Genomic DNA, 144,179 nt, shown 5'->3' with positions numbered 1-144,179 from the left:
TAAAGGAATTGTGCAAACCTCTTTCCTTAACTTCCATTCCTTCACATTCTGAAACAAAATTTTAATCTTCCCATCTTCAACAACACTTTCTTTCCTTAATAATCATTAGCATGCATTTTTTGACAATGGTACCATCTATCTCTTGTTTTTCCTCTCTGGATATAGGCAAAGTCTCCTCTGATTGGTTGTTATTGCTCTTTCCCTTGTTGGAGGAAGTAATTGATCATCTATACTCCTAATTAGTGTGAGAATCTGCTCCCACTTGTCATCTATTATGGTTCTTTCTCGGGAACACAGATATCTCAGTAGTGATTACCAAGTCTCTTTTCAATCCAAGAATTGTGGCAACTCAAGCTATCAACACCTAGAGGACTTTATCTACTGCAGCATAGTGAAGTGTAATTGTGTGTAAGTTGACACACATTTTCCCCTGGAAAATCACTCTCTGAGGATACCAAATCTGAGTCAAGTTCATAAGCTCATTACTGACCACTCAGTATTTAGCAATGTCCACCCACACAGCAGATTTCTAGTCATACCTAAGGTATGGCCAAAAAAGAAGAATCTAAAGCAATAACAGGGTTTCCTACATGTAAAATGATGAATATTTACATATAGTCCTCAAAAATAGAGAGACATCTTAAATGGATTCAATAGTCCCAAGATTTTGAAGGGAATGCCGGGACTAATTATAATATATTAACAAAGGTCATTATTTTTCCATTTAATTGAGGCTATCTAAGCAATTTTCCATTTCTTTTCTCTTTAAACAATCATGACATTGACAATATAAGAAATAAATTATAAACATACAAAAAACCCACAAATTGAGCTTAAGACAGACGTATATTCTTACTTTGAGGTAATAATTAAAATTAAGCCAGACATGAGATTTTCTATGTAAAGGACTACGCTTTTCTCTGCAAAACTCCCAAGCACCTATGAGTCATATTAAGTAGCATTGATAAGGAATTAGAAAAAAAATCTAAAGTGAAATAGAGCGCCCAGAAAGAAAAACCTTATAGTAACCTTTCTTCTAATGCAATGAATAATCTAAGATTAAAATTCAACTGCCAGTATCAGAGAACCTGAACACAGGATTGTGTTAGTCTTCACTGAATAGTTCACCTTCTTCACCTGTCACTCATGTCCCACATTTTATGACAGAAAGGTAGATGTATTTAAGAGAAAAATGTAAGCATCTTAAGAAACAAACTATTTCAAACTTTATGAATAGTCTAACAGCTGAGCTCCTAGAAAGTACATACAATCTGGTGATAGATATTATCTCCAGAAAGGTGCCAATAGGATGTGCAAAGTCAGTGAGCCTGACACTGTATGCTGGAGACGCTTTCTTCGCGTCCTATAATTCAAGGTGACTTGACAGTATTAAGAGTCAATACTCAAAGAAAATCTATGCTTGAAAACAAGAAATTTTAACCACTCTTCAGCCAAGTTGTTCTATAAAATCTGAAAAAGGAAGGATGATTAAATAGGCAAGCGCATGAATTTTATTAACCAATTGAAGTCAGGATAAATGAAATATGCCAATAATTTATGCATTCACATGAAGCATACTGCGATGTGATCCAGTTTACAGAGTGTAGTGCTTCATGTATAAATATTGGGAATCTCATTAAAACACAGTTTGAGTACACTGGCATATCAGCTAAATTCTGGATTCTAGGCAGTCATTTTGAGCAATGAAAAACTAGTAATTGGTATTTACTCTATCACAGTTTGCTTGCTTCTTTGGCTTGGGAGGTAGGCTTAGGCACTTTCTACTAAAAAGGAAAATGAAACAGAAACTCTCTAGGGATTTGAAATCTTTCAAGCCCACTCTGGTTTGAATTTCACATTGTTCTCATGGACAAACATGGAAGGGAAGCAATTTGGAACAAGAAATGATCTAGGAAATAATCTTATTCAAGTCTCTTATTTTACTGATGAATAAATTTAGCATCTGCCAGTCTTCCAACAGATGCTGTAAGAAGCATTATGACTTCATATCTCTTCTGCCATAGAGTTTGTTGCTCATGAGACCAAGCCACTTGGAATATTAAATCTTCTGACATTGTATCACTTTGAATAACCGGATATTCTATTAATACTTCTCCTGGAATAAGTCTCTGGCTATATTTCCCATCTTGTTTCACAATATATTAAAAAATGCATTTCATATTTCACTGCCCTGATTTTAATCTGGGTAAAACTGAAACACAAAGAAAAATTTCAAGCAATGGACACACTGTGAAAGTAGCGATCCAGACAGCTTGAATGATGTGTTTGGGAGACATTTACTTTCTTACCAAAAACACAGTCTAAAAGTAATTGAGGTTATTTTCTTTTGCGAAATAGACAAAAAAAATGACAAGATTGCTGCTAAACCCTCATAACACAAATTCATGATATTTATTGATCCACCTCAAAATGCTGGAGTGTCGTGTACCAAGGCTTTCAAGTAGCAGCATACTCTTTGTATATGATACACATTAAGGTTTTATTAAAAATTCAATGAAATATTTATACCTCAGTTATAAATCCCAGATGGGGAGATGAATGCAATCAAGACATAGTGATTTTTCCAACGAGAGTTTTATACATAGAACATTTAGTTATGGCAAAGGATGCCTTTTAGTTTTTAATAGTACAACAGTTTTTAAGTGACCTACTTCTTCGACAAGAGTGACACATATGCATACTCTTTCAATTCTTCTCCTCCAGTGCCAGCCCCCTCACCAATGGAAGAATAGAGCAGATTTGTAAGGGAATTCCCACAGGCCCTATTTCAAATTTCACTGGGAAATTTAGAAATAGCTCTAAATTTCTCTAGGTAATTTAGAAATAATTTCATAATAATGCATAATAAAATTCATGAAGATTTTAAAGTAAAATCCTTTCTATTAAAATTCCCAAGATAACATTTCTTACAGTAATTCCATTGTGTAAGTGCTAAGGCAATTGTCAGTAATTCCCAATGATGTCAATATTTGAAGAGAAGGTACTCTCTGGCTCCTTATTACATAGGCATAGCTGTCCGCTGGTTCATTCTCAAGGGTAGGTTTCATAGAGAAAAGAATATCTTTGCCTCGGATTTGATCCAAGTCACTGTGTCCCCCTAGAGGAGTTACTACTGATGGTTTTGTTATAGTTTAGAATTTACAACAAAGACTGTATCGTTGTAGAATGTCTTTTTAAAATTTGAGAATTTTTATATGCAGTCCTAAGTACTAATAAAATCCCAAATAAAACTTATTTCCAAACATGTCCTTTCTTTACAGTACATATCAGTGTTTGATCTGAGAGAGTTTTAGCCAGATTTTCTTTAAGTGCTTTTAACTGTGTTCAGGGGAATGGACGCTGTGATAAACATAATGCAGACTAGAAGAACAGGGGGAGATGCCTTTGTCAACTTACTGGACCTTGAGTTTCATCATGAAATTCAAGTTTACAACATTGCCATCAAATTCTAATTTAAAAAGGGCAGGACTTGAGTAGTCAAATGCAATCCTGAAACTGCCCTCACCACCCACCCCCCATGTCCCACTCAAAACTAAACAAAATATTCTGTGGCTCTCCCCGCATCTTTCTAGTTTTAAATGTTGATAGCTACCTAACAAAAAAGATGTTCTGACATACCAACGTTCTAAAATAATTTATAGTAGTGTATAAATTCAAAAAAATTATAAATTCAAGCAGAAGTAATTGTCAAGTAAAAAGTTTCAATATTATCATAGATTCCCCATCTTGTATTCATGTAGATGTACTATTTTTAAGAACTACTAATGTTATCACGTTATAAAACCATCTTATTCTCTTCTGTAATACAATTCATCTTTTAAGCACATCTCTGTAAACATTTTTTAGAAACTATTCACCATGACGTTCACACCATCAATCTGTTTTTGCATTCATTGATCAAACCTAATTTAAAATGTTGGGCTACTTAGTGGGAACAGATGTTTGATCTTGACCAATAGTATAGCAGCGCAGTACACAGTAGTTTAAAAGCTCACATTCAAAGATTTTCTTGAAAAATATCACTTGCCCATTTTTTTCTTTACATAATTGTGTCCTTTAATTTTTATTTCTTGAAATTTAGAGAAGTAGAGAACAATAAACAAGGAGATAATCCTAAGCTATCAGTAAAGATATAAATCTTAACCACATGTGAAGTGGAGAAAGAAAAATCTGAAAAAGAAAATTCAAGAAATATAACTTTTCACACCATATTTGAAAATGCACATCTAGTAGAAATAGATGAGAGGCAGAGAAACTACGAACAAAACCCACCCTTTCTTAACTGGTTTCATGGGTTTGCTCTTCACACTTTCTAGAAAATAGGCTGGGGTGGGAGCAGGAGCAAGAGTCTTCCATTTTCCTGCTACAGTACAGCCACCCACGACACAGCATATGTCATCCTTCACTGCTTCTTAAAGAACCGACTATCCAACCGCCTTAGATGCCCTCCCCTCAGCTGCCCTTCCTGAGTTTCTCCATTTCCTTCCAACCTGTGTTGTAAATTAAGCTGATTTCATTTCAAGGCTTGTCTTTCTAGACAGACTCCTCACAAATTAATTCTAGACACAACAGAGTTGTAACTGAGACCTGAGATGAAACCTGAAATTGTTGAGTAAAATTCACAAGAATTTCAGGGCTGTGTTCCTCTTTGCTCTTCCAACACATAAAAAAACAAGGAAGTCTTTTAAATGCCTTCCTTCAATGCTGGCATGAAATAAGCCTTAGAATTCCTCAGAAAACATGAAATCACAACTTCTAATATAACTCAGATCAGTATTTCTTACAGCTAATTGTCTTTGACACATTTGTTATTTTATGATTGCCCTGCAAGATATCTTCATCACTCTACTAATTATTTCAATTGTAGCAGAACTCTTTAATCTAATGAAAAGTGTGCTTGCTGCCTTACATATAATTCTGCAGAGGTCATTGTAAGTAAATGTGCATTTGCTCGCAGAATGCCTGATTGCCATTTGTTTAGCTTATGGGTTGATGAAGACTTGAGTTAGAAAGCCATGCCTATATTCATTGCACCGAATCCAGTACTGGCAGAAATGTGGTGGGAAAGTTAGACTAACCTGTATTTTCCTATATAATTTATAAAATTTAGATGAGTTGCTATTTAAAGTCAAATTAGCCTAGTTTACACATGCATGGACTTTTTTTTCCATAATATGTGGAATAGGAATTCCCAAGGAATCTGTAAACAGTTTTGAATGTTGGATCATTTTGGAATTGCCATCTTTAGATTTCAAGCAGACTTTACTTGACTGCTTTCCTAATTTTTCTTTATTAAATACACATACTAAAAAGTGCATTTATGTTTAAATATCGATGAGGAACAGAGCTAGACAATTGTCCATAGTATTGGCCAGCTAAATGAAGATAATATTGCATAAGTGATGCTTTGTTCCTTGAGTTCAGGATGCTTCCTGTATCTATTTTCAAACTATTACAAACTCCATACCATTTTTAATACTAAACAGATCAGAATAGTACATAAAATATATACTTTGCTGCAACTGTTAACCAAAAGTTGGTGTAAGGCGCAATACATACTCCTCAGACAATAGAAAGAAATACTATGATTCAAATGAGTCAAAAGCCCATGTGATAATCAAGACATATCTTGTGGCAAGCCTTAAAGCACATAGAGCTTGAACAGCAGAAATGTCAGTGGGTAGCACACTAACTGAAGGAAGGAATGTTGATCTTTAAGTAAAATGGAATGCAGATAAAGTAGTGTACACTCCAGTTTAGACTTCAAAGCCTGCCATCTGTCATTGCTTGGGTCAACTATTGCTATGGACAATGCAATAAATCACTATTACACTCAGTTGCTTAAAGAGGAAAATTTTATTGTTATGGTCTATCAGGGTTTTATTGCAATGGGAATTGGAAAAAATCATAAGGACAACAGGTATAAGCTCTAGGTATCTCAAGACGTTACAGCTGAGCAGTGTCTAGAGCTGGAAATTGGATTACAACAACCCATGGCTTGTATTAGTCACTGTTCTAATGACTAAGCATTTAAAAATAAGAGCCTATGGGGCATTCTTATCAAATCACCACAAGACTCATAGAGGTTTCCTTCTCTTGGAGTAGTAGGTCCTTATGCATTCACTAAGTAGGCTAGTAGTCATGGGATAGTCAAGGTTTAAACCTTAAGGTTTAAAGAGCAATGGATCCAGACAGCTGTGTGGGCATTGAATCATCTCATTTAATTTAGTCAGGAAAGTCTCACGAACACTGCAGTACTGCTGTGTATAGATAGGTCAATTCCAAGCAAGTAATTCATATAAGAGCTACTGCACAGTGCTTTTTCTTTTGTGTGTGGCATAATTCACTTATGCCAATAATTTCAGAGTGCTTGCATGTGGGAACATATATCATATTTTTATTTCTTTAAAAACTGTTGTTGGGCTGGTTATAGCGGCACTGAAGAAGGAGGCTGAAGCAGAAGAATCACCAGCTTGAGGCTGGCCTGGGCTACATGTTTTGCTTGGCAATGATGAAATCCCAGCATTCTGGAGGCAGAGGCAGATGGATCCGAGTTCAAGGCCTGACTAGTCTACAGAGCAACTTCCAGAATAGCATGGGCTACATAGAGAAAGCCTGCCTTGGAAATTTTTCACTGAACTTGTGTGTTGCATTCTGCTTATCTGTTTACAACTAGTGGACATTTGCATAGGTCCTTCAGTTTGCCTACAATAATTAATGCTACTATAAATATGGATGATGTTTGGTGGTACCCATCTTTAAAAGATTGAGGAAATTTATTAAATTGATTTATAAATATATTCCTACCTGACTATCTGACTATCTTTTAAGAAATCTTTAATTGTGAATCCCTTGAATTACTAACGTCTATATTTCAAAATCTTAGAAGCAGAGCTTCAGGAACATTGATTTAAACAGTAACCCAGTGAGAGACAATCCACAGCATAAAATAGAACGTTATCCATATTTTTTTCATTTGAAGCAGTTTTATTGAAATCCAAAACAATGCATATAAAATGTAAAATTAAAATTTCTTTGTATGTTGTGTTATTCATTTGTGGTAATATATCAATTATCCATACTTTTAACACAACATTTTTATGGTTTCTTTGGGAATTTCATATCATACACCCCTATCACATTTGTACATTTGTTCCCAGTTATCCCCTGTTCTTCCCATAACCCTTGTTTCCTTGTTATATTCCCACCAGCGAAATAAAAAAAAAATTAGCTGAGTCTTTCCCTCCTGCGTCCCTGCTAGAAAGAATGTACTATGTAGGGCTACACCACAGCATCATATCACAGTTTTTAAAAGTTGTCTCCAGTGGGTTTCTGTCTAGGCTGTTGTTATCATCATCGTCATTGTCATCATCATCATTGTCATAGTTATTATTATTATTATTATTATTATTATTAATTTTGGTGGAGTATAGATGGAGGTTGTCACAGAATTCTTCTATGTCCCTCTTTCTCAAGTGTGTATCAATAGTCATCAATATCAATGTGAAAGTAGTTTATTTGAAAGTAGCTTGTTTGCTCTTTATAGACCACAGGAACATGGATTATGGGATTCTCCATGGTTTCCGGTGTAAACATGGACCACAGAACATGAGTCTTAGTTACAGTAGAACCATAAACCTGGTTAAAGACCCTCTGATGCTTCAGGGATCATGGACATCAATGTGGCTTTCAGCCACAGCATAAACCTGGACCTCCACCCAGCATTTGGGTGGCAACACAGAAATGAACATAAACACAGACTCAGGCAATGGCACAGGCCATGAACATTCACATAGCATCAGGTAACAACATGGTTCTCAGACATCAACCTGGTCCTCGGGCATGTAGGCCCACTGAAACACACTAAGCAGCACTGTGGGACATTGTGGTCCTGAGTGGTCCTAGTCTATGTGGACAACTTCTTATCATGGGTCTCCTTCATTGACAAGGTTTAGGTTGATCCTGAGTCTGGGCAGCTTGTTCAGGATCTGAGTGTGCATCTGCTTAAGCTCCATGCTGCTGTACAACATCTCATCAACTCCATTGGCCACGTAATCTACCACAGACCTCAGCCCTCCCTCTCACACCTGTCACAGCTGTCACACCACAGGTTCTGCCTCTTGAACCACTCTGCTCTTCAGTTACTCCGATATCTTCATTACCCATTCCCTCCTCAGACTGGCACCCACCAGAGGGCAGGCCATTGGTATGTATGCAGGGTGTATGGGCATGTCCTGTAACCCTTTATCAAATCTCTCTCATTTTAAAATCTGAATTTGATTTTAAAAACCATTGTTATGAGTAGATTCATGCCTAATAAATATTTCTACAAACATGACTAAAAGGTTTCACTCTGAGTTCACATCTTAACCTAAGGTTTAATTCTTTGGTGGGGATTGAAGGAAAGAAAGGAAATATATGCAAAGTCAGTAAAGACCATTTTTTTCCTGATTGGCTTGAAATAATAAGGTTTTCTAGAAGTGCAATTGCGATGTGAAATATGTTTAAACTATACAAATTAACTATATCTTATAGTTAGATTTCTGTACATAGCCAACTCACTTTCTTTAGGATCTAGAAAAATTCAGTCAAATAGAAGTATTCTCAATTAGGTTTAAGTTAGAATTGAGTTCAACCACTAGTGGCACATATTTTTTTATAAAAAATAAAATAGAGGCAAACATTATAGTATAACAAATTAAGAAAATATGACAAGTTTAAGAAAATACACATAACAAACTGCAGTTATAATTAATATAAAATTCTATAAAAATGACTTTGTAGAGATTTTATAATAAAATTTAGAACTCAGAAAAATTCAGAACATGTTTTCTTTCTCTTCTTCCCTTCCTTCCTGCTTTCCTCCCTTCTCCTACTTTTCCTTTTCCTTCTTACGTTTTTTATTATTAGGTTTTTTTTTTCTTGAAACAGGGTGTCCTGTGTTGCTCAGTTGGCGTCAAACTCCAACTGAGTTCAGTTTATCCCACAGTGGCATCACAAATAGTGGAGATAACAGATATGTGTTCCAACCACTACTCAGATTTGGGGATGTTGCTTCACATATAAAATAAAAGCATGGGGAGTGAAAAAAGCATGTGCATTTTATCATTTTGTTGAATGAGAAACAATATCTTCAAGGAGGGTGACATAATGCTGAGTTCTTTCTCTCCCTTTTAGAGCTATCTTGATCAAAGCACTATTCCAAAAGCACTTAAGGCAAAGAGAGCTGAAACCAAAAACACTCTTGCTTTTTTTCTTGTGTTATTTTTCTTCCAATTCTTATAGGTTTATTTTATTCCATACTTAATCCAAAGCCTAGAGTTTATGGCTTGTTGAGAAATAAAAAGAGTCAATCAACAGCACACCAGTAAATTGATTATTCACTAAAATGGATATTTTGTCATTTAGCATTTAGGAAACAAGTCTGTTTGAATAGCCACTATTGAAAGTAACCAGGAAATTATGACACCTGATGAAACAGACATATTAAGAGGTCATTAAAATTTGGTCACTTAGTCATATAGTTAGGCTGCTTTCTGAAAAAAAAGTGAATACAATTGGAGAACATCATATTACAAGAAAGAAGCCAGCCTGTAGTTCCACATCTAAAGTTGTGTGTTTTCCTTGCTTTTCTCTTCTAGCATTGCTGTCTGAAACGCACTTCCCTATTTTGGGCTAGTTCCTCTCCTTGAATGCATTTCTACCTGGCAGATATTTACAGGATTTGGAGTTAGAGTTACTGTTCTTTTTTTTTTCTTTTGTCCTGGTAATTTATCTCAATCCCTGAATCCTCCTTTTGGAATGATAATGCGTAGTCTGCCCTGTTGTGTTTTGGGAGGACATAATTTGCACTTTGATTTTGTACAGTACTACATTTAAGAGAGTACCTTCAGTCTCAGAAGAGACTTTAGATTTTGGACTCTAAACTGTCTTGACACTATGAAAGAATATAGGGAATTTTGAACTAGGACTAACTACATCTTGTTTCCATTTTGATATGGTCATAAACCTATCGGAGTGACTGTGTCAACTTAAAGGTTTCAGAAGACCAGGTTGTATGTATGTGTATATATATATATTTTTTCTCTCATGTGAGGTCTACATATTTATATATGGATATGTTTCAATAAATATGTATGTATATGAAAAAAAGGGTAATTATGTGGAGGTAAGAAAGGGCCTAGGGTAGAAGAGGATAAAAGATGGGTAAAGAAGTGCAGGCCCAGTTTTTCTATAGCTATAAACATGAAATCGATAATATGAAAGAAGCACCAATTGGAAGGGCAAGTGGCAGGCCACAATATGAGCAAAATATAGGTAAAAATGTCATAATAAAACCTGTGGTCTCACATTCATTAATAAGTTATTTTGAGGGCATGTAGATGTCTCAAAAGTTAAAAGTATGAAGTGCTCTTGCAGACGATCTGAGTTCAGTTCCTAGCACTGATGCCAGGTGGCTTAAAAACACTACTGAACTCCAATCCTGAGGGATCTAATGCCTTCTGACTTTCTTACCTCTTCACTCATGTGCAACTACCGACACACAAATATATAAACATGTGTAAATAAATTAATCTTTTAAATAACAACAGCTATTATTGTTTACAAAAATGGCATTCCATCTGATATTATTTACTGTGCTCTTATACATTAAGGGGCTTTTGTCACTGAAAAACTTATGAACCTGTTCCAGTTTTACTTATGCTACTACTATCAGACAGTCTATAAGCAACTTAGATGGGAAGTGTTTATTTGGCTAACAACTCCAGATTACAGTCTATCATCTCAGTGAAGACATGGCAGGAATTCAGGCAGCTTGACCTATTACATTCACAATCAAAGGCAAAACTAAATGAATTTACTCTTACTGCCTTCCATGTTGTTCAGCTATAATTGTTAAACCATTTAGAGTACAGCTTCAAAAACAGTGCCACCCACAGTGGGCTAGGTAATCAATGATCAAGATAATTCCTCACAGACATGCTAACGGGCTAACGCGATCTTGATATTTCTTCAATTAAGAATACCATTTCATGTGATTTTAAGTCTTGATGAATTTACATTTAAAATAAAACATCACAACTTCCCAGGACCCTATATAGAGTGTGTCAAATATATGACTAAAAATAAAAAGACCATTAAATTACAATAAAGACTTTCTAAAGATATGAATAATAAAAAATAAAATGTCACTCTTGTTTCTGTAGATACACTAGAATAGTTTTTATGAAAATAGCAGTAGTGAACTGAGTTTGCAAGAGTGGGACACAGCAGAGAGATGAATACCTGTGCTTAGCTACTTTTGTTTTGTGTTCAGTCTTCCACTCCAATTTATGGAATAATACTACACATTTAGGTTGAATTTTCTCATATCAGTCATCTTGATTTATATTTCTTGACAAACATATGTAGAAGTGTATCTCCAAGTTAACTATAGGTATGATTAAGTCCACAATCAAGTTTAGACATTGCAGCTCCACACTTTGTTAACTTAATGCCCAAAAAAGCACTTTTTTTTTTAGCTCCAATGGCTTAGGCTCTAAGATCAAGAATTGATAAATGGGACCTCATGAAACCAAAAAAGCACTTTTAAGAAACAACTTTCCACAAATGTTGCAGGATATTTGGTAACATGGTGAACCCAAGACTGTGTTATTTACAGGAAAAAAATCTGTTTCAAGTTGTGGAATAGTTCAGTCTTAGCACAGACCTTTAATCAAAGCAATTTCTGCTTATCGTAAACAGGATTAAATAGTCTGTTGTAGAAATTATTTAGTCCTGACCCGGGGTTTCTACCCTGCCTTTGATCATTTAGTGCCTAGATAAAAGTCACATACAACCTTTATATTTACAATAAGCTTAAACAGCACAAGAGATGGGCAGATGTCTATCCTCTATCCTATTAGAACCTACTTTCCTATAGATAACTCCAAGCTATTACTTACTATGTTTCATCTGGTCTACTTTTAACTGCAATTGGCTAGCCCTCAGGGCCACATTTTCATGACTCAACTAATCCATGGTGTGTTTTTTTTTTTCTTTTTTCACATCCTGTCCTTCTTTTCCCTTTCATGGTTCTCCTCTAAACCCATGAATCATAAACCCCACCTATGTTTTTTCTGCCCATCTATTAGGTGTCGGAATCTTTATTGACCAACCAAAATTAACTTAGGAGCAGTGTCACATAGTATCTCTTGGGTCTACATGAAGAATGCAGGTCTTGGGAGTCCTCGCTTAACATTACAATAGACAACAAGACTTCAACAAAAGTCAACCATAGGTCAAGAGGTAGAACAAGCAACAAGTTGATAAGGAGGGAACATAGGAGAAAAACAGAGATTAAGAGGATGTCAGGAGGACAGATGAGAGACATACAGGAAGCAGAAGGGAGGGACATTCAGGGAGGGTTTTTTGAAGACATTCCTGAGTCTTCTTTAGTAAAAGGGAATATTTGAGATTTAAAAAAAAAGTAACATTTTGTTCTCACACTACTTACAAGTTAAAAATTGCCACTGGGATTTCAAGCAATTCCTTAACTGTCAACTGCTACAAATCAAAATTGAGTTATGTATTTCTAATACACAATCAAACAGAAGAATATTCCCATCCCAAAATGATCGGAATGAGAGAATCACAGAGAATGATTGCATCAATGTGAGACCAGATTCCAAAATTTGGACAGACACCAAATTCTAAAACTTCATTTTAAACTTGTGATAGACTATTCTATGCTCCAAAGGACTTACGTAGCTCTACTCTTCCATAGCTTCTCTCTTTAGCTAACTCTACTCCAGGTCTGTGGCTTTCTTCTACAGATAAAATATAATGTATCCCTCTTCAACATTGTGGGTTATTTTCATTCTAAGTTAGGCTTCACATTCACAACTCCATACGATGATCTTTTGTTGTCTCCTTTCCTAAATTTGTCACATATTTTCTGCCCCTAGTAGCTCTCTTAAATCATGGTGAAAAACTCTAGAAACAAAACTGTATGTTTCATGCCTGACAAAAGAAACATGGGCAATGATATCAAGTTGATGATTCCATGAACTCTAGATAAAATCTGGCTCTCTTTAACGCTAGTCTATAGTGGCCTCGGTCACCCAGACTGACCCTGTGGTAATGTCTCCCTAGACTATTTTCAATAAATTCCTTAGTCAGAACTCTTTTTCAAATTAACTTCCATTTTCCATTTTCACAAGTTGTAGTCTGTAGTGGGTAGTGTCTAATACTCAGAACACCAATCGTATTGTTTCAGTGTGCTGCAGTAGGTTTTTCTTTTATGATGCTACTTATGTAAGAATTATAGTTGTTTTCTCAGCCCTATCCAGACCTGTGACAATTTTGAAATTATATCATTTCCTGAAAAAATACTTGCTTTGTATCTTCCTGTTCTCTCTCTCTCTCTCTCTCTCTCTCTCTCTCTCTCTCTCTCTCTCTCTCTCCTCCCCTTTCAATCTCTTTCTCCCCTCTCAATCTCTCTGTCTCAACTTAGACCAGTATGCAGTAACCTTAACACAGCCTGAATGTCTCCTCTCTTGAAGTTTTCTCCATCAAATTACTTTATGACTTTTATATTTCAACTACTGATGTTCTCCAGGCAAGGCAAAGTGCAACCAAATTCTTACCGAAAAATCTCAAGGATGATTGACTATCTACTTCCTTATTAAATTTATTGATCTCTCTTTAATCTTGATAACTAGATATCCAATCTTCATGTTTCTTTCAACATACTTATCTCTCTTGGCCTACCACTAAGACTTCTTATTATGATCTGCTTGGAGGATTCTGGAACTTAGGTAGCCAGTAGTTGCATTTAAAAAATATAAAATTCCTGCTACAAAATACTTGCAAGGACTAAAGAACCAAATACTCAATTTTGTCATAGCAACCTCTATGCTTCCAGTTAGCTCCATTTTTATACATTAGTTCTGTGTCTTGCTGTGGTAAAATATCTGAAAAAAGCAAGTTAAAGATGAAGGATAAAAGTTAAAGATGTTATAGCTCGTGGCATAGAAATTATGGTAAGAGGAACTTGAGATAACTGGTTACATTACCCATGCGTTCCCAATCAGGAAGTAGGAGCTGATGAATTTCCATGTTGAACTAGAGTTCTCCTCTTAGGAAGGGCAAGATTTCCATCTAGGGAATGGTGCTACATAAATTCATGGTATGTTTACTGCTCTAGTTGTTGGAGGGATACAGAGAGAGAGAGAGAGAGAGAGAGAGAGAGAGAGAGAGGCCTAAAACTTAGGTGGACTAATTAAATCTCATGCAATAAGCAATTTTGTTCAGAGTATCAGGCAATTTATACTCTGAGGGTTAAGAAAAGCCACATGTCACAAAAAAAAAAAAAGAAAACGTTTTCCATAGAGGTATATGTATAACAACAGCTGAAGTAAATGCTATCCTATCAATGACACCTGAGAGGAGCATGAAAACACATTCCATGAACAATTCTCTGTTATGGAAGAACAAAGAGCACAAAAATCTTGTCTTGTTAATTAAACTATATTAATTAAATTAATTAAATTAAATTAAATTTCTCACAAGTTCTCAGAAATCTCCTCACACAACTTGATTCATGGACCATGTTTCAATAAGTATGAACCCTCCCACCCCAGTTAATCTAATGTAGATAGTCTCTTAGACATACCTATAGATTAATCTAATACTTTTAATAAGCATATCCAGAATATTGTCTTTAATGTGACTCTAGATACTGTCTGATTGATAATCAGTGTTAAACATTACAATGTCACCTACATGCTAAATATAAAAAAAATTCAAACTCATGAAAGTAGGGAAATATCACCTGGCTGTACCTGGTTAGGGGTTGTGGAAGGTGGATAATAACATCGAAGTCAAAAGATGCTGAGTAAATGTTAGGTAGATGAATTAAATCCTGAGAATTTACTATACAGTTGAATAGCAAGAGTTTATAATGATATTTATCTTATAACAGACAAATAAGGATTCTAAATATTACCAGCAAAAAGTTATCTTTTTATCTTATATAAATATAAAAATATATATATAAATATAAAAAAATATGTTTATATATTGGAAGTAACCAATATGCTATTGAGTCTGATTTAATGATTTTATAATATATAACTTGTATTGTAACATCATGTACTCCCTTTACTATATACAATTGTTTATTATTGTGTTTTTAAAATGGTCAGTAAAGAGATTAATATATGTTGCCTAGATGTGGTATCATTACAGAATTACAACCCTGCATGTTCTAATATTCTACTATAATTTTATTCCAGCTCTTCATTAGTATACATTTTATCCTTACTAAGCCCTCCTATTTAAGGTAAGAAGAAAAATTGTGTGAAAGGTGCATTCTTTTCAGATAGTCTTTATTATGTATCATGTACTCAAAAAAGAATCAGGCATACAAGCTTTGGTTACACAGAAAGGCCAAGAGCGTAATTTTACACTTTGATATATGAGACTATGAAGATTTTTAATGCTGTGTAAGAGTACTTTTATGTAAGTATATGGGTCATTTTCTCAACTTCTTTTATGTAATTTTACACATGCAACACACACACACACACACACACACACACACTCATCCTGGATCATTAGCCATTATGCTGAAATTTGAATCATGGATAGAAAAACTTACACATTGATCTCTGAAGGATAAGGTGCACTGATCACTCAACTCTGCTCTGACAACGAGAAAGGAAATCAATTCAAAACAAGGCAGAAGGTTGAAGAAGTTAAAGACCCAAAACTGCTAGGCTAGTCATCATACTTTAAGTTTCACAGTTTTTATATGAAAAGGTGGGGGGTAACCCAGAGTTTTGATTAACCATGGTTTCATAGTATCATGAATAATCAAATCTGTCAAATCCTGTGTGAAAGATGAGAATCATTGATAAACAAAGCATTCAATTTGAAGGCTATATTACCTGTTTCCCTGTCACACTTCTGAAACAATAGAAAACATGATTATTAATCCCAGCAGAAAGACACTTAGAAATGATATAAAAGGAAATGATACAAAATACCTTTGTATAAAAGCAGAATTAAATAAGTACAGAAACATCAAGACTTCTTGAGAATGAGGCTGGGGTTTCAATAGGGTCCTAGGTGGGATAATGTGAATCATGCTTAGTTAAAAAAAGACATTAAAATGTGGGAATATCAAGGTTTATATTGTATTGTCACTATGAGTAATATGGATTTTATTGAGCATAAAATTTAAATCAAATGCTTGTACACCACTGACTGAGAAGTTAATACCTCATAGGAAGTGACAATTGAGTGACTAAAGAAGTACATGTTTACAAGTCACTTGAAAAATAACCTGTAGTCAAGTGGGTGAATTCATTTCTAGTCTGTGTTGGGTAGTTTCTGAAACCTTTCGGAGGCTAAATGGAGAACGTGTAATATTATATTTAAAGTATTGTATGTCTTTATTCCTTTTAATGAGGCACTATGAATACAACTCCACCATTGTGAAACTTGGAACTTTCTTAATCTAACGAAAGAAATCATTTAACCGTTTTATAAACTATCTTAGTCAGCATAGTCTGTTCTAACAATATTCCAAACTGGGAAGTGCAGACAGTGGACGTTTCTTTTTTCCATTGTGGAAGCTGAGAACTCCTAGATCAAAGTCTGTTGTGGTAGATTTCTTATAAAGACTGTCTTCTTGACTTGCAGATAGTTTCCTTTATTTTCTTCTCATGTTCTTATGAGAAAGAGAAAGATACACAAATACACACACACAGACATACACTCACAGAGAGAGAGGGAGAGAGAGAGAGAGAGAGAGAGAGAGAGAGAGAGAGAGAGGGAGGGAGGGAGGGAGGGAGGGAGGGAGAGAGAGAGAGAGAGAGAGAGAGAGAGAGAGAGAGAGAGATACACATACAGGAAAAGATACATTAAGAATGAGGGAGAGAGAGATTGAGCACACTTGACCTTTGACAAAGGAGCTAAAACCATCCAATATAAAAAAGAAAGCATTTTCAACAAATGGTGCTAGTTCAACTAGAGGTCAGTATGTAGAAGAAGGCAAAACAATCCATTCTTCTCACCATGTACAAAGCTGTACAAGTGGATCAAGGACCTACACATCAAACCAGATACACTCAAACTAATAGGAGAAAATGTGAGGAAGAGTGTCGATCACATGAATACTGAGGAAAATTTCCTGAACAAAACACCAATGGCTTATGCTCTAAGATCAAGAATCAACAAGTGGAACCTTATAAAACTGCAAAGCTTCTGTAAGGCAAAGGACACTGTGGTTAGGACAAAAAGTCAACCAACAGATTGGGAAAAGATCTTTACCAATCCTACATCTGATAGAGGGCTAATATCCAAAATATAGAACAACTCAAAAAGTTAGACTTCAGGGAGACAAATAACCCTATTAAAAATGGGGTACAGAGATAAACAATGAATTATCAGCTGAGGAATATCAAATGGGTGAGAAGTACCTAAAGAAATGTTCAACATCCTTAGTCATCAGGGAAATGCAAATCAAAACAAGCCTGAGATTCCACCTCACACCAGTGAGAATGGCTAAGCTCAAAAACTCAGGTGACAGTGGATGCTGTTGAGGATGTGGAGAAAGAGGAACCCTCCTCTATTGTTGGTGGGATTGCAAACTTGTACAACCACTCTGGAAATCAGTCTGCAGGTTTCTCAGAAAATTTGGTATTACACTACCTGAGGACACAGCTATACGTCTCCTGGGCATATACCCAAAAGGTGCTCCATACAACAAAGACACATGCTCCACTATGTTCATTCAACCTTAAGCTGATGCAATTCAACAGAGAAATTGATGTAGAAAATGTGATACATCTACATAATGAAGTACTACTCAGATATCAAAAACAATGACTTCTTGAAATTCATAGGCAACTGGTTGGAACTAGAAAATACCATCCTGAGTGAGGTAACCCAATCACAGAAAAACACACTTGGTATGCACTCACTGATAAGTGGATATTAGCTCAAAAGCTCAAATTACCCAAGATCCAATCCACAGACCACATGAAGCTCAAGAAGAAGGATGACCAAAGTGTAGATGTTTCACTTCTTCTTAAAAAGGGAACCAAATATTTATAGGAAGAGATATGGAGGGAAAGTTTGGAGAGGAGACTGAAGGAATGGCCATTCATATATATATATATATATATATATATATATATATATATATATATATATATATATATATATATCCACCAAGACTAGATAAGATTGATGCAGCTAAGCTAAGAAGTTCATGTTGACAAGAACCGGATATAGATGTCTCCTGAGAGACACAAGCACAGCATGTCAAATACAGAGTCGAATGCTAGCAGCAAACCACTGAACAGAGAATGGTACCCCTGTTAGAGAAATTAGAGATAGGATTGAAAGAGCTGAAGGGACTTGCAACCCTATACGAACAACAATGCTAACCAACCAGAGCTCCCAGGGACTAAACTACTACCCAAAGTGGACTATACATGGACTGCCCCATGGTTCCAGCTGCATTTGTACCAGAGGATGGCCTTGTTGGGCACCAATAGAAGGAGAAGCCCTTGGTCCTGCCAAGACTGGGGAATGTCGGGGGTGGAGGTGGGAAGGAGGGGTGTATAGATAGGGGAACACCCTTATAAAAGGCGAGGGGGATGGAATAGGGGGCTTATGTCCAGGAAACAGAGAAAGGGAATAACATTTGAAATGTAAATAAAAGACATTCAATAAAAGAAAAATGAGAGGGAGAGGGAGAGAGAGAGAAAGAGAGAGAGAGAGAGAGAGAGAGAGAGAGAGAGAGAGAGAGAGATTGAACAAGAGAGAGAATTTGAGAATTGAGCTGTCTCCTCTTTTAAGAATACCACTCCTAGCAGATCAGTATCTTTTCCTTAAAAGACCTTATTTCTAAGAATAAATAGAAGTTAGCGATTCAATAAATCAATTTTATAGGAGTGAAAAAAGAAATATTTCATCGATCATTTGACAAGCTCTTTTACTTTCTTATGTTTATTCTCCCTAGAGTGAATATGAGAATTATTTATATTAGCTCCATTTTTTAAATTGAACTGAAATTTTTAATTAGGAATTTAAAAGAATGTGGATGAACTTAATTAATGAAAAATATTTGTTTTCTAATTTTTAAAGATAAGGAAACACCAAGGATCACTGATTTTGTTATGCGATTACACAGATTTTTTAATTTGAGCGATATGGTATATATTTTTATTTGTAGTCATAGTAATCCACTCAATACAAGCTTAACCAACCCCCAAATCACAGACCGTGGGCTAGTTTGAGCATAGAGAGTATCAGTGTCAGAAGAGTCTACCAAGCTTATGCCTTGATAAAAGCAAAGATGGGGAAAGCAGTACAAATTCTAAACCACACTACTTGGAAAACATTGGCTAATCCTTGTGTAAATCTTTTTAAATTAATTATTATTTTATTTATGTTCTGAATATTGCCCCCCATCTAGGTCCCTCCTCTCAGGGTTGTTCACACCCATCCCCTCCCCTTCACCTCTAAGAAGGTATTTCCCCTTTTTTTCCTTTTCTTTAATTCATTAATTTATTCACTTTTTATCCCAATAATCCCCTCTCTCCTCCCAGGTCCCCCCATAGTCTCCCACCCCTTCCTCTTCTTCTTTGAGAAGGGGAAGGACCCACTGAATATCACACTACTGTGGTACATCAAGGCTCTGTAGAACTAAGCATATCCTCTCTCACTGAGGTCAGAAAAGGAAGCCCAGTTAGGATAATAGGATCCACAGACACGCAACAGGTTCAGGGACAGCCCTTGCTCCAGTTGTTTGGGAGACCTGCATGAATACCAAGGTGTTCATCTGCTACACATGTGCCAGTTGCCTAGAATCAGCCTGTGTTCACTGTTTGTAGTGGTTCAGTGTCAGGAAGCCCTCAAGAGTCCAGGTTAGCCGACTCTTTTGGTCTTCCTGTGGAGTCCCTATGTTCTTTGGGTCTCTTAATTCTTTCCCCAACTCTTCCACAAGACTCCTAGAGATCTATCCAATGTTTAGCTGTGGGTCTCTGCATCCACTTTAACTGGCTGCTCGATAAAAACCTCTGAGGGGACAATTATGCTATGCTCCTATCTGCAGGTATAACAGAGTATCATCAATAGTGTCAGGGATTGGTTCTTGCCAATGGAATGGGTCTCAATTTAGGCCAGGCTTGGTTAGCCATTCCCTGCAACTCTGCTCCATCTTTGTCCCTGAACATCTGTGTAGGTAGGACATATTGTCGGTGATATTGTGGATGGACTGCTGTCCTTATTCCTCCACTGGGAGTCCTGCCTAGTCCACTGCAGCCTCCATTTCCCCCATTGCTAGGAGTCTGAACTGAGTCATCCCCATAGACTCTTCCCCCCCAACCCCGCCTCCTGTCCCAGGTCTTAGGCAAGTCCAGAGATGCCTTCCTGCTCACCACAGATTTACATTCTCTCTCACCAACTCCCCCTACACATGACTTCACCCACTTTATTCCTCTCCCCATTCCCTCTCCCATCCAGCTTTCTCCATCCATCTGCCCCTGATGTCTATTTTGCCTTGGGAGAAAGATTCAGTTTTCTGTTAGCTATTTCTTATACCAAGGTACAATTAAAGTCTTGGGAAAGCACTAACTAGATGATGGAGAAATTAAGTTAGTATATTCCTGTAGTGGTTAGGGTTATTATTGCTACTATGAATACCATTACCAAAAACATCATAGAGAGTGAAGGATTTATTTGCCTTACATATATATCCTCAATCTGAGTTCATTGAGGAAGCCAAAGATAGAAACTCAGACTAGTCAGTTTCAGTTCAAACTGACCTGGAGGGCAGTTACATAGTTTGTGGAGGGATTCTACTTAGAGCTGTTCCTCATGGCTTGTTCAACCTGCTTTCTTTCTTTCTTTTAGAATTTGTGACTACCAGTTCAAGATCACTCAAAACCTACAGGCTTGCCTGCTTCGAGCTCAGTCTTATGGGGGCATTTTTCTCAATTGATGATCTCTCCTCTCAGTTTACTCTACCTTGTATCAAGCTGACATAAAACTAACCAACAATTGTGGCTCATTTGTCTGTGTTCCAACTATTAGAGAGACTTAACTTTGTAATAAGCCTAAACCAGCTCTCAAATTCCTGTTATTATCTCTTTCATCACCTCTCTCATACTGAATGATGGACTATTTAATGCATATGTCACCAAAAGAAGCATCTTTTGACTATATATGTATATAGATAGATAGATAGATAGATAGATAGATAGATAGATAGAGATAGATAGATAGATAGATAGATAGATAGATAGATAGATAGATAGATATAGTTATATATATGCATATGTAGCTGGAAAACTAGATTAGAGAGATCATTTGCTTTGAGTCTAAAAAGCAGATATCTGAGTGGCCTCTAAAAGTCAAAGACATGTGGATGTACATTAATTGAACTTCCTGAACACTTTAATTACTGAGCCTAATTTATATTGCAAAGCATGATTGCAAGTCTATAAATTACATATATGGCTTAAAGAAATTTATTTGCTTTCATTCTCTTGTTTAAAAGCATTTTGTGTAAACTAGCATCTTGACAAAAATATAGTTATGTATATGTTCTCAAGGTAAGAAAGAAAATATAGTTGGAATGAAAAAATCAATTTGTTGAATCTATACTTTTTGCATTAAAAAGTATTTTCACTTGAGAATTACTAAGATTAACTGCCCCTATTTATTTCTTAGTGTGAAAATATTTGACATACCAATATATATATCCCTCTGTCCCATGACTACACACCAATCTCTTAAGGCTCCTTTTGCAAATACAACTAGATGTTGTAAATAAATTGAAAATAATAAAACCAAGGATATTTTGCTTTTCACTAGGAAATTTTACTAAGACAATATTAAGTAAAACTAAGTTTTGTTGAATTAACTAGGAATGGATTATCAAGAACCTATAAAATATTCCCATAATTCTGAGAATGGGGACACAACTCATCAAGACTACACAAGAAACATCAAACATTATTTTGTAGGAAGAAGTGGATTAATGTGCATATTCTAAAATAAGCACATTTGGTTCTGTTGTATATGCTGCTTAGCAGTGCCATCAGTGAAAACGTAGATCAACAGGGCCTCATCATCCTAGGTCCCAAATGAAAGAACGAACATTGTGTTAATGGACATAGGTTCCCAAAAAAGATACATGCATTTCTAGTTACCTATCGTAAAAATACAGTCAGGATTCAGTTGGTGCAATAGGTTCAAGACAGAAGCAATAAGTAGTCCAAGTGGCAAACAGCTGAATATTTTGTTTTAATTTAGAGCTTATAACTTTTTTCTTCTGTTAAAAGCCAAAGATAAGTGCTAAGAGAAAGCTTACATTGTCACACAAATTCACTGGGATAAAGCATAGAGAAAAGTGGGTAAGAAATATGTGATATCACAGTTTCTCAAGCCTCTGCATGTGTTAGACTAAGAAAACCAGAGAGACTACATCTCAGTTATAGCCATACTGACTCTTTCATGGTGACAGACAGGACACCACTAAATATCTAACAATCATGAGGAAGAGGATGCATAATAAAAAGAAGGCTGAGTATATACAGCTATGAATAATGTGCTGACCATAGTGGGGATGTTCATGTAGCTCTGTGCCACTAAAAGTCACATTCCATGCCTCTGGTAAGGCCGCACTATAAAATGGATATGAAAAGTTGTAAAATAATAGTGAAAAAGGATTGTCTCTGTAATCAAGAATCACAGAATGAAAATTATAATAAGGCCATAGACTAATGACTCAGTATGCAGGTAGTTATATGGCTTTGATAATCAAAGGTAATATGAGAATTTTTCTTGTGCAGAAAAACACGTTTACAGAGATACTGTTTATATCAATTGACATGAGTTAGTGTCTTTGGGGAGGAGAGAACCACAGTTGAGAAAATGCCCCATAATATCTGACTGTTGGAAAGCCTATTGGGCATTTTCTTAGTTAGTGGGAAGACTCAGTCCACTGTGGGTAGTGCTTGCTCCTGGGCTCCTGGGTTCTATAAGAAAGTAGACTGACTAAGTCTTGAAGAGGAAGATATGAATCTGCACTGTTCCATGGCTTCTGCATTAGCTCATGCCTCTGCGTCCCTTCTTGACTTCTTTTCTTTTGGTCATGGTGTTTCGTCACAGCAATAGTAACCCTAACTAGGACAGATATCTATAGTTATCAAAACTTGGAAGTTACCTGTCTCCAGTGCACACCCACAAGTCTGTGTGGTCATGGCTTGCTGGCCACAGCCATGAAGTCTCTTCCCCATATTAACTATGATCTCTCATTTCAGGACTGCCTGACAGTTTGAGGGTAGTTTTACCATTTCACTCTGCTGGTGCACAGTGGCATTTAAACCTTAATTACTCAGAAACCTGTTGGTTAAATGTTAAAAAATCAACATTTTACATTGCTTCAAGATTACGTTGGGAATCTCAGAGATCAGAGACTCTAATGTGGATGGGAGTCTGGGGATCCAGACATATTTAGATAGTTGGTATGGAAAGTGTCAGTTCCTCATTGGCAGCTGGCTGAAGTGCTCAGTTCCAGGTCAAATGGGACTCTTCCAAATGTGATAGCAGGCGGCTTCACCCACAAGGGGAAGAGAATTCTACTACCTTCATGCTTAGTATTACGATTAAAATGATCAATTGCTATCCATGACTTACATACAGTGACCTCCAAGGGGAGGATCACCAGGGACCATTTTGTCGGCTGGAATCTGCAAATGACTCTCAGCACAGTCTAACTCCTAATCACTTATCAATATGGAATTAGTCGCTTCAATTTCCTTCGCATGTCAAATGAGAGGATTCTATAAAATAAATACTCAGATACCTTCCAGTTTGTACACAGGGGAATTGGATGATCATATTATCTCAATCTCAATAAATAGAACTTATGTGATTATTAGAAGGGAATTCCAGATTCAATCAAAGATGGTGAAAAGTTGATCTTTTCCTCTGTGGAGACTGGGAAATTTTGCCTTGCTAAGAATTATAATAGTTACTTGTGAAAACACTGCTACTCCTAAATATATTGTATTTTGCAAATACTTTATCTATCTGTAGAATATTAGTAACTTAATCATCCTTACATTATGTTTTAAGATTTTGGTATTAAAACTTAGTGTGCTTGAAGAACTCCCCAGCTTCTCCATAGGCCAGCAGAGTTTCCTGAAATACTTTTTTAGATCATTTTGGGTATGTTGTCATTGGGAAGCAGTAGTTCATGAACGATTGCCTTAAGGACTTTTAGGAGGATTGCAAATTATTGAAGTGGAAAATCTTTATAGGAGATCAGAATATATCCTAATACCAACCCTGCGGTCTTGTAGCGAATAGTCAAGCATGGCTGCATAAAATAGATTGAATAAAACCAGCAGCATTAGAGATCCCTGCTTCCCAGGATTGGTGATGGATGACGCCGGCCAGATGCCATCAACACCAAGTTAACCAGTCATTTCATCATGAAAGTTTCAAGCTTTGGTAAACTTCTTCAGTCACCCCACTTTACTGTTCAGAACAGAGATCTCTGTTGTCAGCAGAAGTCACCATAGATTAATAATATCATGGCTGACACCTGAAGGATGGGACACTTCTGTTCACTGTGAGACAGTGCCACCTGACCAAGTGACATGTATCTAAATCTCAGGTGAGGTATTCTCTTTTGTGCAAATAAGTTTAACTCAGCCATTGTATACTTATTATGAATATAATTTAATTAAAATATACAGATATTTCACCATCTAAGATCTAATATATATAGGGAAACAAAATCTGACAGATTGTAAAGTTAAACAATAATTTTTAGAAAGTTTTTACAATTCTAATGAAATTTTACCAGATTTTTATAATTAAAAGTCTGACTAGTAAATGCACTAGTAAATCTTTTTCTTTGCTACAAGGCCTCTATCCCACACTATACCTCCATTTCTTGTTGACTTTTTGCTTTCCTATTGTTTCCCATATCAACACATTGCTCTGTCTTCTGGCTTTCACTATAGATAGGTCAATAAAAAAAAGTACAGCCTGAGTTTGGGATATGCACTTTATTATTGTGTCGTTGTTCAGTCATATTCAACTGGCTAAGGTCAACCACACAGAAAAATCTCTTCCTTCATAAGAAAAGAACTATAGTGTTGCACTGTTCTAGGGATCACTCTACACTCTACGTGTAGAGACCACACCCCAGAAGGCCCCAGGTGTGTCTCATTGTGTACTGTTTTTCCAGCATCTATGAGGCCCTGAGTCACAGAATAAAACCAAAATTCTACTATGATTCTGTCTTTCTCTAAATGAGTCTTTTGTTAGATTCCATTTGCATGATCAGAACTCAAAATTTCAGCAAATTTCTCTGTTCCCTCTGAGAATTATTGGTTCTTTAGTTTTATCTTCCCCTTATGTGGATTTTTATCACCAGGACATTTGTCTTTTCTTCCCCAGGGAAGATCATATCTGAGTTCAGAGAGGAAAACGAAAAAACAATTTCTCAACATCTCTCTCTCTCTCTCTCTCTCTCTCTCTCTCTCTCTCTCTCTCTCTGTGTGTGTGAGTGTGTGTATGAGAGAGAGAGAGAGAGAGAGAGAGAGAGAGAGAGAGAGAAGTGCACACACATATGCACAGACATATATTGAGCCCAGTTCAGAGTCCTTGGGCTGAGTGATAGTATTTGCTCACTGGCAGTTCTTTTGTGTTGGTTTTGTGTTCTACTTGGCTGTGAAGTACATAGGGACTAAGAGCTACACAGCAGGGAATCTTCAAGCAAAAAATAAAATAAAAACACAGGACAAATTAAATAATGGAGATGTAATTCTCCCACAATGGAATTCTTCCATGTGACGCTAATGTAAATTTCAAAGACTGTAGAAACCAACACTTGGGCAATGAATGAGTGAAAGAATTAGGCTGTGAGAGCCAATATAGTCATGAGAATGCAAATGGACAGGAGACCTCTTCACATTGAAAGTAAAAAATTCATGTTTTCTTGCCTAAACAAAATAATTAATCTCTGGTTATATTCAGGGAAAAAAACCTAAAGAATTACAGCCAAAAATGGTTTGAAATAATTCATACAATTTTAACATAAATTATCTTTAGAAATTATTATTGATCAAAGTGGGTATGATGTTGCCATTAAAATGAAAAAATGGACCCACGGATCCCGGCCCGCAGCAGCTCTCTGCTCCCAGACCCGGTGAGAGAGAGACCCAACCGCCTGGTCAGGTGGGCACTCCTGAGGCTGCAGAGCTGAAGAGGCCACCAACACTGCTCACCCCTGCCCACATCCCTGGCCCAAGAGGAAACTGTATAAGGCCTCTGGGCTCCCGTGGGGGAGGGCCCAGGAGCGGCAGGACACCTGCCTGAGACACCGCGGGAACCTGAAAGAAACAGACCAGATAAACAGTTCTCTGCACCCAAATCCCGTGGGAGGGAGAGCTAAACCTTCAGAGAGGCAGACAAGCCTGGGAAAGTAGAAGAGACTGCTCCCTGCACACACATCTCGGACGCCAGAGGAAAAAGCCAAAGACCATCTGGAACCCTGGTGCACTGAAGCTCCTGGAAGGGGCGGCACAGGTCTTCCTGGTTGCTGCCGCTGCAGAGAGCCACTGGGCAGCACCCCACGAGCAAACCTGAGCCTCGGGACCACAGGTAAGACCAAATTTTCTGCTGCAAGTGACCTGCCTGGTGAACTCAAGACACAGGCCCACAGGAACAGCTGAAGACCTGTAGAGAGGAAAAACTACATGCCCGAAAGCAGAACACTCTGTCCCCATAACAGGCTGAAAGAAAACAGGAAAACAGGTCTACAGCACTCCTGACACACAGGCTTATAGGACAGTCTACCCACCGTCAGAAATAGCAGAACAAAGTAACACTAGAGATAATCTGATGGCGAGAGGCAAGCACAGGAACCCAAGCAACAGAAACCAAGACTACATGCCATCATCGGAACCCAATACTCCCACCAAAACAAACATGGAATATCCAAACACACCAGAAAAGCAAGATCTAGTTTCAAAATCATATTTGATCATGATGCTGGAGGACTTCAAGAAAGACATGAACACACTTAGGGAAACACAGGAAAACATTAATAAACAAGTAGAAGCCCACAGAGAGGAATCGCAAAAATCCCTGAAAGAATTCAAGGAAAACACAATCAAAGAGTTGAAGGAATTAAAAATGGAAATAGAAGCAATCAAGAAAGAACACATGGAAACAACCCTGGATATAGAAAACCAAAAGAAGAGACAAGGAGCTGTAGATACAAGCTTCACCAACAGAATACAAGAGATGGAAGAGAGAATCTCAGGAGCAGAAGATTCCATAGAAATCATTGACTCAACTGTCAAAGATAATGTAAAGCGGAAAAAGCTACTGGTCCAAAACATACAGGAAATCCAGGACTCAATGAGAAGATCAAACCTAAGGATAATAGGTATAGAAGAGAGTGAAGACTCCCAGCTCAAAGGACCAGTAAATATCTTCAACAAAATCATAGAAGAAAACTTCCCTAACCTAAAAAAAGAGATACCCATAGACATACAAGAAGCCTACAGAACTCCAAATAGATTGGACCAGAAAAGAAACACCTCCCGTCACATAATTGTCAAAACACCAAACGCACAAAATAAAGAAAGAATATTAAAAGCAGTAAGGGAAAAAGGTCAAGTAACATATAAAGGGAGACCTATCAGAATCACACCAGACTTCTCGCCAGAAACTATGAAGGCCAGAAGATCCTGGACTGATGTTATACAGACCCTAAGAGAACACAAATGCCAGCCCAGGTTACTGTATCCAGCAAAACTCTCAATTAACATTGATGGAGAAACCAAGATATTCCATGACAAAACCAAATTTACACAATATCTTTATATAAATCCAGCACTACAAAGGATAATAAATGGTAAAGCCCAACATAAGGAGGCAAGCTATACCCTAGAAGAAGCAAGAAACTAATCGTCTTGGCAACAAAACAAAGAGAATGAAAGCACACAAACATAACCTCACATCCAAATATGAATATAACGGGAAGCAATAATCACTATTCCTTAATATCTCTCAATATCAATGGCCTCAACTCCCCAATAAAAAGACATAGATTAACAAACTGGATACGCAACGAGGACCCTGCATTCTGCTGCCTACAGGAAACACACCTCAGAGACAAAGACAGACACTACCTCAGAGTGAAAGGCTGGAAAACAACTTTCCAAGCAAATGGTCAGAAGAAGCAAGCTGGAGTAGCCATTCTAATATCAAATGAAATCAATTTTCAATTAAAAGTCATCAAAAAAGATAAGGAAGGTAAAAAAAAAAAAGATATTCATCAAAGGAAAAATCAACCAAGATGAACTCTCAATCCTAAATATCTATGCCCCAAATACAAGGGCACCTACATACGTAAAAGAAACCTTACTAAAGCTCAAAACACACATTGCACCTCACACAATAATAGTGGGAGATTTCAACACCCCACTCTCATCAATGGACAGATCATGGAAACAGAAATTAAACAGTGATGTCGACAGACTAAGAGAAGTCATGAGCCAAATGGACTTAACGGATATTTATAGAACATTCTATCCTAAAGCAAAAGGATATACCTTCTTCTCAGCTCCTCATGGTACTTTCTCCAAAATTGACCATATAGTTGGTCAAAAAACGGGCTTCAACATGTACAGAAAGATAGAAATAATCCCATGCGTGCTATCGGACCACCACGGCCTAAAACTGGTCTTCAATAACAATAAGGGAAGAATGCCCACATATACGTGGAAATTGAACAATGCTCTACTCAATGATAACCTGGTCAAGGAAGAAATAAAGAAAGAAATTAAAAACTTTTTAGAATTTAATGAAAATGAAGATACAACATACTCAAACTTATGGGACACAATGAAAGCTGTGCTAAGAGGAAAACTCATTGCGCTGAGTGCCTGCAGAAAGAAACAGGAAAGAGCATATGTCAGTAGCTTGACAGCACACCTAAAAGCTCTAGAACAAAAAGAAGCAAATACACCCAGGAGGAGTAGAAGGCAGGAAATAATCAAACTCAGAGCTGAAATCAACCAAGTAGAAACAAAAAGGACCATAGAAAGAATCAACACAACCAAAAGTTGGTTCTTTGAGAAAATCAACAAGATAGATAAACCCTTAGCCAGACTAACGAGAGGACACAGAGAGTGCATCCAAATTAACAAAATCAGAAATGAAAAGGGAGATATAACTACAGATTTGGAGGAAATTCAAAAAATCATCAGATCTTACTATAAAAACCTATATTCAACAAAATTTGAAAATCTTCAGGAAATGGACAATTTCCTAGACAGATACCAGGTATCGAAGTTAAATCAGGAACAGATAAACCAGTTAAACAACCCCATAACTCCTAAGGAAATAGAAGCAGTCATTAAAGGTCTCCCAACCAAAAAGAGCCCAGGTCCAGACGGGTTTAGTGCAGAATTCTATCAGACCTTCATAGAAGACCTCATACCAATAGTATCCAAACTATTCCACAAAATTGAAACAGATGGAGCCCTACCGAATTCCTTCTATGAAGCCACAATTACTCTTATACCTAAACCACACAAAGACACAACAAAGAAAGAGAACTTCAGACCAATTTCCCTTATGAATATCGACGCAAAAATACTCAATAAAATTCTGGCAAACCGAATTCAAGAGCACATCAAAACAATCATCCACCATGATCAAGTAGGCTTCATCCCAGGCATGCAGGGATGGTTTAATATACGGAAAACCATCAACGTGATCCATTATATAAACAAACTGAAAGAACAGAACCACATGATCATTTAATTAGATGCTGAGAAAGCATTTGACAAAATTCAACACCCCTTCATGATAAAAGTCCTGGAAAGAATAGGAATTCAAGGCCCATACCTAAACATAGTAAAAGCCATATACAGCAAACCAGTTGCTAACATTAAACTAAATGGAGAGAAACTTGAAGCAATCCCACTGAAATCAGGGACTAGACAAGGCTGCCCACTCTCTCCCTACTTATTCAATATAGTTCTTGAAGTTCTAGCCAGAGCAATCAGACAACAAAAGGAGATCAAAGGGATACAGATCGGAAAAGAAGAGGTCAAAATATCACTATTTGCAGATGACATGATAGTATATTTAAGTGATCCCAAAAGTTCCACCAGAGAACTACTAAAGCTGATAAACAACTTCAGCAAAGTGGCTGGGTATAAAATTAACTCAAATAAATCAGTTGCCTTCCTCTATACAAAAGAGAAACAAGCCGAGAAAGAAATTAGGGAAACGACACCCTTCATAATAGACCCAAATAATATAAAGTACCTCGGTGTGACTTTAACCAAGCAAGTAAAAGATCTGTACAATAAGAACTTCAAGACACTGAGGAAAGGAATTGAAGAAGACCTCAGAAGATGGAAAGATCTCCCATGCTCATGGATTGGCAGGATTAATATAGTAAAAATGGCCATTTTACCAAAAGCAATCTACAGATTCAATGCAATCCCCATCAAAATACCAATCCAATTCTTCAAAGAGTTAGACAGAACAATTTGCAAATTCATCTGGAATAACAAAAAACCCAGGATAGCTAAAGCTATCCTCAACAATAAAAGGACTTCAGGGGGAATCACTATCCCTGAACTCAAGCAGTATTACAGAGCAATAGTGATAAAAACTGCATGGTATTGGTACAGAGACAGACAGATAGACCAATGGAATAGAATTGAAGACCCAGAAATGAACCCCCACACCTATGGTCACTTGATTTTTGACAAAGGAGCCAAAACCATCCAATGGAAAAAAGATAGCATTTTCAGCAAAAGGTGCTGGTTCAACTGGAGGGCAACATGTAGAAGAATGCAGATCGATCCATGCTTATCACCCTGTACAAAGCTTAAGTCCAAGTGGATCAAGGACCTCCACATCAAACCAGACCCACTCAAACTAATAGAAGAAAAACTAGGGAAGCATCTGGAACACATGGGCACTGGAAAAAATTTCTTAAACAAAACACCAATGGCTTATGCTCTAAGATCAAGAATCAACAAATGGGATCTCATAAAACTGCAAAGCTTCTGTAAGGCAAAGGACACTGTGGTTAGGACAAAACGGCAACCAACAGATTGGGAAAAGATCTTTACCAATCCTACAACAGATAGAGGCCTTATATCCAAAATATACAAAGAACTCAAGAAGTTAGACCGCAGGGAAACAAATAACCCTATTAAAAATGGGGTTCAGAGCTAAACAAAGAATTCACAGCTGAGGAATGCCGAATGGCTGAGAAACACCTAAAGAAATGTTCAACATCTTTAGTCATAAGGGAAATGCAAATCAAAACAACCCTGAGATTTCACCTCACACCAGTGCGATTGGCTAAGATCAAAAACTCAGGTGACAGCAGATGCTGGCGAGGATGTGGAGAAAGAGGAACACTCCTCCATTGTTGGTGGGATTGCAGACTGGTAAAACCATTCTGGAAATCAGTCTGGAGGTTCCTCAGAAAATTGGACATTAAACTGCCTGAGGATCCAGCTATACCTCTCTTGGGCATATACCCAAAAGATGCCTCAACATATAAAAGAGACACATGCTCCACTATGTTCATCGCAGCCTTATTTATAATAGCCAGAAACTGGACAGAACCCAGATCCCCTTCAACAGAGGAATGGATACAGAAAACGTGGTACATCTACACAATGGAATATTACTCAGCTATCAAAAACAACGAGTTTATGAAATTCGTAGGCAAATGGTTGGAACTGGAAAATATCATCCTGAGTGAGCTAACCCAATCACAGAAAGACATACATGGTATGCACTCATTGATAAGTGGCTATTAGCCCAAATGCTTGAATTACCCTAGATCCCTAGAACAAACGAAACTCAAGACGGATGATCAAAATGTGAATTCTTCACTCCTTCTTTAAATGAGGAAAAAGAATACCCTTGGCAGGGAAGGGAGAGGCAAAGATTAAAACAGAGACTGAAGGAACACCCATTCAGAGCCTGCCCCACATGTGGCCCATACATATACAGCCACCCAATTAGACAAGATGGATGAAGCAAAGAAGTGCAGACCGACAGGAGCCGGATGTAGATCGCTCCTGAGAGACACAGCCAGAATACAGCAAATACAGAGGCGAATGCCAGCAGCAAACCACTGAACTGAGAATAGGTCCCCCGTTGAAGGAATCAGAGAAAGAACTGGAAGAGCTTGAAGGGGCTCGAGACCCCAAAAGTACAACAATGCCAAGCAACCAGAGCTTCCAGGGACTAAGCCACTACCTAAATACTATACATGGACTGACCCTGGACTCTGACCCCATAGGTAGCAATGAATATCCTAGTAAGAGCACCAGTGGAAGGGGAAGCCCTGGGTCCTGCTAAGACTGAACCCCCAGTGAACTAGTCTATGGGGGGAGGGCGGCAATGGGGGGAGGGTTGGGAGGGGAACACCCATAAGGAAGGGGAGGGGGGAGTGGGATGTTTGCCCGGATACCGGGAAAGGGAATAACACTCGAAATGTATATAAGAAATACTCAAGTTAATAAAAAAAAAAAGAAAGAAAAAAAAAGAATTTTCAATAGCTGCATGTACGTAATGAAATTTTTGTCTCAATCTTTGTACTCCGTAACACAGGCTGCAACCATGAAGACCAAATGCTAAGTGGGAGAACACTTGTATACCAAGATTAAGGTCCTGTGTTTATATAAATACCTAAATTTTTATAAGATTGTTTTATGACAAGATTATATTTTTAGACAGATTGATATTATGGCATATTCAATGGTTTGACTAATTTATTCTCTAATGCAAAGGATTAAATCTTTGTGCTTGAATATCCAAATAATTCTCCTTCTAAATAAATACAATGAAGTTCTGAAAAAAAAAATAAAATGGAAAAATGTTTATAAGACTATCAATTTTAAATTATGTTATATTCACAAACATGTACACACACACACTCACACACACACACACACACACACACACACACAGAGGAAGATAATCCAGTGGTATTTAAGCATATTTACTGAGTGTACAAAAGTCATCAGCACTCCCAGAAAATAAGATATATTTGTATTCCATGTGTGTATTAGAATTTCTTACTTATGTTACTCTGAACCAATAATCATATTTCAAGATAAACTAATAGATTCATAAGGACTGAAAATGGATTGATAATAATTGTGCAAACCAGTATGTCATGACAAAAAAACTTTACTGTTTTTTGTAGGTTTGTTGTTATTGTTATTAAAGTAGCTAATATTATAATCAATATTGTCATCATTTGCTGCCACTTTCCTCCCACAAATGTGAGGCTCTTTGCTCTTTGAGTCTGCACTAGTGTTGACCAATGCAAGGCAGCAGAAGAGATAGTAGGTGTTCAATAAGAAGGAATGCTTATGTATAGTTGCATTCTTTTTTCTAATGCTGATCTGTGACAAGAATCAGATACACAGAAAGTCAAGCTGAGGCATCTCAGCCATTCCAGGGTAAGCTACAAATATGGAAAGCTACTTGAAACTAGCTGAACCCACCTAACCTGAGAACCTGCCGTAGACACAGGCATGAGCAGAGAGCAAGTCCTAGACAAGGACAAGCCATCCTCACTGAACCTTGCTCAGCTGTCAACCATGATCTTATGAGCAAGGAAATTGCTTTTAAAGTAGTCAAGTCTTGGTATGCTGTGTTCTATAGTATCTCTCTACCTAAATCATTTCAACTTTATTTCTCTGCATTTGCATACTGTCATAATTAAAAGGTTTCGTGAGTTTATTTTAATCAATGAGGATATGCTTTATATGTATTAGTGAATAAAATAATAAAGATGAATAAATAAATAAACAAGAAATAGAAAGATAAGAAAGAATGGAAAGGGGAGATAGAGGAAGAAGAAAAGAGGAAGAAAATTTACAATTGGCATATAATAAATATTTATTGGTTTTGCTTCAGGAAATTTCTATGCCAACATATAACTGCCTTCTTCATTCTTTTCTGTAACTGTGATATTAGTGTAATTGGCTCTACTTTATTTAACAGCTGTTTATCTGTGTGCTTTTGGTAGTTGACATATTTCCCTGACATGGAATAAGTTACAGCAATGAATTTGTTACTTTTTGCCATAAACACACGTATGAATATGTCAAGGAAAAGGGACTTTTGTAGAAAATCATGTACCTGTTTATCTTTTGGTGGCAACTTCCCAATTGTAGTCTTTGAAATTTATATATATTTACTGTGTTTACTTCTTAAACTCAGAGGTTAGTTTTGCTAGTTGATGTCTAAGCTGCATGAAGTTACGCGAGCTTATGTCACCATATTTAAGTTTCAAACCACCCTAAAGGCCATGAGTAATCAACCTTCCTTTAAGTTTTGTTCTTTGAGAACTGCTTCAAAGTTTAGTGATTTGTACATTAAGGTTTCCAGTGTTTGGAGCAACTAGTTAGCCCATGTATAGAATCCTTCTCAAGGTGCATTCAAAGAGAATATAATTCACGTTGAGACTCTACAAGCTGTTGATGGCCAGGGAATATTAAGAGCCTTGCCAAATCCACACAGCTTGAACTAAGTCAACTCACAGTCATTCTCAGTGGGTTCTAACAAGATAGTACCTCATAGAAAATGGCACCCAAAAAATAGCTGTGGAAATTTGGAGGAACGTAAGGGTAGCTCAGAACTGTAGAATCAACTACAAACAAAACCTCAACTTATCCTAAGGTAAAAATATTCTATTCACATACAAGCTATAATTATAGAAGACAGAAGAAAACACAGCAAACCAGAGATATAACCTGCATGGTGTTTGTTTCCTGTTACTTCCTTTGCAGAGGTGTTACATGTGAAAGAATGATCTTTGTCACCCTGGTAGACCATGGCAGCTCTACGAGACAAGGACCAATTATTTCTTTCCTTATCTGAGGATGCTTGGTACTTCCTATTGAGAACTTTGCATTCCAGTAGGGAGAAAACTCAATCACTTCTCACCAATAAACTGCAGAGTTTGAAAGCTATTAAAAATGATGGAAAAGCTTAGCAACAGATACTCAATCCCTACTTTACACTTCCCTAAGGGAAAACAATCACTGTACATGGGCGTTGTAGCCTACCAGAACCTAGAAAGCAGAATGACCATTAAATGAAGTTGATATTGTTAGCCCCCAAACCCAGACTTAGCAAGCCATCTTTTGCCTGTCCTTCAGTTTATCTGTGACACATTAGCCTTTGTACATTGCATAGAATTTAGACTTCAGCATCTGAGTGCCATCCAACCAAGGTGAATCAAGGTTTTGTTTTGTTGTTTTGTTTTGTTTTGTTTTGTTTCGTTTGAGTCAAGGTTTTTCTATGTAGCTCTGGCTGCCTTGGAACTTTCTCTGTAGACAGGGACTAGGGTCAACCTCAGAGATTCACTGGCCTCTGCTCCCCCAGTGCTGGGAGTAAAGGTGTGTGCCACCCTAGCCTGAGTGAAAACAAAACATTTAATAAAGCAGAAAAGAAGTAATGCAGAGCTTTGATAAAATTTGAGGAATTGTAAAACAATGATGCTTTAAAAAATTCACGTTTGGAAGATGATTTTTATGGTTGGAATTGCTTAACGTTTAAGGAAGTTTTAAAGCAGTGGTTCTCAACCTGTAGGTTGCATCCCCTTTGGGGCATGAATAACTCTTTCATGGGTGTTGTCTGAGACCATCAGAAACACAGATATTTATATTATGATTCACAGCAATAGGAAAATTAAACTATGATGTAGCAATGAAAATAACACTCTTGAGGAAGTCACCACAACATGAGAGACTGTATTGAAGTATCAGAGTATTGCCAAACTTGAAACCCACAGGTTTCGAGTGTTACTCAATGCCAGTAGAAATGGGTGTTGTGCCATTTATGACATTCAAAGTGATTCTTGTAACAACTCAGGGTTCATGAAAGGAAACTGAGGTTCAAATATACTGGTTCAAAGCCAGCAGCCAAACTATCCCTTTTAACATGTCCCATGCAAGCCATCAAGTTGAGACATTTCCCAAGCAGAGATTACATGAAGCCCATTGCAAGAACCAGATTTACTTAGCTTTACAATAGAATGGGGCAAAACCGGAATCTTTGGTTTGAAATACAACCATGTGAACTTTACCATTTGAACAATTTTCAGTGGCTTGTGCCTATTATGCTGGTTTGTCTATCCCTTAGTAGTTTTGTTTATATTACAAATACAGTATAATTTTTTATTGTTACTCTGTTTATTAGAATATAGTGATAAAATGTCAAAACACTTAAAACATTTGAAATACATATGTATGATACATTATATAAATAAATGTATACATATATGCATAGTCATATGTCCTCATATTTCAAAATTGCATTTTTCCTAGAGAAAAATTTTGCAGTTGTCACTCTTTCTTCTTCACTGATAATTAAAAATTGTTTCTATTGAGTCCATTGGAATATAATAACTGTGAAAGAGTTAACACAAGTAAAATCTATGTTTATTTCCTGAAACTCATACAAGGTTAAAATATTTCTCTTCATTTTACTCAATCTTCCAAGTTTTGCAAGTGTGTCCTACCTACTGTTTTAGGTTTATTCTTTAGTAAGATTCCTATTGCATTTTAATTATCTATATTACTTTTTCATTTTTCTTATTAAAACAATTTATCCTCAGAGTCGCTAGAGGTTATCACTGAATTAACTCCAAAATTCTTCTAATTTATTACTGTGCCAGTTTTCTATCTCTCTTTCTTCTGATATGATTATAAAACCTCATCTTTTCTCCTTGGTGTCTTTTGCTTTTCTTATCGCAGGTTCCTTTCCACATCTTATTAACTTTCCGAAAAGTCTTATTCAATGAAAGATAGTCTTTCTTGGTTCACGCCTTATTTCTCTGACAGTAAGGTATTAAGTTGTGAGTGTATGTGTGTGTACTTATACATATACTTGTCCTTGTAAAAGGATATTTTTAAATTAATGCAAAGTATATGGCATAGTTAAGAAATCTCAGGATAATTTAGTGTTTAAGAATAGATCATTATTATTTATCTAACTCTATATGTGTCTCTGTCTTTTCTCATTCTTTCTCTGTTTGTCTCTGTCTCTCTTCTCTCTTTCTGTGTCTCTGTCCTCTCTCTCTCTCTCTCTCTCTCTCTCTCTCTCTCTCTCTCTCTGTGTGTGTGTGTGTGTGTGTTGTGTGTGTGTATAGGTAGGTAAATAAAAATGCATGTCTCCTTTGTATTCTAATTTTGATCTTGATTTTGCTTACATATACTTTATCATTATAGTTAATTATTATAGTCTTTTAAATAGCTAAATGTAGTAGTGATCATTTTGGAAAAGCAGGAGCAACATTTAAAAAATAATAAATACTAAATATTATAAAATAAATATAGCTTTTATACACATAAATATTTTAGAGGCAAGGTTACATTTTGAGGAGCCATAACACATGGTAGTGTGATTTCTTCACCCAGAAATCAGTTTCAACCTTAGGGTGGCAATATTAACACTGTTGAGACTGAACACGTAATAGCTTTGAAACACAGTTTTATAATAAGAACAAAACTATACTTCTCAATGGCCAAATGATAAGTCCAAGGACACCCCAACATACTACAGGGCAGGGATTCCTCCCAGCAATTTAAACTAAATTATACCCCAGAGATCTAAGAGATGATCTATGAATGGTAGATCTATGAATGGTATGCATCAAAAGTGTTGGAGGGGGCGGATGATAGAAAAAGAGAAAAGGGGACACTAAAACAAAAGATCTATACAAAATTACTGATAAACTTAATGGCAAAAAGTAAAAAATAAGAAATAAAGAGGACACGAACAGAATTTAGAATCATATATTTTCTCTGAAAAATTACTATTGTAATATAAAACACTTTAATTAGCAACATTGACCATTTGAAATGGGATAAGGCATATCAAAATACCCATTAGAACAGCACATTTAATTTTGCAAAATGAGTTTAAGATGAAGAAAAATGGGTGAACATGTTTAAAGTAATTTAAAATTTGAGAAATCAAAATCAAAGCATTGATTTACAAATACAATAAATGGGGCTGGGTTATTATCTCTAAAAGAAAGAAAAATGGAGGGGCACTGGAGAAGAAGGGAAGGGGGAGTGGAGGAGGGGGAAAGACCGAAATAGAAGAGACAGCATAAAAAGATGGACGCATACTGATAATTTGATAATGGGAGCAGCATACAGAACAAGGGGTTAGGAGTGGTGTGTTCATTTATCAACCTTGCCCCCTGTCACATCTCTGTCTCGGTGTTCTTCCTGCAGATGCACAGACTTTAATTATTATAACTTTGGCAAACAAACTGACTATCTATAAAACTCTGGTTCAATGACATTTTATTTTCTTTGCACATTTAGAAATAATTTTTGAATCACTTTGGATTTAAGAATATTTGTGTGCCTTTCTGTGAACATCTGAAATGAATGCATATTTCCCTAAATCATTTTGATTATGACACTATCTATTTAAAAGTGTACACCAACAATGTCAGGTTTATAAAATATCTGTCTGTGTTCCATAAGGAAAAATGAACATGTTTTGAACTAAAAAGCAATAGCAAAAAATAAACCAAACAAACAAACAAAAAACTCAAATAATCATATAACAAGAAAAAACACAACAATTTGATTCTATCAATATCCACTAGATAACAAAATGAGGAAACTGCCTATGACTTTATTTTCAATAATATGAGTGTAACCGGTATTTTAATGCAATCAATGCAAATATGTCTAAGTTTTATGCATCAGAAACTTTATTTTATACTTACAACCTCATTGTACAAAATTCTATCGCTTAAAACTAAGACGCTGCAAAAAAGAACCCAACAATATGAGAAATGATCCTTTTAGGATATGACAGCTTCCCAGAGAACTGGTATGGTCCAGTGAGGATGCAGGGGAATTACTCAAGTCACAGTAGGTGTAAGCAGTTAGGAGGAAGGACTTCTGGTTGTACTGACAAGACAAGGAGATGTGGGTTAAAAGGGAAGCAGATGAGGCCTCAAATTAAAATATTATAAAGACATTTCAACTTTAACTTAAATTATGCTTCCTGGCAAAAAGAATGAATCTTTTTTTCAGAAAGCACTGACGGTAATAAAAAGTACAAAACAGTGGTTCTCAGAAACAGAGAGGTGGATTCAGAGTTTTGATTCAAATTAAGTTCTGGTTTGACTCAAAACAGACATAAATGTGTATATATACTTTATAAAAATCATTTATGTTTTGAGCTAATAATATCACCTTGTAATGGAAAATTAAATTTGTACACAGATACCCGTTCACGACGTTTTGAAATCGCTTCACAATTATCTCTTGAGCAAAAGACCACTTGTTTTAAATGCTTGTTATTCCATCCATAAAATATTCATTGAAGGCTGGCTAGGCATTATGGCTTCAGAAGATCACTGCAAAGATACACAGGTGATTTGAGCTATATTATTAAAAAAGATTGTCAATGACATTTAATGCACTGAGAAATTCTGCCATTTACTTCCTATTTTTGCAGGAGAGATCAATTTTATTGAAATGGCTTGCTTTCTTGTTGTCTCAAAGAGAACTATATATGGTAATGGGGGGAAAGCGTTATTGTACAGAAGCTTGGGATGTTTCACAAAAAGGACCCCCTACAAGCAAAAGAAATTGACTCTAAGTTGCGATATTGATTATACTCCTTTACTTTTGTACAATAAACACTTCTCTAACACTGGAATCATGCTAGTGAAATGACTAATTAAGATATTATTAAAGTGAGTCCATAATAGAATGGTACATAGATCTAAATTAGCTTTTAATAATCTTGGATTTTATTTTCTTAAGTAGTAAACATGAAAAATGTGAATTACATTAAGTATGCTCAAACACTGCACATTGCCGAGAATTGGGAATAGATAGTTTATGGTTGCAATATAACTTTATATAAATAAAAACAATGGTGGTGATGAGTTCTTTCAAAAGAATGAGTCGGGTAGATAATCACAATTTAGTAATCAGGGATAGAATCAAGTAGATAAAAGTCTCCCTACAGAGCATCATATTTTGTATTATGTTGTAGAAGAGAAGAAATTTACAGGGGAAACATTTTACCTCTAATGAACTCTAATTTTGATAATCGAGTTGCCAATTAACAGAGTAATTGCAAGTTAGTTTAATGTCACAGTTCTCATTTGGCTATCTTACAGCTACACTCTATGTATGCGCTCAATACTTAAAGCAATATTTTTAAGTATTTTCTCAACCCAGAGCTTACCTTAATGTAATTGACAAATTTGGAGGTCACATTTTCCTGGAAGAGCCTGAGAACCTGATCCTATCATAAACTACTCCAGGCAGAAGATTCCAAATGTAAATTTCAACTGACCTCTGTGGAAATAACTCCTATTATTTTGCATTAGTAGCCACTAGAGATTCGTCCGGCTATATATGGATTTCCACATCTGTCAGCTATAAGTGCACTTCATCTGCCTGTTAAATCCGAGAAGCAGAAATAGATGACAGTGATCAAGCCTTTGAGCATTTCTTAATTTAGCCACATCATGAGGTAAAGTTGGTTCCTCTACTGGGCTTTCATTCTGAAGGTTTATTCAGAGAACTTAGAGTAAAGGATGCATCAGGAAGGCAAATGGAGTCTTGCCTCTGCCATCGGTGCCTTTCTTAGAGTGAGTGCTGACCAGACAGCCTGTCTAGCAGTGGGTCCTGCAGGGAGAAAGGAATATAAATTGCCCACGCTTGCACCTATGCTCTCTGCCACCAAATCACAACATCAGCAAGAGAGCCTTAATGAGATTCCCTTGTGCCCAGCTCCTCAACAGATCCCTCCCCCTGCTCCTTCCTTCCAACTGATTAAAACAAAATAAAGGCAGGATCCCCTTGGCCATGAGTTCAGTGTAATACACACCAGCCACCCGTGTGGAAAACATCGATTTATTTTTGTGTTCCTATCCCTTTCCATTTTCAACAAATAAAGGGCCAGTGTGATAAGGAGCGCCCATTTCTGCCTCACACTTGGCTTCATCGTTTGACCATTACACTTTAGAAAGTATTTCTAAACGGAGGTTAAGAAAAAAGCCAAGCAGTTCTGTCATTCTTTGAGCTCTCTGTATTATTTTTCTCAGTGTGGTGAGGTGGAAAGAAAGATCGGGAAATACCAGTGTAGAGAGAGCTGTGTCTATAGGAAGCTACCGGAGCTTTTCCCTCCAGGACAATAGCATAGGTTGTGACATTATTTAGCACAGATGAGAACAAAATACAATTCCAGCCCACAACCATGTACCAAAACTCCTTCCATATCACATTGTTCGCTGCTGCTGAGGCAAAAAATTGAGGTCTAATGCCAGACTATGTCTCCTGACATCGGACAAAACACTGAATATTAATATTACCTGTCCAATTATTACCACAGTCCCACATTTTTCAGCATTCATGGAAGCTAACAATTGCAATAGAAAAAAGAATGTGATCCCTCTCCCAAAGATGTTCAACTTGTTCCTAATGGCCTTATTTTATGGTAGGTTTGGGGAGTTTCAAGAAAAAAATATGAGCATATAGCACATAACCAGCTCATTATAATTCATTATATGGATTTTAACATTGTACTTCTTGGCAAGCCAAGGAAATCATGATGCATGCCAATGTCATTTTCTGGCCAGAAACTCTTAAGGTAATATCATCAGTTCTCTCTGCTTTCAGACTAATAATTAAGTCAAGCTTCCAAGCTCCTGGTAATGTATTTAATATTATTACCCAGAACACTTGAATATGAAGTGAAGCTCAGCACCTCTTGGCCTCACAATGTTAATATCGCCATTAATGAACTCACTATCATTTTTCTAACTATGAAATAAAACAAGTGCTATTACTTTCTGTAGTTAATAAGAACCTTCACATGTCCAGCTGGAATTCAACATCAAGAACAAAGAAGGCAAAAGAAAAGTAGTAGATAAACTGTCATCTCTTTTTAGCCAACACCTTTGAGAAATGCTTTTATTTTTACTTCCCAAAACATGGACCCTCCAGTAGATCTTAAATTCAACACTATTTTCTCAAGAAATACTGTGTAGAGAGAGCTCTGTATGTAGGAAGCTACCAGAACATCGCCTTCCAGGACAGTAGCATAGGTTGTGACATTATTTAGCACAGATGAGAACAAAGTTCACTTTCAGCCCACATCCATGTACCAAAACTCCTTCTGTATAAAAGTTTCGATTTTAATGAGGAGGTTGAGAAAGAATATTCAGACTCTCTTAGGAAACTCACCTTGGAGTATGGGCAATGGCTGGTTAGTGGTGCCACAATGATCAGAAAAAGACTTGAAAATCATGCTGATTTCAGGTACGGGTTAGAAAAATGGGAACACACCAACATCCCATCGAACACTTGTCACATTCATATTAAACTAATATACATGCTTTGTGTCTTTGTTATTTATTTATTTAATACACAGCATTTTAAAAGTTAAAGGAGTCTTCCCAAGAAGAAAGAATAAGTCCAACAATGGAAAGCAGTCAGTTGCCTGAAAACACAAAGGTGGGAGACAAAGTTCAGACAAGTGCTACAAGGTACTGCATACCTGGAAGGTGCATGAATTATTACATATAAAGGATATTAGCATTAACATTATGTTCATGGGCATATGGCATGCATAATCAGTTCATATTAAGCATTTTTGTTTTCTGAGTGAAGCTATCTCAAAACAAAGGAAAACCTAGGAGTATATTTTTAGAGGTTAATCTCGTTTTTTTTTTCTGTTTTCTACCTTCTACTTAACTATTTACTAAAATGAAAATTCTAAGTATGGTCCTGTTGTTTCTAGTTTGAATTTGGCTTCTTTGTTTGGTCTTCATTCTCTATAATAAAGGGGAATACCAATGGAACACTTTTATTGGCAAATAAGAACTACCTCCCCCGTCCCGCCCATCCCAAGATACTTGTGGTCTGAGGCTTGTTTTTATTTTCTTCTACAATTAAATCTAAATTTCCAGTTTAAAAGAACAGGCCTCTTGATTTTGAAAAGTGTCTGCCTGGGAAGGTAGTAAACACTATCTTCTAACAAGAAAAGAAATACCACTCCTAAAGGAACCACACACAATCAAAGAAAAAATGTAAACAATACAAACAATCATAAACAAGAGAACATTGAAAGCAATTTAAAAACAATACACTTTATGCTTTGCTACTTTTTAACGCTATGGGGAGATGGGTGGAAAACTTGATGCCAATAACTAGGACAATTGTCTTGGTACAAAGACATACCTCTTTTCACCATCCAAGAGTATAAAGACCTCTGTTGACATCCAAGAGTATAGGGAGGGATGAGACAGTAAAGAGACAGGAACAGAGCAGCCTGGTAGATGTTGGACGCACTAAAATACAACAGAACCTGTGCAGATCAGTATTCTACTCTTCATCTGAATGCATTTAACATGCACATAGTTTGCAGTCCACACAAGCGTTATCTTTGCCTGATGGCTCAAAACCAAGTAATAGGTAAATGACGGGAAAAAGTGACTAAATATAAACTCAGAAGAACCAACAAGTTTTTATTTATTTGAATGCCACAGAAAATCGATTGTTCATGCACATTCTTAAAAATAGTTTCCTGGCACACACACACCAGAGAAGAACTTAATTGCAAATTTTCATTTCTTCCTCTTCTACAAATCTAATTCAACAGTAACAACTCCCAAATCTATACCCGACCACCCACTGCAGCTTTCCTCTCTGACCCCATCTCCAGTGTATTTTTACAGATCTCTTCCAACCTTCTTCCTGCTAATCCCTTTGTCTCTGTCTCCAATTCCAGCAGGCCTTTTCTGGAAACCCCATGGCAAAGCCTGCCAGAGAAAGAAGTAGACTGGCATAGCAGTTAGGCAAACTTCAGTACTCCACTCTCCCTCCTTTTCTTTTGTCCAACTCCAACTCTCCGCTATCATTCAGTTCCATATCAAACTACCCTCCGTGTCTCTGTTCTCTTTCCAGCTCCATTCACAAGGGACTAAGCAGATCCTGGTGGAATACCCTGTTTCCCTGACACCTGTGAACTCCACATGCCTCCCCTTCAACCATATCCCCATTCCTATACTTTAGCTCCCAAAACCTGGAAATTGTACACTGAACCACCCTAGGGACAGTTCCTAGTATGGTACCAGAAGCTTTCTGTATCAAGTAATACACAATCACCAATAATTCTACCCAAGTAGTGCAATAGAGACTGAGTAAGAAAATATCCAATCAACAAAGACGAGACAAGATATCAGTGCTTAGAATTACAATTATTTTAAACCCAAATACCCAGATGAAAGTGCAAAAACATATAACAGCCAAGAGCCCAGAAACTCTATCATAGTAGGCCATGAAAATGTAATAGATCTGTAGCACAAAGCAAGGACCTCCATATCGCCTTTGTGAATATAATAGGGGTCCTTAAAGATGAAATAAATAAATTCACCAAAGAAATCTATGGAAAATAAAACAAGAATAGAAGAGAATAAAAGGGTCATAAACTTGAAACTGGAAGTAGAATTAGTAAAGACAATCCAAACTCAAGGACGTTTGGAAGTGAAAAATGTAGACACTGAAACAATAGCCTCAGAAGCAAGCTTCATCAACAGAATACAAGAGATGGAAGAAAAAAATCTCAGGCATTGAAGAAGAGATAGACAGATTAGACATTTCAATCAAAGAAAATATTAAATATAGAAACTTCTAGACAAAAATCACAAACAAACAAACAAATAAACAAACAAAGAGAAACATTCCAAGAACTCTGGGACAATGTGAAAAGTCCAATCTAAGAATATAGGAGAAAATCAGGTAAAAGACACAGAAAATATTTTCAACAGTATCATAGAAGAAAAGTTCCCTAACCTAAAGAAGGGGTTTATAAAGGTAAAAGAAGCATGGAGAACACCAAATAGATTGGACCAGAAATGAAATTCTACATGGAACATAATATTCAAAACAAACTATTAAATGTTACAAGGGGAAAAGACTAGGTAACATATAAGGGCCAACCAATTAGAATAACACCTGACTTCTCAATGGAGACTCTAAAAGCTTGAATCATCTGGAAAGATAGTCTGCAAACTCTTAGAGGCCTCAAGTGCCAGCCCTAACTACTATAATCAAACAAAATATTAAATCTCAATATATGGAGGAAAGACATTTCAAGGCAAAAACAAGTTTAAGTATTATTTAAAGGCAAAAGCAAATTTAAATGTTTATCTACAAATCCAGCTCTATAGAAGACGCAAAGAAAATCTTCAACCTGAAGATGTTAACCACACCAATAAAAACCTGCTACTGAAAAAAAACAAAAGCAAAAAAAAAAAGAACAAAAACAGCCTACCCACTGCTGTTGCTGTTTGCTGTCTGCCTTTGTCTACTCCAGTGGCACCCCACCCCTAGCTGTCCCCTCTTGGGTAATAAATCTCCTTCATGCTGAGAATTTGGTATCAAGATGTGTCCTGAATCAATTCTAAGGGGCCTCCCAATCCCTTCATTGTTGTGGTGATTGAAAGGATGACTCAGATCAGTCTACAGGACCCCTCCCCCAACCCAGATCTCACACACTGTGGACCAGCCTGTGCTGATTCACTGCATCCAACAGCGGATAATTCATGAGTTTCCTTCTTCTACCCATCCCAAACATTCTCTAAACACTGGGTAATGTTAGTGTCTGGCATCCCCAATCTGTCTTGGGGAGACAGACAGAAAACAACCCAACAAGGCGTTCAATGATCATAGTTGGCTCCCTTTGATGACTCTTAAGAACATTCCATTCAGTTTGGTTTGGAAAGTTTCTTTTTTGCTTTTTGTGACCATCTGCTGGAATCTGACGTCTGTTCTAGTTCCTTAGTGTCTGAAAATCCTGTAGACAGCTGCCATATTTCTCCTGGGACTTACTGGGTTCTTCCTTAGTGATAAAGTTTGGGCAAACAGTCCTCCTTTCCAGAGATGCCCCAGGAGCTATAATATATTTTATGACCTTGAAATCTCTCACCTTGCTCCACACTCTCCCTCCTCTTTCCCAATATAACCCTTTCCTGTCTCCCCTATAGGAGCTACCCACAATTCTGTGCATACCCACAATTCTGTGCATACCCACAATTCTGTGCATACCCACAGTTCTGTGCATACCCACAATTTTGTGCATACCCACAATTCTGTGCAATGCTGCTCTCTTGTCTCTCAGTTCCTGCCTGCCCTCAGAGGGCTTCTGCTCTCTGTTCCTTCCTCCCATCAGTGGAATTTCATTTCCCCACTCTCTCTCTCTCTTTCTCCTCCTTTGAACACACACATCTAATTTATAAATGTTTTCAAAGTTAAGCTGAAAATCAAAGATACTAAATAGATGATCCTCAAACTTCAAAAAACTGCAGACTATGACATTTAAAATGTTTAATAAAGACAGGGACATAACTAACAAAAACCCTATGATCTCCAATGAAGAAAAGAAAGATAACACATGACTACAACTCCAGCTAGATTTTGGTGATACTAACCACTGGGATAAACTGTCCCATGCCTCTCCTGTTGACAGGATGCTCCTCAAACTATATAACCACATTTGGTGGTTCAATTTCCTACTGCACCTGGCCAAAGTAAGATTGATTTTTCCCAAGTTTCTTTATTAGAAAAATATCTCTCAAACCTGTTTCTTACAGCCAAAAGCCCCACTGTCTTGTAAAACAGCAGAAGAACTATTACAACCTCACAGCCATCAAGACTGCAGAAGTCTAGGGCTACTGTCTAGGTAATAAAAAAATGTCTCTATTATTTGAATCGATACATAGGCCGCATAGATTAGAAGTTCTACTATAATTTATCCTTCTCAGATCTCTGATGGTTTTCACTGTCCTGCCTAAACCTACTCAAAACCTACCAGGAGCCTGGGATCTCACTTCTTACTTCAAGCTACCTCACCATGTTCCTCACTCTGTCTAGTTAGTTACTCCTTTCCCTTACCCATAATCAGAGTGCACAGCCAGCTGTCTAGACCCCTCCAAACTCCACCCTTATCTTGTTCCTTCAAAGGCTTTTCCTCTTCCTACTCCTTTGTCTTCATTCTTCTATGTCCTATTCACTTACTAGAAAGACATATCCTTTCTGTAATCAACATGAATTTTGCCTTCTACCACCACAACAGCTCCCAAGATACCCCTATCTCCCTTCTCTTCCTTCCTCAGCCTCTATTTGTACATTCATTCATTCTCCAAAATTCCACAACCCCTCCTACCCTCTGCCTCCCTCTTTACTTAATCCCGTTGTATAGCATACCACTCTTCTTCCCTTGCTACATACCAATTACACTAAAAAAAAAGCCTTCCTATTACACACAAAGTCCCTTCAGCCTACATCTCCAAACTTCATTATTCCCTACCCTTAGCCAGCCTCAGAGACCTCAAATCCATCATTCAATCCCTTTAATCCAAGCAATTTCTATGCCCAACCTCTTTCTTTACTTTACAATGTTCCCATATTGACAGTCAAAAGCCCAGAAGAACTTTCTGCCTAGTCCAAGATCCTCTCTCCATTAACACTACCATTTTCCTCTCCATTCTGAGGTGCCCCATGCTTACATTATCCTATTCACTCTCCCTAATACCTCTTACTTCTCAGTCCTAGACCTTAAAGATGCCTTTTTCCCCTTATCCTTAGAAGCTCATTCTCAACATCTTTATTTGCCTGCACTTGGACAGAACCGAATAACACACAATCCTGACAACTGGACTGGAATGTTCTTCCCATGGATTCAAAAATATCTGCCACCATTTTTGGCCAGTATGCACTATAGACCTGTCCTGCCTTTACCCCTTTTTCCTCCCATCTACTTTAGTATATAGAGGACCAGCTCCTTCACAGTTCTTCCCTCTCAACCAATGTAACACCTCCTCATTCCTCAATTTTCTCAGTTCCAGGACATCCTTTATATCAAGATATTTCTGGATCCCTTCATAAGCCTTTTCCTCTCATTAACAAACAATTCTTTAAATATTCTCTCCCTCTTCTCTCTCTCTCTCTCTCTCTCTCTCTCTCTCTCTCTCTCTCTCTCTCTCTCTCTCTCCTTTCAGCCTTGGTCCTTCACGACCCACATCTGTGAAGACTTATTTATTCATCTTTACACTTCTAGAAGTTATGTTCTCAGGGTTTTGGAACACTTTATTATACCAACCTTGGTCCCTGTCCATTAATTCTCCAAAACTATAAACATATCTCTTTGTCTATGCATTCTTGTCCCTACCTCTCAAATCCTAACTTACTTAAGAAGGACTCCAGTCCCTTCCACTGGCTTGGATTGTATCCCTCCAAGCTTCTATCAAACATTCATCACTCACATTCCTATCTGCCCTCCCCTCACTCTCCAGGCTTGTCCTTCACCCCAACATTCCCCAGACCATCCACCCTCATCCTTCTCACACACATGAGGGTCCTGCAGCTACTTCTACAGACATTTTTTATATAAATGGCAGCTCCTGCCTTTGAGATGGTCTACATGTTATAGGCTATTCAGTGGTCTCAGACAATGCCATCAAGGAATACTATCAGTCACAAAAAAAATTAAGAGTCCTTACCAGAGCTTCCCAACTGAAAAAATATGCACCATTAATGGTGTATAAAGACTCCAAGTATACTTTCCATACCTTGATCACATACTCAGCCATCTGAAGGAATAAAAATTTCTAAACACAGAAGACAGTTCAACTCTTTTTATAGCCATAACTTCCTCAAAGCCCCCTTTTACCATCTGAAATTGGCTTGGTTCATTACAAGGTACATCAGATTGACCCCTCCACTGTCAGTAAAGACAATAATCGTGCTGACTTGACAGTCTGAAAAGCTACCCTTTTGTTTCTTATGACTTACCCACCTCCCTCCAGGTCACACTATTACATAACCCAGATGACAGCACGCCTAACCACCCTTCACAGGACATTGTACCTTACACCAATTATTTCCCTATAATATCAAATTCTTTCTATCCTTTCTACAAGTTCACCTTACTCTTATCGCAATATATAAGATTATTTTACAGAATCAAACCCAAAACAACTTTGTATGTTAGCTACCTAACCTCACCTCCCTACCTTTCACATTCGACTATGGAAATACAAGTTATAAAGGTCTGAGAATGTAAAACCATAATTATAAAAGTCTGTATGCACAAGTTGTGTTTAAAGTGTGAAGATGTGAAAGCTTTAGGAAGTTTTGAGGGTCTAAGGAAATGAAATAAAATATTGGTCTGAAGTGATTTAAGGTATGTGAAAATTGTTTAAGATTTATTTCTCTCTATGCAATTGTCATACTAAAACTTGAAAAATCTGGAATTTTAACACTAATAACAATAGTTCTTATAAGCTATTGATTTAATGCTAATAAAACATTGCTATATTAACAAATTTAAGGTCTTTACATTTCCTTTGCTCATCTTCTAAATATAGACATAAATTTCTTCTCATTGTGCTATAAGCATCTCTGTCAAAATTTATCTATCTAGCCCTATGGAAAAATGTTAGTGCTTGTAATCTAGAAATATTTTAGATGTTTATTTTAACTTTTGTTTTAACTCAAAGAAATGAGTCTACTGCCCTTTCTACAATACAGATTTTAATATAGAGAACAAAGGTAATGGTAACATATCTAAAACTTTTATCTCTTTTATAAACTTAAAAAAAATATTACAAGTGTCAAGAAATCAACTTTAACTGGGTTCGGTCCCCAGCTCCGAAAAAAAAAAAAAGAAAAGAAAAAAAAAAGAAATCAACTTTAATCCACCTGTCACAAGTCAAATGTACTCCAGATAATTACTGCTGTCTATTAAAAAGCATATATTCTCCACCTTTCTATCCTTTAGTATGGGATCATTCCTCCTTTGCCTGGTTTTGGGACTCTTCTCACGCTGTCACTTGGACCGTGAGTCTAAAAGTTTTAAATGTATACTCAAGCTACATGTTTTTTTCCCCTAAACTCCTACTGTCCCTAGTCTATCTGTCCCAGCAGATTTCAAATCAATTACAGATGGCTCCAACAGTTCACCAGTTCCAGATGTTCCCCTCAGCCTCTGAATGCTAGACAGCCCCAAAGTGGCTAGTCGCAGATGGATCAACCTCACAAAATATTTCAGTGCTTCCCCTAGCCCCAAACAGTCTCACAGAGACATAGCCTGATCTTCCTGCCTTGACTAACACTCCAGATTCTTTGGGTTCCTGACAATGAAACCTTAATATCAACAGGGAGTAACCAGAAAGAATGATGTCCACCTACACAACACCCAACAAAACAATAATTAAACAGAAAGTTTGGAATGAAAGGCTGTGGCAGGCCCAAGCAAGGCAAACTCAGTCCCGAGCTAACCCAGCACCTACATGTTTTGTCCTTTATCCTTCCTTCTCTTTTGCTCAAAACCATTAGATTACGTGACTACAGCTATGCCCCAAGGTCTATTTCCTTATTTGGCCACTGACTCATTCCTGAGACAAAATACCAAGGTATAACAATGAAAGTATTTATTTGGCTAACATGTCCAATCAGGACTTACTAACTCACTGGAGCACAGACTCCACCTTTTCCTCCTTAAAAGCCTACTAGGGGGGGAAAAACCACCCTCTGTTGCTGCTGCTATTTCCTGTCTGGCTTTGTTTGGTCCAGAGGCAGCCACATCCCTTCCCTTTGCTGTAATAAATATCCTTTTTGCTGAGAATTTGATATTGGTGTATTCTCCACTGACTCTAATGGGACAGCCAACCCAGCCAAGGAGCATATGTTACTCTTACAAAGGATCAGATACGGATTCCCAGCATCCACCACAGGCAATTCAAACCACTTATGATTTCAGATATGATGCTTTATTCTGGACTTCATGTAATCCTGCACTTCTGTGTATTTACTCTCAAGTAGGCACACAAACATAAAGTAATTAAATATAAAACATATATTAAATATGAAAATAAAAACAAAATCTTAAAAACTAATACAAAATAAAAGGAAGTGGATGGGATCAGAATCAAGGGATAAAAGCTTAATAAGTCACTGAGGCTTAAATTCATTGTTAGTAAAGACAAGTATATACAAAATTTCACAACATCATTGAAATTTATTAGAAAGGCTAGAAGTAAAGCTTCTAAATAAATAAATTATTTTTGTCCCAAAACTAAGAAGAACATATTTAAAGTATATATATACATACATATATATATATATATATATATATATATATATATATATATATGAAGCTAAGTGACTAATCCCACAGTCAACATATGTGGAATCATCATGAGAACAACAGGTTGAAGTGTCTCAGATCCTGAGAGCTGGCTGTTACGTTGAATAAGCAGAGCCCTACTGATTTCAATGAGTAATGTTTTAAGACTTGAACATACATAGACTTCTTCTGATTCCTCTTAAAATGTGTAATAACATATTTTTTTAAAAAATACTTTTGACTTCCCTTACTCAAAGCTGTATAACAGATATTCTATCTTCCCCATAAGATACATTTCATACATTTTCAAACCTGTAACTCATGGCATCATGCCTATAGCAAACTGAATAAAGAGTGATTAGATGCTTTGTCATCTGGCTACTATGTCAAAGTTCCATTTTTTCATTTCTGTATGACATATATCTTTAAATGTAACTGTTGGCCAACATTTTTTAGACCAAATTAATACTCAAGTTCAAATGTTTTCCTTTTTCTTTTAGTTTTGATGTTATAATACAATTATATCATTTTCCATTCTTTTCCTTCTTCCAAGTACCAACTGAAATCCTATTTTAAAGTACAGTAGACCCTACTGAGTGGTGGATTGTCAATTTCTAGTCATAATAGTCTTAATTTTTGCCATTCAATCAAGTGAATGATAATGTTGCATTTAACTTCCAAGTGATAATTCTTTGACAATGAGGGAAGTGAAATATCTTTGTTTTCTTTCTTATTTTTTTAAGTGGATGCTTACAACTTGTGTTAATTTTCTCAAAGGAAGTATTTTCTCATTATACTTTAGAGACTTTTTATGATATGTATGCAAGCCTTCTGTCATATTGCAAAACCCTTATTCCATTGAGAGTTCAATTATGCTCTTAGCTTTTCATAAATCGTGCTCTTTATTTTAATATAGTCCAATATAACTATTGTTTTCTTTAAGGCTAATGCTTTAAATTTGAATTTACTTGTACATATTTGCATATTAATAAATTTTACATATTTTGAGACAGAGCCTCACTAACTTGGCTCCAAGTAACTTGACTTGGCTCCAAATAAACTCTCCACTGTAGCCCTGTGTAACTGAATCTATAGTCATGGTTCATAGGTTAATTAATTCTTCTTAGTATGTCAAAATAGGGGACTATGTGGTGTCATGATATATGAATATGTTATACAATGCCCTGATGAGGGTCAACACAAAGTACATTACAGTATTGTTTATAAGAGTGTGATGTGTGATTTTAGATGACCATAACATATTGTACAATTCAAAAATTCTTGAGGGGATTGTGAATGTTTTCACCGCAAAGATTAATGTTTATTTCATTCTGCTTGAGCAATCTCTGCCTGGCCTAAGTTTTTAAAAATATTGCCTTGTGTTTTTCCAGCTCTTTTCCTTTAGATTCACATATATAATACACTAAGAACTGATTTTTCTATATGATGTAAAAGAGTGACCAAGCTTCATTTTTTACATGATGGATATCATACACACCCTGTATCATTTATTGAAAAGATAGCCCTGCATTGTTGCACAGTATTATATATATATATATATATATATATAATATCTGAGAAGCTAGATTTCTGAGCTGTCTGTTTTTTCCATTGATAAGCTTCTCTTTCTTCTACCAATACTATATTTTAACTATTCCATCTTCTTAAGTATTTGTGTTTGGTTACGTAAAACCTTCTTTGTTCATTGCCCTTTGTTTATAAGGTTCTTAAATTCTTGATTCCTTTGTCTCTTTTATTTTAGTTCCATATTTATAATGTCAAATCACACACAAATCTCTTTGGAAGAGATTTTTGTTCATTTATGGATTTACTTAGAAAGAACTGTATATTTCAATAACAAATATTTAATACTCTTCATGAAATAAAATTTTTCATTAATTTTATATTTCACACATTCTTTCCATACATATGATCATGCTCAGAGGACAGATATCACACATATTCATTTTTTTATATGTTTCACATTAAAATATCTTTATTGTTTATTCATATGTACTGAAATATATTTTTGTTTTGGCTGGTACTATTTTAAAGCAAGAGCATCTGAATTTGATGCGCAAAACCGGAGTTAAGAAAAGCTAAGCCCTTCTGCCTAGTCCTTTGTGCTGGGACAGACCGATAGCTAATCTGCTCCCAGGAAAACACCATATCCTGAGGCAACCCAGAAGATACGCTGCACTCAGAGCAGTTAGTTGGAAAGGACCCTCCTGAAGTTCCACAGCTGACTCTGGGAGCCCAGTGGACTAAGGAACCCATCAAACCCCAAAACCCCAACCGACCAAATACCATTTGCCTTCTGCCTGGTCCTTTCCAGAGACACCATATCCCAAGACATCACAGAAGATCTACTGCACTCAGGGCATCTGACACCACAGCCAGAGACTCCCAGGAGATCCACTGCACTCAGGACACCACAGCTTGAAGGCATCCCAGGAATTCCTCTGTATACAGGCCAACTGGGCAACTGACACCTAAGTCTGAAGACATTCCAGGGGTTCTGTGTCATGCAGGACAATGGACCCAAAATACTAAAAGCCTCCCTGGAATGTTACTGCACACAAGGAAAGAGAAACCACAGTCCATAGGCACACACTCCTTAACACCCAGAGAACAGCTCCACATAAGATAACAGCATGACTGCTTCTCTGGAGACCCAAGAGTGTGAAGGCCTCCCAGGAAATCTGCTGCAGCCAGGGCAACAGATCAGCAGCTTTTCTGCCCCTCTAAGGACCCTCCATTACAAGGTCCCACAGGAGGTCTGCTACAGCCAGGGCCACAGGCCTACCTGGAGACATGAAGTAACCCAGAGACAAAGGAGGCAGACTCTAGTCAGAGTCATCCAGACCAGCAAAGACCAGAGATAACCAGGGGGCAAGAGGCAAGCACAAGAAAATAAGCAACAGAACCCAATATATAATGAGGGCATCATGAGAACCCAGTTCTCACACCACAGCAATCCCTGAATACACCATAATACCTGAAAATCAGGAAGCTGACCTAAAATTTTATCTCCTGAAGATAAAAGAGTCCTTTAAGGAGGATACAAATAACTCACTGAAAGAAAGACAGGAAAACACAGATAAATAGGTAGAAGCCCTTAAAGAGGAAACAAATAAATCCCTTAAAGAATTAAAGGAAAATACAATTGAACAGGTGAAGGAATTGTGAAAACCACTCCAAGACCTAAAAGTGGGAGTAGAAACAATAAAGAAAACACAAACAGAGGCAAACCTGGAAGTGGAAAACCTAGGAAAGAGGTCTGGAATTAAAGATGTAAGTATCACCAGCAGAATACAAGTGGTAGAAGGAAGAATTCCAGGTGTAGAAGATACAGTAGAAGAGAGTGAAACAACTGTCAAAGAGAATTCAAAACAGAAAATTCCTAATTCAAAACATCCAGGAAATTCAGGACACAAAGAAAAGATCAAATCTAAGAATAATTGGAATAGGGGAGAACAAAGATTCAAAGCTCAAAGGACCCGAAAGCATCAACAAAATCATATAAGAAAACTTCCCAGTTTTCTGCTTGTGCCCAGAGCTGATCTGGTCACACACCACTCTGTACTCAAATCCCATGGGGGGAGAGAGCTGGACATTCAAAAGTGAAGACAATCCTGAGAGCCCAGGGGAGACCTTAACTTCTGTTCACAATCCTGGCCTAAAAGGAACATGCCTAGAGGCCTTTAGACTCAGAAACCTAGAAGCACACAGTAATAGGCTCCTTCTGGTCTCTGCCAGCACCAAGAGCTGAAAGCCAGTCTCCAGGAACACTGATATTACTGAGAACAAAGTTAAGACCAACATTTCTTTTCTGAGGGGCCCGCCTGGAGCCCTCAGGATACAACCCCAGGAGCAGTCTGGGAGAGGACCCTTCTAGTTTCTGCTTGTGCCCAGAGCTGACCCAGTCCTACAGTTCTCTGTACCCAGATCCCTCTGAGAGAAAGCCAGTATCCAGGATATAAGGGCTTATAGGAGGGTCAAACCACTGTCAGAGACAGCAAGACCATATGACACCAGACACAACCAGATGGTGAAAGGCAGGCACAGGAAGCTAAGCAACAGAAACCAAGACTGCATGGCATCATCAGAGCCCAGTTCTCTTACCAAAGAAAATACTGGACATCCCAACACATTGGAAAAGCAAGATTTGGATTTAAAGTCACATCTCATGGTGATGATAGAGGACTTTAATACAGGACAACACAGGTAAACAAGTAAACTCCCTTAAAAAGGAAACAGAAATATCCCTGAAAGAATTATAGGAAAACACAACCAAACAGGTGAAGGAATTGAACCAAACCATTTAGAATCTAAAAATGCAAACAGAAACTGTAGAATGATATCATTATACAGGTTAAGTCTGATATAGGCTAGAACGAGGCCTGTCATTGGACGAGAAGGAAGGATGGGTGGGAGAAAAGTCTTAAAGAGGAGGAGACTGAAGCGAGAGATAGAGCAGCAAAGAGAACTTGGAAGCAGATGTTAAGATTCCTCTCTGCACATTTACATGTTGTTATGAATATTCTTAAGGGATTGATGTGTACAGGATTTTGGGTATCTAGGTAAGCAAACTGTATGTTATCTAGGTGGGTAGTTATATCTTATCAATTGGATTGATGGTTATTGTGTTGCATGATCTTTCATGTGGTGATTTAATTGAGTTCAAGAGAGTGTGTGCTGGCAGGACCATGGGAATTTGGGAATTGTATGTCTGGCATGGTGGCAACCTGCCTTGGGAACTAGATAGGTAGAGAGATTGTTGTCAGGCTCAGAGAGTAGCCATTGACAGTGTTATATGGTTTGGAGCTAAGCAGGTGAGAGTGTTTGCTGACTGAGATGAAAATATCTAACATGTCATGTGGATGCATGGTTCTGGCATAAGTGTGGGGAAAAAGAAACTGTTATTTTAATTTTACTGCAAGAAGAAATAATAAAGAAATCACAAAAGGAGACAACCCTGGAGACAGAAAATAGGAGAGACATCAGGAGTCATAGATGCAAGCATCATTCAACAGAATACAAGAGATAGAAGAGAGAGTCTCAGGGGCAGAAGGTACCATGGAAAACATTGACACAACCACCAGCAAAAATGTAAAATGCAAAAAGATCCTACCACAAACATCCAGGAATTCCAGGACACAATGAAAAGCTTGAACATATGGATAATAGGTATAGAAGAGAGTAAAGACTCCCAACATAAAGGGTCAGTAAACACCTTAAACAAAATTATAGAAGAAAACTTCCCTAACCTAAAGAGATGCCCACAATCATACAAGAAGCCTACTGAACTCCAAATAGATTGGATCGGAAAAGAAATTCCTTCTGTCACATAATGATCAAAACACCAAAGGCACAAAACAAAGAAAGAATATTAAAAGCAGTAAGAGAAAAAGATCAAGTAACATATAAAAGCAGACCTATCAGAATCACACTGAACTTCTCACCAGAGACTATGAAAGGCAGAAGATCCTGGGTAGATGTCAGGATCTAAAAGAACAAAAATGCCAGCCCAGAATACTATATCTAGCAAAACTCTCAATTAACATAGATGGAAAACAAAGATATTCCATGATAAAACCAAATTTATAGGACATCTTTCCACAAATCCAGCCCTAGAAAGGATAATAGATGGAAAAGTCCAAAACAAGGAGGGAAACAACACCCTAGAAAAAGCAAGAAAGTAATCTTCTTGCAACAAACCCCAAACAAGTGAGACACACAAATAAAATTACATCTCTACCAAAAAGAAGTAATAGGAAACAACAATCACTATTCCCTAATATCATTTACTATCAATGGACTCAATTCACTAATGAAAAGATATAGACTAACAGACTGGATATAAAAAGAATATTTTTCTGTATACAGGAAACACACTTCAGTGACAAAGACAGATACTATCTCAGAGTAAAATCCTGTTTAAAAAAAAATTCCAAGCAAATGGTCTCAAGAATCAAGTTGGAGCAGCCATTCTAATATCAAATAAAATTGATTTTCAACCAAAAGTTATCCAAAAAGATAAGGAAGAACACTTCATATTCATCAAAGGAAAACCTGCCAAAATAAACTCTCAATCCTGAATATCTACATCCAAATTTAAGGGCAGCTACATTCAAAAAAGAAAACTTACTCAAGCTCAAAGCACCTATGGCACTTCACAAATAATTGTGGGAGACTTCAGCACCGCAATCTCACCAATAGGCATATCATGAAGACAGAAACTAAGCAGAGACATACAGAAACTAGCAGAAGTTATGAACCAAATAAATTTAATACATATTTATAGAATGCTTATTCTAAATCAAAAGAATATACCTTCTTCTCTGCACCTCATGATACCTTCTCCATAACTGACCAGATAATCAGTCACAAAACTGGTCTCACAAGATACAAGAGGATTGAAATTAACCCCATGTATCCTATGAGATCACCACTGAATAAGTCTGGTCTTCAGTAACAATGAAAACAACAGAAAGTCCACATGCAAACAGAAGTTGAACAATGCTCTTTTCGTGGTTAAATGGTCAAGGAAAAGAGTAAAGAATGAAATTAAAGAGATTATAGAATTGAATATTAAGGCATAGCATACTCAAATTTAGGGGACAAAAATGAAAGCAATGTTAAGAGGAAAACTCATAGCTCTGAGTTCCTCCAAAAAGAAACTACAGAGAGCATACACTAGCAACTTGACAGCACGATTATAAGCTCTAGAACAAAAAGAAGCGAATACACCCAAGAGGAGTAGACAGCAGGAAATAATTGAACTCAGGCCTGAAATCAACTGAGTAGAAGCAAAAAGAACTATACAAAGAATTAACAGAACCAGGAGGTGGTACTTTGAGAAAATCAGCAAGATAGATAAACACTTATCCAGACTAACCAGACAACACACAGAGAAAATTCAAATTAACAAAATCAGAAATCAAAATATCATGAATGAAATTCTGAGGAAATTCAAGTCTAGGTGGATCAAGAACCTCCACATAAAACTAGATAAACTCAAAATAATAGAAGAAAAAGTGGGAAAGAGGCTCAAACACTTGGGCACTGGGGAAATTTTTCTGAACAAAACACCAATGGCTTATGATATAAGATCAGGGATAGACAAATGGGACTTCATAAAATTGTAAAGCTTCTATAAGGCAAATGATACTTTCATTAGGACAAAAAGGTGACCAACAGATTGGTAAAAGATCATTACGAATCCTACATTCAATAGAGGGCAAATATCCAATATATACAAAGAAGTCAAGAAGTTATAAGCCAGGGAGTCAAATAACCCTATTAAAAGGGAGTACATGGCTATACAAAGAATTCTCAGCTGAAGAATAACAACTGGCTGAGAAGTGCTTAAAAAAAAATAAAAAAGGTCAACATCCTTAGTCATCAGGAAAATGCAAATCAAAACAACCCTGAGATTCCTCCTTGAACCTGACAGACAGAATGGCTAAGATTTAAAACTGGGGTAACAACAAATGCTGGCGAGGAGGTAAAGAAAGAGAAACACTCCTCCATCACTGGGGGGATTGCAAGCTGGAACAACTACTCTGTAAATCAGTCTGGAGGTGCCTCAGAATATTAGACATAGTCCTACATGAGGACCCAGCTATACCTCTAATGGGCATATACCCAAAGGATGCTCCAACATACAACAAAAACACATGCTCCACTATGTTCATAGCAGCCTTGTTTTATAATAGCCAGGAGCTGGAAAGAATCCAGATGTCCTTCAACAGAGGAATGGATACAGAAAATGTGATACATCTACATAATGGAGTGCTACTCAGCTATCAAAAACAATAACACCATGAAATTCATAGGCAAATGAATGGAATTAGACAATATCATCCTGAGTGAGGTAATCCAACCACAAAAAAAAAAAAAAAAAAAAAAAAAAAAAAAAAAAAAAACATGGTCTGCCCTCACTGATAAGTGGATATTAGTCCAAAGCTCAAATTACCCAAGATACAATGCACAGACCACACGAAGTTCAAGAAGATGGACAACCAAAGTACAGATGCTTCAGTTCTTCTTAAAAGGTGGAACAAAAGTATTCATAGGATGAGATATAGAGACAAAGTTTGGAGCAGAGACTGAAGGTATGGCCATTCACAGCCTATCCCAACTGGGAATCTAGCCCATAGACATACAGCCACCAAACACAGAGAATGTTGTTCGTGCCAAGAAGTCCATGTTGAAAAGAACCTGATATAATTGTCTCCTGAAAGGCTCTGCCAGAGGATGACAAATACAGATGTGAATGCTAGCAGCCAATCATTGAACTGAGAATGTGGTCCCCATTGGAGGAGTTTGAGAAAGGATTAAAGAAGCTCTAGGGGCTTGTGACCCCATAAGAACAAAAATACCAACCAAACAGAGCTCCCAGGGACTAAACAACTACCCAAAGTATGCACATGGACAGACCCATGGCTCCAGCTGCATATTAGCGGAGGATGGCCTTCTTGGGCACCAATGACAGGAGAAACCCTCGGTCTTGCCGAGGCTGGAAGCCCCCCCCCCTAATGTAGGGGAATGTTAGGGTGAGGAGGTGGGAAGGAGTAGATGGTTGGAGAAGGGGAATGCCCTCATAGAAAAATGGGGAAGGGTTATGGGATAGGGGATTAATGGACTGTAAACCAGGAAAGTGGTTAACATTTCATTTACATTTATTGAAATGTAAATAAAAATATCCATTGGTCCTGAGAAGGTTGGACCCCTAGTGCAGGGGAATGTCGGGGGGAGTGGAAAAGGGGGGTTAATGGGGAGACCATGATAGGGGAAGGGGCAGAGGAAGGGGATGGATCTTATAGACAGAAAACCAGGAAATGGAATAACATTTGAAATGTAAATAAAGAAATACATCCTATAAAATAAATCCAATTAAAAAAAAAGAAAGGAAAAGAAAAATTCCACAAACTTAAGAAAGAGATGGCCATAAAGGTACAAGAAGCCTGTAGAACACCAAACAAATGGTACCAGAAAAGAAAATCCTCTTGAGGATCCAGCTATACCTTCCTTGGGTATATACCCAAAAGATGCCCCAACATATAAAAATGACACGTGCTCCACTATGTTCATCACAGCCTTATTTAAAATAGCCAGAAGCTAGAAAGAACCCAGATGCCCTTCAACAGAGGAATGGATACAGAAAATGTGGTACATCTACACAATGGAATATTACTCAGCTATCAAAAACAACGAGTTTATGAAATTCGTAGGCAAATGGTTGGAACTGGAAAATATCATCCTGAGTGAGCTAACCCAATCACAGAAAGACATACATGGTATGCACTCATTGATAAGTGGCTATTAGCCCAAATGCTTGAATTACCCTAGATGCCTAGAAGAAATGAAACTCAAGACGGATGATCAAAATGTGAATGCTTCACTCCTTCTTTAAAAGGGGAACAAGAATACCCTTGGCAGGGAAGAGAGAGGCAAAGATTAAAACAGAGACTGAAGGAACACCCATTCAGAGCCTGCCCCACATGTGGCCCATACATATACAGCCACCCAATTAGACAAGATGGATGAAGCAAAGAAGTGCAGGCCGACAGGAGCCGGATGTAGATCTCTCCTGAGAGACACAGCCAGAATACAGCAAACACAGAGGCGAATGCCAGCAGCAAACCACTGAACTGAGAATAGGACCCCCGTTGAAGGAATCAGAGAAAGAACTGGAAGAGCTTGAAGGGGCTCGAGACCCCTTATGAACAACAATGCCAAGGAACCAGAGCTTCCAGGGACTAAGCCACTACCTAAAGACTATACATGGACTGACCCTGGACTCTGACCTCATAGGTAGCAATGAATATCCTAGTAAGAGCACCAGTGGAAGGGGAAGCCCTGGGTCCTGCTAAGATTGAACCCCCAGTGAAGTAGATTGTTGCGGGGAGGGCGGCAATGGGGGGAGGATGGGGAGGGAAAACCGATAAGAAAGGGGAGGGGGGAGGGGGATGTTTGCCCGGAAACCGGGAAAGGGAATAACACTCGAAATATATAAAAGAAATACTCAAGTTAATAAAAAAAAAAAGAAAAGAAAATCCTCTTGTCACATAATAATTAAAACACTAAACGGACAGAACAAAGAAAGAATATTAAAAACTGCAAGGGAAACCTAACAAGTAGCATAGAAAAGTAGACCCTCTCAGAAGCACTCCAGACTTCTCAACAGAGACTATGAAAATCAAAAGAGCTGGTCACAGGTCATGAAGACTCTAACAGAACACAAATGACAGCCAGGCTACTATACCCACTGAAACTCTCATTCAACATAGTTAGAGAAATCAAAATATTCCAGGACAAAACTCAATTCAAACAGTATCTATCTACCAATCTGGCCCTACAGAGGATCCTAAAAGGAAAACCAAAGAGGAAAAAAAGATATTAAGCATCAAAAAACAAAGACTAAAGGAAAGAACCACAAACACATGAGGCTACCTAAGAGAACAAATATAACAGTACCAACAGTCATGTGTCTTTAATATCTCTATATTCTTGGACTCAACTCATCTATAATATACATAAATTAATAGACTGGATAGGCAAACAAGATCCAGCATTTTGCTGCTTACAAGAAACACACGTCAATAACAAAGACTGACACTATCTCAGAAAAAGGATGGAACAGGGTTTTCTAAGTAATTGGTCTCAAGAAACAAGCTGGATTTGCCATCCTAATGTATTAAAAATATTAGACTTTTAACCAAAAGATATCAAGTGTGATAAGTAAATATACTTCATATTCATCAAAGGGACAATCCATCAAGGAAATGTCTCAATTCTGAACCTTTATGCCCCAAATGCAAGGGTACCCACATTCATAAAAGAAACTTCTACGGTATCCATCTTTGTTATTAAGGTGTGTTTTTGATACCTAAATCACACAAGGACACAACCAAAAAAGAGAACTTCAGACCAATGTTGCTTATGAATATCAGTGCAAAAATACTCAATAAAATTATTGCAAACCAAATCCAAGAATGCATCATAACCATCATTCACCACAATCAAGTAGGCCTCATCTCAGATATGCAAGGTGGTTCAATATAAGAAAATCCATTAGTGTAATCCACTAAACTCCAATAAACAAACTAAAAGAAATAAACTTACATGATCCTTTCTTTAGATGCAGGGAAAGTATTTAACAAAATAAAACACCCCTTCACACTAAAAGTATTGGAGAGATCAGGAATTCAAGGCCCATACCGAAACATAATAAAAGCAATTTACTACAAAGCAAGAGCCAATATCAAATTAAATGAAGAGATACTTGAAGCAATCCCACTTAGATTGGGGACAAGACAAGAATGTCCGTTCTCGCATATCTATTCAGTATAGTACTCAAAATGCTAGATAGAACAATAAGACAACAAAAAGAAATCAGGTGGACACAAATTGGCAAAGAAAAACTAAAAGTATAACTATTTGAAGATGATATAATAATATACATAAGTGACCCCAAACATCCTACCAGAGAACTTCTTCAGCTGATAAACACCTTTAGCATAGTGTTCGGATATAAAATTAACTCAAATAAATAAGTAGCCTTCTGTTCTCACATATCTATTCAGTATAGTACTCAAAATGCTAGATAGAACAATAAGACAACAAAAAGAAATCAGGTGGACACAAATTGGCAAAGAAAAACTAAAAGTATAACTATTTGAAGATGATATAATAATATACATAAGTGACCCCAAACATCCTACCAGAGAACTTCTTCAGCTGATAAACACCTTTAGCATAGTGTTCGGATATAAAATTAACTCAAATAAATAAGTAGCCTTCCTTTATACAAATGATAAATAGGCTAAGAAAGAAATTGTTCACAATAGCAACAGATAATGTAAACTAACTTGGGTAACTCTAACCAAACAAGTGAATAATCTGACAATACTTCAGGTCTTTCAAGAAAAAATCAAAGACATCAGAAACTGAAGAGATTTCCCATGCTCATGGATTGGTAAAATTAAATAATAAAAATGGCCATGCTACCAAAGGCAATCTACAGAATCAATGCAATATCCATCAAAATCCCAATACAGTTCTTCAAAGACATAGAAAAAGCAATTTTCAAAATCATTTGGAAAGGCAAAACATCCAGAATAGCCAAAACAATTCTTAAAAATAAAAGAATGGCTCTGGGAATCACCATCATTCCCCTTAAGCTCTATGATAGAGCAATAGTAATAAAAACTGCATGGTATTGGCTCAGAGACAAGACAGACAGGTTGATCAATGATTAGAATTGAAGGCCCGGGAATAAAACCACACACTGGCAAACACTTGATCTTTGACAAAGAAGCAAAATGTACATATATATATATATATATATATATATATATATATATATATATATATATATATACAGTGGAAAAAAAGAAAGCATCTTCAATAAATGGTGCTGGTCTAACTGTCTGTCTGTATGTAGAAAAATGAAAATAGACCCATATTTGTCACCATGCACAAATCTCAAGTATAAGTAGATCATGGACCTCAACATAGAACCAGAAACCCCTCCAGAATGTAATAGAAGAGAAAGTGGGAAAGAGCCTTGAACTCATTGGCACAGGGGGAAATTTCCTAAACAGAACTCCAATGGCTCATGCTCTAATATCAAGAACTGATAAATTGGACCTCGTGAATGCTTCTGTAAGGCAAAGGAGATAGTCAATAAGACAAATCAGCAACCTACAGATTGGGGAAAATTTTTCACTAACCACATATCTAATAGAGGGCTGATATCCAAAATATATAAAGAACTCAAGAATCTAAGCACCAAAAACAAACAAACAAACACACAGACAACCCAAACAAAAAATTCCTAACAGAGGAATCTGGAATGGCTGAGAAACACCTAAAGAAATGTTAAAAATTCTTAGTGATCAGAGAGATGCAAATCAAAATGACCATGAGATTCTACCTTCCACCAATCAGAATGGCTAAGATCAAAACCTCAGGGGACAAAACATGTTTTCAGGAATATGGAGAAAGAGGAACATTCCTCCATTGCTGATGAGATTACAAACTGGTACAACCACTCTGAAAATCTATTTGGCGGTTCCTCAGAAAACTGGAAATAGATCTACCTGAGGACACAGCAATACTGCTCTTGAGAATATACTCAAAAGACGCCCCACCATGCCATGGGGGCACATGTTCCACTATGTTCACAGCAACCTTATTTGTGAAAGCCAGAAGCTGAAAACAACCTAGATGTCTTAAGACAGAAGAATGGATACAGAAAATGTGATTCATTTACACAATGGAAGACTACTCAGCTATTAAGAACTAGAACATCCTGAGTTTTACAGGCAAATGGATGGAACTAGAATATATCATCCTGAGTGAGGTAACTCAGACCCAAAAATGACATACATGGTAGGTACTCACTATTAAGTGGATATTAGCCCAAAAAAGTACAGAATACACAAGATATAATCCACAAAATTCAAAAAAGTAAACAAGCTGAAGGGACCAAGTGAGGACACCTCTGTGCCATTTCGGATAGAGAAGAAAGCAACCACAAGAGGGGAGGTAAGGAGGTACCTGAGAGGGAAAGGGGATGGGGGTGAGGGGAGGGGAACATGATTGGTATTAGGTAGTAGGAAAAGGACTGAAGCCCTGAGGGCCAGCAGGAAAAAAATGGAAACAGGCATCCTCGGAGGTAGGAGGTTGAGAGGACCCTCTAGAATGTACCAGAGACCTAGAAGGTGAGAGACTCTCAGGAGTCAAGGGGAGGGATCCTTGATGAAATGCCCTACAGTAGGGAGAGGGAAATTGTAGAGTGCAGCTTCAGCAGAAAGACAGGGCATCAAGTGAGGGATCAGGTTGCCATCTCACAGTCAAAAATCTGACCCATAATTCTTCCTGTCAAAACTCTGACCCAGTGAACTAGATTGTTGGGGGGAGGGCGGCAATGGGGGGAGGATGGGGTGGGGAACACCCATAAAGAAGGGGAGGGGGAGGGATTAGGGGGATGTTTGCCCAGAAACCAGGAAAGGGAATAACACTCGAAATGTATATAAGAAATACTCAAGTTAATAATAATAATAATAATAATAAAGAACTCTGACCCATAATCCTTCCTGTCTGAAAGAATTGCAGGGATGAAAATGGAGAGGAGTCTGAGGAAAAGAAGGGGCATTAACAGGCCCAAAGTGGGATCCAGCTCAAGTGGAGATTCCAAGGCCTGACACTATTACTGAGGCTATGGAGTGCTCACAAAAAACGACCTATCATGACTACCCTCTGAAAGACCCAACAAGCAGCTGAAAGAGTCAGATGCAAATATTTCTACCCAATCAATGAACAGGATCTGCTGACCCCTGTGCTTTAATTAGGGGAAAGCTGGAAGAAGCTGAGGAGGAGAGCGATCCTGTAGGAAGATCAGCAGTCTCAATTAACATGGACCCCTGGGGTTTCTTGGACACTGTATCACCATCCAAGCTTCATACACTAGCTGATATGAGTTCCCCAACACATATACAACAAAAGACTGATGAGTCTGGGTTCAATCAGCGAAGATGCACCTAACCCTCAAGATACTGGAGGCTCCAGGAAGTTTAGAAATCTGGTGGGGTAGGTAGGGTGGACATGCTTGTGGAGACACAAGGTGTGGGGGCAGGTAAGAGGTATGGGATGTGGAGCAGTCAGAGGGTGAACCAGGAAGGGAATAAAATCTGGAGTATAGAAAATGGAACAAATAAGAAGAAGAAGAGAAGGAGGAGGAGGAGGAGGAGGAGGAGGAGGAGGAGGAGGAGGAGGAGGAGGAGGAGGAGGAAAACATGTTGGTCAGCAGTTGTCCACTCAGTACTGACAAGCTAGAAATAGAAATAGGCAGAATTCTACAGCTCAGTGGCTTGCCAACTGTGTCTACTTGGCAAGTTCTAGAGGAATAGTAATAGAACAGTCTTATATTCATACAAGTTTGTTAATAAAGTTTACTTGATGTCCCCTTTTAAACTAGTAAAAAAATCTTAATGAAAATAAGGAGCTGTGTCTTTTCAAACTTACATATGGCATCTACATAAATTGAATGTAAATAATCTACTTAATGTCCAAATCTTGAAATGCTTTTTTTTCTGATATTGTGAATGACACAGGGAAATCTCTTTGAGAGATTCCCACATCTCATCGAGCTCCATAGCTAGAGTTAGGCCTTCTATGCTATTTGAACTGTATGATGACTAGTGTTTTGATATCAACCTGTCACTAGACAGTGTCTTTCAGTAAGAGAAACCTTACTTGAGAAAGTGAATCTATCAGATTGGCTCCTAGAAATGTCTCTGAGGGATCTTTTTCAACAGTTTTAATGTGGGAGTGCCTGACCACCCTGGACAGGGCCATACTCTTGGTAGGTGGTCTGCAGGGTTACAAGAAAGACAGCTGATGGGAAGTGAGCCTGGACAGCCAGGAAGCAACACTCTTCCTGCTTCCTGCATCTGAATCCCCACCCAGCACTCCTGACCTAGTTTCCCTCAAAGATGGCTTCTGATGTGGAAGTGTAAGCCAAAAATCCCCTGTATTCCCTACTGAGAGAGTGGGGAGGTCAGTGCCTTCTCTTAACAAATAAGCTAAGTATAACACTCAGTTTTAATAACCTGTATTTTTAATGCAATGAGATTAAGTTCTTTGTAGTAACTTCTTACATTCTCTCCAGTATATATATGTCATATAACCTTTGCCTTTTTTTAAAATGTGTTCTTCCCTTTAACAGTTTTCATCCATACCATTAATTGTATCAATATTTTACAATAATTTCAATTTTTTAATTAAGGCAAAATACATCATATTATCTAACTATAATGTAGTAAAATTACAGGTAAGATATTTCACCTTTAAAAAAAAGTAAAATCAGTTTTGAAAAAATAATGCCACTATGTATCAAAGTATAGTGGATGTCACCAGGGTTCTGTGAGAGAAACAATCAAAACTATTTAATGAGTTCTGAAGTCAATGAGTTTAATGACTTTATTTTTATTTTATTTTATTATATGTGTATATAGGTGTTCCTACCACATGTATGCCTGGTGACAATGGAGGTCAGAGGAGAGTATTAGATTCCCTGGAAATGTATTTATAGACGGTTATGAGACACCATGTGGGTGTTCTCTATGAGCAACAAATGCCGTTAACCAACAAATGATGTTAACCACTGAGCCATTCTCCAATGCCTAGAGCATCTTAAAAATAAATATAATAAATTCAAAAATATTCATCATAGAAAAGAGGAGTAACATGTTATATATTAAGAAATATTGGAAACAAATTAATGAAAAACAAAAGAAATTAATGAAAAATAAAACTTGGGCAAATTATTAAACATGGAAATTTAGAAAAATAAGTTTCATGCTAAAATAGAGGACAGAGAGTAGAATATTGAGTATATCCTGATAAATGTGATGTCATTTTACTTCAAGTTATGAAATCACATCACCATGCAAAGCAAGCAAAATACGAGATAGAACCTTATTTCATAGTCACACATTAATGAGAATAAGGAAAAAAATTCCAGCTGTCAGGGTGCACCAAGAGCAGCAGATATTTGTGTATGAGAGACATGGTGCTGATGAGGCAAGGAACATTCATCTTCCCTCTCCCCCTCATCCTTATATCTACACCATGACAAACCATTCACTTAAGCGAACACCTGGCCATTATACACAGGCATTTTACATATTTCTTGGCCCTTAGAGGAGTGGTGAATGTCAAAGAGAATTCATATGTTTTTGTGGAAGATAAAGAAAAGATCATATCTGCCCATTAAACAAAAAGAATAAACTGGAAAATGAAGCCAAACTATCTATACACAGATTATATTAGGTAGATAATAAAGAAATAGCATATCTGATATAATAAAAACAAAAGGAATAAACCAGCACGGTTTTCTTGTTATGAGGATTCTGATAAAAAATATGTATTGAATAAAACAGATTAAAAACAAATAATTTAGAAAGAAAACAGTAGAAAATTGGAATGCTGTTCAGTTCTGTCTTCTGGCCATAGCATGGCTATCTCATTCATGAACTAACAGCCACTGTGGTTGGCTGTATTTCTTAAGAATAAAAAAATTGCATTTAAAATTTGGATATCTAATTCTACACACTTCTTATACAGCTATCAGGGAATGTCCCTGCCAAAAGTGAAATCATATGATTTATAGACACATTATTATGGTTTTTTATGATTTACTTTAAGGATCTTAATTTAGTATTTATTGACTACATTTTTCCTACTGATATATGTTCAGGTAACGTATTGAACTAGAAACTGGATCATTAGGTTTAATTATGTTCACAGGTCTGTCTTGGCACCTTGAATACCAAGTAACAGAAATGGACTATTGTAAAATGGGGTGCATGCGTCCTCCGAAGTCAGCGTCATGAGGAGGCCTGCTGATCTTCAGTGGCAGCTCCAAGCAATTGGGCATCCCCACAGCCAACTTTCCTGAGTGAGTAGTAGACAGTCTTCCAGCTGATGTGTCTGCTGGCATCTATTATGGTTGGACCAGCGCTGGGAGTAGAGATGTCTATGAAATGGTGGTGAGCATAGGATGGAATCCACACTTTAAGAAGGTGAAAAAGTCCATGGAAATCAACATTGTCCATACTTTTAAAGACTTTAATGGGGAAATTCTCAATGTGGCCATTGTTGGCTACCTCAGACCTGAAAAGAACTTTAATTCTTTAGAGTCGCTTATTTCTCCGATTCAAGGTGATATTGAAGAAGTTAAAAAAAACAACTGGATTTACCAGAACATTTGAAATTCAAGGATGACAATTTCTTCCAAATTTCTGAAAGCAAAACTATGAAGGGCCACTGATGAAAAGTCCCTTACCTGTCCACCAATGAGTATCTCGGTGCTTCTGATACAGTCTTGTCTTGATCATAGTTTAAATCAAGTGCTTCCCTGGAGCTGTCAAGAGGTCTCCAGTAGTTAACTCCGTCATGTTGTGTAGTACTAAAAGATCCATTCAGAAATCAAGTCTTTAAATATAATGTGTTGATTAAAATGTAGCACTAGGAAGCTAGTGTCTTATAATGAAATGAGTGTGAGTAGAAAAGCAAATTTCTAATGAAAATAAAATTGGGTAAAATGTACTGTAACTCTAACATGTCTTATTATTTAGGGATAAAATTAAAACTATATTCCCTTCACATATGTTATTTCATTTACTATCAAAGGCCTTCTTACTGCACTATAAGCATTATAAAAATATTTCATATTCATTTACAATTATTTTTTGTTTCCTTGTAGGTGATGAGCTTTATTAGCTTAAACATATTTTTGTAAATTTTATATATATGTGAAATATATATGAAATATATATATATATACATATATATATTGGCTTATTTATTTGTTTCTGGACAGCCAAAGCTATATAGTAACACCTTGTCTTAAAAATGAATCAAATTGAAACATAGGTTAACAGGTTTGAAATAAGAATAATAAACATAAAAGAACTACACTGGTGTCAGTATACTTATTATCACTTTTAAAAATCCATATTTAGAATTATGTAATTTCATGTACATGTATGTTATTTACATATATATACATATACATCATATATACATATACATACATACATATATACAAATATGTTTATGTATGTGTATGAATGTGCAGGAAAACATAATAAAACAATAGGAAAAATATCACTCAGAATATATAATATGTTTAAGGGAACAAAGGATGAAAATTCTTACTAAAGTAGAAATAGCATTAATTGTACCATATTTGGACATTAAAATGTATTTAAACTTTTAAAAAAGTAATGGTTTTAATACGGAGTTATATTCTAGTAATTTAAACTAAAGAATAAGGGAAACTATTTAGCCATCTTGATAAAAGAGAATACATTATGTACACAAAAGGACACAAAGCTTGGCTTTGTCCTTTTGGTACAAAGAGTTCAGTGTCAAAGCAAGTTGAACAACCTCTCCATATTTTGAGAAAACAGCTTGATCGATGAATCCTACACTTAGTCAAATTGTCACTTGAGGTGTAAATCAATGGACAGATGGTCCAAAGGTGAAACAACTCAAGAAGATTCTATCCTTGAGGTCTATTGAAAAACCCTTTGGCACGGAAGTCGATAGATAAAGAAAAAACATGTAGCACAGGGAAAACATAATACATAGGTTGAATGTAAGACAAGTAGGCCTTTTAAATACAGAGCTTAAGTGAAACAAATGAAGGTGGACTTTCAGAATTAATCTAAAAAGTAGCTTGAAGAAGAGCCATGGACAAGATGGAGGAAATCTTGAGTAAAGTTAGTTAGAAACCATGGCCCTAAGTAAAGCAGGTCACAAAAGAAAAAGAAAGAGACAGAGAACGAACTTAGATCATTGATATCCTTAATACTGGGGTGATTTTAGTTAGTTTTGTTTTAGTTTAACTTGAAACAAATATTTTAGGCAGTAACACATTTTCCTGTTTATATGTTGTCTAGACATTTTCACATCTGTGTCTTTCAACTTTATTAAATACAAATGAACTTAAAAAAATAAATTGTGTTTTTGTGAAAGCACATGCAGATTCTGAATCCATTTTATTCTCTTATTTGCACTTTCAGATCTATTTATCAATGATTCCAAGTTTGTGGAGACAATAAACTAAATAATGCCTTAAAAAGGTGAGGTATGATTAGTATTTGTCTTAAGATAGTAGTTATTTGTTGTTTACTTTTCAAATTTTTGTTTATGCTTCCTAATAAGCACCTTTTAGTTCATAAAACAATAACCTTACAATAGTATAACCAATAATATTTATACACAAAATATTAACATAAAATATCTTACAATAAAAAATGTTAAACACACATAGAAACACATTTCATAATTTTTGCAGAACAAAACATGTATTATATTTTAGTACATAAAAGGGTCATGAAAAATTGAGTTTTCCCAATCAATAACTTAAATTTAATTTTCATTGAGTATACTGATATTCAGAGACATACATAAGAAAAGAAGAAACTGTGGAGTGGAAAAAATTATTTTCATCTAAGCATTTTCAAATAGTTGCACTAAGATACATTAAAAGTTTTGTCATGTATAGGTAGCTAATTCAATATGTTATCTGAACATATGTCAGTCAACAAAATGTAGGCAAAAAATACTAAATAATTAAGATCCTCTAAGTAAAAGCTATAATGAATGTGTTTACAAAGCATATGATTTCATTTTTGGTAAGAACATTCCCCAATGGCTGTAGAAATCATTTTATATCAATTTTTTAGTTTTAAGAGATACAGGAGTCTAAATGTCAGGATGGATTTAGATTTCTCTCTAGTGTTAACATAATTATAATTATGACTAATATTATTAATGTGTTAAGAGCATCATAATTTGAAAAATAAAACTAAGGTTTCTAGAATAGAAAAGAAATAGTCTTTTATGAAGATACAAACAATGAACATGAAGGAGTCTTTGGAAGTTCTAAGTCTAGTCATAGGAAAGCAGAACTTCAGGAAAAGGTCTGCAATGATGAGAGAATCTGAGTTCTCTCTTATAGTCCAGCATGCTGCTGACGGATGTCTACTCCAAAGGCAGCATCATCTTCAAATTATTCCTTTCGTTGATCTAAAAGAATAAAAATTACAACCCCCCCGGAAGGCAAAGTGCCTAATTCATAAAAAATATGTCTAATATTACCTGTAACAGGAAAATACATATTAAGCCATAAACAAGACACCATTTGACATCTAAGTATTTCACTGAGATTTCAAAGAGGACTCTATGAATCTGGTAGAGACCTATGTTGAGATATTTCTAGGCTACCCAGTGATACATATAAAATATAAAAATAAATAAGGAAAAATAAAATAGCAAAACAGGGGTATAGGTGAGAGAGAGAGAGAGAGAGAGAGAGAGAGAGAGAGAGAGAGAGAGAGATGCATTCCATTAAATCAACAGCAAAGGATTGAGAACTAAATTTTGAGAGACTTAGAGAAGGAATGGGTGAGGCAGAAGATAGTAAAGGAGTGTTTAAAAGGCAGTAGAAATATCATCTTTTAGGCAAAGCTTCCAGAACAATGTTGTGGTCAGTGTTATCATCCTTCCAGGAAACAAGACTGAACATCAATGAGTGTTAGAGTATTATAAGTGAGGATTTGAGGGATTTTTTTATTAATTTATTTTCTCATGAATTACATCTTGTCCATGGTTTCACATCCCTTCTCATCTGCACACCCTCCTATTTATTCCCCCTTCATTTCCCTTCACAAAAAAGCTCAGGCTTCCCAGGGATATCACACAAATACAGTATAACAAGTTCCAATAAACCTAGATACCACCCTTCATATTAAAACTGTATAGGGCAACCCAGTGGGATTATGGGGTCCCAAAAGCAGACAAAAGCATCAAAAACAGCCCTTGCTCCCTCCTTTAGGAGTCCACAAAACCGTCAAGCTACACAACACATGCAAAGAGCCGAGGTTAGACCTAGGCAATCTCCCTGATTATTGATGCAGTCTCGGTGATCCTCGGTGAGTCTAGATTTGTTGATTCTGTAGGTTTCTTGTGGTTCCTTGAGCCTTCTGGCTCCTACAGTCTTTCCTTCCCTTTTATTACAGGATTCATAGTTCTGCTTAATGTTTGGCTGTGAGTCTATGCATCTGTCTACATAAGTTGCTGGATGTAGGATGTAGAGAGGGGGAATACTCCTCCACTGCTGGTGGGAGTGCAAACTTATACAGTCACTTTGGAAATCAATATGGCTGTTTCTCAGAAAATTGGGGATGGAATTATCTCAATACCCAGATACTCCTGTGCCTATACCCAAAGGATGCTGCATCCTATTACAAAGATATTCATAACAGCTTTATTTGTTATAGTCAGAAATTGGAAAAAAAATCTAAATGTCTCTCAACTGAAGGATGGATAAAAGAAAAGTGGTACATTTCCACAATTGAGTGTTACTCAGCTGTTAAAACAATGACCTTGTGAAATTTGCAGGCAAATGGATGGAAATAGGAGAAAAAAATCAGAGTGAAGTAATCCCGACTGAGAAAGACAAACATACTCAATAATAAAATGTATATTAACTGTAAAGTGAAAGATGATAATGCTGTAATCCACAGACCCAGAGAGGCTAAGTGACAAGGAGGTCACAAGGGAGGAAGATACATGGGTCTACCTGGAGTGGGAGGGGATGGACGAGAATGGAGACAGTACTGAGAGAGACAACTGGAATTGAAGAACAATTCAGCAAGATAGAAACCTAATGCAGTGGGAAAATCCCAGGAATCTGTGCAGATGATCCTAAGACTCTAAATAATAAGGGATATGTATCCTGAAACAGCCGTCTCCTATAACCGCATAAGACTTCCTGGGGAGGGATGGGACACCACCCTCTGACCTATTTGTCATGCCACCATGACATGCTGGGGTAAATGAGGCACAGAAATTATGGAGTGGCTGACCAATTAGTCCAGCGTGAAACCCATGTCATGATTGGGAGCCTACCCCTGTCACTGCCTGGACGATCAGAACCAGAAGCCTAAGAACCCAGAGATAGGATAGAAACAAAACTCTGTGTGAGGGCGATGATTCCTAAGGATACTCTGCTGTGCTTGCAAACAGGAGCCAGTCTTTAGGAATTTCAAAGAGCACTTTCACCAGTGTTTTGGCAAAGGGGTTAGAGTTAAAAGCAGCAGCGTGGGGAGGAACTAAGGAAGGGGCACTGACTTCAGATATCTGACCAGAATTTAAGTTAATTGAAGAGAAATTCTGTTTTATTTTCCTATAAATTATCCGTTTCTATTTACTGGCACAGAGTAAATTCCCAATTCACTTTATGAATAGGTCAAATAGAGAAATTAAAAAAAGAATCTGAGAGTGCGAACAGTCTGCTTTCAGTGCAGCTCATGCCTCGGCTCTCTCTCTTCCACTTTCCGTCTGGGTAATGATTGCTCATGCCTCTGGTAACTGTCAGGTCACTAATGCAATAAATTGATTCATCTTCACCTTGATCTCACGGCAGGAGCAGCTTACAAACTTTCCCACTCCCGCTCCTAAAACAACCTGTTTGCTTGGTTTTCAAAACACAGCCCTCTATTCCTCTGATCATTTTTCTTTCTCCTGCACAAACTCAACCTCCTATTATAAGCCATAAAAATTGGATTTACTCTAGAAACTTAGCTTTTAACTATCCACAACTGAGACAGAAATTTCTTTCACTAATGCAACCAATTATTCTGAGCTCCCACTCTATATATCAACTCTTTGCTGTGCCTTTTTGTATTTTTATAAAACAACTTCAAACTCAGTATCGATGCACTTTGATTTTTATCACAGCTCCAAGTAGGTTCCCTTTGGTAGTCCTTATCTCAGTAAATGGCCTAGTAGTCTCCCCACAGTTCTTCAAGATAGAGACTTAAATGCATCCCTGACAGCATGCTCACCACCACATAGAATGTATCATCCGGCTTTTCAATTTTATCTCATACATATCTCTTACCTCTATCTTTCACCAGCTTCACTAACGCTATGTCTAAGCTAGTGCCATCTTTCAATCCAAAGTGTTACAGAGACCTTAATTGTTCTGCCTTTCCCTTCTGTGTCCAGTCCGTTCCTTCACTTTCAATTTTGCGGCTTGTTCTGAGAGTATCAAGGTCACTACCTTGTCCACGAACAACGCAGTGGAGAAGGAGGGAGTGTGAACATCAGGAAGAAAACACAGTGTCTCGCACAATATAATTTAATGCCAGCACGTGACCGAGTAACTGAGAAACTGGAGACGAGGCAAGTTTTTACTTTCTTTTGGAGTTGAACAAAAGCAACTGTTAAGAAAATTTCCAAACTGAAGCTCAACACTGTCGTTTTATCTGATGTTCTATTTAATTTTTTATTCTTTGGGAATATCACATCATGCACCCCAAGTCCTACTCATCTCCCCCTCCCTTTTTACCTGCCGTCTGCCCTTGCAAGCTCTCCCCAAAAGGGAAAGAGTCTCCTTGTGGAAGCTGTAGAATGTCGGATTCGGTCCCACAGTCTACCCTTTTGTCCATACTTCTTTACTTGCAAATGTTTACTGCAATGGGTCTGGTTCAATGCCTCTGGCTTCTGCTATACCGTCAATACTGGATGCTTACTGGGACTTCTCTCAGATACCATGTTATTGCCCTTTCAGTCTGTAAGACTGCCCCTTTCATGTGCTCCAGCAGTTCATAGATGTTGGGGGTGGAGCTGCTCAAAGTCCTGGATCTGGGCTTCCGTGGTAGCTGAGCTGAACCAAGCCTACCGGCTCCCCTACACCCAAACCATCGGGGAAGCACGTAAGCACGCACTGGCTAGTTCATTCAATGCCTCAGACCCCAAGCAGCAGAGCCAGCTCTCCTACTCTCATGCATTCCCATAGGCTCACTAGAACCCATGACTGCAGGGTTAGCTCTACTGTCTGCTCAGACAAAGTGCAAGGCCTGGTCTCCGGAACATTGTAGATAAGAACAAGGACAACTCTCACACTCTCGTGACCTCACAGCCAGCTCTCCCAGCTGCCATAAGTGGCAAAGGTGGGGGAGAGGAAAGGGCATCTCTCCCTCACCCACTCCACTGCAAGGCAGACAAGATCCTCGACCAGCTCTTCCACACCCATGTCCTGTGGGCAGGACCATCTCACCCCTCCCACCCCCAACCCCAACCAGGGTCATCTCTGCTGTGCTGCCCAGGTAAAGTGCAGGGACCACTCTCCCAAGTGCTGCAGCCAGTGAGGGGCAGGACCAGCTTACATAATTTACTTGCCCTTAGATATAACAATTTACTTGTCATCTAAATCGAGGAGCTCTCCTTCCTATCAAAAATATCCTTCATATTACATGTACTGTAAACACTAGCATCTCATCAAACTCACACAAAGCCACTTTCTTGTTCAAAGCTCTCAGCAACATCTTTTTTCTGTACACAAATTTCCTATGTCCCACGTGTACTCTATCATCATTCCCTTGAATTCTATCACATTAAACAAATCGGCACAATTCTGACTTTCCAAATTAACCACCAGAGGCAACTATTCTCTCATTTGTAATGTTAAGCACCCACTGCTTTGGCCCATTATAGTACTAAGTTCTTTTTCCTTAAGCTGTTTTCACTCTCAAGAAAAAGCAGAAAGTATTCTGTACCTTAATGATAGCACCAGATATGTTGACTCATCCAAAGTGGATGTGTTCCTTAATCTAAAATGACCATGGGGGAAAAATCCTGTTCTTCAAGGTCACAGTCTCTTGGTTGGCCTCAAGCAAATTAATCAAACTAGGTTAGGACTCTCACTTTACCCTATTGATACCAAGTACCTTCTATGAACAGCACATGCCCTCTGGTTATTTCCTGCCTAGTATTCCTTAGAGGCAAGTCACATTTAAAAACTTAATATATCCCTGTTGACACAAATTGAAAAAGAGAGGGAGGGAGGGAGCAAGGAAGGGAAGGAAAGAGAGAGAGAGAGAGAGAGAGAGAGAGAGAGAGAGAGAGAAAGAGAGAGAGAGGAGGCACAATGAGAGGAGTCATAGTAATTAGAAAGCCTTTCCCCTTTATGTCAATCATATTTCCTGTAATTTTTTTTCTTGACATTGTATAACATAGAGCTGTTTAGAAAGAAAATATATTGAATAAGAAAAAAATCACAAGATTTTATAACTGTTTTCCCAGGAGTTTGATGAGTATAACAATGTCTCTTCCCATCATGAATGAAGAACTCTGACTTAAGAAAAAACTGAAATTCTTTGGACTGAGCTGGGGAAGACATTCACATAAATACCTCTCCTAATGTGCTCCCCAACAGGGGAGAGTTTTGAGATTTCTTTTTTTTTAATCTGATCTCAGCGATTTTCAATTTTCTAGTATCATAGGATTTTTATTTCCTCTAAAACCATTAGTTTATAATGTGGACATTTAAAATGTATTGTTCTGTGCAAAGAGTTTTGTCTGAGTGGTCTCCCAAGAAAGAACCAATGTTGTGTTATTATTAGCTGTGTTCCCCTACTTTCACAAGGTTATATGAAAAATGTAGAAGCCTAATTACAGGACTTTGATGACGAACATTAAATATGCCAAAGTAACTTTCATGAATAGCATTCAATGAACCATATCTCTAAAAGTATAATATTTACTTTTTTGCAGATAAACAATGCTTTTATCTATTCAAAGAGCACCCTTTCCAAGAGGAAAAGAGAAGAAAAATCCTCTGACTAGAAGTCCTGGTTGTGAATATTTAGAGTCCATGATTAGATTCCTTTGAAAATGTCACATTAGTTATTACCACTGCACTGTGCAAATTGCATTCATCTCCCCAGTGGTCAGCAGACAAGAGGAACAATAGTTTATCATTCACTGCACAAATAGATGGAGTTCCCAGATAACAATTTCCTCAGGGATCTTCTGACATACTTGGTGTGGGAAGGATTGACTCTTGTCAAACCCTGTCACCTCTCATGTTTGAGGACAAAATGTGGCCAACTAAATCTTTAGTTTTTCCTGGGACAAATAAATATTATACTGTTCGATTAATATAAAGGCTGTTAACATCAAGATTCCAACATGAACATATATCTATAGCACGTTCTGCCACAATGGTATTCAAACCATATGTTAATGGCTTGAAACATCTGCAGTACTGTAACTCATTCGAAAACCCTGCTGGCTTTAAGCACTGATAGAAACAGCATGCAAGCTCCAGGGAAAACTGCTCGTTGACAAATACTGCCTTCCTTCTGCCTCTCCCACTCACTTTACCTTCTTCTCAGTTCAGGGTCCTGGTATTAATTACAAAGGGCTATTAGGTAGGAAATTCTAACTCCTCTCAGCATTTGCCAATCTAGGAGAAAGTAAGCTTGCATAATACCCACTGAAGAAAGGACAAAGCAACGAGGAAAAGAAAAACTTGAGATAGCAGAGCAGTTACAAGACCTAGGTGTTCTCGCCATTCTTTCAGAATGTCATGATTTCAAACAAGATACTTTCTACTATGCAGGAAGTTTGTTATACCTAATTAGATGGGCATAGAGAATTCTGAAGTATAAATAGTGTATTTAAAATGTTGCTTATCTTATATAAATAGAAATAATGGTATATCTAGGAAACTAACCACGAGTGTTCCAGCAGATTGTCTACTACGAAACAGAAAATAGTAGGTGTTCTAACCATATATATTTTAGAGACAAAAACAATACACATGGAATAACAAAAAAGGCAAAATGTACAAAGAGAACATGAAAGGGCTTTTTAATGCTTAAAATAATTTCATGGTTCCAGGTTTACCCAAATCATTTTCCAGAGACGTTGAATAATCTATGACTATAACCCCTGGGAGACGCGGACATGCCAGAGGACAGGAAACATTCCCATGGGCTCTGATTTTTCAATGACAGCAAAGGATCAATTCTGGAAACTGCTAGAAACAGCTTGATTAAAGCTCCTGCCAAAACTCTACCTTCAACAGTTTTTACAAGGACAAGATTAGAACAACAAGGATAAATGTCAGAAATGGCCTGGAGTCTTCTCTACTATGACATCAGAACTTACTTTAACTACAGAAGAAAAGATTGGGCTGTGCTGTGACTTTGTGGGGGTTCAAAGCTATCCCTTTCACACAGTGCCAAAACTCTGCTTCCTTTCACTTCTTGCCTTAGGAATATATACTATGGCAGAGATGTAATGTGCCAAGCTCAGAGACATTTCATCTTCGATATATGCTTTTCTAAATTGACTTCCTCAATGGTACATCTCCCACTAAAGAACTGGGAAGCTAACCCAAACACAGAAAGACATACATGGTATGCACTCACTGATAAGTGGCTATTAGCCCAAATGCTTGAATTACCCTAGATGCCTGGAACAAATGAAACTCAAGACAGATGATCAAAATGTGAATGGTTCACTCCTTCTTTAAAAGGGGAACAAGAATACCCTTGGCAGGGAAGAGAGAGGCAAAGATTAAAACAGAGACTGAAGGAACACCCATTCAGAGCCTGCCCCACATGTGGCCCATGCATATACAGCCATCCAATTAGACAAGATGGATGAAGCAAAGAAGTGCAGACCGACAGGAGCCGGATGTAGATCGCTCCTGAGAGACACAGGCAGAATACAGCAAATACAGAGGCGAATACCAGCAGCAAGCCACTGAACTGAGAATAGGACCCCCGTTGAAGGAATCAGAGAAAGAACTGGAAGAGCTTGAAGGGGCTCGAGACCCCATATGTACAACAATGCCAAGCAACCAGAGCTTCCAGGGACTAAGCCACTACCTAAAGACTATACATGGACTGACCCTGGACTCTGACCTCATAGGTAGCAATGAATATCCTAGTAAGAGCACCAGTGGAAGGGGAAGCCCTGGGTCCTGCTAAGACTGAACCCCCAGTGAACTAGACTGTGGGGGGGAGGGGGACAATGGGGGGAGGGGGGGGAGGGGAACACCGATAAGAAAGGGGAGGGGGGAGGGGGATGTTTGCCCGGAAACTGGGAAAGGGAATAACACTCGAAATGTATATAAGAAATACTCAAGTTAATAATAATAAAAAATAAAAAAAAAGAAGAAAAAAAAAGAACTGGGAAACATTTTTCTCATTACTAAAACAGAATGGATAGTAGCATGCTTGCTAGAGAAACATTTTGTTGTTGTTGTTGTTGTTGTTATTGTTGTGGTTGTTGTTTTTGTTTGCAGGATGCTATCGACAATTTAAATATTGGTTGTTAAGGTGAATTTTTTCTTCATTGGCGTTCTCCTTTGTGTGAGAAATTTGGAAGCACTGGAGAACCTCTGGAATCCCTGTTTTCTTTGGATTATTGATGCTGGAATTTCCAAAAAAGGCAATCAAAACTGTGCAATTCTATATTGCCCAGTTGTACTGTTCTCATTTATTCTGATGTGAGGAAAAACTCAAATGAAGATTCTCGTTTCTTTTCAAGACACTGGCACCACCATTAGTCCATGAAGAAAGCAACTTTTTCTCCCACAGTGACCTTTATCCAATAAGCACACGTAGACCAGGAATAGTGTTGTAAATATTGCCCTGTTTCTTTGTGACTACATTACAAACATACAAACCCTGATGTGGGTCTTACCAAGATGAAAGATTTAAGAGGGAAAAAAAGGAATAAGAAATAAAGGTGCATTCCAGAAAGAGCAGGTAGAATTTTCTCCTGATTACATTTTACAGTTGAAAGCACAGTAGAATGTCTATGAGATAAATAAACCTCGTACATCTATAGCCTATAGCAAAGGTGAATGAACTGAAGAATAACATGATTTTCTAAGCATCCCTGAATATTTGCTGCTTCTTTGATTTTCCTGAATATGTATCATCAAACTTAAGGCTTTACGGTAACAAGGCCTGCCAGGGACTCATTAGCAATCATAAAGGTCTACCCATGTGCCTGCTCCCTAGAACTGTGGTTTATCCTCCATTTACAATGAAAAGTCAGTATTGTCAGTGCTATTTTTATGTTGGAAAGTGAAGGTCAGATTGACTAAAACTACTGCTGCTATTGGAAAAACCTTGTCGGAAATTAATTTTCTTCCTCCGTTCCTTAATGAGAAAGTGTAGCTCGGCTTACACTGGTTCCTCTCTCCCTTAAACCTGATAAAATAGTTCTCATAAAAGAGACAGTGATAAGACTGTCCAACCTTATTTTTTTACTCTTTTATGGAAAATGAAATTTCTTTTCTCTGAAGTGAATTGATTTCTTATGTGGCAAAGTGATTTTTTTTTTCTTCTAAAGGTAGGTTCCTGGAACTTGGCCAAAACATGCATTCTAATTTTGGGGGGAAATTCTCTGAGAGGTGAAAAGTATGTGAACTGAATGAATTGTTCACTTAGTGTAACTGTGTCACATTATGCTCCAACTTATTCTGAGGGCATGCGGGCTTCCCATAACAAATCGTGGAGCTTGGGGAAGTCAGCTCGGAGGTCTCCAAAACACCTAGTGTGGTATACCAACTTGAAAAGTTCAACAGTGGTATTAGCATTGCTTAATGGCTGACTTCATTTTAGTTTCATGAAAGGCCTGTTTGAAACCCTCTTCGGACTGAGTATATGGGAGTTATGATTCTTATATGGATATACGATGATTGCCTAAAGAACTATCTCAGGGATAAGGGCACTTGCTATGTAAACATGGCAGCCTGGGTTCATATCACCAACACCCACCTACAGAGCAGAGCATGACCACATACATGCACTCTGTCAGGCAGACAGAGAAAGATTACTGGGATTGGTGGCCACTGAATAGCTTTAGCTTCTGTAAGAGACTTTGCCTCTCTCAAGGAACATAGAGGGAGAGTAACAGAGCAAGTTATCCAATGTCTTCCTCTGACCTCTGCAAATGCTCATGGTAATGTGTGTCTACATCTACACCTACACACACACACACACACACACACACACACACACAAACACACACAAACACACACACACACACACACACACACACACACATCCCACATGGGGAGAGAGAGATTACATGGTGATCTAAAGTTTTAATTACAAAGATGGCAGCAATTTAAGATGATTTCTATCCCTCTAAACACCCTCTTTGCACAGGTGGTTCATAGAGGTTTCACATATAAATTTCCAATAGTACACATAGTTAATAAATACCGAAGTTAGAAACCATTATTAAATCCTGATGGTTCCAAATTGAAATATTTGCCTTATATGACATCATCCTTCAGAAATTAAAAGTAATGGAAATAGTTTTATACACATATAATTTCAAATTGTTTTGCATTGGTTTGATCAAATATGTAACTGGTTTAGACTTTATTTTAATTACATTTCTCTGTATTTTATTTATATTTCATTTATGAAAATAATTTCCATACATGCTGAAAATATGTTCACATAATATTTTAGAGGCTGTAAAGTTTAGAGAAAAACTAAACTGAACTTAATTTTGATTCTTTTTCTAGTTCTGGACCTTCTGGTGACAAGTTGGATTTCTCCTAAACAAAAATGGGATTTGTAAAGACAAGATACTTTCACTCATATACTATGAGCATAATTTTTAACTCATTTTAATAAGCAAAGAAAATAGTTTGTTGTGGCTTTCAGAGATTGAGCATTAATGAAATGACCAAGAGAGGATCAAAATTTCTGCACTCATTTTCCCTAATTACTTGAATCAATTTCTTTTGGTAGCTTTTCTATAGTGAAGTAATGAATATTTATCTCACATTGCTATTTTAGCCAATGAAACATGGGAGTTGGAATGCTCTGCCTTCCTTAAAAAACCTTTTGAATTGATTGTCCACTTATCTGCCTCCTTTGCAACTGATAATCATGAAGTGGAAGTTTCTGCTTATGTCATGTGATGCAGCCTCACATGTTTTGTTGAGGTATGAGCTGTTGCACTCAATGGACAGTGATGAGGAGCTTGCATAGCTAGCTAGCTGTGCAACTCTTCTTTGTTCTCCGGTCTTTGCTGATCTCTACTTTGTGGAGAAAGGCATGGCAGAAAATTCCTTGCATCCCAGCTGATCCTGGTCACTCTCAATGACTGTTGCTGATGTGGTGAAGGCCTGGCAGTTTCTGCTGGATCACGCTACAGCTGCTGCTGATTTATGTTTGGTGATACTTTTGAACTGGATTATTGCTATCCTGACAATGGAAATTGAAATCATCCCCAAAGAACTACTCCTAAGCAAGTCCGGATTCATCCTACTTACCATCTTTTCTCCCCTACCTTTGGACCATGCACTAGAAGAGGGGGTTAAAGCATTTGAGAACCCTTTCTAAAGTAGGTTTGGAAAAAATCTTAGCCTACACATTCATGTTTTCTATGCTCTGAATTAAAGAGATCAAGTGACCCAAGGTCAACAATTATGAGAAAAGAATGATGGTTGTTATCAAGCCACTAGCATTAGTGTTGTCATTTATTATCAAAAATATCCTCTGCTCAGCTGATACAGAGTTTTATCAAAAAATGTTAACAATGTTCTAACACCTTTATGTGTGGCTTTAAGTATCTATATAATTGATGGAAAGAAAACTATTGATTAAAGATAAAAAGATACTGAAATATGTTTGTAGTTGAAAAATGCTTGACGAAACTATCATCTACAAGTATCTTAGGCAGTATATAATTTGGGGGTGGGGAAATGGCTCAGCAGTTAAGAACACTAGGTACTTTTACAAAAAAAAAAAACAAAAACAAAAACAAAAACTCCTGACTGGCATCTCACAACTCTAACTGCAGCTCCAAGGATTGTACACACTCTTCTGATCTGTTCGGGTACGCACATTAATATGACATCCACCTATATACATATAAATATCTGTTATTTTACTTTATGTATTTTGTAAGTGCATGTGTGCTTGTGTGATGTGTGAGGGTGACCAAATGTGAAGGTTGGAGGGCAGCTTATGGGAGTTGGTTCCTGTTGCGGTAATTATTAAATAAATGTTACCTTTAATTCTGCACCTGTGCAGGCACTGTAGGACCACATGGCATCTGCAGGGTACCTTCATCTCAGCGCTGGTGGGTTCTGTTGTGGCACCAAGCCATATTACCTCTTGCTATCCTCTAGCCCTGCTGGTCTCTCCACTCCCAATGTTATTCACTCTCTCCCAGCAAGCCAGCCAGGAACTCTCTGGTCCCAGCTACCCCGTAAAATCAGAACTCTTAAAAGTCCAACAGCATCTGGCCTATCATAGTTCCCAGGATAGGCCATACTCCGAGCATCCACTCCCTACTAGTTATAGTATAAACTCCCAACAATCCGTTAAAATCAAAACTCAATAAGCTGCAATTTAGCAATCAGGTTTATATATTAAATTCTCAATCCACAATAAATTCACAACCAACTGATAAAGATATAAACCACTCACCTAGATCAGATAAATTGACCTACAGAAATCCATCCCTTAAGAAATATTCATAACTACCTATGGCCATTTAAAACCACCTTACTTTTAACTGTTCAATAATGGACCTAACTCGTGTCAGCTCTCACCTGCATATAGGTTCCTCCCTTCCATTTAACTCAGGTTGTAAGGATTGGCAGAAACTACATTTATTCCCTGAACCATTTTGGCCATCCCTAGAACTAAACCTTCATACACACACACACACACACACACACACACACACACACACACACACACACACAGAGATATATAGATATATAGATAGATAGATAGATAGATAGATAGATAGATAGATAGATAGATATCATATACCACTTTAGTATTGGTTTCAAATATGGAAAAGTAGAGTATTAATAGCATGATTTAATTGCATTTGCAAAATATTACAAAGTGAAATGAACTCAGGAACAATGTTCACAGATTTCAAATATCTTATACTTTCATAGTGTAATTGGGACAATCCTCACATTCCAGGATGCATAGGGTTAAAAGATTAAGTGATCACCATTGTTTTTAGTAGGTAAATGAAGTAGCAAAGGGGGCCTGTGATAAACTGTAGCTGATTCAAACTCATCCTTTCAAAGAATAAGAAACAAATCAAAGTATATTCATAATCTCTCAGAGAATAAAAGGTGAAATACAAAAGAGAGAACTGCTGAGTCTAAAGCTTTGAAATTGTTTAAAGAGGGAAAGGAATAGAAATGTAGGTTGGTAGGAAGTTGATAAACTTAAATCAATAGCAGGCATGGAAGGAAGGGAAAGAAGAGGGGAAAGGGAGAGGGAGCAGTGTAGAACGAGGAAGGGAGGCTGAAAGAGGAGAACGAGGAGAAAGAAGAGGCGAAGGAGGATTGGGAGGAGGAAAAGAAGCTTTGTGCAGCCTGATTTCTACCACAAGTTAACAGAATTACTTCTTAGCAGAACCACAGGAGCAAAAAGCTCACCTAGGATAAGGAATGTCATAGAGGATTAACTCACAAACTAATTTTTCATTCCCAACTTTGTCCTGGCAAAAAGCTCTTTGAGAAACCTCCTCAGCTTCCAAAGAAAACATTTTCTAAATCTCCCTTCAAATTGGACTGAGAAGAAAAAGAATGGGGAAAAAAACCATGCAGGAACATTCTTACTTTTAGGAGAGCTAGTCTCATGAGTAGAAAGAAATCTGGTCAGGAAGAAGGCTGCTCATGCTGTGTACAGAACCATTACCTTAAACTCCTCCCTCCATTCTTTCTAGACTACCTGATTTTACCTACACTTCCACTCTGTCCCCTCACAACTGTGTGCTAATCTGGATCTTTTCTTTAATCTTCTAGTGAAACATTTATTTTTGGATTATTTGATTAGTCCGTCTGACAAAGCTGCCACTTTCCTTTCTGTGCTTGCTGTTCCATAAGCAGGATATAATTTTATCCCTCAGAAATAAGAGCTAACTGGCAGATATTTCTGAAATAGATCTGTGTTGTGGTTTGCCCTGAAGTTATCTGTATTTTGATGCTAATTCCACTGCCCCAAGGACAGCTGCCTAGTCACTTACTCAGAACTCAGGTGACTTCACCAGAACCACCTCCCCATTGAATTTGTAAAGTATAGGTGAGGGGCAGGTACAGGATAGACTGAGGCTTGTCACTGAAGGAGAAGGAAGGATGGGCAGGAGAGAAGTTTGAAGGAAGAGGAGGAGACTAGGACAGAAAGAGAGGAGACAGGACAGAGGAGAGGGTGAGAAGCCATGGCAGGTGATGTTAAGATTCTGCTCTGTGTGTTTACAGGTTATTAATGTTCCTAAGGGATGGATGGTACCGGGCATTGTATGTTTAAGTGGGCAATTATATCTTACCAATTGGGTCAAAGATTATTGTGTTGTGTGTTCTTTTATGTGACGGTTTGAGTGTAAGAAAGTGCGTGTGACCACAAGAGACACTGGGCCGCCGCGGAGTGGCTAGCAGATATCTTGGGGCACTGAGGTGCCAGACCTAGTGGGAAAAGGACAACCATACCTTCTTTATTTTTATACTTTTACAACAACAGATCTGCTTTCTCGACACATCAGTGTTTAAAGGCATTTTGGATCATTTGCTTAAACAGTTAGCATTTGAAGATAGAGCTACAAATGTTCTCCTGCCATGACAGTCAGGTTTCTATAGGTGAGATGGTGCTCCCATCGATTAGTTTGTGGTCCCTTTTCCTCGTATCCACTTTAGTGTACAAGGCACCATGCTCCTCCTGTAGAGTTTCAGTCTTTGTGGGAGATGAGGATGTGTGTGTGTGTGCCTCTGTGCAAAGTGTCTTACTTGTTAAGACAATCTCAATGAGTAACCCACACCAGTCTCAAACTCAAAATCCTCCTGCCTCATCCTTCCAAATATAAGAATTACAAATACGTAGGCCACCAGATATGTCTTCCATGGTCTCTTAAGTATAACTATAAATCCTGATTTGCCTGAGAGAAAATGGGTTGTCTTCTCATCCAAATGTAATTACCCTTTATGTGCCTGCTCTATGATGCCTTCCTATGCTATACAATGCCCTCCTGTGTAAAATGTTCAATTGTTTTTTGCCTCCATTGGTTGAAGTTCCCCAAACACAGGTTAACTGCCAACCTTCTACCAGTTCAAAATAACGAGTCTAAAATCTAGAATACTGTATCGGAATACTAGAATCTAGTATACTGTACTAGAATACTGTACGGATCTAGAATACTGTACGGATAGGAGTCCATTTCTAAGTAGTTCCAAGAGTTCCTTTTATTATTTAACGTCTATCAAAAGGTACAGCCCGTCCAACATAACTTCTTAACCGAAGAACAAGCAAAGGTGAACAAGATTACTCTCAAGAGTAAATTGCAATGAGCACCAGAATGCTCTCCCTTTTCACCACTAAGTGTTTTCAAAAACTTCCGTGTGAGACAGAAAGATCTATGGGAATTGTCTGCATTGGAAAGACTCCCACACGGAGCTGAATTGTGATGTGTCTGTATTACAGGTCTTTATTACCCAGGCAAATGAAAATGCCATCGAAAGGGAGTAAAAAACTTGGAAAATCCCACACTGTTAGTAAATTAGGTCTTTTAAAAAAGGAACATCCTGGCAAGCTCAGATAAATCAATGTGACTCTAAGAAACAAGACTGCAAGGTAAGTGCACGTTCAGAGTGGTATCTTTGTTCCCTTTCTTTCCTAGCACTTTGACTCATGTGGTGAGGAAAATGTCTTTGGATTCTTTTTTTTTCTTCTTGATATACAAGTTACTGAGCTGGACTGACTTAACACAGCAGCAGCATTTTAATTACAAAGCAACCTAGTTGCTGTGAGGAATGGCAACTCACTCTTACTGAATTGACTGAGGCCAAGACATGTGGCTGGACTCCTGCAACCCTCTGCTTTTTTTTTTTTTGATATTTTATGTATTTACATTTCAAATATTATCCCTTTTCCCTCCTCTCCCATTCCCCCTCCCTCTTCCCTCTGCTTCTATGAAGAGGTTCCCACTCCCACCCACCTACTCCCACTTCAAAACCCTGGCATTCTCCTAAACTGAGGAAACAAGCCTTCATAAGACCAGCAGGCTATCCTCTGCTACATATGCTTCTGGAGCCATGGGTCTGTCCATGTGTACTCTTTGGTTGGTGGTTTAGTTCCTGGGAGCTCTGGTTTGATATTGTTGTTCTTCTTATGGGATTGCAAACCCCTTCAGCTCCTTCAGTCCTTTCTCTAAATCCTCTATTGGAGACCCTATTTTCAGACCAGTGGTTGGCTGTGAGCATCTGCATTTTCTTTGACTGTTGTGTCAATGTTTTCTATTGAATCTTTTGCCCCTGAGATTTTCTCTTCTGTCTCTTGTATTCTGTTGGTAATGCTTTTGTCCATGACTCCTGATCTCTTTCCTAGGTTTTCTATCTCCAGGGTTGTCTCTATTTTAGATTTCTTCATTGTTTCTATTTCCATTTTTAGATCCTGGATGGTTTTGGTCAATTCCTTCACCTGTTTGGTTGTGTTTTCCTATAACTCTTTAAGGGACTTTTGTGTTTCCTCTTTAAGAGCTTCTACTTGTTTACCTGTGTTGTCCTGTATTTCTTTAAGGGAGTTATTCATGTCCTTCTTTAAGTCCTCCGTCATTATCATCATGAGATATGATTTGAAATCTACATATTGCTTTTCCGGTGTGTTGGGGTATCCAGCACTTGCTGTGGTGAGAGAGCTGGGTTCTGGTGATGACAAATAGTCTCAGTTTCTGTTGCTTAGTTCTCCTGCTTGCCTCTTGCCATCTGGTTATCTCTGATGTTAGTTAGTCTTGCTGTCTCTGACTGGAGCTTGTCCCTCCTGTGGTTCTGTGGGACTGTGATCTTAGGAGTGAGAGCACTCCAGGGAGACCAGTTCTCTCTGTGCAAGTTTTGGGTCCTGAGAGTTGTGGGACAGCCTTAGCTCTAGGTGCAGATGGAGACTGGAAGGATCCTCTCCAAGACTGCTCTGAGGTTCCTGTGCCCTGTATCCCTTTGCTTTTAAAGATGAGAAACTGTCCAGATGCCCTAACAGCAAGTCTTCCTTCTGGTAATTAAAAATTACACATTGACTCTAGTTCTTAGAAAATTAATCCAGATATCAGCCAAAAAAGAAAAAAAGATAGAAAGAATGAGAGGAAGAAAGGAAGGAAGGAAGGAAAGGAAAAGAAAGGAAGGGAAGGAAGGAAAGGAAGGAAATGAAGGCAAGGCAAGGCAAGGCAAGGCAAGGCAAGGCAAGGCAAGGCAAGGCAAGGCAAGACCTCTGCCAGCACAAAGTTACACCCAAAAAAAGTAAATGTCCCTCTGATGGTATATCAAATATTTTTTTCTTCTGTCCCTTATCTCATCAAAGTATGTGATTAATTTCTCTATTTTTTTACAGAAGAAAAATAATTAAAAAATATGTACCCACTGCTATGCGTACCTATATGAGGACAGCAAATCCTAACAAGCTGTACTGCCCATAGTAGATTAAGGTGACTGACCTCTTCACCCTGATACTTATCAGCTTCACAGAAAAAGTTCTAGTCCCAAGAATCTTGTCTCGGTCCTGAATAAATGGAAGCAATAATTATTTCTTACTCAACTTCATTGTAAGAAGATAAATGATTGATTTAATTTTCTCAACTTAATAGGCCTAAAGCCACCAACATAATCATAGGTTAGTATTTAGTATTCTTTGTTCATTCACATTGGGGACTTTATTCATAGTTTTTATTAGTCTATAATTTTTCCTTTCGAACCATAAGATAATATTTTGAGGGGATCATGATATATGTTTGTCAATATAGAGTAGTAAATTATTATCTCAGATCACCATTCTGTCCATTCTACTATATAAATTTTCTGCCTTGTTCTAGTTAATTTTTGTTGCTATAATAAAACTTTCTAGGCTGGAGAGATGGCTCAGTGGCCAAGAGCACTGACTGCTCTTCCAGAGGTCCTGAGTTCGATTCCCAGCAACCACATGGTGGCACACAACCATCTGTAATGAGATCTGATGCCCTCTTCTGGTGTGTCTGAAGACAGCTACCATGTACTTATAAACAAATAAATCTTTAAAAAAAAAAAAGAACTTGCTGACCAAAAGAAATCTGAGAAGGGATTATCTGTTTTATAGTTCAAGGTCACCCTGTTTCAATAAGGAAAGTCAAGGCAGGAACTTAAGTCAGGAACCTTAGGATAGGAACTATAGAGAAATGTTGTTTGCTGGATAGCTCTCTGGTGAGCTTGCAGGCACATGCTTAGCTAGCTTTCTTACATTGCCTAAGGACCACATGTCTAAGAATAGGACAACCCTCAATTAGAAGGGCCCTCCAGCAATAATTGATAATCAAGAAAATTCCCCCACTGACATGCCCATAGGTCAGTTGATTCAACTGAATCCTCAACAAAGGCTTTCCTCTCAGATAGCTGAAGGTTGTGACAAGTTGTCTAATTATAACACACCTCAACAATAATGATCTAAACAAGCAACATTGTGGGAAGGGCATGAGTTAAGCTACAGCACTTTGTTCCCAATGATGGATTTCTTGAAACCAAGAGGAAAAGTGGGTAGTCAATAGCATTTGCATAAAGCTGTAGAAATTTTCTTGGAACAACACACCTGGACAGTTTCTGGACAACTCCCAACATTAAAATGTCTACTGGAAGATAAAGAATATACCTTAGGGTTAAAATTTAAAGGTATTTTCATTAAGGCATATGATCAGAAACCCATAACTGTCAAAGAATCAGGTTCAGAAACAGTAGCACAAAAATGTTTTGGGTTACATGGACAATAGAAACAAATGTAACAATTCTCATCAAAAATATGAATATCATTTTTAAAGGTAGCATATGAAAGCAAGAATGTTAACACCAGCTGTGTAGACTAAGCTCTGGATCCAAAGAACTCTATTTTCTAAGCACAAATACTCACAACAAAATTGGTTGAAATTTGAATGAGCATTTTATTACATATAAGAATACATGGCTGTCACAAACAATGGCTTTATGAAATTCATAGGTAAATGGATGGACCTGGAAAATATCATCCTGAGTGAGGTAACCCAATCACAGAAAAACACACATGGTATGCACTCATTGATAAGTGGATATTAGCCCAAATGCTCGAATTACCCTAAATGCACAGAACACATGAAACTCAAGAAGGATGACCAAAATGCGAATGCTTCACTCCTTCTTTAAAAAGGGACTGACTCTGGGCTCCAACTGCATAGATAGCAATGAATGGCCTAGTAAGAGTACCAGTGGAAGGGGAAGCCCTTTGTCCTGCCAAGACTGCACTCCAGTGAACATGATTATTGCGGGAAGGGCGCTAATGGGGGGAGAAAGGAGAAGGGAACACCCATATAGAAGGGGAGGGGTGGGGTTGGGGGATGTTGGCCTGGAGGACAGGAAAGGGAATAACAATTGAGATGTAAATAAGAAATATCCAATTTAATAAAGATGGAGGGAAAAAAGAATACATGGAAAATACTTCAACTCAGAAATGTATGAGTAATTAAGTTATCTGATTTAAGTAACTTAAAACACAAAATAAAATGAATAGTGTTTTATATATACATATATGTATGTTTATGTTGTGTTATATACATGATGAACATTATATAGAGATATGTGTATGAGTTGTTGTCAGTGGTAGAAAATACCTGATATAAGCAACTTACTTAAGGGGAGTATATCAGTTCAAGAGCTCGTAGTGATTGGCTTTATTGACTGTGGATTCAGTGTCAGGCAGAAAGCATAAGTATGCTTTCAAATGCAACTCACCCGGTGGCAGGTAGGATTCAGCATGAAGGAAGAGGATGCAGGACCAGGTACAGCTCATCACCAATGACCTGTTCAGCAAGAGTCTAGGTCTTATCATTTCTACTATCTCCTAAAAGAGGATCAATAGCCAGGGCGTGAATCTGTGAGCGTGCTTCATAATTAAGCCATGATATTACTGAAAGACTCCCGGAGTGGGGAGACCCTCACTCAAGTCTCGGGATGATGTGACCCCCCAAGAACTCACGTGAGACTGTCCTTGCTGTAATAAACATGAGGTTTATTGCTAGGAACCAGTGCACTGGGGTCGAGACTCATATCCCACGCAGGGCAGTGCAGTTCGACACCCAGTAACTAAGACAAGGGGAATTTAAAGGAAGAAACCTCAACCCAAGCGGGTAGGGAGGGCGTCATTGGAAAAATGTCGAGAATACCAGTGAAAAATCACAAGGATGTGCTTCCTGTTTCTCAAGAGTGTTTACTTTATGGTCCATCAGTTCCTGGGAGAAGCTTCCTGCTTCTCAAGATTATTCTCTAAGATTTTAATCTAACTTTATGGTCAGCTAGTACAGGTAGAGGGCAGGGTCTGGAATTTGAGGTATTTAGGGCTTTTTTAAACTTCGGACTTCTTAGCTGCATTTTTTATTCTTTCAATTACTACACAATTAATTTAAGCAAACATATATGTAACAAAGTGTTAGTGTTTATTAGAGTCCTAATATTGATATCTGTTTCTCACTCACCTTTGTCTTGTGCCTATTTGGAAGGCTGTACTAAATGTAAGAAAAATTTCCTTTAAACAAGCCCATGAACATAGGAACTGTATTGAGCATGCCCTGCCCCCATCCACCCCATCCCCAAAACACACACTTCAGTCTTCTTCTGCAGCAATGGTCTGTGTCCCAGCCACACATAGAGCATAAGCAGGGCTCATGATTCATTGAGAAGGCTATGAACTGGCTCATCTTGGACAAAAATGTAGACAAAATTGCACTTTCATCAGTACTTTGGCTATGCCCAAGTATTTGGAGACTTCTTTAAAAACTAGCCAATATGAAAAGGAGATATGATCTTCAAAATGACATAGCTCAACTGAGGGACAAAAGGACACATAAAATATTCATGTCTAGCTGAATCTAAGGAGAAAATAACCTGGAGGGCCCTGATGGTAACCATCAACACAACAGAGGTACAAATACTCCCAGCCAATCAAACATGTTCCTTGGACCAGGAAAGATGGTGTCCCCTCACAGGTGGTGATGAACAATGACCTTAATGTATTAGATGTTTCAGAAAGCTACATGAAAGTACCTTACGCGTTTTCACTGTAAGAATGTGATAAATACTTATGTCAATAAATAACTTTAACTTAAACATTTGCACAGTGTGCACATGTATCCAAACATTGTTATCAGGTACCTATTTCTCATTCTATAAATCAATTAAAATTAATTTGTGTAAAATGGGTCATTTCTGCCAGGGAAGTAGGTAGACCTACGACAGATCTTCATCTCTCCTTCTGTTCCTTCAGATTCCATCCCCCGCCCATCCCCAGCTCTGTGGGAGAATATCTGCTGCAGTCTCCCTTTAACCTCCAACCCAGTCCCCAATGGGTTAAAAGCTCTTCTCCTCCAAACTTCCTTCCCACAACTTACCTCACTCTCACAGCCTCCAATAGCAGCAGGCATGTCCTGGGAAGAGAAAAACTGAGCAGGCTAGGAAAACAGGTCCAAGAAAACGTCTTACCAGAAAACACATAGTTATAACACTATACTAAACTCTACAGTGGAAATAGAACCAAGGAACAAAGTGAACACTGAACAATGACAAAACCGGGTATAGGCTCCTATAGTCATTCCAATACCAGATGCCTAGGTGCTGGTGTAAAAACACAATAACAGCCAGTACAATGCGTCTCTACTAGAGCTTAACAACTCTACCACATCTGACAGGAATAATACAACATAGCAGAAGCCCAAGTAAAGACATTTAAAACCGCCTACATGAAGAAGATAGAGGTCCTCAAAGAGGAAATGAATAGACTGGGAATGTACAGCAAACAATGTAAGGAAATAAATAAAACTGTTTAAGAACTGAGGATAGAAACAGAATAAATAAGAAAAATCCAAAATGAGGACACTCTGGAAATGAAAAATTTAGGAATCTGAAGAGAAACTACAGAGGCAAGCATTACCAACAGAATAGAAGAGATGGAAGAGAGAAATTTGGGCCGTAAAGATAGGATTGAGAAAATGTCGATATTGCAGTCAGGAAAATGTTAAATTTTTAAAAAATCCATGAATTTGGAATATAAAAAGACCAAATCCAAGAATAATAGGAATAGAAGCAGGGGATGAATCACAGCTCAAAAACCCAAAAAAGTTTGAACAAACTCATTGAAAAAAAAACTGTCCTAACTTAAGGAGGAGATGCTTATTAATGTACAAGAAGCACATGCAACACCAAACTGATTAGCACACAAAAGAATCAAAACACTAAACATACAAAACAAAGAAAGAATATTAACAGCTACGAGGGGAAAAAAGACCAACATATAAAGGCAGACCTATTCAAATTACACCTGACATCTTAATGGAGATTCTGAAAGCCAGAAAGATGTAGTTGGATGTGCTGCAGGCTCAAACAGACTACAGATGTCAACATAGACGTCTATACCCAGGAAAACTTACACTCACCATACATGGAAAAGTAAGATATTCTATGGTAAGGTCAAATTGAAACAATATCTGGCTAAAATTCCATCCCAATGGAAAGTAATAGAAGAAAACTCCAAAAAAAAAAAAGAGGTGAACTATAGTTCATAGGAAATAAATAATCTTACATAATCTTACACTAGGTAACTCAAAAGAATGGAAGAACATTCCACCACCACCACCACCCCTACCACTACCACAACCAGCAGTAGCAACAACAACAACAGCAACATAACAGAAAATAACTGTCACTGGACACTGATATGTCACACCATTGTTGATCTCAATTCCTCATTAAAAACAGAGTAACAGAATGGATGCAAAAACAGAATCCATCCTTCAGCTGCATCAGCAAGCACAACATCAAGTACAGGCACTCCCTCAGGACAAAAGGGTGGAAGGGGATATTCCAAACAACTGTGCATAAAATGGAAGCCAAATGTAGCCATTTTAATAGACAAAATAGACTTCAGACAAAACTAATCCAAAAAGATAGGGGGAAACACTACATACTCACCAAAGGAAAAATCCACCAAGATGACATTTTAATTATAATATCTATACCCCAACACAAGGGCACCTATATTTGTAGGAAAAAATGGCAATAGCCTAAAATCACATATCAACCCTCACATACTGGTAATGGGACACTTTAATACTTAACTCTCAATATTGGACAGGTCATTTAGAAAAAAAACTAAAGAGGGAAATGCTGCAGCTAACTAATATTGTAAACCTAATGAACCTAACAGATATTTACAGATATTTCACTCAAATACAAAAGAACATACCTTCTCAGCACCTCATGGAACATTTCCCAAAGTTGACCACAGCTTTAGACATGAAACAAGCCTCAATGGATACAGAAAAATTGAAGTGACTCCTCACATCTTACCACTATGGATTGAAGCTGGATATTGATAACAACAGAAACAGCAGAAATCTTCAAAACTCATGGAAACTAAACAACTGTCTACTGAATAAAAAAAAATTGCATCAGGGAAGAAATAAAGAAAGAAATTAAATACTTTCTAGAACTCAAAGAAAATGAATGCAAAACACACCTCAACTTATGGGTACAATGAAAGTTGTGTTAAGAGGAGTGATCATAACACTGAGTGCCTTCATGAAAACAATTGGAGAGATCTCATGCTAGCAACTTAACTGCATACTTGAAAGCTCTAGAGCCAAAGAACATGCACACCCAAGTGTAGACAACAGGCGATAACCAAGCCCAGGACTGAAATCAATAAAATAGTAGCAAAGAGAACAATACAAAGAATCAATGAAAAAAGAGCTGTTTGCTTTTGGATTTTTGTTGTTGTTTTTTGAGAAAATCAACAAATCCAACAGTTTTCCAAACTAACTAAAAAACATAGAGAGAATATTCATAGTTAAGAAAATCAGAAATAACAAGGGAGATGCAAAAGCAGACACCAAGGAATTACAAAGAATCAGTAGGTCATACTTCAAAAAGCCTGTACTTCACCAAATCAGAAAGAGATAATTTTAATTATCTATTAATAGATAATAGGAATCTGAAAGAAACAGATATTCCTTACTAAAGTTAAATCAATATCAGAAAAGCAATTTAAATGTGATTATAACCCCTAGTGAAATAGAAGTAATCATTAAAAGTTTACAATAAACAATGCCCAAGTCCAGATGGTTTTAGTGTGAAATTCTATCAGACTTTCAAAGGAAATTTAACACCAATATTCCTCAAATTTCCACAAAATAAAAAAAGAGTAGCATTGCCCAATTCAATTAATGAGGCCAGTTACCCTGATACTCAAATCACATAAAGACTCAACGGATAAACTTGCAAACCAATTTTCCTTATAAACACAGATGCATGAATAAGCAATAAAATATTCACAAACTAAGGAACACATCAAAATATTATCCACCATGAACTATGATTAACTTTATATCATTCCAGAGATGCAGGGCTGATTCAACATAGGAAAATCAGTCAGTGTAATCTACTGTGTAAGTAAATTGAAAACAAAAACAAAACAAAGCACGATCATCTCATTAGATTCAAAAAAAGGCTTTGATTGAATTCCTCATCCTTCATGATAAAAGTACTGAAGAGAGGAAGAATGAAAGGGACAAAACTAAACATAATAAAAACAATCTTAAAAAACCTACAGCCAACATCAAATTAGAGAGAAATTCAGAGCAGTTTCACTAAAAAGAAAAGGCTGTCCACTCTCTCCAGATCTTTTCACGATAGTACCTGAAGTAAGCTAGCTCCTCACGATAGCTCCAGCAGTAAGATGACTGATAGGGATCGAGAGGCTACAAACTGGAAAGAAATAAGTCAAAATATCACTATTTGTAGATGGTATGAAAGTATACAAATATGCCCCCAAAAGTTCTATGGGGGAAGTCCAACTTATAAACACCTTCAGAAAAGAGCCTCATTAAAAGGTTAACAACAACAACAACAACAACAACAACAACAACAACAAAAGTCAGCAGTTCTCTTATTGACAAATGACAAAATGACTGAGAATAAAACCAGGAGAGGAACACCTTTCCGTAGTCCCAAATAATATGAACTATTATGAGGTGACTCTTAGCCAAGCAAGGGGAAGATGTGTATGATTACAGCTTCAAATCTCTGATGAAAGAAATTGAAGAAGATATCAGAAAAATGGGAAGAGTTCCCATGGTCATGGATTTTTAAAAGGACAATTCTCAGCTTCATATGGAAAAAAAAATATAAGTTAACTGAAACAATACTGAACAATAAAAGAACTGCTGCAAGGTTACTACTCCTGATTGCAAGTTGTATTCCAGAGCTGTAGCATTAAAAATGTCATACTATCTGCATAGAAACAGACACATTGATCAAGAACATTAAAATGAAGGCACAGACATAAATCCACACACCTATAGCCACCTAATTTTTGAAACTGAATAAGAAAATATACACTGGCTAAATGATGCTCACTAAGCAAGTTGTCTGCATATAGAAGAATGCAAATAGCCCAATTTCTCACACTGTGCAAAACAGAAGTCCAAGTAAATCAAAGACAGCATGAAACCAGATACCTTGAACCTGATAGAGAGAAAATGTGGAATAGCCTTGAATGTATTGGCACGGGAGACTTTATAATGTTTTCAATAAGTACATATGATAGTATGCATAAGTAACCCTAACATTCCCATGAAGGAACTCCTATAGCTTGTAAACACCTTCAGCAAAGTACTACATGACTAACAACAATAACTAATTTTTTTTTACTTTTGGTGTAAGCACTGAAATCGACAGTAATAAGTGGGAACTCATGAAACTCGAAAGCTTCTGTAAAACAAAGGACCATGTCAACGGGACAAAGCAGCAGCCCACAGACTGGGAAAAGATGTTTTGCCAGATCCGCATCTGACAGAAGTTTGACATCCAAAACATATAAAGAACTCAATAAACTAGATATCAACAAGCCAAAGTAATGCAATTAACAAATGGGGTAAAAATCTAAATAAGAGTATTCTCAATAGAGGACACTCTAATGCATAAGAAACCAATAAATGTTCAACATACTTAACCAACAGGAAAATATGAATCCAAACGACTTTGGAATCCTATCTTATACCTGTCAGTAAGGCTAAAATCAATAATACAAGTGACAGCTCGTGCTGAAGAAGATGTGGAGCAAGGGGAACACTCCTCCATTGCCTGTGAGAGGGCAAAATTGGACAACCACTATGAAAAACATTAAGCAGTTCTTCAAAATAAAAGGGATTCATCTACCTACTGAAATATCCAGCTATACCATTCTTTCACATATACCCATAGGATTATTCAGCCTACTACAGGGGCACTTGCTCAAATATAATATTTGCTGCTTTATTTATAATAGCCAGAAATTATAACCAGCCTAGATGTCCTTACACAAAAGAATGGATAAGGAAAATGTGGCACCTTTATGCAATGGAGGATTACAAAGGTTGAAAAGGACTCATGAAATGTGCAGACAAATGGATGGAACTAGTAAAAATTCTTAATGAGGTAACCAAGACCCCAGAAACATAAATATGTATTCTAAGTAGATATTAACAATTAAATAATGATAGCCATGCTATCCATAGACTTAGAGAAGTTAGGTATGAAGGAAGGTACTAAAGAAGACACTTGCATCTTCCAAGGAGTGGACAATAGATTATATTTTATGTATGGACTGAGGAAAAATGGGACAGAATGTGGTGGGGGGGTAGAATCAAGTGGGGATAAGAAGGAAAGATGTGATTGAGGAAGGGAATGCAGGAGAGACAGCTACAATCGAAGGCATTCAGTGATGGTCTAGAAACCTAGTATAGTGGAAACTTCCTAAAGCATATGAAGGTGATCCCAGGGAAGTCTCCAAATAATGAGGGAGAATCAACCTCAAGTGGTCATCTCTTGTCACCAAATGAAGCTTCCAGTACTGGGACTAGATTTCTTCTCAATGAGTTGTGGGACCAAGAGGTTCCATGGAAATACCAAATACCCCAGGCTATTGCCAAGATAGTAGGTTGCTCTCTGCAAACTGACAGCAGGGCCCATTGCTATAGATCACACACACACACACACACACACACACACACACACACACACACACTTCACTGAACATGGAGAGGTCAAGCTGATGCTGGTGCCTATGCCACACCTTCACCCTCGTGTAGTAGTGTCTTTGGTAAGAGAGGGTAGTCTGTAGGCTACCGAAAAAGAAATGTAATCACCAATCCAGGCACGAAATCTTTGATCTACAATCTATTCTACCTACAAAATATGATAGGACAATAGTGATCCAAATCTTGAAGGAGTAAAGAATTAATGACTGATTTGATGTAAGGAATACCCCATGAAGTAAAACACACACACACACACACACACACACACACACACACACACACACACACATATATATATATATTATATATATACTTTGTGATACTACTGGTTAAAAATAGAAGGGATGATAAAATTACTTACTATTAATGATATTCTGCTATACTCATAAGATCTGTGCCTCATTTAGCCATCATCAGAACAAATGCAAATAACCACAACAATGGGAGAGAGAGAGAGAAAGAGAGAGGGAGAGAGAGCATGCTCTTGGAAACACAGAGCTCTAAATGTGGAGTTTCCATTCAATTCTTCTCAGATCTCAGGGAGCTCTGCAGAAGAGGAGGTTGGAGGAGTGTGGGAGCTAGAGGGCATGGAAGACACCAAGAGAAGAGCCGTTTTCATCAACTGAGCAAAGCTCACTTGAACTCTCAGAGTGAAGCAGCAAGCACTGGGCTCCTGCGGGTCTACACCAGGTCCTCTGCATTTGTATTATAGCTTTTACTTTGGTGTTTTTATTGGATGCTTGAGTATGAGAACGATTCTTGCACCTTCCCTTGGGATGATTTTCCTCCTGTAGGTTTGCCTTGTTCAACTTCAATATGATGGGTTTTGCTATATCATGTTACATTTGCTGTGTTAAAAATAAATCAAATACATTTATAAAGATTAAAAACAATAAAATAAAAAGATAAGAAAGAAAAAAAAAGGAAAAGAAAAACTCTTTGAGTTGCACTCCGTATTTGATGAATGAGGAGTTCCATGTAGCAGTAAATAATAAAAAAGAGACACCACCCCACGGTATTGGCACTGGCGGCCCACAGGACATCCGCAGGGTATTTTCATCTTATCAGTCTTACTCACTAGGTTTCCAATTTCCATCCCATACTGTCACGGGCTACTCTCTTGCCCCAGTAGCAGCCACTCTCTTGCGAGTGTCTGCTGTGAACTCTGTTCACAGTCCCAGCATTTTAGGACTGTGGTTATAGTCCCAGTCCCCGGTACCCTGGTAAAATCAAAATTCTAGAAGTTTGTAATTTATCGATCAGATTTATATTAGTAAATTCTCGCCCCACAAAATGTCCACAGAATAAACTCTGAACCAATTAATGTTGATATAAACTGTCCACCTAGCTTAGGCAAATGACCCTGTAAAAATCCATCTCTTAGGATACTTTCTCATCTCATAACTACTTTCTCCTTCTCTCTCTCTCTCTCCCTCTCTCTCTCTCTCTCTCTCTCTCTCTCTCTCTCTCTCTCTCTCTCTCTCTCTCTCTCTCTCTCTCCTCTCCAAAACTCTGTGCCCTCTTTACTTTTTCACTGCCCAACCACAGGCCTTGCCATATCTTGAGCCTGCCCTCACCTACATATCGACAACAATCTACGGTTCCAAGGCAAAGTAAGGACTCTGTCTAGGTGGCTTGAAGGTACACTAAAAAAAAAAAAAAAAAAAAGTGAAGCATTTGCTTTGTTCTAGATGCCAAAAGCAAAAACCCATTTTGCTGTGGAAAAACTGCCATGAATTTTTGAAATAAGGCACTTTAGACTTAAGTTTATGTTATTTATACTTAAAATGTGCACTTTGAGCCTACTACCCTTTTTCATGTTTGTCTCTGAAGTAGAAACAGAAAATAATAATAATATAAAAAGACACCCAAGATCTCTCAGACTTGAGCCACCAACCAGGCAGCATACATCAGGTGATATGAGGACTCCAACACATATAGAGCAGAGGACTGCCTGGTCTGACCTCAGTGAGCCATAGAGCCAGGGATGGGGAAGGTATGGGATGGGGAACTATCAGGGATGGACTAGGAGAAGGATGAAGACTGGACTGTAAAAAGGGATTAAAGAATTTTTAAAAAAGAAAGATGACCATATTAATCTGAAAGTGTCCTCCCAATTATTACCTTCTTAAAGCATGAATATGTGTGGAAATAATTTCATTTCTGAACTTTACCTGCCGAGTCTGAGAATGTTTCAAAGTCATAAGCATTCCTCAATGTTGCTGTGAGCCCTTGTTTTTAGTGCTTTCCTGCTTTTGCTCTAGTGTGTACATTGTGTCCTGAGATGCTATGAAATCCAGCAATTCACCCCTGAAAGCATCATTCACGTCAAGTAACTGTTTTGGTACGATTTGAGAAAAATACCATAATTGTGTTCTTTTATTCCCCTAAAGAACTGCACAGAAAGAGCACTCCCAAAAGGCATTTTCTTCCGAATCTCTTGTACACAGAGTCAGCGAGTGTTCTGGCAGAGACAACTAGTTAGAACGTGAATGTCACCAGGCTGCTCTCTGAAGTGAGCAAATGGGAACCATGACATGGCAAATACTCTCCTCTTAACTCAGTGCTGAGCTCATCCGGCTTTTAAGTTCTCTGACATTGTTTGATATGTGACTTCAGGGCAAAATGGTAAAACTGGGCACTAAACCCGAGGAACACTGCCATGCGCAGTGGGCTCCCCTGCCCGCACCATTTCAATCTCATCTAAATGAAGGGAGGCTATGTCTAATATTTGATCTCCTCCATGATTTTAATATCGATGCCGGCAATTTCTGACAACATATGCTTGCATGCTCGCCTCTGAAACCACAATTATGCTTTATGATTAGATGTGTTAATCTCATCAGAACATAAGTTTTTCTATAATTACTACTTAGGAAAAGATTCCTCTGATTTTAGCTTTTTAAAGTGTAAATTGAATATCTGAGTCTGTCGCTGGGTCTGTTCAGTCTCTGTTTAATCAGGGAAGGCGAGGCAGGCAAGCTGGGGGTTTCTGAGGACTGACATAGTTGGAGAGGATCCAGGTCGTGGATTACCCATCTGGCTTTGTGAGAATGAGGTCAAGTACTTGTCCTTCATTTTTTCACTGCCCAGGTAAGGTGAGACAAAAACAGGTCCAAGTCACTTTGCTAATCCTAGGTAGCTACATCGCTGGAAGCTTTGGAAGATTGCTGCATGAACCACACACTTCTAGCAATAAGAAAATTTGCTACAAAGGCGAATGCCAGCAGCAAACCACTGAACTGAGAACGGGACCCCCGTTGAAGAAATCAGAGAAAGGACTGGAAGAGCTTGAAGGGGCTCGAGACCCCATATGAACAACAATGCCAACCAACCAGAGCTTCCAGGGACTAAGCCACTACCCAAAGACTATACATGGACTGATCCTGGACTCTAACCTCATAGGTAGCAATGAATAGCCTAGTAAGAGCACCAGTGGAAGGGGAAGCCCTTGGTCCTGCTAAGACTGAACCCCCAGTGAACTAGACTGTTGGGGGGAGGGCAGCAATGGGGGGAGTATGGGGAGCGGAACACCCATATAGAAGGGGAGGGGGAGGGGTTAGGGGGATGTTGGCCCGGAAACCGGGAAAGGGAATAACATTCGAAATGTAAATAAGAAATACTCAAGTTAATAAAGAAAAAAACGGAAAAAAAGAAAAAAAGAAAATTTGCACTGAGAAAATCAGAAGCTGACAATAATGGCATCTATCTAGGCCAAATCTGTTGCACTGTTAAAGGGATGAGAACTATAAAATACAAGCGTTCGGGTAATTATGATGATTTAACAATGAAACGTTACGTTGCAAATTTAAATATTCACTAGGATTTTACCAAAATTCACCGTTTAAGCTACTAGGATTTAGACATTTTACCTAGCCTCCCTGATTGCCAACATGCTCACATTGCAAGTAAAAATGATGTAGGTCCATATCAGACTGCTGAAGAACATGTACCCTAATTAGAGCAGGGACCTCTGTCCAAGTCCAGAACAGCTCCGACAGCTATTAGGACCATGTATGAACTTTTATCCCTGCAGCATGTGTACATGTCTGTGGTATGTGCATGTTAAGGGCACTATAAAACATCTAATATCTACAGTGACAGGTCCTTGTATTCATAAGAAAAGAATTAAACTTTGTAGAAAGTGAAAGGGAAAGTTGCCTTAAAAAAATAAAATAAAACATCACAGTATAGGTGAAACCTGTAGGGATTCAACAGAACTTGAAAGATGACTTTTAAGTATTCTTGATCTAGATGATCTAAAGGGATTGTGAGAATTAATGAATAGTGGGTGGCAGACTAGGTCAAAACAGAATTTCTCTACCCTATCACCCCAAAAGTTTTCAGTGTAAAAGTACCCTTTTAACTCAATATAAGGGGCTTATTCAATTTGATATTTGCATTTCAAATAGTCATCCAAATGCCATATTATTTATGGAAATCTATGAAAATTACAGAATTAAAATCACTCGCTTTTCTAAACATGTCAAAATTCCGTCTATTAAGTATATCACTGGAAATAATTTTAGAGAAGGTTAACTCAGCCCCTGTTCTGTGTTGTACACTGGAACAAGTGGCAAATCTCAGGGTTGAGACTCTCTACATGTCATTTTGTGAGGGAGAAAAGAAAGACTTCAACATCTACAATTAAAACTTATAATAGTATATGCTAGAAATGCCCACTGTGCCCACTGACAGATGTGCACTGGTAGATTGTCCTTACTTAGTTGTGATATGAAAGGAAACTGCAGTATCAGAAGGAGATATATATATATATATATATATATTCTTTTTTAGCAGCTAATAAATTTTCTCCATAGAATATCATTCAGCAAGCATATTTGACTGGGTTTGACATTATTTTAGTGTCTTAGATATACACCTCTAAGAACAGACTACAGAGTAGCCATGGACAATATTGAAACAACTGAGTGTGGCCATGTTCCAATAAAACTTTATTTACAAATATAAGTAACACAACTGGATTTGGGCGTGGTAACACTATTGACCAACTAATACTCTATATAAAGCCAAAAGTACAGCTTGGAAACTATTTACACCTGAGAATATCTACTGTATGTAGTATGTGCATATATGATAAACCAAGCATTTCAAACATTTACTCTGAAGACTAGAAACCTGTCATGCAAGTATTTCATGCTGAGTTTCACATTACAATTCCATGGACTATATTATATTGAACAAGGGCCATTTAGTGGCCTAATATGGGGAAAGTAAAACTCTGCTGGATGTATTTCACGGGACAATTTTATTATAGCCCCAGGGGATAGAGTAGAGTAGTTGCACGGATTTTCCCATTTCCATTTCCTGTATTTTATGATGTATTCAAAATGAATTAAGGCTATAGTTTATTACTTAATATTCCATATATTGTGGTTTAATGAACTACTCCTAGTCAGAGTATTCTATTCCCTTCAAATTACAGAAACGAAAAATACATATTTAATTTTCTTGCAGGAGAAATATTGCAAACACACAGACATAAAATCATCAAATTAAAGGTACCATAGCTCATTTTTAGAATTGACATATTCCTTAAATGAGAAAATGTATTTGGCATTTCTAACTTAACTCAATTTTCCACATTTACTGGTGCTTTTTTTATTCCTTATAAACGTTAAGAATAAATTACTGTAGTTTTTAATTTTAGAAAAAGAATAATCATGAATGGTGAAAGAAAACTGAAATACTTGCAATAAACAGCACGGTGTGTTAATACAGTTGTACTTTGCATTACAAATGGGATGGTCTATATTCCTACTATTCGGCCTTCCCTGCTGGAAGCTTCTACTTAGAGTCTATACTTTAAATTACTGTCCAATTTTAAGTTAGAACTAGAAATTCTTAGTCCACATCAAGTTAACCAAAACCAGTATAATAAACATAGCAAATATAGTGTGTAAACTGTGGAGCTCTTTGCCTGTGTCCATATCCAGACTTCTTGTGAGTTTCAGAATGCCGGATCAGCAATCAGATACACAAGGGGATGGAAGCGTTTTGTTGACCACAAGAAATTAGAAGAAAAAACTGTTAATTTAAAGAAGTTAAATAGTAAACAAAATAATCTTCAAAAACTCAAATAATTCTATCTGCAAAAGATTTACAAATAGCTAAGATTTTTTACTTCTATCTAAGAGTCTTTCCTGAAGATTGATCGGATCTAAATATTACAACATGAGGACTCTGGGTTAGTATATAAAGTTTTACCATGCTCTGAGTAGCTTCCATATGAATGATAAATAATGTGTGTGTGTGTGCGTGCGCGCGCACGTGCACGCGCATCTGTGTGTGTACGTGGGCGTGTGCATGTGTGATAACCCACATATTCATTATTCATGGCTATGCAATAGACATTTTTCATATATTTTCACTTATAGAATATTTTTACATAAATGGATTTAGCTAAATAATAAAAGGAGAATAAATACCATAATTCATGTGACATTTGTTTTGGGAAAGTATGCCTGATAGTTTCTATTCAGAGTTTACCTGCATTGTGCCTTTCCTAGTGACCAAATTTTCTCAAAGAGCTGTCAATACTTAGAGGAAATTCATCTTTGAATAGTGTGTAGTCCTCATTATTGTTATTATTTTTGAATATTTGTAAGATTAACTGTGTCTCTGGTTAATAGAAACAGACTAGATTTGTATCTAAACCAGGTTTAAATGTACAGTTACCATAATCGTGTTAGTGTTGACAGTACTTTTGAATATTGATGAAAAATATTTTTAATATTTTTCTCTTTCAGGTAGAGTATTTATTTTTGAGTTTTACTTCTTAGAAAAGTACTCTGTTTTCAAACCACTCTGTAATCGAAGTACGATAAATACATCTTTAAAATTGTGTGTAAAGTATCTGTACTCTGAAAAGAAATGTATTTTTCAAAATATATTCACAATGTTGAAATGGAGATGTAGTTTCTGATGAATGTATATGTTGTGACCTATGCATACATCTAGAATTATCAACCATATGTGAAAATAGCATGATGAGATACAATTTTACAATAACGGACATGTCATAAGCTTGAATCCACATACTGAGGTCATCTCACAAAATAGTCCACTTCTCTACTGATGCACAATTGAGCTGGTGAACTTGGGAAAGTCAATTACCTTAGGGGAAACAATTACACATTGGCTGACATTTTTCTCATGATCTGAATATGAGTGCTTTATTTTAATGCTGTCTCTGTGTTAGATGCATGGCCTTGACCTCTAAGTAAATTATAACCCTTTAGAATCTTAATATAAGAAATTGCTACTAGAAAACCAGTTATTTCCTAGCATATAGGAACATTTCTCTAGAAAGACACCATAAGAAAACAAATGATTATCAAGAATCACAAGAGGAGTGTATTTAAGTAAGCATACATTTTGAGAAACAATTTTCTGGACACTGATTATCAGGATTCATTATAAATATAGTATAAAATTTAATCGTATCCTAATGCAGAATGCATTTGGTCCAACTTCAAATTTTCCCATCCTCTTTCACAGCCCCGACAGTGTTTTGAAGTCTAAAAATCTCTTGTGAGTCTCAAGGCAATCGCTTAATTATGACCGCCTGGAAAAATCAAAAAGCAAATTATACACTTCCAGCTTCAATGGCACAGAGTATACATTATCGTTCCAAATGGAAGCAAAGGGGCTATAGTAAGAAATACTAAACCAAAGCAAGATCAGACTCCATCAGGACAACCTCCAAACCCAGTAACTTTATATCTAATGTCAAGGGCCCAAAATAGCTATTGCCTTCCAACTATGCTGATTGAAACAGCTAGAGACAATATGATATAATTCTATCTGCAGTACTGGGTGATAATTATGGAAGGAATGTGTTTTGCTATAAAATGAGTTACTGCTCCTCTAATAAGCTTTAGCTACTTAGGAGTTCTTGGAAAGACACTATAAAGACTTCTAGACTCATGTATTTACATATGTCCACTAGCATTCATTATTGATGTACTATAACATCCTTGGATATTTTTGAGACCAGGAAATTTATGTTTCTTTTTTTTTAGTTTCGGAAGCACACTTTTATTTTAGGTGATTTTGCCTCCCCATTGTTGCAACTCTAGAAATGAATTATTCAGATAAGATATTTCACAATCATATGGGAAAGGTCTCAGTATGAAAAATGGTAATAAAGGATATTTAGGATAGAAAAATATTACAAAAATAGAGAAAATTCAAACAGATAACTGTATCCATATTTTATTTCAAGTGATTAATAAATCTGGTACATATGTGCAACATGACAATAAGCTCTTTTCCAATAGAAAAACACAGGTTTGACTATGTTGTAAACTTATAAGCTGTGAATGAGTTGTTGTTATTATTATTATTATTATTATTATTGCTGTTGTTATTGTTGTTTTTGGTGGTGGTGGTGGTAGTAGTAGTAGTAGTAGTAGTAGTAGTAGTAGTAGTAGTAGTAGTAGTAAGTTGTTACGGATAAATTTAAATGTGAATGGCAATGAGGACAAACATGAAGACTCCAAAACTTAAGTGTCATTCAAGAGCAGAATAAAAGTGAACTGTGAGGCTTTTACAATAAAACTGGGAATTATAAAAATCCATTTCTATTGATTAAAGGAAGGTTAATTCTAACAGTCCTATAACCCAAATCCACTTTACTATCAAGACATCCTGCTTTCTGCCTGTGAAGATGCTTGTCAACCAGTGACAGCTTTGCCCCAAGCAAACTGGCAAGCACTTGTCCCTTCCTGGAGGCTCCAGAGGCAGCTAGAAAAGACTGAGAAGAGAAGTTGTGCTCGCAGTGTGGGAAAGGCTTGAATTCAAACTTGGTTAACCCTGAAGTGATTTAAATAGACAGAACACATCCTTTTGTGATTATCCCACTTCCTCTTAATGCTGACACTCTCTGGGTATGTAAATTGAGATGACAAAGCCACCATTGTTCCAGTGTGGAGTCTCCAATATGTTTGTCATTTATTACATGTAACAAGACTGCTATAGTCCACTTATGGTAAAGTGATACACTCCACTGCATTAAGGGATGGGGCACAGAGACCTGTTTGGTTCCTTATCATGAGCAGCAGTGGTGTTAAACGCCACAGTTTCCAATAAGACAGCAAGGACAGGGTTCTCAAAATTCCTCTTTTCTTTCCTGATCTACATAGAATTAAAGCATTACCCAACCAACATCCACCCACTGGGTTGTGCTATTTGACCTGTCTTAATGTTAAAAATTCCCAATTCAGATATAAGATACCACATTAAATTCTAAATAAGGTCCTCATTTCATGAGTGGACAACTCAGATATTACAGCTTAAAAGTGAGAGCAGAAAATACATGGTCCATGATCTGAGAGTGACCGGTACTCACTGAGAGCACCATCCCACTCAGGGTGCTAACTCGATCATAATATTCACAGTACACAACGTAGTTGGCCTGCTCCGGACAACCAGAGAGAATGAAGTCCAGTATGGGACTTAGAAGAGAATTTAATAATCATGAAATATGTTATTAATAATTATGAAATATGTAGCAAGTTTTTGACATCTCTGAATTTTGAGTAGATGTTGCTACATTGTGTAACAAACCATCATATGATGCTGCCAGATCTGGGGACCTGGAGAAGAAAAGAAAATGTTAAGCAAAGAAATGAAGACATGTGCATGACCACCCATTCTGTGTTTCAGTGTCAAAAAACAATGACTATAGAAACTCTTGCTATGTTGTCTCATTACAGGACATGAGAAGGTCAGTAAAATTGTGTTACCTGGGATCCTGGGATCGCAGCACAATGATCGTACCAGTAATGGCATCTTCGGAAGAGCTCAATGGAATTAATGGAGCCACGGCACCAACAAAAGAAGTGTTTGAAACATTATATATATAATGTGAGAGAGCTCATCAGGAAATCACTTGAAAGGTTCATAAACAAGTAAACCAGGGTTAAGAATCTGTCTAATAAAAGGGATCCTTCACCACACTTGAAGCTGTCAAAGTCACAAGTCAAGTGTAAACTGTATTAGATGGATAACACTAAGACAACATGTACAGTTTAAATCGGAATTATATTGCTGTAATTAGCAAATAAGCAAAAAAGTAAGTTAAGGAGCCATACAGATTTATTTCTTATTAATAAAACAAATGACCCAGTGTAAAAGAATCTGGCTACAAGTCATAGTTGATAGCTGTTTGGGGGGAAAAACACTGTGCAATCACACCTCTCTTCTGAAGCATTTGTATTTGTTTCTGTGTAATTTCATTCCGACTCTATGATATACCAAAGAGTATTCAGTACTTGCCATTTTTACCCCTAGTGGTCTGAACAACCATGAAAACATTGCTCAGGAGATTCATCCTGGATGAGACTTGTGAACTTTTGCATGAAAACTTGGAATTTAGTCTGTTTCTGGAATTGGCAAGCATGAACTGTGTACCTCTTGTAAAATTAAGTTTTAAAGAATTGGTGACCAATAGCCCTTGAAATTAATAACTTCCAAGTCTGGCAGGAAAGCCGAGTAGTCATTTAAACAATGAACATTAACTATTTAAGATTCAAAATGTAATTTTCATTTATTCGCCGATTATGCTTTAGTTGTCATTCAATTAGAATTCTGTCTCGGAATGTACCAGTGTTGTGTTTTTGTGAAGTGAGATGCTCTGGAATGGAAGTCATATTCGTTTAATTATCCCCCAAAACCAATGTTTTGCACGTGCAAAATAAATGTTATTTAATATCTTACTGCAAGTAGTTTGAAAATGAAATTACAGAAGTCATTAGGTACCTAACTCCATGATAAAGTTCTTCATGATTATTTACTCTTGCTTCTAGATGCTCTCTTTTTCCTTTCTATTTCACTGCAGATACTTGATCATTGATGGACAGCAATGGGAAAACTTCTGAGTGACAATTTGTGACTTTTTCTACTGACTATAAGACAGTTTATGTAATATCCTGTACCTTGCAAAATGCCATTCAAATCACAGAAAGCTCTCTTCTTCCACAGAAGAGTTATATATGAAAAACATTTGATGAATAATTTCCCCTTATTTTATGTTAACTTTATAAACATCTTTGCTTTCAACACAACAGGAATTGGGTTTTTTGTTTGATTTCTTTCTTTCTTTGGTTTTGTTTTGTGTGTGTGTGTGTGTGTGTGTGTGTGTGTGTGTGTGTGTGTGTGTGTGTTGTTTTTGGGTTTTTTTTTTTCTTCAGCTTTATCACATCTTATTTTTTTTCTTTTACTGGATATTTTTTTATTTTCATTTCAATTGCTATCCCCTTTCCTGGTTTCCCCTCCACAAACCCTCTATCCCATTACCACTCCCTCTGCTTCTATGAGGGTGCTCCCCCATCCACCCATCCTCTTCTTCCTGACTCCCTGTCCTCACATTCCCCTACACTGGGGCATGGAGCCTTTATAGGACCAAGGGCCTCTACTTCCATTGATGCCCAATAAAGCCATCCTCTGCTACATATGCTGCTGGAGCCGTGGGTCTATCCATGTGTGCTCTTTGGATGGTAGCTTAGTCCCTGGGTGCTCTGGAGGTGTCTGGATAGTTGATATTCTTCTTATGGGGTTGCAAATCCCTTCAGCTCCTTTAGTCCTTTCTCTATCTCCTCCATCAGGGACGCTGTTCTCAGTTCAATGGTTGACTATAAGCATCCACCTCTGTATTTGTAAAGTTCTGGCAGAGTCTCTCAGGAGACAGCTATATCAGGCTCCTGTCAGCATCCACTTTTTGGCATCTGTAATAGTGAGTGGGTTTGGTGACTGTATATGGGATGGATGTCCACGTGGATCAGTCTCTGGATGGCCTTTCCTTTAGTCTCTGCTCCACTCTTTGTATTTCCTCCATTGAGTATTTTTGTTGAACCTTCTAAGAAGGACTGAAGCAATCACATTTCGGTCTTCCTTCTTATTGACTTTCATGTGATTTATGAATTGCATTCTTGGGTATTCAGAGCTTTGGGGCTGATATCCACTTAGCAGTGAATACATACCACGTGTATTTTTTTGTGATTGGGTTACCTCACTCAGGATGATATTTTCTCGTTCAATCCACTTGTTTAAGAATTTCTGAAGTATTCATTTTTAATAGCTGAGTGGTACTCCATTGTGTAAATGTACATTTTCTGTATCCATTCCTCTGTTGAGGGACATCTGGGTTCTTTCCAGGTTCTGGCTATTATAAATAAGGCTGCTATGAACATAGTGGAGCACGTGTCTTTGTTATATGTTCGGGCATCTTTTGGGTATATGCCCAGGAGTGGTATAGCTGGGTCTTCGGGTAGTATTATGTCCAATTTTCTGTGAAACCACAAGACTGATTTCCAGAGTGGTTGTGCCAGCTTGTAATCCCACCAACATGGAGGAGTGTTGCCATTTCTCCACATCCTCGCCAGCATCTGCTGTCAACTGAGGTTTTTTTTTTTTATTTTTATCTTAGCTATTCTGACTGGTGAGGTGGAATCTCGGGGTTGTTTTGATTTGTATGTCCCTGATGAGTAAGGATGTTGAACATTTCTTTAGGTGCTTCTCAATATTCTATATTCCTCAGTTGAGAATTCTTTGTTTAGCTTTGTACCTCATTTTTAATAAAGTTATTTGGCTGTCTGGAATCTAACTTCTTGAGTTCTTTGTATATATTGGATATTAGCCCTCTCTCAGATGTAGGACTGGTTAAGATCTTTTCCCAATCTATTGGTTACCATTTTGTCCAATTGATAGTGTCCTTTGCCTTACAGAAGCTTTGCAGCTTTATGAGATCCCATTTGTCGATTCTTGATGTTAGAGATTAAGCCATTGGTGTTCTATTCAGGAAATTTTTCCCTGTGCCCATGTGTACAAGACTCTTCCCCACTTTCTCTTCTATTAGTTTAAGTGTATCTGGTTTTATGTTATCACATCTTATAACAACTAACAAAGAACTTTGAGGTCTCTAAATAGTTGAATAGCTGTTCTGTTTCTATTTATCTTTCTTTCTATTTATTTTTTATTCTTATCTATTTCAGGAGCTTCCTCTTAATCATATGCTTTATATCATTATACAGAAATTCACTGCGTCACCAAGCATGGTGACTCACGCTTGAAGTTTTTGCATTGAAGCAGAATATCAGTTTTCAGGGTACTGTCATACATAACAATGCAGTGTGTAAAAAAAAAGGTATAAAATAAATGTGACACTTCTTAGTATAATGTGTTGTATGAAAGCAGCATATAGTATATATGCCATTCTCAATTCATCCTATGTGCCTTAATTTGCTTTCTGTTGTGATAAAATGCTGACCAAACACAGTTTGGAGAGGAAACTATTCATTTGGGTTATAGGTCTCGTTCCATCATTAAAGGAAGTCAAGGCAGAAATGTACAGCAATAACTTAGAGGTGAAAGCTCAAGCAGAGGACATAGTGGAATGCTTGTGGAGATTGTTGTTAGGCTCAGGGTCAGATATTTTCCTACAGTGTCCAGGACCACATGCCTAAAGACTGTCCCACCCACAGAGGGCTGGGACCTCCTCATTTATGAGCAACTAAGAAGATGTCTCACAGCTGTGTTCATAGGCAAATATAATCTGGGCAATTGATCACTAGAATTTCCACCTCCCAGGTGACTCTGGGATATGTTGGCAGCTGAAGCTAACTGTAATAATAGGTGATGACGACTTCTTTCCCCCATTTTTACTAGTCTCCACTCCTTGTATTCTGAAAACACTTAATTATTAATAGGTCATGAGTGTAACTGTGTCTACCAGAATGACTGGGACATGATGTGATAACACTTACCCTCTTAAATTCAGTGACTTAAATATTTGACAAGAAGCAAAAGTTGGCTGAGTATTGCTTTCCTCATCATTTCGGCATCATGGGTGGCTTCCTCTAGAGAATTTGTGGAGAGGAACTTATAGCACTTGCTATTACAAGTGGTCTTCCATGATACTAACAGTAATACCTGTCAAACTGAGTCACAGTATCAAGCCTAGGTAAAGAAAGGTAAATAAGATGGGTTGTGGGGCAGAGGGCTATGAAAAGAATCCTGGTTCCAGGTTGAGATAAGGTTGAAACCCCAGTGACCCTAAGGGACAGTATGCGTTTCTCTAAACTACCAGGAGGCCAGGCCCCTCTCACATAGCTACAGCCCCCTCCTCCCCCTCACCCCCACCCCCCTGTAGAGAGGCTTATGACCATCAGTTACATAGAAGCAAGACCATGTGCTCCCACATGCAGATAAGGTATTCCCAAGCTCTCAGGCCAATAGGAAGTACCTGCTGTCAGACTCTGAACAACCCCAAAACAGTATACAAGAATCAAGAAAGATTAAAGGTGTGCAAGAACTACTCGGTCCTCTGAGAGCTTCCAGAGCTGTAACACTGCTGCTTGGGGAAGAGATCTGCTCTCCAGCAGCTAGAAGCTCCCCTGCACCCTTCATTTGCTAGCCAGCCTCCTGCTGGTTCAGCCCAATTGATGTCTTGGAGCAATTGAGGTGGCAGCAGCGAGAGACAGAGGTGGAGCAGGTTCAGCAGTGGCAGAGGCAGCAGAGATTCCTCTCCCTGCTCAAGTTCTCTCCCCTTCGCCTGAAACCTGGCACCTGGCCAGGACAGAGATCTCCGTGGAAAGCCTCCAGTATGAAGGCCAACAATGAACCATACAGAACGGAAGAAAATATGGAGAGAGGAGCAAAAAGAACTAGGTCACAGGTCTTGCTTACTGTTACACCGTAGGTGAAGCAAAAGCAGAGCAAGTTACAGTACAAACAATGCTGCTGGATTCACTGGACCGCTTTGGTAGTCCCACGGACAACTCTAATTCAATGCAGATACTGAAATACCAACTGAGGTCTAGTGTGTGCTCCAATGCATAGCACACATCTGCTTGATGATGCAAGGGGTTGCAATATTTGAACTGAGCATAGTTTCCTTGGGTTTGCCTACCCATTTCCACGTTATGAACTCTGACTACATTAATTACACCTGCCACGTTCTATAAACAAATACTAGTAGCAAATAAAACTAGTGTTCAATATCGCTTTGTATTATTCAAGGTATGCCTTGCTGGTAGAAAGGTTACAGTCTTTATGGGCGGTTTTCAGTGAACTTGGTTAGTGTCAGTGTAATCAACATGACGTGATTAAATTGGTCATAATCAGAAAAGCACCATAGTTGTTATAGGCTGGCATTACAGTGCAGCCATTTGTTTCGTTTGTAGATTATACCTGTTCAAGTCATCTTTAAAGTCAATTCCCCATATTCAGAGATGCTTTATGTTCAACCAATTTGAACGGTTCTCTGAAAATTTCAAAGGTAAAAATGCTTAAATGAAAATGTCTCTTCGTGTATTTCTGCAACTGACGATCAGGAAAAACTAACTGCCTGGAAATTTTCAATGGTAAAACTAGCAAGGTTGATCAGATTATATAAGGATTTTCTCCTAGAAGCATTCATTTATGCTGCCAATGTTCCTAACATTTATAATTATAATTTTAAAAGTAACCATAAGGACACCCCTTGACCTTTCAACTTGAGATACTATGCTTATTTGGAAACTTTTACAAGATTAAATAGGAGACAAAAATAAAATATGTGGATCCCGGCCCGCAGCAGCTCTCTGCTCCCAGACCCGGTGAGAGAGAGACCCAACCGCCTGATCAGGTGGGCACTCCTGAGGCCGCAGAGCGGAAGAGACCACCAACTCTGCTCACCCCTGCCCACATCCCTGGCCCAAGAGGAAACTGTATAAGGCCTCTGGGCTCCCGTGTGGGAGGGCCCAGGAGCGGCAGGACCCCTGTCCCTGAGACACCGCCGGAACCTGAAAGAAACAGACCGGATAAACAGTTCTCTGCACCCAAATCCCGTGGGAGGGAGAGCTAAACCTTCAGAGAGGCAGACAAGCCTGGGAAACCAGAAGTGACTGCACCCTGCACACACATCTCGGACGCCAGAGGAAAAAGCCAAAGACCATCTGGAACCCTGGTGCACTGAAGCTCCCGGAAGGGGCGGCACAGGTCTTCCTGGTTGCTGCCGCTGCAGAGAGCCCGTGGGGAGCACCCCACGAGCGAACCTGAGCCTCGGGACCACAGGTAAGACCAAATTTTCTGCTGCAAGAAAGCTGCCTGGTGAGCTTGGGACACAGGAAAGCAGAATTTCTCTAGGACCGGGCACATTCTGTGTTTACCGGAAGTCCCACACCCGCGGATCCCGGCCCGCAGCAGCTCTCTGCTCCCAGACCCGGTGAGAGAGAGACCCAACCGCCAGGTCAGGTGGGCACTCCTGAGGCTGCAGAGCGGAAGAGACCACCAACTCTGCTCACCCCTGCCCACATCCCTGGCCCAAGAGGAAACTGTATAAGGCCTCTGGGCTCCCGTGGGGGAGGGCCCAGGAGCAGCAGGACCCCTGTCCCTGAGACACCGCCGGAACCTGAAAGAAACAGACCGGATAAACAGTTCTCTGCACCCAAATCCCGTGGGAGGGAGAGCTAAACCTTCAGAGAGGCAGACAAGCCTGGGAAACCAGAAGAGACTGCTCCCTGCACACACATCTCAGACGCCAGAGGAAAAAGCCAAAGACCATCTGGAACCCTGGTGCACTAAAGTTCCCGGAAGGGGCGGCACAGGTCTTCCTGGTTGCTGCCGCTGCAGAGAGCCCGTGGGCAGCACCCCACGAGCGAACCTGAGCCTCGGGACCACAGGTAAGACCAAATTTTCTGCTGCAAGAAAGCTGCCTGGTGAACTCAAGACACAGGCCCACAGGAACAGCTGAAGACCTGTAGAGAGGAAAAACTACACGCCAGAAAGCAGAACACTCTGTCCCCATAACTGACTGAAAGAGAGGAAAACAGGTCTACAGCACTCCTGTCACACAGGCTTATAGGACAGTCTAGCCACTGTCAGAAATAGCAGAACAAAGTAACACTAGAGATAATCTGATGGCGAGAGGAAAGCGCAGGAACCCAAGCAACAGAAACCAAGACTACATGCCATCATCGGAGCCCAATTCTCCCACCAAAACAAACATGGAATATCCAAACACACCAGAAAAGCAAGATCTAGTTACAAAATCATATTTGATCATGATGCTGGAGGACTTCAAGAAAGACATGAACACACTTAGGGAAGCACAGGAAAACATTAATAAACAAGTAAAAGCCTACAGAGAGGAATCGCAAAAATCCCTGAAAGAATTCCAGGAAAACACAATCAAACAGTTGAAGGAATTAAAAATGGAAATAGAAGCAATCAAGAAAGAACACATGGAAACAACCCTGGATATAGAAAACCAAAAGAAGAGACAAGGAGCTGTAGATACAAGCCTCACCAACAGAATTCAAGAGATGGAAGAGAGAATCTCAGGAGCAGAAGATTCCATAGAAATCATTGACTCAACTGTCAAAGATAATGTAAAGCGGAAAAAGCTACTGGTCCAAAACATACAGGAAATCCAGGACTCAATGAGAAGATCAAACCTAAGGATAATAGGTATAGAAGAGAGTGAAGACTCCCAGCTCAAAGGACCAGTAAATATCTTCAACAAAATCATAGAAGAAAACTTCCCTAACCTAAAAAAAGAGATACCCATAGACATACAAGAAGCCTACAGAACTCCAAACAGATTGGACCAGAAAAGAAACACCTCCCGTCACATAATTGTCAAAACACCAAACGCACAAAATAAAGAAAGAATATTAAAAGCAGTAAGGGAAAAAGGTCAAGTAACATATAAAGGGAGACCTATCAGAATCACACCAGACTTCTCGCCAGAAACTATGAAGGCCAGAAGATCCTGGACTGATGTCATACAGACCCTAAGAGAACACAAATGCCAGCCTAGGTTACTGTATCCAGCAAAACTCTCAATTAACATTGATGGAGAAACCAAGATATTCCATGACAAAACCAAATTTACACAATATCTTTCCACAAATCCAGCACTACAAAGGATAATAAATGGTAAAGCCCAACATAAGGAGGCAAGCTATACCCTAGAAGAAGCAAGAAACTAATCGTCTTGGCAACAAAACAAAGAGAATGAAAGCACACAAACATAACCTCACATCCAAATATGAATATAAAGGGAAGCAATAATCACTATTCCTTAATATCTCTCAATATCAATGGCCTCAACTCCCCAATAAAAAGACATAGATTAACAAACTGGATACGCAATGAGGACCCTGCATTCTGCTGCCTACAGGAAACACACCTCAGAGACAAAGACAGACACTACCTGAGAGTGAAAGGCTGGAAAACAACTTTCCAAGCAAATGGTCAGAAGAAGCAAGCTGGAGTAGCCATTCTAATATCAAATAAAATCAATTTCCAACTAAAAGTCATCAAAAAAGATAAGGAAGGACACTTCATATTCATCAAAGGAAAAATCCACCAAGATGAACTCTCAATCCTAAATATCTATGCCCCAAATACAAGGGCACCTACATACGTAAAAGAAACCTTACTAAAGCTCAAAACACACATTGCACCTCACACAATAATAGTGGGAGACTTCAACACCCCACTTTCATCAATGGACAGATCATGGAAACAGAAATTAAACAGTGATGTCGACAGACTAAGAGAAGTCATGAGCCAAATGGACTTAACGGATATTTATAGAACATTCTATCCTAAAGCAAAAGGATATACCTTCTTCTCAGCTCCTCATGGTACTTTCTCCAAAATTGACCATATAATTGGTCAAAAAACGGGCCTCAACAGGTACAGAAAGATAGAGATAATCCCATGCATGCTATCGGACCACCACGGCCTAAAACTGGTCTTCAATAACAATAAGGGAAGAATGCCCACATATACGTGGAAATTGAACAATGCTCTACTCAATGATAACCTGGTCAAGGAAGAAATAAAGAAAGAAATTAAAAACTTTTTAGAATTTAATGAAAATGAAGATACAACATACCCAAACTTATGGGACACAATGAAAGCTGTGCTAAGAGGAAAACTCATAGCGCTGAGTGCCTGCAGAAAGAAACAGGAAAGAGCATATGTCAGCAGCTTGACAGCACACCTAAAAGCTCTAGAACAAAAAGAAGCAAATACACCCAGGAGGAGTAGAAGGCAGGAAATAATCAAACTCAGAGCTGAAATCAACCAAGTAGAAACAAAAAGGACCATAGAAAGAATCAACAGAACCAAAAGTTGGTTCTTTGAGAAAATCAACAAGATAGATAAACCCTTAGCCAGACTAACGAGAGGACACAGAGAGTGCGTCCAAATTAACAAAATTAGAAATGAAAAGGGAGACATAACTACAGATTCTGAGGAAATTCAAAAAATCATCAGATCTTACTATAAAAACCTATATTCAACAAAATTTGAAAATCTTCAGGAAATGGACAATTTCCTAGACAGATACCAGGTATCGAAGTTAAATCAGGAACAGATAAACCAGTTAAACAACCCCATAACTCCTAAGGAAATAGAAGCAGTCATTAAAGGTCTTCCAACCAAAAAGAGCCCAGGTCCAGACGGGTTTAGTGCAGAATTCTATCAAACCTTCATAGAAGACCTCATACCAATATTATCCAAACTATTCCACAAAATTGAAACAGATGGAGCCCTACCGAATTCCTTCTACGAAGCCACAATTACTCTTATACCTAAACCACACAAAGACACAACAAAGAAAGAGAACTTCAGACCAATTTCCCTTATGAATATCGACGCAAAAATACTCAATAAAATTCTGGCAAACCGAATTCAAGAGCACATCAAAACAATCATCCACCATGATCAAGTAGGCTTCATCCCAGGCATGCAGGGATGGTTTAATATACGGAAAACCATCAACGTGATCCATCATATAAACAAACTGAAAGAACAAAACCACATGATCATTTCATTAGATGCTGAGAAAGCATTTGACAAAATTCAACACCCCTTCATGATAAAAGTCCTGGAAAGAATAGGAATTCAAGGCCCATACCTAAACATAGTAAAAGCCATATACAGGAAACCAGTTGCTAACATTAAACTAAATGGAGAGAAAATTGAAGCAATCCCACTAAAATCAGGGACTAGACAAGGCTGCCCACTCTCTCCCTACTTATTCAATATAGTTCTTGAAGTTCTAGCCAGAGCAATCAGACAACAAAAGGAGATCAAGGGGATACAGATCGGAAAAGAAGAAGTCAAAATATCACTATTTGCAGATGACATGATAGTATATTTAAGTGATCCCAAAAGTTCCACCAGAGAACTACTAAAGCTGATAAACAACTTCAGCAAAGTGGCTGGGTATAAAATTAACTCAAATAAATCAGTTGCCTTCCTCTATACAAAAGAGAAACAAGCCGAGAAAGAAATTAGGGAAACGACACCCTTCATAATAGACCCAAATAATATAAAGTACCTCGGTGTGACTTTAACCAAGCAAGTAAAAGATCTGTACAATAAGAACTTCAAGCCTCTGAAGAAAGAAATTGAAGAACACCTCAGAAGATGGAAAGATCTCCCATGCTCATGGATTGGCAGGATTAATATAGTAAAAATGGCCATTTTACCAAAAGCAATCTACAGATTCAATGCAATCCCCATCAAAATTCCAATCCAATTCTTCAAAGAGTTAGACAGAACAATTTGCAAATTCATCTGGAATAACAAAAAACCCAGGATAGCTAAAGCTATCCTCAACAATAAAAGGACTTCAGGGGGAATCACTATCCCTGAACTCAAGCAGTATTACAGAGCAATAGTGATAAAAACTGCATGGTATTGGTACAGAGACAGACAGATAGACCAATGGAATAGAATTGAAGACCCAGAAATGAACCCACACACCTATGGTCACTTGATTTTTGACAAAGGAGCCAAAACCATCCAATGGAAAAAAGATAGCATTTTCAGCAAATGGTGCTGGTTCAACTGGAGGGCAACATGTAGAAGAATGCAGATCGATCCATGCTTATCACCCTGTACAAAGCTTAAGTCCAAGTGGATCAAGGACCTCCACATCAAACCAGACACACTCAAACTAATAGAAGAAAAACTAGGGAAGCATCTGGAACACATGGGCACTGGAAAAAATTTCCTGAACAAAACACCAATAGCTTATGCTCTAAGATCAAGAATCGACAAATGGGATCTCATAAAACTGCAAAGCTTCTGTAAGGCAAAGGACACGGTGGTTAGGACAAAACGGCAACCAACAGATTGGGAAAAGATCTTTACCAATCCTACAACAGATAGAGGCCTTATATCCAAAATATACAAAGAACTCAAGAAGTTAGACCGCAGGGAAACAAATAACCCTATTAAAAAATGGGGTTCAGAGCTAAACAAAGAATTCACAGCTGAGGAATGCCGAATGGCTGAGAAACACCTAAAGAAATGTTCAACATCTTTAGTCATAAGGGAAATGCAAATCAAAACAACCCTGAGATTTCACCTCACACCAGTGAGAATGGCTAAGATCAAAAACTCAGGTGACAGCAGATGCTGGCGAGGATGTGGAGAAAGAGGAACACTCCTCCATTGTTGGTGGGATTGCAGACTGGTAAAACCATTCTGGAAATCAGTCTGGAGGTTCCTCAGAAAATTGGACATTGAACTGCTTGAGAATCCAGCTATATCTCTCTTGGGCATATACCCAAAAGATGCCTCAACATATAAAAGAGACACGTGCTCCACTATGTTCATCGCAGCCTTATTTATAATAGCCAGAAAAGGGAAAGAACCGAGATGCCCTTCAACAGAGGAATGGATACAGAAAATGTGGTACATCTACACAATGGAATATTACTCAGCTATCAAAAACAACGAGTCTATGAAATTCGTAGGCAAATGGTTGGAACTGGAAAATATCATCCTGAGTGAGCTAACCCAATCACAGAAAGACATACATGGTATGCACTCATTGATAAGTGGCTATTAGCCCAAATGCTTGAATTACCCTAGATCCCTAGAACAAACGAAACTCAAGACGGATGATCAAAATGTGAATGCTTCACTCCTTCCTTAAATGAGGAAAAAGAATACCCTTGGCTGGGAAGGGAGAGGCAAAGATTAAAACAGAGACTGAAGGAACACCCATTCAGAGCCTGCCCCACAGGTGGCCCATACATATACAGCCACCCAATTGGACAAGATGGATGAAGCAAAGAAGTGCAGACCGACAGGAGCCGGATGTAGATCGCTCCTGAGAGACACAGCCAGAATACAGCAAATACAGAGGCGAATGCCAGCAGCAAACCACTGAACTGAGAATAGGTCCCCCGTTGAAGGAATCAGAGAAAGAACTGGAAGAGCTTGAAGGGGCTCGAGACTCCAAAAGTACAACAATGTCAAGCAACCAGAGCTTCCAGGGACTAAGCCACTACCTAAAGAGTATATATGGACTGACCCTGGACTCTGACCCCATAGGTAGCAATGAATATCCTAGTAAGAGCACCAGTGGAAGGGGAAGCCCTGGGTCCTGCTAAGACTGAACCCCCAGTGAACTAGACTATGGGGGGAGGGCGGCAATGGGGGGAGGGTTGGGAGGGGAACACCCATAAGGAAGGGGAGGGGGGAGGGGGATTTGCCCGGAAACCGGGAAAGGGAATAACACTTGAAATGTATATAAGAAATACTCAAGTTAATTAAAAAAAATGAAAAAAAAATAAAATAAAATATGTATGATGTGTGATTATCAACAATGAAGAGAAAAATAACAACACTTAAGATTTATACAAGAAGTTCACTTCACCAAATATTTGTCATTACCATGCTGTTAGAAGCAATATATTAAATAGTGTGACATTTTCAAGGATCAAAGCCCAAAGTTGTATTTTAAAAATGCATGGAACATTTTTTCCTATTCATTGATGTTAAAAGACAGTTCTTTGCTTTGTTACAGCTTTATAAAAATTATTAACCATGAGCCCAGATTGACACCGCTGTCTTCCAGTGTTAATGGGTGGGTAAGTCTCCAATTCTGTCCTTGATTGTTTGAAAGTGTGGAAAATGATTTCTACCAATTTACAATTTGAATATCAAATATATGCAAGAGCATAGTGTCAAAGCCTGGTCCTAGTTGGTGGTGTCATTTGGGAGACACAGGAAACTATAGTTTGCTTTTGCCATTCTTCAGGCTGCCATGTCTGCTTTCTCACCTCCCTGAGCTGGGCAGTCTTTTCTGCCTCATGATCCATGCAGCTGTCATCCTCTGCCCTGTCTGAAGCTCAAAAAATATTTAAATGTATATGGACAAACCATCTCAAACTGTGAATCAAATACATATTTTTATGAGATATTTGTCACAATAGAAAAGTGCAAAAACCCACCAACTAAATCATTAAATACATTAGTAGAAAGGATATTAAAATATTAGGCAGGGTCTGTGGCAAAATGGACAGAGCACATTGACTTCTAAAATGTAAATATAGTAGAGACTATTTGGGATAAAACTTGGAAAAGAGTATTCAATTTCTTAGTGCAGTTCTCTGACAATACATTGGTAGTTAAACTATGCAGCAATGGACTAGGGGATGAGATTAGCAAACACATGGACTCTCTTCAACTTTATGGTGGTATGATTTACACCAACCTGTGTTGACAAACATTTTCATACATGACACAATAACTAAGATTTGGAAAGCAAAATTGCTATTGAAATTATAAATGATTTGTAAAAATACAGTTACTTCTTAGGATTCATTTACTACTTCTGACTTAATCACTCCAAAATCAGTGATTTCCCAGATGCTGAAATATCACTTAAAAGTTATCAACAGTATTCCAATTCTTCTAGATATGAGAAACATTATCTGAACTTAATAGGCTCTTACAAGTAATATGAAAAAAATGTATTTCCAAGTCTTGGAAAATTATCCTAATCCAAAGAGAAATTGTACACCTTCCTCTCAGTAAATTCTTATCAGGTTTACATTCCTTAATTTTTTCTTTTATAATTTCTAAGCCACTAGGACATGGCTTTGCAGCCCTGCTTTATCTCTCTACAGTATTTCCATCAGGATCCTTTAGGTGCTCAACTGAAAATAGGTTGAATTTCCTTCTTTTGGCCTTTCTTTCTTTTTCTCTTTTAATCTTGCTTTCTTTCTTGCTTTTATTTATTTCCTTTACTTATTTTATTCTTTCTTTTCCTGGTTTATTACTTAATTTTTGTTGCATCCAGTTGGTGGAATAAAGTAATGATTAAGTTTCCTTCCATGACCAAGATTTTACTGTTTAGAGATAAAATGACTCATAGAAGAAAGGAAAATTCAAGTCAACACATTATTTGAGTGTTCACATAAGGTGATTGACATAAGAAACTTTCTGAGGTGGGTTCCAGAACCTTTCCCAAACATTTGCATATGGTTAATCTGGACAGGTGAACCTAAATATACTTCATGCAGGACTCCTAAGTGCTAATCTAGAATATTTAACAAAGGAGATTGATGGAATATGTTTTAAAGAAGTACAGACAATAAATAATTTTAGTTACAAAATGTTAGAGTAAATATTTGTAATGCACTGTAATTAAGAATTTTTTTCTTATACATATATTTATTTAATATATATTTCTTAGATAGAATATGCTCATACTACATTCTAAATCCTAAACTCTCTAAGGTAGCTGAGTAAAGTGAATCTTTGTTACCAAAGAACAGAGCATTGCATGCGGATGTGACGTGACTTTTCTGTGTCTGCATTGAGATTTCCCATGATGGTTGTTAGGGAGAATCTCCTTAGCTCAATATTGCTAAGGAGTAAGACTTAGCCAAGTTCTGGCTAGCACATTCATTATGTAATTAGGTACAAAACTAAGGAGGAGACCACCAAGGAGGGATCATTGTGTTCTATTGCAAAGGAAACTTTAGAAAAGAAACAAAGAACCAATGGATTCTTTTGAAAATCAAAGGCAAAACTAAATAATGCAAAATATTCAATAGCTAGAAAAGGTACCAGAAAGGTACTCACTTGCCTTTCTCTTTAAGATAAGTGGTCTTTGTGGTTGAATTATGGAAAAACGTATTATTCTACCTTGGAAGAAGAAAAGTTTGTGAGAATTACTAGAAGTAAGAAAGTAATGTCTGGTTTAAAATAAAATTACAGATTCCCTTTTTTCTAAACTGAGGGACATATTTCAATTGAACCTTTTACTTTTTTTTTTTTTTTAGTTTTGCTGTACCTAATTCTTTCAGACATGCTATGAGCCATGAAATGATCATTATTTAGAAGGATTTAATGTATGACATGATATTTCTGCCCATTTTTTCATTTAACGTATATACTGATCCAAACGTTATGTTTTGTTGTGCCTATTAACAGACAAATAAGTTCATGAACTTAGCTGTGCTTGACTTCTGAAGTACAACTAATATTCTCACAGGGATTTTTACTGTCACAACTAAGTTCTTAGTCATTCTTCCATATGCCTCAAAAGTAGGCTTTATAGTTTGCTGATGAGAAGTAAGGTAGGAAAAAAATATTGATAGCTTAGAACTGACAAAAACCTAGGCACTTAAACACACTGGGGAAAGTTTGGTCAGTCTTCGGACTGAGAGCAGACAAGTTGCTTATTATATGATACCTGAACACATTTAGAATTTGATTATTAAATATACTATACCTCTAAAACTGATAGCTTTCTAATGTCATTCTAACTAGCTTAATATCTCATAGTGTTTTTGGAAAGGTCAAGATATTATTTTAAAAATTTTTTCTGTAAAGTTTCCTGTAGAAATTAGTAATAAGAAAGTCTGGAATATGCAGACATATCATACTAATAAAGTTAAATTTTGGTGGGCAGCACCCCGCGAGCAAACTTGAGCCTTGGGACCACAGGTAAGACCAACTTTTCTTCTGCAGGAGAACTGCCTGGTGAACTCGGGACACACAGAGGCAGAATTCCTCTAGGACCGGGCACTTCCTGTGTTTACTGGGAGTCCCACACCCGCAGATCACGGCCAGCAGCAGCTCTCTGCTCCCAAACCCCGTGGGAGGGAGACCTCACTGCCTGGTCAGGTGGGCACTCCTGAGGCTGCAGAGCCGAGAGACCACCAACACTGCCCACCCCTGCCCATATCCCTGGCCCAAGAGGAAACTGTAGAAGGCCTCTGGGTTCCTGTGGGGGAGGGCCCAGGAGCGGCAGGACCCCTGCACCTGAGACACCTCCAGAACCTGAAGGAACAGACCAGATACACAGTTCTCTGCACCCAAATCCCGTGGGAGGGAGAGCTAAACCTTCAGAGAGGCAGACATGCCTGGGAAACCAGAAGAGACTGCACTTTGCACACATTACTGATTCCAGAGGAAAACACCAAACGCGATCTGGAACCCTAGTGCACTGAAGCTCCTGGAAATGGCTGCGCAGATCTTCCTGGTTGCTGCCGCCACAGAGAGCTCATGGGCAGCACCCCGCAAGCAAACTTGAGCCTTGGGACTACAGGTAAGACCAACTTTTCTGCTGCAAGTGACCTGCCTGGTGAACTCAAGACACAGGCCCACAGGAACAGCTGAAGACATGTAGAGAGGAAAAACTACATGCCCGAAAGCAGAACACTCTGTCCCCATAACAGGCTGAAAGAAAACAGGAAAACAGGTCTACAGCACTCCTGACACACAGGCTTATAGGACAGTCTACCCACTGTCAGAAATAGCAGAACAAAGTAACACTAGATGGCAAGAGGCAAGCACAGGAACCCAAGCAACAGAAACCAAGACTACATGGCACCATCAGAGCCCAATTCTCCCATCAAAACAAACATGGAATATCCAAACACACCAGAAAAGCAAGATCTAGTTTCAAAATCATATTTGATCCTGATGCTGGAGGACTTCAAGAAAGACGTGAAGAACTCCATTAGAGAAACACAGGAAAACATTAATAAACAAGTAGAAGCCCATAGAGAGGAGACACAAAAATACCTGAAAGAATTCCAGGAAAACACAATCAAACAGTTGAAGGAATTAAAAATGGAAATAGAAGCAATCAAGAAAGAACACATGGAAACAACCCTGGATATAGAAAACCAAAAGAAGAGACAAGGAGCTGTAGATACAAGCTTCACCAACAGAATACAAGAGATGGAAGAGAGAATCTCAGGAGCAGAAGATTCCATAGAAATCATTGACTCAACTGTCAAAGATAATGTAAAGCGGAAAAAGATACTGGTCCAAAACATACAGGAAATCCAGGACTCAATGAGAAGATCAAACCTAAGGATAATAGGTATAGAAGAGAGTGAAGACTCCCAGCTCAAAGGACCAGTAAATATCTTCAACAAAATCATAGAAGAAAACTTCCCTAACCTAAAAAAAGAGATACCCATAGGCATACAAGAAGCCTACAGGACTCCAAATAGATTGGACCAGAAAAAAACACCTTCCGCCACATAATAGTCAAAACACGAAACGCACAAAATAAAGAAAGAATATTAAAAGCAGTAAGGGAAAAAGGTCAAGTAACATATAAAGGCAGACCTATCAGAATCACACCAGACTTTTCGCCAGAAACTATGAAGGCCAGAAGATCCTGGACTGATGTCATACAGACCCTAAGAGAACACAAATGCCATCCCAGGTTACTGTATCCTGCAAAACTCTCAATTAACATAGATGGAGAAACCAAGATATTCCATGACAAAACCAAATTTACACAATATCTTTATACAAATCCAGCACTAAAAAGGATAATAAATGGTAAAGCCCAACATAAGGAGGCAAATTATACCCTAGAAGAAGCAAGAAACTAATGGTCTTGGCAACAAAACAAAGAGAAGAAAAGCACACAAACATAACCTCACATCCAAATATGAATATAACAGGAAGCAATAATCACTATTCCTTAATATCTCTCAACATCAATGGCCTCAACTCCCCAATAAAAAGACATAGATTAACAAACTGGATACGCAACGAGGACCCTGCATTCTGCTGCCTACAGGAAACATACCTCAGAGACAAAGACAGACACTACCTCAGAGTGAAAGGCTGGAAAACAACTTTCCAAGCAAATGGTCGGAAGAAGCAAGCTGGAGTAGCCATTCTAATATCAGATAAAATAAATGTTCAACTAAAAGTCATCAAAAACACTCCTGAGGCTGCAGAGCGGAGGAGACCACCAACAATGCCCACCCCTGCCCACATCCCTGGCCCAAGAGGCAACTGTATAAGGCCTCTGGGTTCCCGTAGGGGAGGGCCCGGGAGCGGCAGGACCCCTGCGCCTGAGACACTGCCGGAACCTGAAGGAAACAGACCAGATAAACAGTTCTCTGCACCCAAATCCCGTGGGAGGGAGAGCTGAACCTTCAGAGAGGCGGACACGCTTGGGAAACCAGAAGAGACTGCACTCTGTGCACATCCAGGCGCCAGAGGAAAACACCAGACGCCATCTGGAACCCTGGTGCACGGAGGCTCCTGGAAAGAGCGGCGCAGATCTTCCCGGTTGCTGCCACAGCGAGGAGGACTTGGGCAGTGCCCCACGAGCAAACTTGAGCCTTGGAACTGCAGGTAGGACCAGCTTTTCCCCTGCAAGAAACCTGCCTGGTGAACTCAGGACACACAGAGGCAAAATTCCTCTAAGGCCCGGCACTTCCTGTGTTTACCGGAAGTCCCACACCAGCGGATCCCGGACCGCAGCAGCTCTCTGCTCCCAAACCCCGTGGGAGAGAGACCTCACCGCCTGATCAAGTGGGCACTCCTGAGGCTGCAGAGCGGAGGAGACCAGCAACACTGCCCACCCCTGCCCACATCCCTGGCCCAAGAGGCAACTGTATAAGGCCTCTGGGTTCCCGTAGGGGAGGGCCCGGGAGCGGCAGGACCCCTGCGCCTGAGACACTGCCGGAACCTGAAGGAAACAGACTGGATAAACAGTTCTCTGCACCCAAATCCCGTGGGAGGGAGAGCTGAACCTTCAGAGAGGCAGACACGCCTGGGAAACCAGAAGAGACTGCACTCTGTGCACATCCAGGCGCCAGAGGAAAACACCAAACACCATCTGGAACCCTGGTGCACGGAGGCTCCCGGAAAGAGAGGCGCAGATCTTCCCGGTTGCTGCCACAGCGGAGAGGACTTAGGCAGTACCCCACGAGCAAACATGAGCCTTGGAACTGCAGGTAGGACCAACTTTTCCCCTGCAAGAAACCTGCCTGGTGAACTCAAGACACAGGCCCACAGGAACAGCTGAAGACCTGTAGAGAGGAAAAACTACACGCCCGAAAGCAGGGAATAACACTTGAAATGTATATAAGAAATACTCAAGATAATAAAAAAAATAAAAAAAATAAAAAAAAAAGTCATCAAAAAAGATAAGGAAGGACACTTCATATTCATCAAAGGAAATATCCACCAAGATGAACTCTCAATCCTAAATATCTATGCCCCAAATACAAGGGCACCTACATACGTAAAAGAAACCTTACTAAAGCTCAAAACACACATTGACCTCACACAATAAAAGTAGAAGACTTCAACACCCCACTCTCATCAATGGACAGATCATGGAAACAGAAATTAAACAGAGACGTAGACAGACTAAGAGAAGTCATGAGCCAAATGGACTTAACGGATATTTATAGAACATTCTATCCTAAAGCAAAAGGATATACCTTCTTCTCAGCTCCTCATGGTACTTTCTCCAAAATTGACCATATAGTTGGTCAAAAAACGGGCTTCAACATGTACAGAAAGATAGAAATAATCCCATGCGTGCTATCAGACCACCACGGCCTAAAACTGGTCTTCAATAACAATAAGGGAAGAATGCCCACATATACGTTGAAATTGAACAATGCTCTGCTCAATGATAACCTGGTCAAGAAAGAAATAAAGAAAGAAATTAAAGACTTTTTAGAATTTAATGAAAATGAAGGTAGAACATACCCAAACTTATGAGACACAATGAAAGCTGTGCTAAGAGGAAAACTCATAGCGCTGAGTGCCTGCAGAAAGAAACAGGAAAGAGCATATGTCAGCAGCTTGACAGCATACCTAAAAGTTCTAGAACAAAAAGAAGCAAATACACCCAGGAGGAGTAGAAGGCAGGAAATAATCAAACTCAGAGCTGAAATCAACCGAGTAGGAACAAAAAGGACCATAGAAAGAATCAACAGAACCAAAAGTTGGTTCTTTGAGAAAATCAACAAGATAGATAAACCCTTAGCCAGACTAACGAGAGGACACAGAGAATGTGTCCAAATTAACAAAATCAGAAATGAAAAGGGAGACATAACAACAGAATCAGAGGAAATTCAAAAAATCATCAGATCTTACTATAAAAGCCTATATTCAACAAAACTTGAAAATCTTCAGGAAATGGACAATTTCCTAGACAGATACCAGGTACCGAAGTTAAATCAGGAACAGATAAACCAGTTAAACAACCCCATAACTCCTAAGGAAATAGAAGCAGTCATTAAAGTTCTCCCAACCAAAAAGAGCCCAGGTCCAGACGGGTTTAGTGCAGAATTCTATCAGATCTTCATAGAAGACCTCATACCAATATTATCCAAACTATTCCACAAAATTGAAACACATGGAGCACTACCGAATTCCTTCTATGAAGCCACAATTACTCTTATACCTAAACCACACAAAGACACAACAAAGAAAGAGAACTTCAGACCAATTTCCCTTATGAATATCGACGCAAAAATACTCAATAAAATTGTGGCAAACCGAATCCAAGAGCACATCAAAACAATCATCCACCATGATCAAGTAGGCTTCATCCCAGGCATGCAGGGATGGTTTAATATACGGGAAACCATCAACGTGATCCATTATATAAACAAACTGAAAGAACAAAACCACATGATCATTTCATTAGATGCTGAGAAAGCATTTGACAAAATTCAACACCCCTTCATGATAAAAGTCCTAGAAAGAATAGGAATTCAAGGCCCATACCTAAACATAGTAAAAGCCATATACAGCAAACCAGTTGCTAACATTAAACTAAATGGAGAGAAACTTGAAGCAATCCCACTAAAATCAGGGACTAGACAAGGCTGCCCACTCTCTCCCTATTTATTCAATATAGTTCTTGAAGTTCTAGCCAGAGCAATCAGACGACAAAAGGAGGTCAAGAGGATACAGCTTGGAAAAGAAGAAGTCAAAATATCACTATTTGCAGATGATATGATAGTATATTTAAGCGATCCCAAAAGTTCCACCAGAGAACTACTAAAGCTGATAAACAACTTCAGCAAAGTGGCTGGGTATAAAATTAACTCAAATAAATCAGTAACCGTCCTCTACACAAAAGAGAAACAAGCTGAGAAAGAAATTAGGGAAACGACACCCTTCATAATAGACCCAAATAATATAAAGTACCTTGGTGTGACTTTAACCAAGCAAGTAAAAGATTTGTACAATAAGAACTTCAAGACACTGAAGAAAGAAATTGAAGAAGACCTCAGAAGATGGAAAGATCTCCCATGCTCATGGATTGGCAGGATTAATATAATAAAAATGGCCATTTTACCAAAAGCGATCTACAGATTCAATGCAATCCCGATCAAAATACCAATCGAATTCTTCAAAGAGTTACACAGAACAATTTGCAAATTCATCTGGAATAACAAAAAACGCAGGATAGCTAAAACTATTCTCAACAATAAAAGGACTTCAGGGGGAATCACTATCCCTGAACTCCAGCAGTATTACAGAGTAATAGTGATAAAAACTGCATGGTATTGGTACAGAGACCCACAGATAGACCAATGGAATAGAATTGAAGACCCAGAAATGAACCCACACACCTATGGTCACTTGAGTTTTGACAAAGGAGCCAAAACCATCCAATGGAAAAAAGATAGCATTTTCAGCAAATGGTGCTGGTTCAACTGGAGGGCAACATGTAGAAGAATGCAGATCGATCCATGCTTATCACCCTGTACAAAGCTTAAGTCCAAGTGGATCAAGGACCTCCACATCAAACCAGACACACTCAAACTAATAGAAGAAAAACTAGGGAAGCATCTGGAACACATGGGCACTGAAAAAAATTTCCTGAACAAAACACCAATGGCTTATGCTCTAAGATCAAGAATCGACAAATGGGATCTCATAAAACTGCAAAGCTTCTGTAAGGCAAAGGACACTGTGGTTAGGACAAAACGGCGACCAACAGATTGGGAAAAGATGTCTACCAATCCTACAACAGATAGAGGCCTTATGTCCAAAATATACAAAGAACTCAAGAAGTTAGACCGCAGGGAGACAAATAACCCTATTAAAAAATGGGGTTCAGAGTTAAACAAAGAATTCACAGCTGAGGAATGCCGAATGACTGAGAAACACCTAAAGAAATGTTCAACATCTTTAGTCATAAGGGAAATGCAAATCAAAACAACCCTGAGATTTCACCTCACACCAGTGAGAATGGCTAAGAACAAAAACTCAGGTGACAGCAAATGCTGGCAAGGATGCAGAGAAAGAGGAACACTCCTCCATTGTTGGTGGGGTTGCAGCCTGGTACAACCATTCTGGAAATCAGTCTGGAGGTTCCTCAGAAAATTGGACATTGAACTGCCTGAGGATCCAGCTATACCTCTCTTGGGCATATACCCAAAAGATGCCCCAACATATAAAAAAGACACGTACTCCACTATGTTCATCGCAGCCTTATTTATAATAGCCAGAAGCTGGAAAGAACCCAGATGTCCTTCAACAGAGGAATGGATAGAGAAAATGTGGTACATCTACACAATGGAAATTTACTCAGCTATCAAAAACAGTGACTTTATGAAATTCGTAGGCAAATGGTTGGAACTGGAAAATATCATCCTGAGTGAGCTAACCCAATCACAGAAAGACATACATGGTATGCACTCATTGATAAGTGGCTATTAGCCCAAATGCTTGAATTACCCTAGATGCCTAGAACAAATGAAACTCAAGACTGATGATCAAAATATGAATGCTTCACTCCTTCTTTAAAAGGGGAACAAGAATACCCTTGGCAGGAAATAGAGAGGCAAAGATTAAAACAGAGACTGAAGGAACACCCATTCAGAGCCTGCCCCACATGTGGCCCATACACATACAGCCACCCTATTAGACAAGATGGATGAAGCAAAGAAGTGCAGACCGACAGGAGCTGGATGTAGATCGCTCCTGAGAGAGACAGCCAGAATACAGCAAATACAGAGGCGAATGCCAGCAGCAAACCACTGAACTGAGAATAGGACCCCCGTTGAAGGAATCAGAGAAAGAACTGGAAGAGCTTGAAGGGGCTCGAGACCCCATATGTACAACAATGCCAAGCAACCAGAGCTTCCAGGGACTAAGCCACTACCTAAAGACTATACATTGACTGACCCTGGACTCTGACCTCATAGGTAGCAATGAATATCCTAGTAAGAGCACCAGTGGAAGGGGAAGCCCTGGGTCCTGCTAAGACTGATCCCCCAGTGAACTAGACTGTTGGGGGGAGGGCGGCAATGGGGGGAGGGTGGGGAGGGGAACACCCATAAGGAAGGGGAGGGAGAGGGGGATGTTTGCCCGGATACCGGGAAAGGGAATAACACTCGAAATGTACATAAGAAATACTCAAGTTAATTTAAAAAAAAAGAAACGACATAATAAATCAATAAAAACAAATGCTATGTAAATACAAAAAAAAGTTAAATTTTATGTGGCTAAAGTAAGTACATAATAAATATACTGATAACATTGAAATGAGAATTAGGATTGTGTATTTGTCCTGTTTTAGTTGCAAGTTGAGTAACAGATACTTAATCTCATAATGTGTGGAACTATGTGTCATAAATTATGATTAGTCTCCAATTCGTGGGCTAACTGAATGTTTAATGAGTTATTACTTAGTGATGTTCCACGATAAATGCAGCTCCCTCAGAGTACATGGGAGTAGTTGTCACATGTAGTCACTGTGCCATCTGTAACTATGTGTATGCTGATGTCCAAAGCATGTTTAAAGGACTTTCATAGAAACATCCACAATGTGATATGCTGGAGACGGCCTTGGTACATATACTTTTCAATTACACTCTACAGCTTTTCTGCAATGCTGCATCTAATCCAGAAATAGAACGTCTGTTATTCAGTATCACCTTAACATCTCTTCTCAGCAAGCAAAAATTAGAGTAAATGCATGCTTTTTCTCAACAGGAAATTTTCAAGTATGTTTTTCTGCTACGAAGAAGAGATTTTAAAAAGAAAAGAAATTAATTTAATATATCAACTCTTCAGTACTAATCTTTAGTGAAAATGGAATTCTGAAATAAGGTAAAGCTCTCTTCAGGAATATTCAATTGTAGCCTTAAAGTATCTTGTATGCTTCCACTCTAAAACAAAGTTATATACTCACTTATTTAACAGCCAACTGCATTTTGACTCAGGGACAATACAAGGAAAAGGAAGATGATTTTGCCTCTTAAGACCTGGTACAGTTTAAGACACAAATAAAAAGCAACACTTTCTTCATAGAATACTTATGGAGACTTCTTGTTACAATTTCACAGAAGACAAAATCAAGAGTCAGAGTTCTGGAAGAACACTGTTGTCCCTGGATTCCCACACTGGACTCAAGTCTGACTTATTCACCATCAAAGCCTTATAAGAACTTTCAATATATTACTCTACTTCTTCATGCCATGAGTATTTATTAGTCAGCTTAGCATATTATTTTAAAAAGGCTAGATTAAAATTCTGTAAGAAATACTGCAAATTGTTTTCTTCTATGACTTCAAATGAAGTTATAAGCGGCAAAATATTCTAGAAATCTCTTTTCATATTTTACTACCGACTTACTGGTGAGAGTGCAAACTTGTACAGTCACTATGGAAATCAGCATGGGGCTCCTCAGGAAGCTGGGAATAGGTAAGTCTCAAGATATAGCTGTATCACCCAGAGGAATTTTCAGCCTAGTACAAAGATACTTACCTATCCATCTTCACAGCCACTCTATTCACACTAGCCAGAAATCAGTAACAATGTAGATGCCCATCAACAAGTGAACTGATAATGAATGTGTCATTTACAGGATGAAATGTTACTTGCTTGTTCAAAAAAATGAAATTATAAAATTCACAGGTAAATGGAAAGGTCAAGATATTATTTTAAATTTTTTTTCTGTAAAGTTTCCTGTAGAAATTAAATTTTTTCAGCGAGAAAAATTTTACTGTGGCAGCCCAACCCCCAAGACTAATATTCTATATTTTCCCTTATATATAGATAATAGGATATAAGACTTCATTCAACACATGGCCTACAATACATATTAACACAGGGGTTAGGTAAATTTATGAAAGTGTAAATTCTATATCAGAAGGAAGTTGAGTGTATAGCAGTTCAAACATCATTATAAACATCTGGGTATAAACCAACAGAATTTGTTCATTTATAAAACGAAGCTATACACTATAGAGGTAGCACAGTTTTCCTACCATTGACGTGGACTGAATATTTGGAAAGCTCAAGCTTTTTTTTTTTTTCTTTTTTCTATTTCTCATTAGTCTTTTAGTAGTACATATCAAATGGGGTCACTCTGCCCAAAGGAGGAGTCATTCCCTACATCAGTATGAGTGCTTACATGAAGATTCATGAGGACATTGTTGGCACTGCTGGGACATTGACTAGATAAGCTGAGCCTCATGAACCGAAGGACAACTTCTACGCCAGCCTGGCTATATGAACGACACCTCTTTTCAAGAAGACAGAAAAAGGTTTTGAGCCTAACATGAGGGAGGCCAAGTGATCTGTGAAGAGCCTACCTCCACAGCTCTCCACACACGAGGCCTCTTCAGCCGCCCCCTCACCCACCCACACCCTCTCACCCGCTCTCATTTCCCTGCTGTCCCAGCTCTGTGTAAATGACTGTGTTCCCAGGGGAGAGAGATGGCATTGGCTGATGCAGGGCCACAGGTATTTCCCACTTTGTTCCTTAGTGGCCACTGGCAGAGCTTTTAGCAAGCAAATCTCAATTTTTTTATGTAATCTACTTCCCTGGATTTGGAAGGTGAAGTAGATTAGAAAATGAGAAAATAAAAAGCAAGATCTCCTTCCCTGGCCCTGCACAGTGAGATCACTCAGAGCAAACACCGACCCAGAATGTCTTCGCCTGTTGGTAGGAAAATGGCCACCATAGAGACAGCCGGAAATACTGGTAGGATCCAAATGGCTGCCAGTTGGTAGCAGCACATTCTTTGACTGGCTTTGGTACCAGATCAATCAGGAAGCCGGAATTTCTGAAGTGCACCCGTATACAAGAGAAAATAATTGTACTTAGAAATAATAAATGTCTTGAACATTTTTTTTGCGGGGTTAATGCCCTAAAATCAAATGAACTTCCTGCAATCAAGATGGATCCGGAAAGGGATACATGATAGCATCAACGGTGCAGTAGACAAACCTACATTACCTTAATCACTCCGTGGCTTAATCTGCAAACTTTATAAGCATGTTATTTTACACATCAGAAGACACACTCGCTTGTTCGCTTACGTTTAGGATTAGATTTTCTGAGTTATTCAAAGGGCCACACTATAGTCACAAATGACCTTATAGGGAAGAGCAGAAAGAGTCAAGCGAGAAACCTGGCAATTAATAGAAGCAGAGTGAGAAAGGGGTGTGAAGACTAGTCAACAAGTGACTTCAGAGATGAAGTAAATGTGACAGAGGACATGTACTCTGCCTTGGGAAGTTAGCAACCTTAAGAAATATTTTTTTCCCAAGAGCTTCCAGAAAGAGTTCTGTTAACATTGTTCTAATTATTTTAAACATCTAGGACTGTAAACTAATATTGTTTTAATTTACATACTATGTGTTAATTGATAATAACAGTGACAAACAAATACAATAATGTTTATCTTGAGCACATGTTGCACACATTCACGCATGCAAATACAGACATAGATTCCGAGACTGGATCAGTTCCATCACTGACTAATCCTGGCTACCAATTCTTTGTACAGCGAACTAAGACAGAAGGCTTTGTAAAGTCTTTATACATCCTCTTTATGTTCTGCTAAGTACAAAGAATAAAGTGAAAAGGCAGCCTTTCATTTTCTTTAAAGCACATGCTCTGCTTCCCTCACCTGCTCAATAGCTTGTAAAACTAACAAACGATAACTTGTGAAGTGTGCAATTTTTGAGCAATAAATAAAGCAGTTCTCTAAGCATCTATTAGTCTACAGGCTCAAAAGTTAAAATTTGTGCTTTATCTTTTGCCAGCCTTAGAAAGAAGCAGGGATTATAACATCTGGTAAGGTTTCACTGAACATGTATTAGAGTCAGCAAGGAACTGGAAACTGAGAAAACAGTCTCCTGTGTAATTGTTTCTATTATTCTGTGTATGATCTTTGTTTTTCTCATGTGTGCATGGAATCTTGCTTTATTGTACCTAGAATAAAGTGCTAATATCAAAATGCTTGTTACAAATTAAATGACAATATTAACATAATACTGTATACTCTTAGTCTCTTTTCATTAATATTTCCATTAATAAAGAGTCAAAATTTAAACTGTGGCTAATCATAGGTCCTAGGGAGTACCTATTATTATTCTCCTAACTAGATAGTATCAAAATGGCTCTTAATGACTTATTGATATATCCATAGATCAGTGGATTTCTAAAACTTTGTCAGAGAATTTTGTTTTCTTTCAGGGATCTTTGAGGAAAAGAAGGCAAGAAGATTTTAAGAGCCAGCAATAGCAGATGACGTCAGGAAAACACCATTTTCTGGACACCCTGCATTTACATTATGACAGCATACAAAATCTGGCACAAACCCAAACCAGACAAATTTTCAGCTTGGAGCTGGCAGGGATGGGTACAAACTGGGAAGCTACTGGCATTTGTACAGCACACCTTGTGTCCATGTTCTAAGATAGGCCTCACGGCCAAGAGGTGTTGAGCAATATAAACTAGACTTGATGTAGTTGAAGAAGGAGAGGAGAAGGAGGAGGGAGAGGAGGGGGAGGAAAAGAAGGAGGAGGATGAAAAGAGAAGGAGAATAAGAAAGGAGAACGAAGAGGAAAAGAAAGAGAAGAGAGAAAAAGGAGGGAATAGAGGTTGGCTGGTAGTGAGGTTTATGAGAGTTTTTGTGGGAGGAGTTGGGGAACGAGAAGGGACTATGATTAAAATACACTGAAATTTTTTTAAATCAATAAAATATTTTCAAAGTCTAAACACATTTATAATAGAAAATATAGAGATTGAATTTGTGATCACAGTATTCAAGGACTCTATGTTGGAGCCCATACATGCACAAACACCTAGGTTATTAGAGACAAAACACATGGACGTAGACTCTGATCATCCTCTGTTAACTGAGCCATCTAAATTGTTATAAGATGAAGTGCAGCAAATGATGTTAGTAGCCTCATCTGAGATCTAAATTTCTCATCGAAACCTTGAACAGCTAAGAACCTCCCAATTTTTTCCTATTTTTGGAGAACTGAAGATGAACCTAGGGAGAGACTAAACTAGAAATACATTTTTGGCACACCTGTTTTCCCTGGTGAAGAGAAAGTACCAACTGTTACCTTATTTTTTCATCAGATCCACAGTTTTGGCCTCTCTTCTATCTTTAGCAATAATAAAGTAGCTGATCAACCCCAAAGAAGAATTTAAAAGCCTAGGACTGTGGTGTACTAGAAGTCTTCTCTCATCTGCCTTGTTTCTCAGTCACTGTGCATGCCCATTTGCATAAGCCTAACAGTTGCCTCATGAAGAGGAGAGATAATGTTTCTAAATGAATTCCACACACCGTGTCCTCCTATGCCCTCTGAGTTGCATTTCTTGCCTCAATTTCTTCCTGTCTTTTTTTTTTGTTGTTGTTATGGTACAGTAAAGATTTCTTCAGATGTCATAACTTGTTGACCACAATTTTCTCGGGAAAATGTATAAGGAAGAAAAGAATTAAGGCTGACAATGTGGTTTTCTTTTGTACTCTAATTTGGTTTATTAAAAAGTATTACACAAATTGCTTAAATTCAAATCTATATGAGTAACTAAAATTGGAGAGAAACTAAAAGTTTGGTTTCAAATGGATCGAAATAGAGCATAACAAACTACAGGACAGGAAGTAGGACCCAAATGAAAGATAAATCACATGTTGCATTGTAATCTTGACTGACTTCAGACTTTTTAGCTCACACCTATGTAGGTGTATGGGGGATAGAGAATGATGAAGAACCACAAACCACCATTTATTCCATCTAAACACTGAAGGGTGGTTTTGGTTGATGAACATTGCCTGCTGTGAAAGATTGTAAGAATGAACTGACCAGGCAGGAAGCAGGCAATTGGCTCTGGTCATATCAGTCTGTGCCTAGCCCAGATAATACCTTTATGTGGTAGTTTATACTTTATTTCTTCCTTTAGTTAGCCTCCCTAAAGTAGAGCACAAAGCAAATAGCATTCATTTGTCAAAGCTTTTATTTACAAAACTGTTATATGCAATACTCCATGGGGAGACAAATTAATAAACATTGGTTACTAGTTACTACTTCCATGTAAAATGACCAAAAAGCATATTTAGAAGTAAATATATTCTAGATTATTTTAATTAAATTTTCCTTCTTTAAAAGCAGTGATTATTTCTCAATATAGCAATATGTTTCTCTCTCTCTCTTTCTCTCTCTCTCTCTGGTGTGTGTGTGTGTGTGTGTGTGTGTGTGTGTGTGTGTGTGTGTTTGAAATACACAATTCATTTATACAAGTTCTTTTTCAGATTCTATATGAGCTTGAATAACTAGCCTTTTCTTGAGTTGAGACTTTATTCATCCACCTTCAAGAGGAAATATTCACTTCCTTGAAATGGTTGAAATGGGCAAACATATACTTTGTTGGTTGTGTTCTTATATCAATAAGTGGCAGAGCAGACATCTAGCTTAACATCTGGCTTGGTAGCCAAGGCTGTTCTATGCCTGGGGCAAATAACAATCAAATTAAATTAAATCAAATCAAATCCAGGTAATGTAGCATGGGAGAAGGAAGACAGAGACTTACAATGTGTCATGCCTTCATTTGTGAGTGAAAAAGATGCTTATAGAAATACCCTCGACTTTGTGGCACAGATGGGATACAAACACTTAGCGCTCTACCTACCACCACCCAGCAGAGTGCAAAGGAAGAAGGCAGACAGAGATCTGTGGACTGCCATGTCACCCACAGACATGCCCTCTAGTGCATGGCAACAAGCTGACCTTAGATATCACCTTCCTGGAGGATGTCACCCAGGGACCCAACATCCATGTGACCAGCCTTCAGCAGGAGCCAACACATATACAAATATGTGGTGGACAGATGCAAAAGAAAAAGAAGTGGAGCAACTTGAAAATTATAAAAAAAAAAAATGGAACTAGAGACGCGTCCAGTCCTACCACTGGGAGTCATAGTGAAGTCCTAGACCCAGTTGCCACCAAGTACCATGGCTAGGTCCATGGCTATGCATGCCTAGGGCCAGTCTTGGCAGGGAAAGGGGTTCTTAGAGAAGGAGTGTCTGAGAGCAAAAAGAACAACTGAAAATCAAATCATCAACACAAGCTGATGACCTGAGTTCTGCTTGACACAACTTTTCCAGTCTGTGTCTCTCTATGTTTTTCTCTCTGAAATTCTCTGCTATATTCTGCTTGCTTGCTATTCTAGGAGATCTCTCTGTCCATGTGCTGCTTGTGTGTGTGTGTGTGTGTGTGTGTGTGTGTGTGTGTGTGTGTGTGTGTGTGTCTGTGTCTGTGTCTGTGTCTGTGTCTGTGTCTGTGTGTCTGTCTGTGTCTGTGTATCTGTGTGCATCTGTGTCTGTGTGTCTGTCTGTCTTTCTGTCTGTCTCTGTGTGTGTGTGTGTGTGTGTGTGTTTTCTTCAAGCAGTTCTCTCTTTTTACCCTAAAAAATTATTTGAATACTTTCTCTCCTACAGAACACAAGTCAGATAGGTCTTTTATTATACATATCAATCCAGTCATTTACTCCAGGTTTCCTTTTGATTATCATACAATTCAGCATCCTGTGACCTCAGCCCTTTAAGTATTAAGAGACAGCAAGCTTACATTTTTTTCTTAACATTGCAAAAGAATTCACAGATCTGTCTGCCTTTGTTAAGAACAGATGCTAAGCTGGTTGGGTGGGACCTAGACGTGAAGTTATCATTTCTACCATGACTGGGCCTAACCTTGCTCTGTTCTAAGCTGACCCTAAACTCAGGAATCTCTCATAAGCTGGCTCATTAATGTAGTTGCCTTTGTTCCTTTACATCTGTGAATCCTTGTAATTCATATTGCATAGTTGAGAAATTATATATTTTTGAATTCATGTATTTTGAGCTCTTTCCCATAGACTTAAAAGCTGTCTCAAAGGTCTCAGTGTTTACCATTTTTCAGAATATAGCCATGTCCTCAACTGCTGTTTCTAATTTTCATGGAGTCATTTCAGGGAGGACATTCCTTGGAAGAAAAGTGTCTTCTACTGCTCTGGGTTCATATACTGGATCCAGAGTATGAGTATGTCATTACACAAACAATCCTTATGCTCACAGAAGCCAACAACACTAAGAAGGCTCATACTTGAGTCCTATCTCATGGGCAGGAACCTTGTTATTTTGTCCCACCAGGGCCACACTGGGCTAGCAGTAGGAATTAGTGTTGATGTCCTTGACTCATTTTACCACCAGAGAACATGAAGTTATCCTTGGGTCAGGTAGCCTTCAAGGACCATATGCATTGAAGGAAGGAAAATATGGCTGACTTTGGAAGTAGTGGTGTGAGTGAGCCACCTCAAAGGCATGTATAAAAGCAACTTTTATTCACCAGATAAAATTGTCAATGGAAGGCCTACTCCTGAATAAATTCACATGTTCTAGCTCAATCTGAACTCTGGCTTGTTCATTTAACTTATCTGTTCTGGCCCAAACTCCTTTCCGAGTTGTCTGATTCAAATCGGCTTCTCTTGTCTTCTCACTGATTTGCTCTGCTTATCCTCAGACTAGCTCAGAAAATCTGTTCTAATCTTCTGAAGCCTTCTCGTTCTCTGGCCCATTCTGTCTTCACCTGGAAAACTGTCCCGGTAGAACTTCCATGTATACAATACCCACAATCTTCTCTTTCTTGCTGCACTTAAGTATCTCTTTCCTGTCTGTGCTCAAGAGCATTGGGTGTATCCTATCTCTGAGTCATTCTACCAAGTCTTCCATACCTCATCATTTTATCTGCAACTCAATTAGATGTCACTTCCAAATATGGCTGCTTCCTTCTACAAATTAACTGTACCTTCATGGTTTGGGATTAAAGGTATAAACTAAGGGGATATCAATATTCCATCCAGAAGTATTAAAGGAGTGTCATTCCACCAAGACCACCCCTAGAAGATCTTTGGATGTGAGCATTTACCAGAGCTGCCATATTGCTGGGTTAAAAGTCCTCTACAGGTGTGAGTATGAGACTGCTGACCCTGTCACTCATTTACTGTGAGAGAGCATGGACACAGACTGGGAGAGCTATTCCTGCCTCTCACCAGCTCACTTGGGAGAGTGGGACCTGTGCCTTATCTGGACAGCTCAACAGAGCTGATCATGGGAGGGGGGCGGGGAGGAGGGGTCACAGGTGACTCAGTTCTGAAGGTAGAAGCAAAGAAGAGCTGTCCCTGACACTCTTCTGCCATGAGGTGGCATGGATGTGGGGGTTCTGCCCTCTACCCTTACCCCTCATCACCTCCTGTAGTCAGGTGAGCTGCCACTCCCAGGGGTCATGAGAGCACAAAAGGTCTCTCACAGACTGCAGCACTGAGGAGAATGGACCCCATGCCTTACCTGGGCATGACAGTAGAGCTAGCCCTGGCAGAGGGGTCACAGGTGAGCTGGCCTGAGTGTGAGAGAAAGGGAGAGGTATCCCTACTACTCATCTGCTGTGAAGTGGTGTAGATACAGGGGAGGTGTCTTTCCTCCCTCTCCACCTGCAGTAGTTGGGAGAGCTGGACCCTAGGGCAGAAAACAAAGTAGCTAGTCCTGCCCCAGAACTAGCTGTAAAACTTAGGAGTATAGATCCTGTCTCTTTGTGACATAGTTGAACTGGCCCTGATGTTGAAGACATTGGTTAGCCAGCCCCAAGGGTGTGAGAACAGGAGAGCTGTCCCAGACCCTCACTGAATACAGCACATGGAAGAGTGGACTCTGCACCTTGACTCAGTAGAGCTGGGTCTAAAGGCATGGATACATTGGTTGGTTTAGCTGAAGGCGTGCTGGAGAACATGACTTGATGGTTCAGATAAGGGAGAGCCAACATGCTGACCATCTCACCTATCTCTCAGGCCCAGATCCAGGGCTCTGGGATGGCCCACCCCAAAATCCCTATCATCTGCTAACATTTGGGATACATAAAGAGGCCAATCATGCTGATCTAAAGCTGCAGGATCTCTATGACACAGGACAAAAACAGGATAACCAGGAAGAGGCCTGGTGAGGACCCAATATTGATGTTGTCACAGAAGCCAGAGATTTCAAGACAGATAGATGACTTGTTGCAATGAACATTTGCAAGAGAAAATGTGTGGATAAAGGGATATAGTATGGTACTCACTGTGACATATTGCAGGTTCTACAATGAGATGTTTTCTATGCTTTGTTTTATTTTGTTGTTTGTGTTGAAGGATGTGTGTGTGTGTGTGTGTGTGTGTGTGTGTGTGTGTGTGTGTGTGTGTGTGTGTGTGTGTTAATACATGGGGAAAGTTGGGAGGGGAAAAGTCATACATGAGGAGACACGAAAATCAGTGACCCTGTCTTGAAGTACCCTGGGGTACCTTCAAGTGGAAACGTCTAATTTCTTTGGAGACTCAATTAAGTTATAATGATGCTTTGCTGGGACAGATAAGTGAATGCTAAAGCAGACTTATGAAACAATGCTTTGTTGAAGCAGACAGGTAAAAGGACGTTTTGCTATAGCAATCACATGAAAGAATGATGTTTAGAAAGAATATAAATATGACCCCACAGGCAGTAGTAGCTCCAATATTACTTTCCTTTGCTCCACCTCTCTAGTCTTTGCTGATGACAACAATGTATTGCTTCACCTTAAATTATGTTACTAAGCTTTGCTTGTGCAAATTTTATAGAAAGAAGCTCACCAATGAACTTCTGAGATTCCCGCAGCTTCTTGCTTGCCTTTGCAGACATGGACTGATTGCTGAGCCTAACACTTTCTTCTGGATTGACATGCCCTTGCTGCTTCATGTGTGGTGTCTGCGGGGTGAACTGGTTTGCAACTGCTGATCTGTGTGTGTTTCATGTTTAGAGTTTGCTAGTGGACTGGACTGAGGATAACCACTGCTGATTCATGTGAGCTGAATTCATGTTATCCTTACAACACATACTGAAACCACCCCAAAGAATTATTTCTAAACAGGTCCATTTTCCTGTATCCTAGTAACATTTCTTCTGCACTAACTCTGGTAGTTGGGAAGTTAGAGGGAGGTTGAACCCATATTAAAGCAAGTTGTAAAAAAAATATGCTTACAGTACATTATATGAAAATGACAAGGATTCAATAAAAGTTTTTTGAAAAGTTAGCTATTCATTGCAAGTACAAACATCTGGCCATTTTTAAAGATAAGAATTTTCATCTAAAAGTATCAACTTTATAAACTGTTGCTTCTACAGATTTTTTTAACACCTTTTGGTTCTCAGCTAATAACTCACAGATTAATTCCTTAACAGGATTTTCAAAATAAATTTCAAGATAATGAAATAAAATGGGTTCAAAATTATGTCAAGTTCACTGAAACCTGGGTTGACAAGTCTCTTTATACAAGCTCTATCCTAAGAGTTGGTAAAATGTCTTCCCTACTCCCATGTAGATACCTGAGACAGCTTCTTACAGCACTAGAAAGCATAGGAACAAGCTGCTGGTACAATAACCTCTTTGTCCATGTTGCAGAACAAGTTTAGACATTGTAGTTAGAACTATAAGCATACCTCTAACAGAGTATCAGAAAGTAATCATTAAGCTGCTCAAAGCACTTCCCCCAAGACACTGAAGATATTTGGCAAGCTTATCTTCTAGCTCTTCTGGCTTTTTAATCTTTATTGATATACAAGTGCAATTACTTAATGAGTGTCACAGCATGAAATATATTTCACTCTAGAATTATTTCTAAAAAGTTTTCCTACAGACCAGAAACGAACAAACAAAAAGTCCATGGGTCTTATTGTTTACTATATACAGCCATTTTTTCATTTAGCAACAAAGTAAACATCTCTAGAGGGATATTTCTGATGACAAGCTATGAGAAACAGAAGAAACCTGCCAGGCCCACTTTACCTGTGAGAATACCTAATAGGTGCGGATAGTCATTAGCAAATGCCTTCATTGCTTGTGTTGGGTTTATAATCCATCAGGATTACAAGGAGTAGGAATTCCAACTATATTTGTCAAGTAGCTGCCAATGCCACAGAATACAAAACCCACCAATACATGTGGTCAGGGCAGGTAGC

Source organism: Rattus norvegicus, chromosome 5 (assembly GCF_021556685.1).
Source record: "Rattus norvegicus strain SHRSP/BbbUtx chromosome 5, alternate assembly SHRSP_T2T, whole genome shotgun sequence".
Lineage (NCBI taxonomy): Eukaryota > Metazoa > Chordata > Mammalia > Rodentia > Muridae > Rattus > Rattus norvegicus.
This window is presented reverse-complemented; position numbering follows the sequence as displayed.